Genomic DNA, 105,325 nt, shown 5'->3' with positions numbered 1-105,325 from the left:
TTTTAATTCAATATAAACATAGCTAGACCAGAGAAACACTGTTGCATTCAGATGGGAGATTTACATTAAACTATTTGCTGGCACACATAGGCAAATCTGTATTCACTGGGCACATTGTGTATATATATTAATCTACATTTCGTAGTATGACAGATTTACAGTTGAAGAATTAATGAGATGCAAGCAAATATGCATGCAGATAAAATCATATGCAGCAAGACCTAAGAAAGTGTTGGAGTTTGCAGTGCAGAATTTCATCGTTGTTGCTAATATGCACAATCTATTGCTTTTAACAACAGTAGAACTATGAGAGCTTATTCAGTTCCAGAGTGTTCCTACAGAACAGCAGCAAGATACTTCTGAGTGCAAAGGAAGTGTAATACAGAGACAACCGCAAATAGTTTTCTAACTATTTACCGTTGCCCTGAAGTGTAATGGCTAAAGGGCAGAACTGAAGATAGAAGAGATATCTGATAGAAGAATTGCCATTCTATCTCAATTTGAAAATCTGTCTAAATCAGGAGTTTGCCAATGACCAGCACCACAAGGTCCAAGAAACCTGGAATAGCTAGGACTTCTGTTCCTCATCTTAATAACAGATCAGAATTTGACTGCTTCTGATTCTTCCTAAGGTTCCACTGGCAGAAACTTGATCCAGGCTGAAACTAGTGGCAAAACTGTCACTGGTATCAGTAAGACCAGGCTTTAAGCACCAGTGTGAACCTGGTTGTTATGAATAAGAGCTAATGCAAGTGCAAAATTAGCAGACTGCCCGTTTTGGTTTTGCTGCTGCGGGCAGGCTTAGGCATATTGGGCTGCCAATCCCCATTTCACATCCCTCTCCACATTCACTCAGGACATTCACAATAGCATTAGGACTTGGCTGTGCTTTGCTAGCCTCTTCTCTCAACCTCCGGCCCCTACGCCTACACTGCGCTCACTCCCAGCTCCCTCATGAATACTCAGTGCTCTGGAACTGACCTGACCCTTCGTCTTGCCTTTGCCCAGAGCCCGCTCTGCCACCAGGCTGCCTTTAGTCTGCCCCTATGAGAATTTAAGAGCTGACTCTATCTATGGCCCGTTCCATCCAGCAAAAATATGCACACGTATTTTTTTTTTGAATACAGCCACCTGCATGCACATACAGGTAACGACTTGGCTCTCTTTGAGACCTCAATACACAGAGATTTGCTAACATATTCAAGTTCCAGTGCTGGTGCAAGTGAAGGATAGTTTTTCCTGTACGTACTTAGCCAGTAGAATCACAAAATATGTATGGAGATTTTGTTTCTGCTTAAATACCCACCTACTGCTATGTAACATACTAGTTTCTGTCTAAACACCAGCTGTCAGAGGCCCCCTTACATTTCTTTGGCTGTTTCCTAATCTTTTAAAGATAGGTAATAATACTTGTCTATTTCAGAGAGAGACAGAAAAGCTACCGTGTCATTTCTTTTTTGTAAAATACCCTGAAATATGTAAACAGCACACAAGGTAGAAATAAAATCTATTACAATTTAAAACAGTTTCTGCAGTTCAAAGTCTAAATTCTAGCTGAGTTCGGTATTCCGTTGTGTTCAAGTTTTCCTCTCCTGCCCAGCTCTACAGGCTGAAAAGTGTTGTATTTCTTTCTATAGCAACAACTACTTTTGTTTTGAATAACTTTAGGGTAACACAGGAGAAAACAGAAATGATGATGAAGCAGAAAACTAATTACCTGACGGTTTCCTTTCCAGGTTGGTTTCTTCCCCTCTCTGAAATATTTACACTGCGCCTTTCTTCTCACAAATACTGAAGGCAGTCGAGTTTTCTATACTGGTTTCTAGTCCTTGATAGTCTGTTTTCTCTGCTCATGTAAATCATGCAGAACAGAAGCTACGAAGTAGTAGCGTAGTGTTCTTAGAAAACTAAGTACTAACTTACAGAAATCCATGCCTTTGCTACCTGTTCAACTATGTGGATGTAAGGGCCATTATACATACAGAAGAATAATTTGTCAGGTGGTAAAGAGTTATGGTAATCTTCCATTTTGGATCCTGGGTTCTCCCTTAAGTCAGAAACATTTATGATACAATCCTCCACAGAAGAGATTAATAGCGAGAACAAAAAAAAAAGGGTTGCCCGTTTCGTCAAATCACTACGATTTCTCTATTGTACTCTGAGCGGAATATATTCCTGCCGAAGGACATTGCCGTGCTGAGGTGAAATGCATAGTGCTCTATAAAAAGTTTCATAGTTACCTAAGTTGACAGAAAATAGTGTTGCCGATTTCTTTTAGTCATTGTCCAACCCTCTGCCAAGCAGATCTCCAAAGCAAATGCAATATAATCACTTTGATGCACAACCAAATCTTACTGAACTGATTCCCATTAAAATGATGTCAGGCCCAAGAACATCGGGGGAAGCAAATGACTACAGACGATGCTCTTGCCAGTGTTACTGAGATGACTCTTACCTGTTCTTCACGCGTATGCCACAGGCCTTTCTTTTTCTCCCAGGTCATGAAGCTATTTAGCAAAATGAAAGAGTGACTTGTTGTGAGGAATAGGCAGAAGAATTAATCTTTGTGAAAAATAACTCCTATCCTCCTGAAGCAGCTTACCTTTCTGGATTTCTACAAAGAGATTTCAATGACAATTCTTGAAACTTCTTTCTGATGAGAAAAATGCCAAAATGGATGAGTCATGAAAGATTAAGCTACTTGAAGCAGGTCTCAGGGGAAGACAAATCTGCGGTCCTGACATACCCTGTCCCTACAGCCTGCTCCAGCAGGCGCTCTCTAGGCAAATGCACCGCTGTGCGGCCCAAGTTCACCAGCTTGTCTTGAAAGGCCAACCAGTGCAGCTTGACTTGCCCCCTAATGCCAGTGCGGCCGCTCTGCTTGTGGTACCCCTCTCCAGAGCTCCTCAGCGGGCCATGGAGGCCATCCCGGCAGCGAGCCTGCCAGGGTGGCACACACAAGATGGCGGCAGGCACAAGATGGCAGCGTGCTGAACCCTGCTCCCCCGCGCAGGCTTGCCTTTGGGAGAAGCAGCATCCCGCCTGCAGGACCACAACCACTCCCCTCAGAGCCACTGCTGCCCCATCGCAGCCAGACCCTGCAAAACAGCCCGGACGCCTTCGTCTGCAGGCAGACCGTCCTCACCAGCGCTGCAGTCGGCCACACGGCACGCAGGCACGGCAGTGCGCAGCGTCCCACACCCAGGCCACGAGGTGGCTAACCAGGTGGGAGCTGACCCTCCGGGAGGCCTAAGGACTTTTTGCCCAAGCAAGGACAGGTGCCACTCAAATGTGTGAGCTTCAGCTTCATTTGTGCTGGTGGAGGCATGTAATAGCCATTACATGGTCTTCTCAGATAATGTTGTTTTCTTCAGGTAGTCGAGGAAACTCAACTTCGACGTACCCTCCTGCCATGCTCTGACGTTGACCCACTCTCCTGTGTAACTGTGTGAGCATCAGATAACTTTCCCTGTCTGCAAAAAAAGGGAATTTCCAAAATTAAATTTCTTGATTCCACAAAATAAGGGACGAACTCAGTACCTCAGTGACAGCATCCTTGTGATCTCTGTCTTTCTGGAAAATGGGGTGAGACAAGAGGGCAGCCTGTCCTGTCCTGCCTGTCTGCTGGGCTATTTTGACAGAGAAGCCTGCAAGACTTCTCTGTCAGAGTTCAGAGCCTGGATTTTGCTTCAGTTTCTAGGTGAGTTTTTTATTTATTACAACTATGCTTGTGTAGAGGGCCTCCTCTACAAATTTCATAATTTATACATTAATTTTTATGGGTGGCAGCAGTAGCATGAGTTTACATGTGGCAGCGAGCAACAGCAATGCAGTTACTTCAGCTTGTCAGTCAGTGGACCTAAAAGGGCGTCTTTGTTTTCTTTCTGACTGCAATCATTGTAAGCCTGGAGGAATGGGAAGCGTACGGCAGCATGAACACATAACGGCAAGCAGTCAGTTATACAAATAGTTTTATAACATGTTAAGGAAAGGGAGGTGGAGGGGGAAATCTGAACTTCCGCTATAACTCAGACATCAGCTTCATTTTTTTCATGCTCTATACATATTATAATATAGCTATTCTGAAAATTCAGTAACTGGCCTCCTGCCTCATATTTATGCAGTAAATTTGTATATGAAACATGAAAATGAAGTAAGTAGATTCTCAGTATATCTGATTACTCTCCATGAGATAACACCAATGTCTTGTCGTGGCACTGACTGCATCTCTTCTGTTTTGTTTTCTTTTTCTATTTTTACACACGTATCACATCCTTTTACCATTGCAAAAATGATCTGTGAACTCTGGTGAGGGTAATTTTGTTGTGAACAGGAGAAAAGCAGACACGGCCAAAAGAAATCTCATGCTTATCATCTCCTTCACCTTCAGAGAAAAAAAAAAAAACCACAGAGATTGGAAAAATTAACAGCAGGAGAAATAAAAAAGTAAAAAAGCAGAAACCATTACTCCTGAAGAAGCAGGAATGGTAATAGGGGACTTTGGGATATTTTAGCTTTCCTCTGTCCTTCTATTTTTGTGAGAGATTTTTGCCTTAAAATCCATGCCATACTGAACTGCGATACCTACTGAAAAATCAAGAATGCCAAAAACACAACTGCAAACCATGCAAGAGTGATCAAGGAAAACGTAACTAACCAATTCTCTCAGAAAACACCAGAGCGCACTATTGCATAGTTGAGACAATCTAAAGGCAGATGAGCAACAAAATTTAGATATGAGTTTGGTCTGCTTCAGCACAAATACACTGCAAATGAGGATTTCCTTGGTTTTGGATACTTTAAGACAAACAGGCACGATTTTCAGTGCTGCTGAACACCTGAATACCTTGCTGATTTTCACCAGTATCAAAATCAGTCTAAATAAAAATAGGTACCAAAAGATGGGAGACATTGAACATGAAGTTATCCAAGAAAATACATGCAATTTAACAACAGGTTCTTCCATGAGAAACACGCTCAAGCAAATTCTTTCTCTTATTCTATTTAGGATAGTTAGAGTGGCTGATCCATAAGGATTCTTTGCATTTTGAGGATACACGGCAGCTAATAGAGGCATTTGCCATTCAATAGCCAGAACGTTTAAGCTTTCCTCTCTATTCCTATTATAAATCAGAATCATTCAAGTCAGAAGGGACCTTGAGAGGTCTGCAGTCCAACCTCCTGCTCAGAGTAGGGTCACAGTAAATTCAGACCAGCTTGCTCAAATTTTGTCCAGCTGGGTCTTGAAAGGCTTCATAGATAGAGATTCCAGAGCTCCTCTGGGCAACCTGGTCCAACACTTAATTATCCTCACAAAGAACGTTTTTGCCTCATATCAAGTCAGAACCTCACCTGTATCGATATAGGATCATCACCTTATTCTCCTGTCATGCAGGTCAGTGAAGAGCACAGCTCCATCTTCTCAATAACCTCCTCATAGGTATTGGGGGGCTGCTATTAGGTCCCTTTCAAAACCATTTATTCTCTAGGCCTAACAAGCCCTGTTCCTCAGCTTCTCCTCACAGGGGAAGAGCCCCTGACCATTCTGATGGCTCTCCACTAGACTCACTCCAGTTTATCACTGTGTTCTGTAAATTTCAACTGTGTGTTAAATACATCTCCTTTTACATACAGGTTCTCCAAACGCATCTGGTTTTGCTCTTGTTAGGGGCTTACCTTGTTAAAGTAGCAAGTAGTCATGCTGCTTATGTGGGAAGTTAAACACGGGGGTCTTGAGACAGGTGGACTGCCTGAAATCACACTGAATTAGCAACAGAAGAGTTAGGCCTGGACGTCAAGGGTCTTCCTAGCTTCACAGACCAAGATAAACATCTTAGTGTGCTGTTCCTCTGTCAAGAAAATAAGAGAAATTGCATCTCCACTTGAGTGGACTTCCTTGGATGTTATATGGGGATTAACAGGTTAACCTAAAACAAACAACAGGTTTCATTCATTCATAGGGTACTTCAAAACCACACTAAACTCACCGCAAACACTTCTCAATTCATCCTTTCGTGAACAAATAGCACTTTCATACCAAAATGGTAGCTGAAGTATCATGACTGTACATTGCAAGTACTAAGCACAATTAAATGGTAACGCACAGCGCTGTTAAGAGTAAGGTAGGGTATTTCAGTTAACAATTTTTAAATCCTTTGAAAACAAGACCGTTATCAGTAACTGACTTGCTGAGGCTGCATACAGTTGCCTAATCCAGCAAAACCCAAGCTATGTAGCACCTTGGTACCAAAATGTCTCCAACTTTTTGTAAAACTTATTTCTTAATTATGTATTTGGGGTCCTGGAAAATTTACAGAAAGCACTTCATGAAATGGGGGCCTTAGATACAAGAATATTTGATCTGGAGTTCCCATTTTACCTCTGAAGCTTTAGGCAGTCACTCTGCACAATGTAACACCAAGCATGCAATCCTATCCAGCAACAGCTCTGCTCTACTGAAATGGGATATGAATTCCAAGGGCGACCATGTGCTAGCACGTATGTATGACATAGTCTTCCACTAAGCAGAATCAATGCTGGCTCTATATTTTAGACTGGGCCATCAAGAGGCCTATACAATGCACAGTTTTGCTTTGCCGCCTTCTGCATCCAGTTGTGTATAGAGGGGGACATTTTCCCTTCAGTGAACTTATGAAACCTCACTATCAGTATGGTGCGGTGACTTTTGATTTTCACAGAGATTTAGACATGACAGACATTCTGTCTCATCTTTAAAGTCATTATTGTGGTAGTGGACGCTATTGCAAACTGTATGGTCCAAAGAAAGGATTTTGCATCATACAAAAGAGGAGGAGTTTAAAAATACTTTTTAAAAAAACATCAGAAATCCCCCAATCTCCTCTTAGTATTTTCAAATAGTTCCCAAATATTACTAGGACACATTAAAACTGCTTGAAAATCAAACAATTATATTCATTTCTATAACAGAAATCAGTGAATAGATGTACTACTTTCTTTTTTCCCCTCACACTACAAGAGCCTACGAAGGGTAATTCAAACTACAAATGAAGATTAACCACGTTATATTTATGGTCGACAAAAAATAGACTTTTTCAAGCTTGCGTTTTACCAAAATTCAAATTAAATTTCTGCCTTATATATACAACTCCCTACGCTGTTTTTTTGGTGCATCTCACTTTCGTTACTTGCTATTCCTTTCCATTTAATATTTCAAAAGATTTAGAGACAATTATTTCAAGTTTTGGTACAAGGCACAAAGTTTAGTGATAGGACAGTCAATATCTAGACTTACAGGTTATGAAGTGAGAATTACAAAGCCCCGAGTAAAGTCAGGTAAGTGTTTAAGTACAATTACATATTGCAGAAACTGTTTAGCAGCAAATGCAGAGTACTATTGGATTTTGTGGCACCAAGTTTTTCCAGTTATACCCCTGCTAAAAACAGCTCACTTGAGAGCAAAAAGGATCGCTGATTAAAAAAAAATTAATCAAATTATCATTTACAACACAAAAACGTGCTGTAAATGCTAACAATAGGCTTTTAGGGCTTGTTTTATGTTTTGATGAGATTTGTGCAGGTGATGTGTAATTTCCTAAATGCATAGACATGAGTTATCTTTCAGAATTCACTGAACCCAAACAAGAGGTTTAATACCATTATCACTAATAATATTGAACACTAGAAGTGTTCATCTGTTGTACATCTGTTACCTGCTATGTTTATAAATGTTTCTGTGGTAATTTTTATTTTCCATTCAATTTCTTTTGCTGTAACTTACCATTGTAGTATAAATGTAATGATAATATTGAAAAATATTAATCATAACATGTTAACTTCAGAAAAGTAATGACTCAGATCTGCAACTTCTCTTATGTATACTATCAATAATCTCTTAACAGACAGGTATCAAAAATTCACACAATTAGCACCTTTTACGTAAAATTTTAGAAAAGCACACTGAGCATGTTTTCAAAATTCTTATTTTTATTGTTTGCAGTAACTGTAGCATCATTTACAGCTTGTATCTCTAACAAATCAAAGCAAATCTGCACACAGAACAACTTATTCAAGAACAGCACTTTTAAAGTTAAAGTGGAATCTTGGTTATATAAATCCAGTTACATTGTGTGTAATATACTTAGGAACAATTAGTTTATCATAATACTTTCAGTACAGTCATTCCAGTTTCATGCATCTTTCAGGGCTGTTAAAAAGTTTCATTTTAGGGGTGCAAAGGGAAAACAGCTACAAGATTTATAGAGATGACTGATTCATTTTGAAACCAAAATTCATTAGTCTGAAGTATTAAACTACAGCAGGGATCTTTCTTCAGCTTTAAACATTTTGTTCTGCAAAACAAAAGAAGAAGAAATTAGTCACTTTGCTGTATTAAGCACAGTTCGGATCATCAGCAGTCTACACACTTTAACTAACTTGCTGGCTCATGTTACATATATTCCCATTTCTGCTGAAAGTTTGTCAAGTTTTAACAGTCAGCTCCTGGATTCTCTCTGAAGTGAAAGGTAAGCAGATAAAAATCCCATTACTTCTGTGAGGGCTTTGTCTTTTTAAATCCTGGCTGAAAAACTGAGACTTACCCACAGAGTCTGCACGTGATCACCTATCCCTTCTAGAAAACAAACACAGAAACTAAGACTTTCAAACAGTTTGCTTTTATTCATTTTTGCAAGCTTTTTATGAACTAATTTTAAAATTAAAACAGACAATTATTAACTAGCAGTTTTGATGAACAAGCTTTATTCTCTCAAATTCTGAATGTAGTTCTCTCTAAACTGCACTGTTTTATGGGTCTGAGGCACTTTTTATTTATTCCGTTTCATTGGTTTAAATCAAAAAATCAGCACAAGGGGGAAGGAATGGCAGGAGGAGGAAAATAAACCCAATTCAAGCAGTTAGAACTGATACACCACGGGATTAAGAAATACATACTAAACAGGAAACGCACAAGCAATCTTCAGAATGGCACTACTCATTATCAGCAGAAATGACAAGCACTACATCCCAGTACATACTAAAGGCCTCATATGAGGACATCAGGGACTCTGGGACTACTAAACATCAGCAGGAATTTAGGCTGGTCAGACCTGCAGAGGCCACAGTTCTGGCTTTGCAGTTCTGGCTCCTTTTTTGAGGAGTTAGTGAGACTAGAACCTCCCTTGTCAATACCCTTGAGAGATCCCCAAGCTCAAAATAACAAAACAGCATTGCTCTTATAGGATTACTCTTATATTCTGCTGTGCTTCAAGAGGGAGTTTTACCTGAAGGAAATCCTTAACCTCTAAAAATGCCAATAACGTAGGAGCAGAAACCATGCAGTGATTCCCAGCAATGCTCTCGTGCCAGTTTCATTGCTTCAGTTTCATTTGCAGACCCTTTACCATGTTGCATTGGTTTTATAAGAGGTAGTATTGGAGGTTTCCCTGTCTTCTTTACAGAGCTTCTACCTGCTCCCTTCGTAGAAGTTGAAGTTTTCTGGACTGATTTGTCCTGATTTGCTAGATCTTCCGGCTCCATGCCAGCAGCTATTTGCTTCATAACAGCCTCTGTGGGAGCCTTTTGGCACATGGTGGCCTTCAACACCTGAGTAGATTCACAAGCATGTGGGAGCTTTCTAAGTTCCACGGCAATCTGGTTCCAGTAAATCTTTGGATTCTTTCTGAAAGGACGACAGACTGATGGCTTGCCAGTGAATTCACACCAGTAAGACTTGCCTTGGTTTTTGCATTCAATTCTAAGTTTCATCTCCTCATCCCCGCTCACGCTCATTGTGCAGACATCTTTGGCTTTAGTCCGAAAATTGATTTCTTCACCGTTGCTTCTTTTCTTTGGTTTCAGCTTCTGTCCTAATCCTCCCATGCCACAGATCACTACTAGGAAAAGAAGAGTAACGCTCTTCATGGTGAGAGGGGCTGAGATCCTTGAGCGATCCGAAAAAGTGAAAGTAGCAGCTTGCTGTTCACAATTTAAAGGCTTGCTGTACAAAGAAGCCTCTTTCCAGCTAAAGGTGGGATGTGTATATATGTATTTTTTAATAATAAATCACCCTTCAGTATGCATGTGCCCATAATTTATAGCCCAAGGGAGTGTCAAATAACCTGTGAACTCCCAAGAAGGTAACAAGACAAATCTTGTAAATGCACTTAAATACAGCACGATAGTTGCATAACTAAGAAGCACATTCCTATCCAGGATGAACATGTCGTATTTGATTTTTAACAGGTATTTTCCATTCTCCAGCTCCTTTATAGCTATCTTCATGCCATAACTTGTCAGCCCATATCGAAGTAAACAAAATAAGAGTGCCAAAACAACTTATGCAGCTGTGTCTACATCTATGAATACATCCTATTAATAAAAACTGATTTATGAAACTGGTTTTCTGTGGATTTGCGCAGTAAGGATGTGACATTAGTACTTCATTTTGTCAGCATTTGACATACAGCATGGACACATGGAATACCCTGACAGAATCAACTGCACAGTCTTTGATCCATGCAAGATTTTTAGACTTGCAATGTTTAAACAAGATAAGAATTAAAGCTTTATCAGCATAAAATATTATGGGCCTACACATAAACCAGATATCTAAAAATTTTGTAATCATTGCCACTCCAAGGGTTATTTTCAGCCAACAGTGCAAGGCATAAGAACCAGTTTATGATGGGTCTTGGCTCAGTAATGGGGAATAGACCCCAGAAAGCATGATCTAGCCGTTAAGATGTGCTTTATCACCTTCTGTCCTTAGCTTTTTTATATTTTCCTGTTCACAATAAATGAGCTGTAAAAATACCATAAATCAATGGCAAGAGAACAGAAATATTTTAGTGTGGAATTCTGTAGTAACTAAAAAGAGCTAAGAAGAATCATAACTCCCTTGGCATTCAGGAGGTCATGAGACGAAATCCCTGCTGTCTTGTTGTATGTGACAAAACTGCTCTGGCTAATGAGACTCCATTAGGCACGTCTTTCGCAAAGATATCTACACTACACCCAGCCTGACTTGAACAGCTTGTGAAGGAGCATTATATTATTTTGGTGCACTTGAATAACTATGGGATGCTAGAAAGCCTGGGCTTAAAAACTGCCATATGTACAGGAATAGAATAACATATTGTATATTTAGCTGCTCAACAGGTATCACTAAACAAAATTTAAAGACAAAAAAAATCACTTAATACAGACTTACAGTGAAGCAAATCAAAAAAATAAAATCTGAAAAAATGCTCAGCTAATACTTGACAATAGACATTGTCCTTAGCTGCTCTGGGGTCTCAGCCATTCTCAACAGCCTGATACTAGTCTTTTCCCTCTTTGCCCCTCTCTGTTCAAAGACTTCAAAACTCTTAAAAAATACTTTACACTAGTTTCAGATCTCTGTGAAACATCCTATTTTTTTTTAGCTGCTGAAGACATGGTATTCATGAAAACAAACCAGACTACAAGGATAAAGACGAAGACAAAGGCTTGGACTCAAGAGCTCTGGCATATGTATTATGTATTGCAGTTAATATGTTGCTGACAGCCGTTTGTCCCACTTCCATCTGACATTTGTTTCCTTACAAAAGTCTGCCTGTGCTTCAGAGGAAACAGTTCGTGGTCTGGTATATTACTGAAAAACAATTGTTCTTTTATAAACCTAAGCTAAGATGTCAGCAGTGAACTGTGGGAGCTAAGAATGGCAAATTCTTAACTCTGCTGTCTGTGCCATACAGACAACAGTAGAGGCTAGCATTAACACCTTTAACACTTGTAGGATATATGGATATCCTCCGCATCTCAGAAGCTGGGATTCAGCATCTCTGCATAAATAACATTCTTCATGGCAGTTTGAAGCTCACTCACACAGAGCCAATGTTCCCACTGCTCCATTTCTTAGTCTCTCACCTTGCTTAAGTTAAAATTTTTCTGATAAAGTCAATATTCTGACATTTCACAGAAACTTTCATAAGGACAAAAAGCTTGTGATTTTCATAGGATCTTAACTCACTGCAGCACCTCCCTCTGAAAGAGACCTTTATATAAACAATTGAGACTCAAACACCAGTTAGTTAACCAAGTTCTTTTTATTTAAATGAACTGGGAACATTTTCTCAAATTAAAAATAGAAACTTTTAAATATCTACAGTTCTGAACATTATATATACACATACGCTACATACTGTCAGTTAGAAATGTTTCCACTATGACCTAAAAATTAAAAAATAAGGTTATTCCAGATTAAAAACTGGTACCACTTTTCAGCATTTCTTTAAAATCATTTCAGTGATTTTCAGGATTATCCCTACTTTAAGCCAATAAACCTTGCTGGAATCAAAGTTAAGAATACTGGCACATGAAAAAACAGTTTTAGCTCAATATACCCAATAATTTCATCTTCTGTAATGTCTTACACTAGTAATAGAGACATTTGTGGCTGTTTTGATTAATTCTGCTGTTAACGTAATTCAGCAACACAACTGTATGCCTAAATTCAAGGAAGTAACTGAAACAGTAGGAATGTAAATCCAGCTGCAACATGTTTGAATTTCAATATCAGAAGTCACATTTTAAAATTACTTAGCAAAAATAGAATCAATGGCTGCTGAAAGAGTCACAATTTAACAATGATATCTATTAAAGGACATTATAGAAACAGGTGTGAAGGAGGAAAAGAGAAGAAACAATGTAAAGCATTCTAAAAATCACCAACATTATGACATCTCTCATGCTCTTTTTGAGTACTACTGAAATCTAGAAAGCTTGGCTTTTTTGCCATATTATGCATCACACGCGCTCCCAACCCTCCCACCCAAACACAGTTTCAAACTTCTCCAAACAGTCCCTTATTGTCTATAGTCTATACCGCAAAAAACCACTAAATATTAAATAATTCAAAAAGAGGGAAAAAACAAAACTGTAACTGAAATTCAGAGACAAAGAGACACCGTGGATCCCATTACATTTAAAATTTGGTCAAAAGTGGTCATTCAAGAGCACCAAACAGCAACACTGATCATGCTGGTAAATTCATTTGTGAAGTATATTATACAATATTAAAATCTTAACTAAACATTTATAAGTTTTAAGAAAAATGTATATACAAAAGTCTCTGTATATAAAATGCATTTTTTATGTAAACATGTATATACTGTATTTAACACAACCCAGCAATTTAAGAACTTAACCAATTGTCAGGGAATAGCTAAGCAAAGTCTGTCAACCTAATGAAATTATATGCTGTGATGTAAGATAAAAAGCCCAGTGTAAAAAAGTAAAAAAAAAAAAAAAAAAGAAAAGAAAAAAAAAAAGAAAAAGAAAAAATTAATTCAAGCCTTGAACAGTGGTATTTGAGAGGCAGTGCCCTGGTCACAAAGTATTCTGTACAGTAGTTTATGGCATAACACTCAATAGTATATTTGTGATTTACAGTATGGGTTACATAAAACGAGTGGCTCAGTATTTGGAAGATGAATGCAAACACCAATACACTTGGAAGACGAATCTTGAGCCTCATTTCTCTAACCTGGAAATAATCACAAAAACAATTCAGAAAAATTTGATGAAAAAAATCACAATGTAATTTAATCAGAATGCAAGTATAGATTTAATATGAACATCACTATAGGTGAACATTTATTTATTTATCCTGCAACATTCATGCTACTGGAAGTATAGCAGCTTTATTAAACATAGCAAAGTAGTAATAGATTTGGAATCAATTTTAAAAGCTCATTGCTTACCCCTTACTGTGTCCAGTATCTGCTACCACTGTTCCACAGAGCTACACAAGAAAAACAAAGCCCCAAAATGTAATTTTCTTTAGTCCACAAATGGAACAAAAATACTGTGTATAACTGTAACAGGAGCAGGCTCATTTGGCACAAACTGTTCTCAAAATTTTACCCATATAATAAAGAATCTTTCAAAGAAGAGAGAATAGATTCACGGTTTTTGCCAGAAACCTTTCCTGTTTTCTTTGGTATTAGGATAGAAACAAATGCTTGGATTACCAGTTCAACCCCACCGACCTCCACTGAGCCCTTTAATCCAGCCTCCAATTTTGCTCACACAAAAGTGCGAGTGTATTTGATGTTATTTAGATTTCTCCTGTTTATATTTGTATAAATATCTCATACTAGTATTTTATATACATCTCTCATAGATTTCATTTATATATCTCATAAAGAGAGAGATTTATATCACTCTTTCCAGCAAAATAATTAGGTAGATTTCCAAGGATAAATAACATAGAGGCTTCTTTACACCTGCAGAAGTACAGGTTTATAGAGGCCTGTTTAAAGTCCTCAGGTCTCACAAAATGCGTAATGGGAACTGTTACCTACGTCACCTAAAGCATCTAAAATAATTTGTAAGAACGGAGAAAAAGCAGAGGTAGCATAAAAGCAAAGAGTTTGCTGAATTAAAAATGAAAAATAAGACTCTATGAGTATGGGAATCCCAGACTGAGAAACTCAAAGCATTTATCTAATATAATCAGCAAATTTTCAAATAGTTTGAAGGAATACTTTCTTCTCATATGTTAACAGAGACTAAATTCTTACATTATTCTTACAGCTATATTAAAATCTAGGAAAAGGAAGTGAGAAGTGAACTAGTGGGCTTTTAACAGATTTTTTTTAATGTTAAAAATTTTTAGCTTATTCAGGAACACTATATTAAACTATTCATCAACCGCTAAAATGTCACAAAACGCATGCAGTAGGGCTCAAAAATATTAACACTGGTATTAAAGATTTAAAGATCAGAAAGTGACTTCTAAGGCCTGAGCAATTACAAGTTTCCCTTTACATAAAATAACCAAAGCCCTTAAAACTGAGTTCTTAGATCTGCCAGTGGAGATTAGTCTTTAATCAAACACCTTGTAGGTTAATTCAGGGAGTCCCGATATGGACCACATCACAATAAGGAACATAAATATCACTAAAAATAGTTATATGTAAATACCTCTTCCAGAAATAAACATGGAATCAACATTTGGTCACTAGAACAATTATTGTAAAATACATTGCTAATTAATTGTAATAATAATAATATACAACTGATGCAGCCATAAAATCTGGCAAGACTTCAAAACTTCGAGCTTTTTTTTTGGTATTCATTTGCTACTGAAAGAGCAATGACATCTTATTTGTCTGCTAAAACTCAACCTCTATTTTCAGTTATACAAAGTCAAAGTGAGCTACAGATTTTAATCATGACTTAGATCCTTCCCTAAGAAACCCAGATATCTCGTAAACCTAGAAAATAAAGTTGTGGAACATCCTATGTTATACCTATGGAAACTGAAGATGCAAAAGAAGTCTGACAATCAGCTAAGGTTTTACAGCAGGAAAGTAGTACAGAGAGAAAAACAGTTCAGAACTCTCTCTCTCTCTCTCTCAGATATAATTTGACTTTTTCATTCTGTGATGTTACATTGGTTTTACACATGCAGAAAGATTATTTTCTCTGTTCATGTTTTCGGCATACCCTGCATAGTCTGCCTTTTGCAAAGCAAAACCTCTTCTCACCATCTAAAAAGTTACAATACATAGCACAGATGTTCTGGTGATAGAGCAAATAAGCAATTAAATGCTGCGCTTATTTGTGGGGTCTCTACAGCTCCTGATTAGAATTTTAAAAGATCAGAAGAAAAAGCTGGTTTTATAAAATTCAGTTTGTGTGTTCTATACAATGCACAAGAAGAAAATATACGAATAAATTGGAGTTAAGTTGCACCTGTTTCTGTCCTAGATACTATATAAAAAGTACATTCATTTTGTAACTAGTTTTACAGACCTTTGTTTAATCATAAAAACAAAAGAACTCAGGAGTGGGAATGCATCCCACTCAATCACTTTCAATTGCTATCATATTTTAATAAATACACCCATTTCAGGTGACCCATTGTGCCAGAGAAATATGTAATTATCTGGATTTTAATTTCAAATTTTGGCAATTTCTTTGTTAAGTTCGAGAAATTTATTGCAATATCTGCTGTTATATTTTAAAAATATAAATCACACAGCATTTGCTATAGTGAATAACCATGCAAAAAACAGAATTATGTGATTCATTCTGAAACATGCAGAAAATCGGATAAGTGTTTAATATAGTATATTAAGCAAGGACACAGGAAGGCATGCAATTTCAGACTTGGTTTACCTTGTAATAACAGGATTGTGTATACCATATAAGTGTTCTTTATGATAACCATTATTACCATTTTCCATACTGTAATAAAATAAATATATGAAGAAAGACTATGTTAACTATAAGATGCACTATGTACAGCATGGTTACTAAGACATATACATGGATGGTGGTGCTATGTCTAAAGGCAAGTTGTGTCTGTACAATAGAAGGTAACTTTTCCTTTGTAACATTCAGGAGTTATGTTATAATCTTACTTTTTTATATTTTTATACCTTATATGCTCAAAAATTTAAATAATTATTAAGGTATTCTTGTTGAGTTGTACTGTAATATAAAGTCTGGTGGGGAGAAAAAAGTTACTTCTTTTGAAGTAACGAATTACATTAAAAATATAAACCTTCCCATCTTAATAAGATAATTTTAACAGATACCAGCAAAAATGTCTTACTTCTTCATGAGTATAGTTTCAACACTAAAAAAAAAAAAAATACAAGAAAGGAGAAGTAATTAACTTGATACTAGTAAGTTAGTATTTATTTTAGCTGTGTATGCCTGCTTCTGCTCTACTGACTTGTGAATATGCAATGAAAAATGAGTAGTGTGAAATGTGAGAAATTCAGTGCACAGGCTAACTGAACAATGAGCAAAATAAAGTGTAGAAAAGAAAGTAGTAAAAACAAAACCAAGGGAAAATACGTAAGAACAGTTATCATAAAGTAAAATGCCAAGTCCCTGAGACAGAGGAACTGCAATTGAAAATGGAAAGACTGGTTAGGAATAACCAAGATAGTAAGGAAGCAAATAACTAATTCAAGGAGATTACAAAGCATGCATAATTCATTTTAATAAGTAATTTAGCAAAGATAATCACTTGCACATTGGAATATATTTACATAGGGGCTGTACACTAAGGTCTGAAGACCTTATTCTGAAATAAATTTCTCCAAGACAGAGCTGGCAACACCTGTACAGAGTCATGGCAAGACATGTTAACCAAAACCCCCCTGCATGAAGCAGTGGGCAGGCACCAGCCCAAACCCGCATTACTTCACAAGACCATGCAGTTCTAATCTGATAGCACGGACTAAAGGGTTATATTACCTTCATGTGCTGACGCTAGTAAAAAATATTTCACTCCGCTTGCCGTTTAGCTTATGCTTACTTCAGAGTATATACTTACTCATCATAGACATCCTCTGTATCCATTCTACGATAGTATTTTGAGAGCTTTACAGCAAAAATTATGGCAGGAATTAAAAACATTGAAGAGCCTCCTAAACCAAACCAAAAGGTATTCTGAAACAAAACAAAATCCAGAAAAAAAAAATCAAACAAAATTTATCAAAAAGTTCTGTATCCTTTCTTGACGTTCTAAGCATTGTTTACTGTAAGAACACAGTAGAAATGAGAGGCAATGTGTGTTGGATTATCTCAATCTCCTCATACTAGTACATAACAGCGCATGTTAAGCATTCTTCACAGTCAATATAAATTAGACTAAGAACACTACCATCCTGCAAATATAACCAAAGAGAAGTTTGTCCAGCAAAGATGCTCAAATCCACAGAGAGTGAAATTACTGAGAGTGAAATATATTATTATATATTTCATTATTACGAAATTATTTCAACTCAGTCAGCCTTGGAATAGAACATAATTTTGTCTCAGGATTAATTGACTGGCTATATATTTTTTGTTTCTTAGTATTTTAAAGTAGTTGTCTTATTTGTGGTTCTTGTTAAAATGTGAGTTTCCAGCACTTTATGGAGGTAGTTTTTAACTTGCTAGCTGCAGCCCAAATTTGTGTGAATAATTTCATTATTGCTCAGATGAGATGAGTTATCACCAGATGTTAAAACGATGATTTTTCAGTTTTGATTTGTACTGGCTGGAGGCAGTTTTGACTTATATATGGCTCAGCTAGGTTCTAACATCATGAAAACTGTGGTCCATCTGTTATAATCTTGGTTGGTGGCTGCTCAGAGAGCAAGAACAGAAGCTCTGTAACTTAAAAGATGGTCAATGGGTACAAAATGGTTCTGGCAGGCTGGAAGATTTCATGGCTGAGCATTATCAAGATTAGAGTGCTTTGACTTTGGTTACACACAGTTCCTGTTTGTTAGTAGTGATTATTGCCTGGTTAAAATTGACATAAAGCTGAATAATAGCTGGGAGACACTTTAAAAGGTTTTTAGGTATATGGTTGCTTATTTTTTAAACACATGCTGTCCATTTCAAAGATCTTCTGGGAGATGAAAAAGCCAGAAGCAGCCTATAAGGATAATACAAGTCATACTGGAAGTCTCCATACAGGAATGGATCAAGATTCATCTGCTACCACTCAAGTGGTAAACAGTTCATGTTCCTCACATGTTTTCTAGATTCCAGGAAAGATAATCAGAGAAAGTTTTTCTTCAGTATCTCTATCTCACTTCTTTTTTCCACCCTTAAGTTAGGGACGGTTTAAGTTGAAACCTCAGATCTTGATCTTAACGCTATTCAATTTAGAGAGGGGTTCGGAATCAAACAATCATAGTGAAACCTATCCTTTCCGGTTTTTGATCAAAAACCGGTAGTATGGTATTTATTTTGAATTCAGCTTGGAAGAAATTTATTAAGAACAGTTAACTTTACAGGACTCTTGCTATAAGGAGCCTAAGTTCAATAGGAACACAGAACAATTCCAGCACTGGTCTGGCTTTAGAGTTGATCCAGCTCAGAACATTTTTTCTTTGAATAACTGTGTATGGGATCCTTTCTTATCATACTTCAGAATAGCTTAGCGAGAATTATACACAGATTGATGTTCAAAGAATTTCCCACATGATTTCCCCCCTCAGTTTTGAGTGAGAGAAGATATTTCCTTACCACAGAATCAGTTACATAGCTGCATAAAAAAATATCTACTGCTGTATCTATCACATTGGCAATAGGCTTGCATGCTGCTACCTCCATGGCAATCTGAAAGACAGATTAAAAAGATTACAGTTTGAAGTATCGAACAAAGTAAAAGGAGAATCTCAGTAATTGCTTACACCTACAGATACTATTTACCAAACGGTTATCTTTCACCCTCTCCAAATTCAAAGTCAGCTCCAGTGAGATATGCTATCAACTGAACATATATTGTATACCCTTAAAATTTAGCTCACTTTCTCAAGGTCAGCAATCAAAGACAGAAAAATAAAACAAGATGCTAACAACAACTTGAACTACCTGGGTCAGGCTCAGTACAATATTAGTGCAAGTGGTAGATTTCAGGCTAGCCCTGGAAAAATGATTCTATGCTAAATTTGCATAGTATTCCAACCAGTGCAACTCAATCACTTCTATTCTACTTCAAATGTGATAAAACTATTTATAGGAGATGAGTTTTTCCCTGCATACTGAGTACAAATGTCTTACAAATTGAACTCATAAAACATAGTTTCAAAGTAACTTTTTTTTTTTTAAATTAGCGCCTTCACGTTTTTTTTAAAAGCAGCTTCACTCAATGGAGTAAATACACCTTACCGACTCCGTGACCCACTCAACGTATTGCTCGAAGTAGCCAATTACAGTATCCATGAACTTCTTTGTTTCCTAAAAACAGACAAAAAAATAAGTGAACCTCTACCTCCACGATACCATTTATTAATGCAGCTAAACTAAACGAGGCTTACCTGGACAATAACTTGAGAAGCATTGTTATTTATGAGAAGCTGGGCAGCATTAACAGCACTAACGACATTTTTCACTTTAACCTGGAAAGGAAGAAAAGGCATTTAATATAAATATATCCCTTCTAAGCTGTTAAAATGGCTCCGCAACCATTGTTTCAACCCATTCTCTAGATCAACCAGTATCACTGTCCTGACAGAAATCTGAAAAAACACGTGATTCCAGATACAGTAAGAGCAATCTTCTGGCACCTAAGAACTGACGTTCAGCTGACAAAAACCTGTCACAGAGTAAGGTACTAGTGGTTATCAATAGTAACTTTTCCTGGATCCTATACAATGCATTTATATACTAGACCAGCTTTCTTTTCTGTTCTCTTTTCTTTTCCTAAGAGCATAGATAATTGTCTCCTGCGACAGCCAACCTTCAGGTCCCACAACAGCGGACAAACCCACAAAATAGCTAAACTTAAGATTTTATTTAATCAGAGAATTCAAAGCATACTCTGCTCCATGTACATACACCTACATACATGATACTGAGGAAGGAGAAATCACTGGGCCACATACTTTTATGACTCTTGATTATCAGCTAGACTACACTGCTTATCAATATCCAAAAGGATTAAGAAATTGAGATACTTTTTCAGTATCAATAATAGGAAACAGAACACAATCCCAAAGAGCACACACAAAGGATAACACATATACAGCCTTAAACTGTAGAGACTTTTCTTAAATATACTTACGGGTCAAACACCATCATTTTCTTATCAATACCTTATTTCAAGGCCTCCTACCCCTTCACCTAGGTTCAAAATATAAACTTCAAAAGGGTAGCTGGCCTGCTGTTGAGCATGGGTGAAAAACTTAAGAACTGAGGCAGAAACGGCCCATCAAGCTGTTGTAACTACAACTCTAACTGCTAGTATGGCTGGATTCTTGCTACAGGAGCCACGGCAGGCTCGTGGCAACCAGAAACTGCTGCCAGAGAAGTAACCCCCTGTTGCTGATTCTCTAAAGATTGGCAGAGTATGGAAGCCACTGTGGTACAAACACTAGCTGCTATTTAGAGGGGAAACAAATGGACTGCCCTAGGGAAGCCTCTCTGTACAGATCCAGCTTCGCACAACTTGGCTGATACTGCAGGAGCAGAAAGGAAACGAGTACCACGCTAAAGAAAGAGGCGCCCACAGGAGCCGGACACTGGACAAGAGTTAGTTACGCATGTGAATCACAAAGCTCTCTGTTGGGGTTCTTGGGGTTTTCTTGCATAAGTTAAGCATTCTCTCACTCTAGAAAAAAATGATGCATTTGTAGTAACATGAATAATACAGTATATAGAACTCTACTGAAGCCTGCTCTGTCACCTGATAAATTTACAATTCATATTTCAAAAAAAATCCCAAATATTTTTTTTTGTGTGCGTCTTCCTCTATATCACTAACTATCCTGGATAAACAGTAAAAATAACAAATTATGCATGGAGAACTCTACACAGTGCAAGGCAAGGTAGAGAAAGCTGTGCAGAACAAAACAGAACTCTAAATCCCTGTTACTACCTCAATGCGTTACAGTCTCTAACAATACAGCAGCTAGAAAAAGTTGTATTGCAAATATATGCCATGCACATGTGGCAGATAGATTTAACACACACAAAAACGTTCCTGCTATCAGAAAGAGAAGCTTACCATAAGTTCAGATGATGTCCTCTTCAGTAATCTAATGCTCTGATTTAAAGTGCTCTATTAGAAAGACGGGGCGGGAAAGAAGAAAGAAAAAGACTTAAATCTTCACTACAGGTAAAAGCTCACTTGCTTTAACTCTGCGTGCATGCTTAGAAACCAAAATCATTTATAGAAAATCAGATACAACTTATCAAATATAGAGTGACAACAGTTGTGTTAACTTAAAACTAAGATTTACTGATTTTATCCATTGATTTAGTATTTCCCATACAGCACTGATAGTTATAAATTGTGTACAGAGAAAACTCCAAATTAACTAAAATTAGTAGCAATAAATTGAGTAAAATGTATTTGGTGAAAAAAGAGAGAACAGTTAAAGTTAGAGCTGAGTGTTCAGAATACATCAGAATTATATTTTGTGCAATTTCAGGAAGGAAGAAGCACTTACCCTAGCTTTAACATATTTCTTGACAGTCAGTTTTGTAAAAGGAAGGAGAGATGAGAATAATTAGGAGTTAATTAGGAAAGAACAGCATAGAATAAACAGAGCGGAACAGAAGACCTAATGCTTTTCTACAAAAGGTACTTGACAGGGGCAGAAATATAGCGCAATTTTGAAAATGTGACATTGCTAAATTAGAACTCAATTTGAGGTATATGGAAAACCTCCTGAAAGAGGTTAAGTACACAACATTCTTAAAAATTTCAGAGGAACACTCACTGCTTTCCAAAAGACTTGCTTGTTCGTCAATTATCAGAACTATCTTACTAAGATAAATTGAAAATCTTCACATTACGTAGTGGAAAAAACAATACCTGGCGTGTATGAGAGAGATCACAGCCTGACATCATACAAATTAGTGCTATGCAAAACCAGAGGAATCACTTTCACATCTTTCATAGCATCAATAAAAAGATTTTTCTTTGGCTGTAAATACTATTGTCAGGAGTTTCCAACTCCAATACTGTTAGGCAATTGCTTACTCCACAATATAAAATGTGAAAGCGATGGCTACTTTTATTACTGAAGAAAAATGAAAAAGAAAAAGAAAAATGTGTGATATAGGGTTAGAAATTTCGAAAGTTCGCCCCTGCTTTCTCTTTCATTTCTTTATAATTGCAAGTGTAAGTAGAAAAAATGGGGAAGAAAAAAAGGTCATGATTCTAGAGAGCATTACGAAGTACAATAAAACAATTGATTAAATATATATTTAACCAGATGACTCTTCAGTGCCATAATGCAAGTGCAACCTGTGCTTAGATAATGACAGTACTTTAGCTTTCTAAACTGTATTTAAGATGTTTATAGATTCATATTCCTTATTTTTTTTTGTGTATATATATATATATATATATATATATATATATATGTCTTAATAGTGCTTTAATATTTTACCATAGCTTGCTCCAGTGGAACAACTTGCTGGTTATGAATCATTCGAATGTTGTTTGCATGTCCTTTTAAGGCGTTTTCCAGTGCTCCTTTTGGCTGCAAAAAAAATAAAACTGTTTAGTATTGCTGTTCAATAGTTTCAAAGCTTTCAAACAGAGCAAAGAAAAATGAATTGCAATGAAAGTGTAAGAGAATATTTTATTCATATACTGCACTGCAACTGATGCTAACAATAGGACATGGCAAACTGAACTTCCCAGCATAAGGGGGGGGGAAATACCATAATAATTCAAGCCTCAGTAACCAAAACAGATAAATCACGCTGCTCCTCCAACTACAACATCAAAACCTATTCAATAGAACAGAATTTTCACACAGTGCACTAAAGTCATTTTCACCACAGTTACCTCCATCTTCCTCTCTAAGCTCTTGGAAAGGCTGATTTCATCACGACAATCCTGTTTGTTTGCACACCCGGCCTCCAGGTGCAATGGCGCCCCCCGATGGAGTGATCATTTTTCATTTATAGATATTGATGCTTTTGTTTCATGCGGTGTGGGCATAATTATGAGGCTATCTCTGCTTTCTGAGATGCACAGAATTTTAAATATTTTCAGTCAGTAACTTGGAAATGAGACTGAGATGGGAAAGAGACGTTTTGTCCTTTTTAGTGGCTCCTGCTTATCAGTTAGGAGACATGAGTTTGTGCTCTAATTTTTAATTCTGAATGCTTGTCTACAGGTCACTCTTGTTGCAAAATATTGTAAAATTTTATTTTATTTCCACAGATACATTTCTTTTCCATTTATTTTTGGTGGCAAATCACTTGTCTCCCTGAATACACACTGTTATCTCCAGTAGAAGTAGAACAATTTTACTCACAGAAAAAGCATTTGCTTATACCTGCTTTCTCATAGAAAATAGGATTTGTTTTGTATCAACCCATCTGTTGGTACCCCATACTGCTTTGCTAGTTAAGCATTTTGCTTGCCTTTTTTCTCCCTGAGTGACCTTTTTTGCTCATTTAGGATTACAGCCCTTGGGGAACGTAGGCACCTCTGTCAAATCACTGGCTACTAAGCAGTCACACTTCAGGCATCAGCATGGTCTTGCACTAATGCCCTTGACTTCCTTGCCCTCTGGGATCAGAGGCCCACCTGGGCCTATCTGAATCCTCACCCACACAGTGAGGCAACAGGGCAGCAGTTACTTGACCAAACAAAGAAAAGAGCACAAACTGGTCCCAGGTCAAGGCCATGCTTGGAGAAATGCTCTAGATGGAAATTAATTCCATGCAGGTGATGTCCACAACCTCTGGGTGACTTTGCAGGGCTAGCAGCTAGACTGCTACTTAACCCCTGCATTTCTGGGAAACCGTTGAAGATTAAGGAGCGTGGCCAGGTAACTCTGGGCCCATTTCTGCAGTTTTAAAGACTCAAAAACTGACGGGATCCTAGGAAGAATTAGCACAAACATAACTCCAGACTAGAGAGGAGATCTCTTTCAGGAAAGCAAGATTCAGGATGTTTAGTTTGGAGTACCATAATAGTACAAGTATTAATTTAAAAAGCTTCTTCAGATACTTTTTATTGTACTGGCAAATACAGAACAGAAAGAGCTATTGTTTCATTTTGCTGAAAACATGCTTTTTCTCAGCATGGAGTATTATAAGATTATCTCAGAAAAGACATGCTAGTCAAATACCAGAGGAAACAAAAGAAACTGCCAAGGGCCACAAATCTTGCTTCCTTACTTCTGTACATTGAAATTTACTTATTTTGCAAGGTATGTTATAACAGTCTCCGTGCACTGGAAAACAGTGTCAAAACCTTTTCCTATTTTAAGACAAATTCATCTTTAAAGGTGCCCATTTCTGCAATAGTCTTCTAGGTTATCCCTTCAGCTCTTCCCAACTTTGCCCATTCCTGTGACAGCAGTCTGCCAGGGACTCAGTTCTGTCTTGTTATTCCCTTCCAAACGTGTTTAATGCTGTTGGTAAGGTACCGAGCAACTTCAATATGCTTTGTCTCCTGTGCAAGCTGAATCCACTTACCTAACAACACCTGGAGGAAACATCATTCCCTCCTCCATTCTCTGACCTCTTGGCTTGATGCCATTTTACTTCATTTGCTCCTCCAGCATTAAAACATGCTTTTAATTTTGCACAGAGTCCCAGAAAGTGCAAACTATACACTCAAAGTCAATTAACTCCAGAAGCTCTTTTTGTTTATTGTTTAAATGATTGTACTTGTATACTTTAAGAGTTACCGCTAATAATAAAGTATGAGTCTAAAACACGCATGGAAACTAGTATACATTTTAAAACAATCTAACTTTTGCAACGCACTGTGTTGTGTTATGAGATGTTTCACGGAGCAGAAGCACAAGGAAGAACTGAATGCATACACTGTGACAGGGAACGCACTGAATACTGTATTTTTCTTGGCCCTTTATATGAAGAAATGACTTAGCTTGATCTAGTCTCACTTAGAATGCTTCCTTTAGATTCCATTACAAATAATAAATGAAAAACCAACATATCAGCACAATGTATCTTCTTTTAGGGAGCTATGTAAAATGTACCTTTAAAGAGAAATCTCTCGTAATTTTATGTAAGATACAGCATGTTTGAAAAAGCTCAACTTTTAACATAGAAAATAATCCCAAAACAGCAATAAAAACTCTCCATCTGTGCAACCTTCAAAATGTCAGAGGGGAGGAAAAAAAAAAAAAAAAGGAAAGGAAAATGGAAGAGAAGTATGACCGAAGCTATTGGTATCTGTTCATGTTAGCATACAACCTACATCAGTAAACAGACAACGTGCTACTTGTTCAGGGTGCTTTAAGAGGATGCTAACTACAATACAAAAAAACCCCATGACCAGCCCACCCTGGACGCATGAGTGCACCTCTGGCAAGAAAAGCTGCAACAGGTGTCATCAGCTTATGCAAACAGCAAGACTAACCACCAGGGAACTCTGCTGGTGTATTTCTCTCCTTCAGGGGATGGAAAATGGATAGTTCCCACAGAGCATGGTCTCTTTCTGCTGTGCGCACCCCTTTGTGATCCGAGTGATGGTCCTGCGTGGGCAGCAGAACTCCCACTCCTGCACTGCAATGCAGGAATCTGTCTCAGACCAGAGTAAGGAAATCTAGCGTCCAAGCTACAACTTTCAGTTTTGAAAAATAAATAGGACATGACCTTGCCATACCTACAAAGATATCAACTGAATATTCAGTATCTGCTAACACAACTGTGTCATTCAGCAGATTCATTTGCTGGCACGCTGCAGCTATACCCTCTGACCATTGTCCATGTGTCTGCACTCAGCAAGCCCTTCAGAACAGGATCTCTTTTGTGTACTGCTCCTTCCAGGACCGAGTGGCAGGCCTCACGAGAGCCTTTAAGAGCTGCCACAGTAAAAAGATTTATTGCCGAGTGTAAAATCTTCTGCTCACTAACTGAGAGAAAAATTAATTCAAACCCTTTTTTCCATCATGATCTAGTCAATTTTTCGTCCAAATAGGACCCTACAAGGTAGGCAGTATCACAAGAAATAATGGAGTCAGCAGGCAAACTGATTTCTTAATCAGGGGAACATAATAACTTACACTTCAGAAGTAGAAATTATACCACTGTCGCAAGCAAAATAAAGAGCTAGCAATATTTAAAATACAGTTCATACACATCGTTGTTCTTGAAAGTTTTTCCTTATATGACAGTGCACCGTGTACACAAGTGTCTGAAATGGAAGAACTTTCCCGTAGGAACTCTAAATACTTGGCTATGTACTCTCATGAAATGCTGATTAAGCAAAGCAATACTTTTAACGTATACAAACCACTGAAATCTTTCAAGAATTCTGGAAATGGGAACAAAGGTGATTATTAAACAACTACTGACAGTACTGCATTATGTATTATTTTATTCGTCAGTTAAACTTACCAGCTGGTCTGCTCTTGCTTCTAAGTCATTAGCAAATGATAAGAGATCAACCTTGGTAACACTTTTATTGATCTAAAGCAAGATGTGAATAGCACAAAAAGAAAAGAGTATGTTACTACTGCATTTAGCGACAACTGTTACATTTAATCACATTACTTACTTTATCCACCCTTTATTTCTTCAAGTGTTTACTGACCTTACTTTCTGAAGTGCTTTTGTTCGTTTTGTGATTCTTCAAAACGAACCCCCCACACAAAAATCACATTTTTCTCTATTTTGCCTATTGTTCAAGAAAAATTTGATATTATGCTTTCTTCCAGTTGTGCCTCCAGATTACTACAGTCTCACCTCTGTCAAATACGCTGAAAAGTTTATCCCATCTATTCCCGAAGAGCTGAAATTCAGAAGATTCTCCTTCCCAATTTCATCCAACAGAATGATTTTGCTCAGGTTTATCTGAATATGTTCAATTTTAAGGGCTACATCTTCTGTATACTGAGAGGAAGAAAAACATACAAGAGCAGTTTGCATCCAGTGCATAGTCCTTGACATCCCTACCCTCACACAAAAGCACGTGACTTTTGCTGACTCATAATCACTTAAACATATGAAGAAGTGCACAACAAACTTGACTGTCTTTTACAGCAGGACGATTTGATTAACTTGGTCAGAATCCTGGTAAAGTTTTTCCCCTTCCTGCAGCATCCACACAGTGCAACCATGCAGTGATCTCACCTACCTATGCATCTTTCATACCCATGGATTACTTGCCCTCCATTACCTGTTTAAGCAGGCTTCTCTCTGGAAGGACCTACATCTATTCAGCGGTGATAGAGAGCTAAAATAGAATTCTCTTTGCCCTCCAGGGAAGGCTGTTCTTAAAAATGGTAAATTTCACTACTGGCCTTAAGTACAAAATTCAGTATCTCAGCCAGGACAGACATTGTCTACCATACCAGCTAACGTGATCGCCACAGGACCAGAAGAAAACTCTCTCAATTTCTTTAGAGGTGACTTAAGACTTGCTGATTGTGGGCTGAAGTTTTCCTGCACTGCAGCCAAGTCTGAAACATTAACTGTTCTGCATAGGAGGCAAGGCAACAGACAAGAAATTCTGAAGCCTGACTTCCTTTTCAGCCTCTACCATTGGTCTGTTGCAGAAGCTCAAAGTAATTTTCCTTTTTGGTGAATCTTCCTTGTCCATTTTAATTGCGTATTATTTGGGACAGGGGCTGTGTCTATTAAATGCAAGTACAATGCCTGGAACATCGTGCAGGGGTTGCTATCACACAGATCTGTATTACAGATAACCAAAAAATTATTACAGTCACACAGCCAATTCTAAAAACCTTAGCTGAACGGATTTTATTTCATTTCCCCCCCAAAAAAATCAGAAGCGTTTTTAGAAGCACAGCATATCATATCCTGGACCAACATAAGCTTGTTAGGGATCAGAACTGAACACACAAAGGAAGGCATTTATATAAAGAGCAGGACTCACTATTAACAGTGTTAACACAGTCAGCAGCCTTTGGAAGAAAACTTCATTCATCTATGCAAGTTTAAAAACTAAAAAAAAAAAAAAATTCTTTCAACATCCACAATCAAAAACATAAGTAATCCTTCCAAAGGCCGCTCTGTGATCCACTGAGATTGATAAAGTATGTCTTATTTGTAGAACAGAATCCTTTATTTCAAATTAGCTTGGACAGTTCTCACCTCCTACCAGGATGTAGTGTACATAAAAAAAAAATTCCATAAAACACAGACATGCTATACAGTTTTCAAGAGCAGCAAACAGCTCTCCAGCCTTCAAAAATAACCATTAATACTTTCTTTACTTACCATACTAATATTTAGAAACTCATTGACATTGAACAGGTTTTCCAGGTGAAGGGAAGTATAAATTCCTTTGTTTTCCTTGCAATCACTGTTTAAAAAAAAAAAAAAAAAAAGCGCTATGCTTTTTGAAGCTCAGTCTGTAAGAAAGCAAATATTTAACAGCTTCTGACAGTCTCAAAGACAAAAAGCAGTTTTTCAAAGAGCTCAGCTGGTTCTGTTATACAATAATATGCTAAGACAACCTCTAACAACTCACATATCTTGAGAGAGAATCACTTTTGCTGCTAATTCACTAGAAAACCAAAATGTTGCGTTCTGCAACACATGAGATTTCTGGATGTACTGGAATTTTGAAATATGGAAGGTATCACAAAAACAAGGTGTACAAATTGAATTAAATCTTAACAATTAAATCTTAACAATTACTTTTACCTGTAAACTTTTTCAAAAGTCAAGTTAATATTTGGATTTTTAAACAGAATGCCAGAAAGGTAGTTTTTCCAGTGCTGATTTAGTAAGTAGGGAGTATCCAAAACCTAGAACACAAAATTCAGTGATGTTACCCTAATTCTGCATTTTCAACTCATTAATTTATTCATATGCAATCTTTTGACACATATCCACATCTAAGCTCATCACTTACTGATGGAATACAAGCAAACATGGAATTCAACCTCTCTGGTGCAGAAAGTGAACATTAAAGCTACATGTCACCAAGAAATGCTGAACTGCAGAAAAATTTATCTCCAAAAGACGACAGGCATGCAGTATTTACACTGCAAAGCAAATTAAACCAAGAAAGGATGACTGTCTCTATTCATTGCCTAAGTGGAAAGTAAGATGAGATCCAAACTCACTTGAGCTGCTTCAAAAAAAACAGTAAGCCATACATAACTGACAAAGACCTTCAGAACTCATAGGGATTTTATTCATTGATTAATAGCTTAAATATGAATAATTTCACCTTGAATAAAGTTTTATCTTCAAATGGCTCACAGACCAGTTTTTCTACATTTCCACCTGTGACAAAAGTGAGCACCACTACAATCATCAGCAGCCAGGAGAAAAGGAAACTGAATCCAGCACCGCTGAAAAAGAAACAAGTCAGATAAGTTTTCAAGAACAAAGTATACTTCAGGTAATAATGAAGCCAACAGTTAGTAGCTATAGCAATTACAGAGATATAAAATCTGTTTGATGGTTAAAATACAACCATTTTCTCCGCAACGTTCTTGCACTGTGAAATACCCTGTCTGTTTCAGTCACGTGAAGTGTTCAGCTACGGTACTGCTACAATGGGGAAACTCACATTTGCAGTTGGCATATAGCCTTCTTTAAGAGTTAAATCTAAGAGCCACAAAAACATACAATTTTCTTTTTTTAATCCAAGTCTCTAGATTTGTGTTCTCAAAAGAGTTTTAAGCAGATTTCAGATAGAATCTTCTCTTGTACCCAAAAGAAATGACCTTAAACCATTACTGAGAACTCCAAAGACCATTCCCAAACCACTTAAAAGTGCTCTGAGGAAGTCATACACTTCTACTCTTCTCATATGGTGATTTTTAATTTTTTTGAATATATTTGAGTGCTCTCTCCAAAAAGACCCACAAATTCCCTTTATATTTTCAACTGACACAGTTCCCAATTTTTGCAGTTTCCAAATGAGCTTACATAGTTATCCCCCTTGCTACAACACTCCCCTAACAACAGATTAAGATGTTTCATCTTCAAGTATGATTGTCAATAAAGGAGCAATCCAAAGTCCATGAGTGCCTCAGTGGATGTAAATTAAGTTAATATTTATTTTTATTTAATTTTTTCAGCATATACAGGTAGGTAACAAAACAAATCCTCTTCATATATATGTCCTTCAAAAATCAATGAAAAAAAATTTCTATAGGTACCTGTACAGGTTTCATTTTTCATAAATAAGAGAAACTTACGCCATGAGAAAGTTTCCTCCAGTGTTGGAAATGCAGCCTCTGGTTGTTGGAGAAGCATGTTTATCGTAACCACAGGTACCACATAGCAATCCAAGGTAGTAAAAGATCAGAATTAGGACCACCATGCAGCACAGAATGAGACAACCCAGCCATCTAAGGAATAAAGCCAAAGTGCTTGGTTATTAGCATGTAAAGAACACACTAGAGACCTGCAGAACAAGTCAGGCAGCAGCACATTCCCAACTGGCCATTTCTGACTCAAGTTTATAACCAATGTTAGCAGTTAAAAAACGCTTTTCCTACACTAGCATACATTTTGGACCAGAAAACAATCGCTGTTGCAGCAGTGACAGCTACTGCTGACAGGCTGGGAAACAAACACTGCAGGAACAGCGTGTCCCAAAAGCCAAGATACAGTTACTGCAGACGGACTTTGTTTGCTTCACTTCAAGTTTTTGCTGCTTTAACAACGATTCAGAAGGGGCAGATTCCAAAGCAGTAACTTTTGCAAGAAGCAGCTGAGTTTACGAGTGTGGAACTGCTCTTGCTGTAACATTTACTACTTTACTCTGACCTGTACACAGTATTTTAGGCCTGAAATTGTAAACAACGGCATTTAAGGCTGTTAAAACCTAGGATATGAATGTCCGTGCTAGAACATTCTCAATGTATTAGGCAGTTAATGGAACTTGATCAGGAGGAAAATTTTCAGTAGAAATTGAACTTTCATTCTTATTAATAACACCACATAAAAGTTCAATCTGTCCACGTATTTGGAACGTATCCATTTACTCAAACAGCCTCCCTCTATCTCTTTCTGACCTTTCACCCTCTCCCAATTCTCTCTCCCCTTGCATTTTCCTTGTTTTGTTCTCCCTTCTCCCAGCTTATCGTTTTACCTTCCCTTTTCTCCTCCCTGCACTTTTGTACTGAGTGAGCAGGAAGGAGGAAACAGATGAAGGAATATTAGAGTGAATAAGCACAGCCAACAAGGGGAAAGAAAAACATTAATACTGACAGGTGCATAGTAAAAGAGCACTTATTAAGAACTACAAACGATGCATCTGTAATAAAGAAAGGGATGGGGGGAACATCATTTGAACAGTTACAGGTTTCTGGGTTTCAGTAGTAGAGTACTCGGTTAGAGTTCAGAATAACGTCTTTTTAAATGACATGGAGATAGATTTAAGTAGTGGAGAAGTGTAATCGGATATCAACAAAGGCATATTGTAGCAGAAAGTAGTAGTATATTTTATTTCATTAAAGCAATCTGAGCTCAATACAAAAACTGTCTGGCAGGTAAGAAACGGGCTAAAGGGAAGGTTATAAGCACAGAGGTCCTTAAAAGCTCAGTCTTTTGCTCGCTCTTATTTAACATTGCATTAAAGCCACTAGCACATTTAGTTTATAGAAGTAAAACTGTTTTTGACAAAGATGGAAACAGTTATCAATATAGAGGACAAGGACAACTGAAATATCAAAGCACAGGAAGAATTTGATGAGCTTGAGGACTGAAATAACACAAACTGAGCAAAATTAAATTGTCTGAAATGAAAAGTTTTATGTTTCAAGATATGAGATTAGTCAATTACAGGAGTCACATGAGTCTCAAATAGGATGATTTTTCTGAAGGTGCAAGAGACCCACGCATGCCCAAGGACCAGCACAACACCAGCAGGAACAAGCACCGGCACACAAAGCTTAACAAGGTGTAAAGCAGAATCCCTGCTGCTTATTCTCTGCAGCAGAAAGGCCTGCAATAAAAATGGATTGGCTTCAAGGGCCCCCTCCACTCCTATGCTCTTGCAGTACCTTATCTGCAACTCAAAACAAACAAGTCCCAAATGAATGGGGAAATAACCCCAGCATTGTGAAACAATCCGTTTCTCTGTGCATTGCATCTTTGACATCTGCCTACTCCTCTCCTTCCTGAAAAGACCTGAAAGCCTACAGGGCAGCTACCACCCCTCAGCCTGTACAGGAACAGCATGCAGCTTGTCTAGCTGCAGTTTTGACCGGGGCGTCGACCAAAATGCCGGTAAACCATTGCCTTATAGTATCTTTGTTTCACTACCATACATCATTAATAGTTTCATTGCCTTTACAAAACACTGGATTATTTATTACAAAGTATTAACAATCGGCAGCGCTTCCCTCCTGCCCTATTTTCTAAATAATATGTACATACCTGTAGAAATCATACTGCTCCACTACTGGAAAATAATCTTGAACATATGCTTCACTCTGCGTAAGATATACTGTCAAATCAGCTAGAATCTTCTGAACAGGGAGCGTTTTTGTGAAGCTACTGATATTTGCACCAATGGATTCCAACACATTTTTAATATCTAAAACAGCAAACATGAAATCACAATGTTACAGATTCATAGAAGAAATATGCTCCATGTATGCATTATAAAATGCTATTAAGCTATTCTGCAAATGTAACAAGGCAAGCCATGAAGACAAGCGTGAGGAAGAGACTAGCAAGCAACAGAAACATTTAGCTTCCAAAGTAACACGATGGCATTTTAAGACACACACACTTTATTTTTAGCATTCAGTTTAATGATGAAAGATGCAGATGTCAAGCCAGAGTTTTCTTTCCTTTCGTCATAATGAATGTGTCACTTTTTATCTAGCCAGCTTAAATCTTGCTTTTCATGCAATAGAGCAAATGGTAATACTGAGCAAGACAATGAGCCACTAGTTTTATGAAGCAGTTCAGAATCTATTTAAACTCCACCACTCAGGAACACAACACTGTGAAAGAAATTAGACTGCCTATACCAAGAATCTATATTAGTTATTTTCAGTCTTATTAGAAAGGATTATTTAAATGAATTGCTTCCAATTAGTAAGCAGCACTCTTGAGATAATAATCAATTAAGCAGATTTCCTCTTTCTCAAATTACAAACAAACCTGCTACCCTATACATACAATTCCTACTTAGATACACAAAGACATGTTGTATTCGCTTATTATATCTGTACTTATAAAATGTAGTTTCTGTTTATTCTTCCCCTTTGAAAATACCTGAAACAGCAGTAAGTATGACTACAGGTTACTATTTGAGGCACCTTCCTCTTCCTCAACAACAGTTAGAAGGATTTTTGTTTATTTTGGTGTTTACTCTTCCAGAGAAGCTCAGCTAGGTATGAAAACATTCATCTTTTAAAGGTTTACAAAATAAACATGAAATTGCTCTAATAGAATTTAATTCAATTTGTAACTCATACTCAATTTTTATAAAAATGAAAAAGCAGAGACCTAACAAACAAATACATTCTGATGGCCTCTCTGTGTTTATGCATTGGGAATGAATAAATCTGCACTAGAATTCCTAATGAAAAGCACATCATCACAGTTTTAAAAAACTCATTTTAGGCAAGTTCACACAGTATACTACGCTCGTATAAATACTGTGTTTCACTTTGCCAAAAACAACCCCCCAAACTTACAAGGAACAGCTGTTTATATAGGCAGAACAGGTCCACAATGCAAGAACAAAAATTAGAACAGATTAGTATACATACATTATGCTATATTTCAGTCAATGTAAACTGTCCAGGTATTGCCAAAGAAAAGCAATTTAATACCCAAGCAACAAAATAATTAAGATAAAAATATAAATAATCCTTAAGAGAAGTCTTTTTCCTCCCCTCCCTCATCAACCACATTTTAATGGGATCAACAGACAGGGTCAGCTTTTTAATGTTACGTTCCTAAAAAGGTCACAGACAAATCCATCAAGCATAATTAGCCTTTCAGCCACATAAAGGTAAAGCATCAATGTGCAATTGGGAACCCTAACATTTCTCATTACTCGGCTTATTTCTTACTACAAAAGCCCTCCATAAAATACCGTATAGTCTACTTTTAGATATTTTGGGTTTTCATCAAAATATACTTGTTTGTAAGTTTATTTATGGCACCAAGTCTTAAAAACTTGTAAAGTTTACATTTCTTTTTTAAGGATCTTTAGCATAGAAAATGCTTTATCAATAAAGGAAAACAAAAATATCTGTAAGACTGATATAAACACATAAATAGTTAACAATCAAAATGGAAAAGTAGTTTCAGCCTCACCTGATAAAATGTTCCTAGTCTGATTCACCACTAAGTCTGGAGTATCATTAAATGCTGCATAACCCTAAGAATAAAAAGGTTGAAAACGGTGAAATAAAAAAGGAAAAAGTTTGAACAAGTAAGTTTTTCATTGCCAAGTTACTTGCATTTTTTTTCCTTTTATACAAGGTCAGGAAGTATATACATGGTAACAAATGCAGTATTAATTTTTTTTTTTTTTATTTCACATTAAAAAAAGATCAAAGCAAACAGAAATTTGAGTGTATTTCAGATTTGGTTTGCTCTCCAGAATATTCCTTGAAAAATATAGAAACTTAAATACACATGCATCAGTCACCATCAGCTCAGACTTTACAGTACTTTTGCCTGACACATCTAACTTGGACAAAACTGACAACGCACATTTGAACACGTAGTAAATGAAGGGAGTTATTGAATACAAATAGAACAACATGCAAGCACAAAACGCATGCTAAAAACAGCAAAATTCAACCTCTAAAGGTATGTTTCCTTCAGGGAGAAGGGAGGGAGACTGGTTCAGAAAGGTGGGGACCAAGCTCAGCAACTCATCAGGACAGAGAGGAGGAGACAGTGCAGTGGACACTTGAAATCATCTTTCCTGTAAGCTTGATCACTTCAAAAGCAGGCGGGGGTCTGCACTCACTACACAAAGCCTTTGGTTCCAGAAGGTGCCTTTCTATTCCTAGCAATCATTTCAAAATGCTGTTTTTTTAATTGCTCAAACTAAGCCATTTGTTTCCAGGTGAAAGTCATGGCATTCTGTAGATAGTCTTGCAAAAATATTAAATCATTTCATTACTTCTTTTGCACCAGATTTAATATCAAATATGCACTTGGAGAATTTGAAGAACATATTTCAAGATAGCTGGAATATAATACAACTAATTAGGAGAGCATCAATTTTTTTCTCTAATTTAAACTGAAAATACAGAGCATGCTAGCAGATCCATGTTTCTGTCTCTGATTTTTAAAGATACTTCTTTCAAGGAGGCAATTAGCAGAACATTTTTAATATGTGGTATCCTGGGGATGTAAACGACTGCGTTCATATTTTTAGATATTAAATCTTGGCCAAACAATGGAACAATAAAGAGAGATATCCACTATGAGGCACCATGTGGTATAGGCACAGGAGACTCCTATAGCTTTCTCAAGACAGTAGGAAAGTTAGTAATATGTAAGTATCTCAGTTTATTAATTAACACTTTACAAGCCTGTCAAGAAACATACCTTTTGAACCAGACTAGAAAGGTCTACTTTAAGGACCTCATTGACCTTGGCAAGCTGTGAGCTCACCCCCGGCAACTAGGAAACAAAAAGCATTCTTCAGTCAGATCAAAGTAGTAGCCTTGCTACTTTCCTAAATATTTCAGATATGGGGGAGAGGGTAAAGACAAACTAGAAAGAGCATTTTTAACAGGATCTTTCTAGCACTCTCCTGAAACCTTTGTTGTACAAAAGCAAAACGTAACCTCAGCGTTTTTGGGAGGGTAGATTATTTCACTGCCTGGAGCAGCACTTTAATGTAATTGCTTGACACACGTTTTATTCTCTTACACATTAAAAATGAAAACAGTGACTGCAATTGCCCAGAAACACAGAATGAGGGAAGAGCACTTTATCTCACAAGCAACTGAGCCATTAAATTGTGCAGATACTACTGGGCTTATCCAAGGCAATCGCAATGTAAGAGTCTGAAAAATATTCTCTTACCCCAGTAAAATTGGCATTGATGTTCAGTTGACTTAATGAATTCCTGATGATATTGCAAGTTGAAGCAGCCTGAACTGCAGAGCATGCAGAATCATTGAGGGTGTTGCTCAGGTGCATTTTAACATCTGTCAAGTTCGCATGAAGCCTCTCGGTGCCTTCCTGCAAAACCTCTACAGAGACGCTCACGTTTTCCAGTGCCTCCTTCGTTTCTCTGATTGCTGCAAGGAGGTGAAGTTTTTAAAAAAAATTTTACTAAGAAACCAGTCTACAGATACAGATATGGAGCGAGAGTGCACGTGCACGTGTGCAAATGCTGAGCCTCTTAAAGATACCAACTTAAATATGCCCCCCTCCCAGAAAAAAATACTCCAGCACAGAAGATGTTACATTTATTGCACATATAAAGACGTATGTCTTCTTATCAACAAATGAATGAAGCCATTTTTATGGAGATTCCACCCGATTCCCAAATTGTTTTTGTACTCTTTCCCTACTTCTCCTGAGTCAGTGCTTTCAATAGAGAACTTTAAGTGTACCTAGTGATTAGAAAGTATAAAGAAAATCCACATCCACAAAACAGTATTTTCAAAAGTTCCATGATAATGCAAGTCACAAATTATACAACTGCAACATGAAAGTAAAGAGATGTTATACTGGCCAAGCATTAGCACGTGTTCAATACTGTCTGCCTTTAGATTTCATTCCAATCACACAAAACAACCTAACATGGACAGGTGATTAGTAGACAAAAAACCACACAGATACAACTAAAAATCCACAAGTGTACAAAAATAAAGCACACTTCACACAACACAAGGTTTTGTCACATCTTTTACCTTTGATAGCCCTTTCCACTTTGACTTCAAGACAAATAGAGAAATAAAGCAAAAAGGAGAATGATGACAAGTGAATGAGAAAGAATTTTAGTGATGTACGAATAGTTTCATGTTCATGGGCAAAAAAGATTAAAAATAATAAAGCAACTCAAGTTCACAGATGCCTTTCATTTTCTCTGTAACCTGTACCTAACTCCTTAACAAAAAAAAAAAAAAAAAAAAAAAGAACCCCAACAACTTCAATAGAATAAAAGAATAACAGAATCTTTTCTTTAAAGGCAGACATAGAACTAAAACAAGTAATGCTAAGCTCAAAGATATAGTCAAGAAATGCTAGCCACTGGCACTCTCATGATAGGCTACGCAGCAATAGGGCCAGTCTATGTTCAGTGCCCGACCTGAATGAAGAGCAGTTATACTATTCAGACAGTCTACGAAAACTGAGCATCTCCATCAGTCTCTACAAACACCAAAATTTGTCTGATAGATAAAATATTAAAAAATATGAAATCATCAAAAAAGCTAATCCATCTTCTTCCAAGTAATTATAAAGCTGTAGGTCTAACTTCATGTTTCATGGACTAATTGTCACATTTCTGCTAGCTCACTGTTTGTACAAATTCAGTAAACTATTGATAGTTAAAGAAGAGATAAGGATAAGAAGATTACTTTGAAAAGATCCATGGACAGATCTTATCAGTGTTTAAGAGCAATTTTCCTAGGTTCCCTTATATTCAACGGAAAGAGAAAACCACCTGGCATTCAGATTTCACCTCTCTTCAATGACTACTGAAACTAGATACTAACACTGGCACTTAAATCTTGTCTTATTTTTAAGATGTATTTATGAGTCTCAAATAGCTCACATCCTGTTTAAAAGAAACATTAGAGCATATAGAAAAATGGTAAGTTGTATTACGGCACTGCATAAAGCCATTCTGTGCTGTGCTCTAGGAAGGCGATGTCTGTCTTACCACGGCAACAGAACCTTAACTAATGCAAAAATATACACAGCTTTACCTCCTGCCATTGTCAGAGCTGCATCGAGTGCAGGACGTACTTCTTTCCCCAGCTGTTCTTGAACTCTGCTACCAAGCAAAGGTCCCACATCTGCAGTATGAAGAGATGAAAAAACATTACATACCAGTTCAATCTAAAATATCTCTCAGCATAGGTGCCATCAGACTCTTACTTAACAAAATATACGTAAATTTCTGTAAGGCCTGAGAGTCCATACTTAGTGACAGAAGAGGATCTGGAAACGCAATTCTGCTTTAGCTAGCTAGACTTACAAGAGAAAGCAGTAAACCAAAACATGGTGTAGAGCATTCACTAGTATTTGACCACATAGGTAAGGACACATAACATTCCAAAAGACTCCAAAATATGTATTTCATTAATCTGGAAACAGATTTTTTTTCCACAGTCTTAAAAAGGTGCAACATCTGGACAGGAATTTTGTGGCATACACTCTTTTGTTACAAGCTATGTTTTGGTAGTGCAAGAGTAAAAAAGGAAACGGATTCTCTTCCTTCCTTCCTTCCATTCCCGATCTCTCCAGCAACGACAAGGTCACTCACAACCCAGACCTGCCAACGATCCCTGCTGAAATCCCTTAAGCGTGCTTAGCACATGTTTGCCAGACCTTACCTCGTCATGCGATGCATTCAGCACTGACGCTCACAGCACTGGCTTCAAACCCAGGAAGCTTACCCATGGCTATCCTCACTAAGCCCTCCTGTCTCACAGCCCACAAATAGAAATGAATCTGAGTTCAGCAAAAATGAGAAGAGGTGTGCATGAAAGACAGATAAACGCAGGGAAGGGTTTAGTGAAGCACCTTCACGTAAACGCTATCCTTTAGGTAGTCCCTGGGCCCACTCCATTTTCAGATTAAAGCAAACAGTTAATGTAGAGGTTTGAGGGGTTTTTTTTGTGTTTTTGTTTTTTGCTTTTGAGGAGATGAGAGTAGCAGCATGTTAACAGAAGCAGCCACTACTGTCAACACTGTCATTTCAACTTGGGATGAAAATTTTTATTGAGCAGAAAAGACTTTCAGCCTTTCCTCAGGGCGGGCAGACAGAAGTCATCAACACTTCTCTAGAGGTTTACTCTACTGCTGATCCCCTTAGAATGAAATCCTTTGTCTCTAGGTGTCACAAACTTTTTAATTCTAGTCTTTCAATACTATACAAGATAATAAAATCTATCTTTATTTATTGATGGGTACTCTTATATCATAGATCCAGCTATGTCCCCGTTAACTAACCAATACATTAAATTGCTACTGAAAATGAATAAATATTTAATTTGAATGTTCATGTTTTAGTAGCTGGGAAGCTACAAACTAGTGCTTGAAGTGCAGATGTCAATTCAATTTTTTCAGACTTAAACCTGACACTCAGCTTTTGGGATCAGAGTGTTCTTGTCTAGAATTAATTAGGAAGATTTGATACTGCTACTTCGGCAACCATGCTTTATGTGCTTTAGGAGTCTCACATAGATGAGACACTCTGATCCCAGGGTAATGCCAAGCTGGTTACATAGAAAATCAGTTTTAATTTGTTTTTTAAACATACACTGAAGCACAGACTCTAGGAATCATAGGTCAATCAATCCATGATAAGCGCCCTGCTGCCACAGTTGCATAGTTTTCTTCCAGCAGCAACACTGCTTAAAATTAGTTTTGATATTTCTACATTTCACTTCAGTCTGCAATGCAGACCTGTACACAAGTTAATATGTTCATTAACACATGCTAACAATGCATCTTAAATTCTAATCTCTACTGTATATGGTTTGCCTTTTTTATTATTATCTGTTTTAAAAAGTGAAGCATAAGTTCTGAAAAAAATTCAGTGATTTGTTTGTATGTTTATTGAGAGGCTTAAAAGGGTGATGCTTTGTACCGTAACTGTGCTGAAGAGTAAAGTGCAGCAAAGTGCAGCAGTTGCTTTTCAAGTTCTGTTATCTCATGCTCTTCAGTTGCTCATTCTGAAATGCCTAATACCTTAAGCAGCTTCAGAAAGATGATAAACTTATATCTCAACTTCTAGCCAAGTAGAGGATAAAGGTTTAACAATAACAAAAACAAATACAGGGGAGTTACCAGTCATTGCAACAGTGGTAACAGCTAGCGACTTTCTTCCTTGACATTTGTCTTCACAGTTAAAAACTGAAAAATAATATTCTAAAAAAGCATTACGTACTATTGGTTACTGATCTATAAAAAGGAAAATAAAATAAGCCTGACTTATACTTCAGAAAATAATATGCATTACACCAATCCTGACGCATTTTATGTGAAGGAAATCTTAGGTTTTAATTGCATTTACCACTGAGAACAGCAATTCTTCTTGAAAAACATATTCTCATAAACCTTATTCTCATAACTAAAATTATTGCATTATGAGCTATTTGCATCATCTTATTACAGGCTTTAAACATACATCACCAACCGCCTTTAAATCAAAGTACTTACTATTTAGGTCGGAGAGTGCTTTATCCTTGGTTGTATTGTACTGGCTCACCAAGTAGTCAATTTGCTGAAAAAAGATAATTTAAGAAAAGCTATTTACAATAATTGGAAAAAAATTAATGCTTTTAATAATGAGACAGAAATCACCATGCTTAGAAACAATTCAAATATTTGTGCAACCCCCTCCCTCCCCCCCCCCCCAAACCCTGGAATTCTACTGTTTTCAGCTAACAAAATATTTTAAATCTTTGCTCAGCACAACTGCACATACGTAGAGCTGCTTAACTGGGAAATCTACTTCATTGGAGTATCTCTGGGAAAAGACTAAACTCAAAACTGTTAAGTAGCAGGGACTGTGGCTTTATGAAGACTTCAAGTCAGTCAGTCGCAACTGACTGTCTTCGTCTGTCTTCATCTTTGCTGTTTGATTTTCTAGGTGCAATAGTTCCCCTCTCACTGAGGCACATGCAACAAATTGATGGATTGGTAATTTTGATTCAATTCACCTATTAGGTTAGCCTGCCTTGCGGGCAGCCTCTCAAAGGCTCAACTGCAGAAGGGAGCTGGCTGTTCTGTCCTCATGCAAATGGTTTTCTTTATCCCCAAATGCATTTGACCCAATCACAACCTGGGCTCTACCAGGAAACAGTAATAATAGAAAACATCAAAAAGCCATCCTAAGTGGAAATCTTGCTATACCGTATTTGAAAAGACATTAAGTAGCCGACATGGATTTCTGCATGTTTAAAATAATTTACTATGATCCTAACCCCAATTGAGTTAAAGGAACGTAGAAGTTAATACAGTTGACAAATGAGGCTCCAGTTCCAATAAGTGACTCAAACGTGCACCAAAATTTATTTGGCTTGCATTTACAAGACTTCAGTGGAGTTTAAAAAAAAAAAAAAAAAGACTGCAGAGCAGCAGATGTCATTAAATGACAGTACTGGGCAGACTCTCTTTTTTACAAAGGAGAAAAAAAAAGAGCCTTCCTTACCAAGAAAATTGTAGCTTTTTATTGTTTTTCTAGGCTAACCTGGGAACTAATTTTACAGGGTTACAAGTGTTGCTTTGTCTCCAGCAACGGACAAAATGCGATTCAGTATAACTCATAGTGTTATCTCTCAGTACTTGCACAGTCTGCAAAGCTTCTATGAGAAGAACTCTAAACATGTGACTTTTTTCAAATCCTCTTACATGTTATAAACCTCATCCTGATGAGACAAGGACAGTTAAGACACCAGTTAAGATTTCAGAGTTTTATAGCCAGTGAATTGGGTTCTGCAGCTTTTGCAAGAAACTGAAGTCTTTCACTTATCCTCAAGAAACTGTTACATTCGCGTGCTTATACATGATAGAAATGTACCTTCTCTATCAAAATGATTTATAAGATGTATCTGATGATTCTGCAATTAAATGATGTCTAGTCTGAGAAAGAAAAAATAATAATCCTGCATAGAAACTAAAAACCTACTACATAATTGAGAATGAATATTCAAGTCCTAATACTACTCTTAGATTCAATAATTCAGTGTTTGTTAATGTTTTAACAGAGAAAAAGCTTGATACTAGTTAAGATAGTTACTTTTACAGAAAAGATTTTCTGCTTCAACATTTCCTATCATAAGCACTCAGCAGGCTGCCAAGAGGGATCTAGCGGTGTCTGACACAACTGGTTTACATCTTTCAGTGCCAACTTCCCTTCTGCGCCCCGAGTCAGCTACAGACTCGCGGAAGGCACTCTAGATTTCAAGACAAAGATTTATGACACGACCGCTTCCTGCTGCACACCTGCATCACCAAACTGCCACAATGCCATGCCCACAGGAATAACGGTACATGGAACAGCTCCAGACAGGGAAAGATTGAATGACAAGCCCCAGATGCCTCCTGCTCTCATACAGTTCTGTCAGCAAGAGAGCAGCCCACAGCTTCTGGAAGCCCAGAGCTGCTGCGACGGGGGCGCTGCCACCGCCGCGGATCTCTCACAACCATGTGAGTCCGTTTCAAGTTTATCAGTCACATGGAAGAAAACTAGACAGATAACGCACTAACAAATTAATTAAAGCTAACAGAATAGGATGGGCTTTTTTTTCCCCTGGGTCTATAAACAGTTAAAATTCATATAGGGGAGAGTGGGCAAGTCTTTCGTAGTAACATTTTTGTTAATGCAAAAAAAAATATGCAGAGGAGTCCTCCTGCAACTTTAAGGAAAGTCCGAAACTAGAACGCATAAAATCTTTCCTGTTCAGTACGGCCCAAAATATTTAAAGAAAAACCTTAGAGTCAAAAATATTTCTGGAAAAAGTTATTGTAGCTCAATTCCAGAAACACACACAAATAAGTCCGAAAGACAAAGAAATAAGAGAGTGCAAACAGAAATCCAAGTCTCCATGTATGCTGATTCATCGGAATAACTCAAACATTTTTTAATACGTGAAAAATTCTTACCTTGTATTTTTTACTCTAATTCATGAGATTGACAACAAAACAATTAAAAAAAAAAGCTGCAGGTATGGTTAATATCAAATAGAAGCAATTATTTTCTGCAATATTTCTTACTTCACAGACACGCATACAAAACACACCCCCCCACACACACCATAAAGAAAAAAAATTCTTTACCGCTGGAGTGTCGTTAAGGAAAATTTTCAGATCTTTAAAATTACTGTTAACCAGTTTCTTTGCCCCTCGGATTTGGCTTGTTAAGTGCTGGTTGGCAGCATATGCACAAAGCACTCCAACACTACAAAAAATACAGATAATGGATATCACATTATCACTGCAAGTGCTCATTCTGACATTTTAAAATAGAAAAAAAAAATACAGAAAGTCAAAATTCTCAAAATAAAAGCCTACATGAATTTACACTTTTTCTTTTTTACTACAAGTTCTTATATTCACCTCTAGGTGGAGTAGAGGAACTATCCATAAGGGGCAATCTTGTACTACAAATAAATTGAAAATTGATGTTTCACCTCAAGTCCTCAGAAGTTATTAACATAAGGCTACTAGATTTGCATTTAGGCTGTCAGAAAACACACCTGTATAGTCTAGATGAATGGTATAAATGACTTTAAAATGTCAGCCTCTTTCACAGGTATCATTAACCTTGATATATCTACAAGCAAATGCTCATTAAATAACTATGAAAAGCAATGATTTACGTTTGAAAACATCAGCAACATTTACTGATAACGGCCTCATTCATTTACATACATCTTTTAAAAGCACATGAATAGTCCCTACTGACTCCAAAAACATATAAACATTTGCTGATAGTAAAGCAAAAGGTGGAAAGCAAGACAAACTACCAAGCAGCACCGCTGGTAATTATTTTCTGTTTGATCATTGCCACTGCACAAGTCTAATCATAACATGGTAGATTTGCACAAACATTAAGTAAAAAGGTAATTAGAAGCCCCACGAGAAGCTTTCAAAAGCTCTCCGCCTACATGATACTTCTTTGTTCAGTTTAGGGGGGGAAAAAACAGACTTACAGTAAATAGAAGGACGAATTTTTGTCTTTAAACGTATCTCACATTCACAACTGCTAAGCATCCAGTTAGATACAAATTTCCACAGTTAACAGGCACCAGAGGATCGACACAGTAACTTCAGGTAGGAGTGCAGCGGTAATGACCTCAAAGGAGGCTGAATGCAAACCCGCTTCACGGGTTAAACCCTAACTTTATTCAGATATCGACCAGCAGCCGGTTGAGCTGCACGCACCACAAGCAGGATACACCTGCAACAGGGAAACATCGCCCGGAGGCTGCAGTTTGCTGCGTTACAGGCAGTTTCTGGATGGCACGTTTGTTCAGTCTCTTAGTTTGTACTACCGTAAAACAGCACAAAACTAGGCATAAGAAAGGCAGTATCCTGAAAAGACCATTATGGCCATCCGAACGTCAGGACAAGGGAATCAATCACTAACACAAATGGTGCCGTACTCTTCTCAAATTGATAAACTTTGTCAGTTGAGGGTAAAGACGACCTCAGCACTACTATTTTTAAATAGCCAAGCGCTTAGAGAAAACCCATACTAGGCTCCCTGCTTGGCAAAATACATACAGTTAAGTGTAATTCTTGCTCCAAGAATGCATGCTTACAGGAAGCCATCATATAGTCACACAAATGAGAAACGAGATGGTGGAGAGCAGATGGGTAACTAGAATAGTTTGACAGGCATAGCTTAGCAAAAGAGGAGCAACACCCTGATGAGGCTCATCACCTCTTACCAATGGCCGAAAAATTAATCTTGTTTTTATTTTGACAGTTTTTCCCAGTGTTACCTTCCCCAACCAAGGTAAAGGCTTGTCCTCCTAGTAAGATCAGTCTAAAGTACAAAAATCTTTGCTGCTCTGACAAACGCTCTCAGGAGGAGAGGTCTGATTTCGCAGCGTGATACAGGAAGCGATGATGACACTAGATGCTACTAGACTACACGTCCACTAGAACTGCTTCACTAACATTCTTCTCAAGCTCCAAAAGAAGAACTCGGAACAGGATGACAAAGTTTGACATCAAGGGATTGTTTCTCAATCAAAAATGTCGCATCTTTTCTTTAAAACAGGCTATCACCTACATTCACTATTGAAAGTCACTATTGAAAGAAAGGACACCAGCATCCACCTTTCTCGTTATTTACTTAACAAACAAACAACATTTAACATAAGTAAGCTATTGGCCTTTTGGACACATGCAATATATTATTTCTTTTCAGACTATAGCGATGGTAATTGTTTCGAAAATATTTTTCTACCAAGATAATCAATCAGGTTTTTTTTTTTTTTTAAACAGTGGAAAAAAAAGCTCAAGAAAAGCAAACATCCGTATATCGCTCTGGGGCTTGTGTTTATAACATCTTTGTTCTTTGGACAGTCAGTGTTTTTATATCTTTTCAATGTTATGCTGACAGACAGAAAGGTCAATTTCAATCCAACAAAACAGTACTTTAAGATTTGAGCATGATCATTTTTCCCTTCAGTCCGCTAAATGGAAGGAGTGGGAGGAAACAAGATCAGGAGATGCTTTAAACAGACAGTGCACTCGAAACAAGTGCGCCTACATTCTGCATGTAACTAAACAAATGCACAACATCAGAGAGGAAAATCCTATTCATCACATAACTGAACCTTGAGTCAATGCTCAATAAAGAGCTACAAGGAGAAAGGACTAAAGCAGGACAAAAAGGACATGCTTCCCTGCAACAGATTAGAGAAACAGTCTCTCCAGGAGTCAAATATTCCATTTTCAAATTCCTGTGATATTTCACCATCTGATGCAAATTTCGGTAAAACATCTGGGGGGAGGGGACACAGGGAGGGAACCCAGCCTTTTTGTTTCACTGCGCTTGCAGAAATTTCTAATCACAGTATATAAATATTGAACAGATTTACATACTGAGGAAATGCTACTCTCTTCACTACTGGAAAAATGAATTTAAAAACAAATAATAGGTCACAGTTCTCTGTACAAACCTTTCCATCAACTCCTTTAACTGATGTTGATTCCCAGATTCTCAACGACACCCAAGAGACCTTCTATGATGCCTGAATGAGGTACTTTCAAGACAGCAAATATAACTTATTTTCCTTCTGACATAGCTTTCCCTAGCTAATAGGCACTTCATACATAGTAACATCCATAACTTCAAAAAAGAACTTGCAACACAAGCTCACTTAGAAGGACAGAAAACTATGTGCTTTTCTACTTAAAGACACTTTGTGTGAACAGTATTAAATTTGGTATTGCAATGCATAGTTTCTTAAAATCAAATGCCCCCTCCCCTGCTCTTATCATGCAGAAGAATTAATAAAATTACTTTTCCTCCCCAGAGAAAATACGCATTTGCCTAAGCTTGCAGATGACTAGGAAATAAAATGAAATAGAAGATCTCTGTCCCTCACCTATCAGTAAATCTTTGAAGAAAAAGGTATAATCATTTTAATAAAAAAATTTAGCTATAGGTTGATGTGATATGGGCCCAACTACGAGCCCATATACTATACGTTCTATACGTAGAACGTATTTGCATCCTGTGCTCTTTAGCAATAGAATCCTACTTTGTAGGAAAACAATATTCCTATACCAGAATTGTTAATTACAAGAAACGCTACATGTATTTCTGACTCAGTCTACCAAAAGAAACACTTTAAAACACAAATACATCTACTGGAAAAATACACGCTTAGAGCCTATTTACTTTGAGATAAACAACCATGTACATAATCACAAGGCTGTTGACCTGTTTCCTTACATCGTTCCTTGAGAAAAGCATACTTCGCAATTATCCTGTTCCTTCAGGAAGGAGATCTAGGGAGAACTATTTTTTCCTAAGATGTCATCTTTATACATCCTTTACACATCTTTCTAATCAACTTAATATTACAAATTTATCCTAATAACCAGAGCATTCTATCAGTGGAAAAGTGAGAAGAAATAATGTTCTACTAAAATCTACATTAACAGTATATATACGTCAGCGTGAACCTGCATGCTGAAACACTGAAAAGTAGGCCATCCCTCTGTAACTGCAGCCTTCAAGACACATTGGTACAATCTAGCGCAAGCTCCGTGTCTTTCCTCTAGTAGTACTCTTTTACCAAACGGAGAAACAGTTACAAGACAATCTCAGGCTGTCTTCGTGTTTTTTTTTTTTTTTTTTTTTTTTTTTTTTGCTAACTAGACTGTCCTTTTACATTTCAGAGTACTAGTGAGCAAGCTGCCATGGGTTTAAATAGATCCAGGCATGGCACTGGGAGACGACCTTGGAAGGGCAGCAGAGTTCTGCTGCGTACTTGATGTGACCCGAGAACCAGGCATGCCTCCCTCAGGCTGGGGTCGGTAATACTAGTGGTGTAAGGTCCTATCTTGCCTTGCACAGCACTTGCAGCATTAGCTACTTAGTAAGGAAGTCATATAAGATTATCTCCACCTGTGGGAAGCTGCAGAAGAGCTCAGGCTAACCCCTCCCTTACAGTAAAAGGTCTGATACTTCCTCTAGATGTCTTGCACAAAAGAAAAAAGCACCAATTCAAGAGGAAATTCCCCTAGTCCTTCCCAGGCATGTTATAGGGAAAGGATCACGGATCTCCCAGTTACGATGTGGAGAGATGCACCTGCCAATTGTGGCTATGCCCAAGACCACATGAATACCTGACAGCATATGCCCGAGTTAAAGGGTCCAACAAGGAGAAGGATGTCTTAATCTACCTTCTACCGACAGATGACATTAATCATCTATTATAACCAGAACGTACTGTCTGAAACACGATGCAGAGATACCTGGCAAGATCTGTGAACTACCGTCAGCTGCAGCATGCTGACAAGTACATAACTTGCTCTCTGCGAGGCACTACTATATTTGGAAGAACTTTTGTCTTCTCATCATGCCAGGGATATATCTACTACCAGCTATACCATTCTGCTTTCTAGACTTCAGAATACTTAAGTGACATGTTTGTTAGTGATGAAGAACATAGATCCTATACTTGATATTAGCATGGTCTATATTCAAGCATAAGGAAGGCCTCAATTTGTCACAGCAGGAAGTAGTCAAAAAACAGAAAGTCTGGTTACAGTGAAGTGACAAAGCGAGTCTCACTTGACTGAACATTCATACATTACAGATCAAAAGACAACGTTTTGTTAGAGAATAATCAGAAAATAACAAAAGTTGGCAGGTGAAGAACCAAAGAAGTTGACAGAAAATAGAAAAAAAGTTAAAAAGAAACAAACAATGAATTTTGAAAGCACCAATGGGAGAACAAAACAAAACCCAACAGCAGGAGCACTGCCTTGAGCCATCATAGATGAGTGAAACTAAGGGTGTGAAGAATGAATCACCTGTTATACAGCCAGGACAGAATATGGTGTGCACTTAATAGCAGTAGTGCAAAAACATCTCCAAATTCAAATATTTTACAGTGAGTGCATACATTGTTTAAACAACTTGATTGGTGTCCAAAAGAAAACCCCTTATTTTGAACATACAAGAAAATCTGAAGGACAAACAAACACACAAGGAGGTCACACAGAATTGCTTTTCTCACCACCACTGCACTATCAAGAACAAAACAGTACCTTGTACTCGAAATGCTCCATGGAGTGGTAATTGAACACAGAACCGTATCTTCTGTTCATGAGTTTAACATACCAGTCTGTAATTGCCATTTCGATATCGGCAAAAGCCTCATTTGCTGAATTCCAGCTTAATAATGTTTCATATTTCACATCTAAAAGCCTCTCAAGTGAGCATATAACGATGAGTGGACATCAACAGTAGCAGCATTTTTATAATGCAGTCATATTTTCCTTAATAAGCATATATATTAGTATAATAAAATCATTTCTGCACCTGCAGGCTAATACAGTAAGTGAAACATTGTCATATAACACTGCAAAATTAGTGCTATTCCAAGCTTAGAATTGTTCTCTTTATTACACTTGCCTTATTATTAAAGAAGCAACAAAAAGAAATGTTGCAAAACAGCTCCTCTGACAGTCAGCATTTTTCTTCTGTCTTTGATGCATTTCCCCACCACAGTTGTCACAGCAACGACACATACAGAAGCAAAGTCCCACAAGAGGCAGTAACAAAATAAATAGCAGTCCCAAGGCTGCGCAGACTATAAAACCGATTTCATAGTAGATGGCCTGTAATTCAGACAAAAATAGTGGTAATAGTAGATATCATACAGTAACTGCGATCAATATAGAGGAAATAATTAAAAAAAAAAATCAAACTAAAGACGAAAGCATCTACTAAGTTACTGAGGTTATGGACTTGGTGTTTTTTTCAATAATCAACAATTTTTCTAACAAAGAGATACATAACACTGTAGACAGTGATAGCTAACAATTATTCAACTAGAATATCAGACAGGTAAACTACAGGAATGAATCCTAAGAGAGAAATATGTTCAGAAGAAATGAATGCAAACTGAGGCAACTGAAACGGATTAAAAAGGAACACATCTGATTTCCTGGGCCACAAACCTACTGCTTCGCTCATTTGTTTCCAGAAAGCCTCCACAAACGTCAGCAAGCCTGTCTAGATCAGTACTTCACTTGGGGGGGGGGGGGGGGGGGGGAGGGCCTCTTTTTTATTCAGTTATTGATAGAAAGATTATTATGAACAGCAAAGGGAAGTCCTTCACTGGAACATGGATTGCGCTGGCAAGGACTGAAAAAGACAGGAGGGGATTTTAGGCTGTCTCAGGTGAAAACATTTGTTCTGCTGCTAAATAACAAAACAGCAGCAACTACAAGATGGTTGTCAAAAGCGGGAAAGAACAAAGCGGACCCACGCAACGCGATACCTTCACCGGCTTTTACGCTGGGAGCAGCGCGGGAGCCTCGGGCCGAGCGGCAGGTCCGGCCAGCCCCGGCACGGCGCCGGCACGCGGGGCAGCGTGACGGGAGCTGGGCGCTTTGCACGCCGTTTCCCTACGCTGCAGAACAAGGCGACGCGTCCAGAACGGGCCCCGGCAGGCGGCTCCGCACAGAGCCGCGCGGCACGCTGCGGGGATGCCCCCGCGGCCTGCCTTCCCTAGCAAACCTCTCTTCTTTCTGCCCCAATTTTGGGGGAACTAATTACCACACTACTGTTCTGCGTTCTGCTTTACAAACCTGCCAGCACAAGGGCAACCTGGCAGCAGCCAGACGAGAGGAAGAGCTGCACATCATCCTATGAAAGGAGTCACAGTTCCTCCCAAGCGCGGGAGCATGCTCCAGTCCCAGTTTTCCTGACGCCCTTCCTCAGGATCCCTAATTACCAACTGATCCAAATACAGCAACCATCACCACTAGCAGAGTTGCAAATTTCTGACCTAATTACCAATTCTAGGGTGAAACCTAGTTTTATTCTTATTATTAACCGCTGGTTAATAACTGTTTTCCCTTCTGAAGGCTATGAATTAGATGCTCTGGAAGAAGAACTTGGCCAGATTTTGCAGCAGAATTACATAGTAACCCACAGAAACATACTTATTTTCTTTTCGAGTTAACAGTCCCTCAGAAATTTTTTGACAGCATAGATTTTAAAATAGATGAAAAAATGTTATTAAAAATAACATTAAAAACAGTTATGGACGTTTCAATAGGAGCAGTGCATATAGATGTTAGTTTTTTTTCAAAGCTATACATCTACCAGATACACCGTAAGACATTACCTGAAGAGTCAGGACAACATTTTCTGGCTGTGGAAGTCAAAACAGATGGAGAACGTGTATAATGCACAGGCAGCATGCACAAAAACAAATCATGTGAGTAATGAATAATTAACCATAACCAAAACAATTAAAAATACAGAAATAAATAATAACAATAAATAAAAAGCTAAAGTAAAATAATGCATAGAAGCACTGCTAAATAAGGAAAATTATTCACAGTAAAATATATAGCAGAGAATTTCTGGTTTGCTTGAAAGGAATCTAGGATTTGTCCAATATAAATATTTTCACCTTAAAGCAACAACAGACCAATTATTTCTGCACTGAAAATCTGTTTCTTGTAATTCCCAGCACATCTCACAGAAGAGATGGCCAGAGATTGCATTACTTTGCGGTTTAACAATTTCTTCATGAATTCCACCTGTCATAACTGTTCCATTACACTCCTGACTTTTTCTTTTTAATTCTAATTTTATTTTGGCGTAAGAAAGAAGAGCAGCTCTAACAGCAGTTTTGGAACACAGTAGGTTTTTCTGAACAGATTACATACAAAATTCGCCTATACTTTTAAGGAATTATGTAGTGGTTTACTTTAAATTATTCAAAAGTAAAAAAGAAAAGGCATTCAAGGAAGACATAAGAAGTCTATTTAGCAGGTTCCTAACTGATTTCTCATCTGTATTTTCAGGAAAAAAAATGAGAGCACGGTTTTCAATGACAGGGATTTCGGAAGAAACTCATTTCCCTTTGTTTTCACCATGAAAAGAGAATTTATTGCATTTTTCCCATTCATATCTCTATGACAAGTTCACACCTCACAACAATTTCCTTTTTCTTCTAAGTGGAAGAGAAAAGGGAAGCAGACTAGTGAAAAGACCACGAGAACCCTCAACCCAAACTCTGACGTGTCAGCGTGTGAGAATCAAAAGTTTTACCAAGTTTTAGGAATTACTTTTCTCGAGTGTCACATATATCTTTATGAAACGTCTACTGTACGATATGCTTAAGACATTCAAAATCATAGCTGGCATCATATTTTTATAGGAGGAAAACCAACGTTTATCCTCACTTCACAATATGGTACCAAGTACGATTCTGAATGTTTTAAGCGAGCGCATGTCCCAGCAGCACTCACCGTGGCAGCAGCAGTGAGCTGGCTGCCTCGGAGGACACACAGCAGCTGCTCTCAGCTGCTAGCTCGTCCTCGCAGATTTCTAGCCCTGACAGAGGCTGCTGGAACAGCTACAGTGCAGTCCAGTTGGGAGCACGGAAACGGGAGAGGCCTCCTGGCTCACTTGCACAATTCTACAAATAGGTAAAATGATAAGGAGAAATGACAGCATAAATTTAACAGAATAAATACCAAGCACACTTAAATTTCTTGTTCTTGCTATTGAAGGGCTGTTCCTAGCAATCAGTGAACTAGTGAGTCTGTTCCTCTATTTACACATGCCCTGTTTCTGCCCTTTTGTTTCTATACTAAGACCATCTTTTGCCCAAAGAGTTGGCCTTTCTTCCTGGTGTTTCCTCTCCACACATATAACGTAACATATCCAGTTACTTACCAGCAGCCTTCAGTGACATTCATATTCCCCTGTCCCTCTCGGAAATTTCTCAATTGATACATTTGCCACCATACTTACCTCTACTATCCTACTGATCTCCTTAAGGCTACCTCTCACTGATGCTTTGGTCTTCTGACACTATTTGTCCTAATTTATTTTCTTATTACAAATTTGTTTTAAAGTTTCGGATTGTATTCATGTCAGAATTCAGACCTGAAAACGGTCTACTATTTTTCTTCTTAAGTACAGCTAATATTGTATTTGCCACCCTACAGTCATACAATAATTTAACAAGTGCTTTTACTACACAGGATTATAACTTTAACTGGTCTCAAAGTTCCCATGACTTTTGTACTAGTTACTACAATATTACACTCACATTCATGGATAGGGCGTATAGTCTAATAGTTTTACAAAAGACTCCATGAACTCTGCTCACCCTTCGTCCCACCGGAGGTGGGCAGACACAATCTGTGATGCATCGCTACCACAAAGCCCCTCTAAACACACACATGTGATCAGAAAGAGTCTTGACACAGCATGAGGACAAAGCCCACACACTCAGATGTCATGAAGAGGATATCAAACTACTGAAGTGATAGGCTGGTTATCAGAAGAACACGGTAGCCCAAGGCCTTCCACCTTCAAATCCCAAGATTATTCAGGTCATCTTGATTCAAGGCAAAAGCTTAGTGACTGTATACTGAGTTCCATAATAGTCTACATGACATGTACAGCACATCACAGGGACTGCAAGCAAACAGCTCATACCAAGTAACTTGTCCATTGTTTGGTCCCACTTAAGGTTCCTACTAGGAATTTGTAGGAACCGGTTGGACCTCAACCGGTGACACTGACTGAAAGATGGGGTATGGTCCCTGAGATGCCCTAAAATTAGATCCATGACAGATTCTACTTTCTCCTGCTACCAGATATCCTGAGAATTTCAGCTGTTACAGGATAATCACAAACCTAAAGAGAGAACGGAAAATATACTTGATATGAATCTGCACATTACATAAACTAAAATATACTTAAGAGTAGGCTATGGAAACTCAGTTTTACAAAAGCATCAGAACCAGCATATGAATTCAGCTTTTTGCGGGCAGTAGCTGAAACCCACATGAGAACTGAGCAATAATGTTTCTCTCTTTTTAAGTAATTTTAGATAAAAACAATATTTTTCAACACAAAGAGCCTTCAATCCTTGTGCAATAGACAGTACAATCATATTACATCTGGAATTTATAATGGAGCTCTAACTACGCAGAGTTTCTTTAGACTGACTTATGTTATGAAAGGCCCTTTGTTATTTTTCTTGAAAGGTTTTGGTCCCAAGTTTAACATGAAACCATCAAACTTGATATTCACAAATTTCATTCTTGCATCTAGTTGGCTGAGGTTTAAAATATGATTTCCCACTTCAGGTAAAACAAACAAACAAACAAAAAAAACCCCTGAATTTCAAAGTCATTGCTTCTGTTATTTTATGTAGAGATACATAGACAATTTACCTTTTGATAATCGCTCTGTGTATTCCCAAACTTCTGCTGTGCTAGTTTTCTGATGAGATCTGAAAATAAGAATATTCCAAAGTTTTAAACAACATAAATTAGGAAACCTGGGGAGAGAGGTTGGTGTCAATTCTACCGTAAGTAGGCAAGACAAAATTAAGAACAGACACCAACAGGATAGGCAAGCACATCAGCGTTTCCATAAGCTTGTTAAGTACCAATATTTTCAAAACAATTGCACGTTTTATGAGAAAACTGGAAGATAACCAGGTTATCAATAAATCAATTCCCATTGAAATGCAGTAAAGGTTTTTCTGAGGTCACCCTCAGTATCTTAAGCATTATTACTGAAAAGCTAATCATGAGCTTATCAAATCATCTGGACACAGCTCTGGGTAGCAATTTTGCTTCATTGTGTTTATGACAGGTACACATATATGACATTATATGCACAATGTGCAAGACTAGTATATTAACAATGACTTCTTGACTGGATGGTACAAGGAAGAAGGCCTTTACCTTTCCGACATCATCCTCATTTCTCTTATCCAGCAAACTTATGCTCTCTCTGGGACCAACAGATCTTGTATGACAGTATGGAACACAGCCAAAACAAATGAGGAAGCCTAAGACATGCCAAGTTACTGAGACTGCAGCTCCATCTAACACGCTCGTTTCCTACATCATTCACAATATAGGTATAATACAGCCACCAGCAAAAAATAAATTAGGGGCTTAACACAAAAAGTATCACTTAACATCACAAATATCATTTCACCACACTAGTTTCTTCCAGTAAATCCCAGCAGCTGCAAAGAAGGGATCCCACTTTGGGGACACTACCAGCCTGCCCTTAACACTTAGGGCAATGCTGGCAACTTGTGGCCCCTGGGCATTTCCATGACACCCAGCACCTGAAGAGGGGCCCCTCCAGCTCGGCAAACCCTCTGCTACAGAGGGAGCATCAGCATCTCTGAGACTGCTCCATCCTAGGCTGTGCACAAGAAGCAACATTTGGGCCCAAATCTGACCCTTTTGCCTCCTCATGGGGAAAAGGAGTGGATTAGGTGGGAGCACTGTGAACTTCTTTAGGGAAGAGCACTTTCCCCCCCGGCCCGTCCATGTTTGTACAGAGCCGGACTCGGTGCCGCACCACTAGACTCCCGCAGGGCATTAGACTTTTTTGAGAAAATCTGAAGTTACCCATTCTGTGGATCAAAAAAGGACCTACAGATTCAAAAATGGTTATTTACCACCTAAAAAAAAAATCTAAACCCTCTAACAATTTTTTGAGGCACTCAGGAAATACGTTCAGTGAGTTCATAGGGGATATGATCTCACTCTTCTCCTTTAGTTCTACACAAGTTTCACAAAAATAATTCCCTAAGCAAATAGCTTCTCTGGTCTTCTCCTCCATCCCCTACCCCAAAGGAATATTTACTTGACTGATCTGTAATTTGAAGAGAGCCTGGTTGTGAGAGATCCTCACAGAAAATTGTTTCAATGGAAGTAAAACATGCAAAGAATCATAGCCACCAGGACTGCAAATTAAAAAAGAAAAATAATCTGTTAACAGGTTACAGGGATAAAATAGCCATTCTGTAAGAACAGAAGAGTTACAGTCCTTGCAAATATTTTGAAGCACTGCTATTAAGCATCTTGAAAATCAAGAGATCACTGAAAGAAAGGGCACACACACTTGATCCACAGCTGTAGTTCTCAGGTGTCACACACTGGACCAACCAGGTCCTCCTTCGCATCGAGCGCAGAGGGAGTCCATGGCGTCTCATAACGTGTGCATTTCTCAGGCGGGTTCAGCAGCAAAGTAGCATGTAATCAAATGAGGTAATATTGCACAAGCTCAAAAAAAATAATTTCTACCAACTATGTTAGACAACTTCTTCAGCAGAAACTAAATTTCTTTCCTATTTTTGTTTAAATCTATATACCTCCCAAATGAGTAAGTTCAAGAAACATTTGGTGCACAGGATATTTAGGTAATGAACTCTCTCTACAGCTAGATGCTTTCTAACAACAGTAAAAGGGCTAAAAAAAACCCCTCCATGTTTACATATTCATCCAATCATTTAGCACTGTATGATAACTCTTTTGCAGTGTCTTATTAGAGATAGATTTCTACAAATTCAAATCAAAACATGATGGGAAGGAAAAAAAGGAAACAGCTTCTGCGATCCTCAGCTGCATAACCTGGCACACACCTGCTGTGCGAGGGTGGCCAAACACTGGCACCAGTTGCCCAGAGAAGCTGAGGAAAAGGCCTAAGCAACGTCTCTTAACTTCCAAATTGGATCTAACTTTGAAGCTGCCCTTGCTTTGAGAAGGATTTGGACCACATGACCTCCAGAGGTCTCTCTGAATCTAAATTATTCTAAATTTAGTCTATAACCATGCTTACTTTTTATTTAAAAATACATTAATTAATAGGGAAGTGAAAGTATTGCCAGGAGGCATGTAAGAAAGCTAATTTTTGTTATTGACAAAAGCATCAATACATTTTCTGTTGTCATGAATCAGCACAAATACATTTTAAAAAACCATGAGGCTTTCCTAATGAATAAAGATTCACAGTTTTTACCAGCTCTGTTAACTGTCTGTCTCCTGTCATACAATAAAATGAAAATAAAATGCAAACACATTTTATAACATATACATAAATATATACTATATAACTTCATTTAAAAAATATACATTTATATCTATATTATAATATATAGTATTTTATGCATATTATGTTTTATATAAAATGCATATATTTATGTATATATACCTAAATGGACATCTGTATGCATGTGTATATCTGTAAAACTACTCAGTCACAGAATCATTGAGGTTGTGAGGGACCTCTGGAGATCATCTAGTCAGAGGAGGGTCACCCACAGTAAGTTGGTCAGGGCTAGGTCCAGTCAGGTTTTGAATATCTCCAAGGAGAGCAACCAAAAAAAAAAAATTGTCTTAAATTCCTCTGCACGTTCCTGATTCACTAAATCACTTTATTTCTATACTTTCCATTATTTAGAGCCTGTCAGTCAAAAAATGACAGAATTGATCTGAATACGCTATGACAAACTGATGCAAAAAAAGACCGTTTTCTACATTTTTTTAATTTCAAAGGCTTTAAAGCCTGTTCAGCAGAAACTAAAGCACCTTTAGGTTTATACTAATCAAGAAAACCTGAAAATATATACAAAATATTCCCCCTTGGTTTGTATAAATTAGATACTAAATACTGCGAGAAATACAGGTTTCCTGTAATACATAGCACTATGACCACTATTACCTAGCCCATTTTTCCTCAGTTTTCATAATGTGTGTTTTCCGTGCCAAATAAAGATTTACTACTTATATTATGTTGTAAGGATTTTCAGAAATACTCTGAAGCGTCAGAATTTTCTTCCCCCTCACCAGGCAGCACAAACAATGAGCAGTCAAGTCTACTTGACTTGAGCAGTCATTCTTTGCAATGAAGTTACTATTTCAATAGTCCTCAGTATCAACCACATTAGAGAAATTCCCAGTTATTTCAAATGACATGTGGAAGTCAGATATACTCCCATAAAAATTATATTTGCTAAAATTTAACTGAAGCTCATCTTCAGTTACCTACCCACACATTTGTGGGCACAAACACACCTCAGTGGTTTTGCTGCATTAAGCATCTCCCACCTACGGTTTATACACATCCATAGTAATCATGTTTCCTACAGCAGTGCATTAGGGTTACGTGGGGGAACATCTTGTGCCAAGTACCATGTAAACACAAGCATCATGTTCTCACATCCAGCCGCTCTGCTCACTGCAGGACAGTGAGGAGACACCTTAGCTAGCATTTAATTCACTCCTCTCCTTGGGATCTTGCTTTGCTTTTATAGACCTCCTTTCTTCCTTAGCTAGGACAGCTCCAGTGTAAGTTTTTATTTAAACTTGAACTAAGGTAACTCACCACGACTGGCAGAATACCTTACACCTGATGCAACACCTTGAGTCCGATTTCCCTTTCAAATACAAAAAGGCTAGGCAGGTATAGACAAAGAGTGGTGTCCTCTATTTCCAAATTAACCGGATTACTTCTCCAACCCATGATTGACCAGCTGCACACGCTGTTTCAGAGGACACGTAATCCAAGGCTTTAGTGCAGAGCACATTTTATCACTAGGGTTAAAGAGATTTACCTTGTGAGGCTCGTTTACAAGGCTAATTACACTACTGCTTTACTCTGTCTCCTTCCTGCTCTCATCACACATGCAAAATGCCATCTGCCCTAGTAAATCTAACTAGCCAGATGAACTGTTAATTTACCAATGCAATTTGTGGTGAAATATTAAGCACTTCCCTGAGGAGCTCCCGTTAAGAAAACATAATCACCAACTGCTGGATAGCCGGAGTTTTGTGCAAATACACTCCATATTGTACTACTCTGACAAGAAACCGAGGTTACCACTAGGCTTCCTTTCTAGAACTACGCTACAGAAAGTGATAGTAAAAATAACAGAGATTTAAAAATAAGCTGTCTGGCTATTAAGTATCAACATAAATTAGTTACAAAATCTTCTGCCAAGAAAGCTTTTCAAATCTAAGTGACAGGAAAACAGTTGGAATAAAACCTTTGGGAATGCTATGCTTGATCTTCACTCAAACAATTCCACTGCGCCAGTTCAGTCATAGTGTGACTCCGCTATTATTCAAATTATGCCTGAAATTAATTTATCCTTTTATGCATAATGCAACATATTATGCTTTTATTACGAAAAAGCCTTCAAGCAAACCAGTAACTACAGCACTGAAGCATTCAACTCATGCTGAACAGAGATTCTTGTAATAGCAGTGGAGAATTATATAGATAATATGCATGATAAGTTAAAAATCATTTGAATGCCATCTCATTCTAACTCACATCATAGTATTTCAATCCATTCTCCTTCACCTATTATAGACAGAGTCAACAGATTGTGCACACACTTAACAGTTCAGTGTTTCTCTGAATACAGGTCACTTTGACCATATTTAGTTTCCTGAATAAATAGCAATATTGGAAACTACCTGTTAGTCTGAAATTAATGAGATAAAATGGCTTCAAGCTTTTTTCCTCTCTAATTATGACTTAGATGTTTAAACAGCTCTTCCAAGTCCCATAAAAGCACACACCAGAAAAGCTGTATGGCATGTATTTCAGATTCCTTATAGACACCAAAATTTTGTTGTCTATCTTAGAGCAAGGTTTACTGAAGTTCAATATAATGACATTTTAAAATGCTTCATTTGACTTCAGCATGGCTTTGGTTGCTTCCCCCAAACTTAGAAAGCCTCTTGCCATTAACTTTAATCTACAGTCAGATTTAAGTCCGATTGAAAAGTGGTAGGCAGGTACCTACCAAAGAGCTACCTACCTCCAGTAGGCAACCCAGGCTCCTGCCTTTTACTGCCACATAATTACTTAATGCTTCTGCTCACTCATACTGTCCCTAATCCTGCAGCTATCATTCAGCTCCAGTCCTGCTGCTGAGCTAGGTGGGAGCTCAGTCACGTTGACGGCAGAAGAATCCAACATGTGCACAGCGCGGAGAGCTCAGCGCAGGTCCTGCTGCATTGCTCACCCCATGAGGAGGATCCTTGCCTCCTTCCTGAGAGCAAGGAGGAAACTCAGTCTGTAGGCCAGATGGGAAGCCTTAGAGCTGAGGAGTTCTTCCCACTTAGCACACGACAGGAGACCACTTCCGTCTACAGATGAAGAGTCTAGTCCATGCACTCCCTTGTACAGTCTAGATCATTCCTCTCCACCTCCAAATTCAAGCTGTTTAAGAGCACTGTTAACGGGCAGAACAGTTCACGCCCCTCTACCAGATCTTTCTCAGGCAGACTAGGGCCATAACCCTGACCTCAAACTAGGAGGAAAAACTTGCCTTCTTGGACGGACAGCTTGCCAAAATGTTGAGGGAAGACGTTTTCTTCCTATATAATTCTCAGGGGTTTTTCCCCAAGTTACCCAAAAGATCAGATCGCTTCAATTTCCATCCTTCGCCTCTCTCTGGAGAGCGGTCTGGCCATCTTCCCTCTGAGCACAACTCCTGAGCTGTGTCTCCACTCCAAAGCTCACACAAGACCATCTTCTTATACTACAGAGATGGCAAAAGAAAATTCTCTGTTCAACTGTGTGCCTATTCACCTGCATTAAAGAAATACACTTGAACTCCATATATAAAACAAAATCTTAAACCATCAGCCATTCCTTTGGATAAGAAAAAAAAAAGGAGCCTGGCAGTTGTTCCTCCCTGCTGACATGCAAAATGGTACCCCAGAACCTGTTATGCTACAAAGACTAGAACTTGCTTGAATGGAGGTCAAATGTGACAAACGCATACTGCATTGCTGAAGTATTTTCACTTTTCATCTGCTATGGCAAATGCCCTTTCACTCTCTTCTGCCTTTAGTATGCTATCTCCTCTCACCAACACAACCATCTCTTCCATTCTTACTGACTCTTTCTCCAGTTATACAGCAATTAAAAGCAAGAGAAATATTCTACATTCCCATCTTATCCTAGAATACTCCAGCTCTGCCTTCAGCTCCAGCAACACACAAAACGAGAAAAGAGGTAAGTGCATCCAAGGTAAGTGCATTTAAGGTCACAGCAGACTTGAAACATGCACTGCTTTTATTCACAGTTGAAAGGATGAGCTATGAAGCCTGCCTAGAAATGAGCTTCAGGTTATAGTGGGTACAGAGAGGGGTAATGTGAGAGAGAGATAGAACTGCACTATGTAACGGGACAAGGAGACGATCAGCTGTGAGCATGATAGGAAACTGCAGGAGCCGTCTAAACAGGGTGCACTTTAATCAGAGAGTAGGGAGCTAAGTGCAGAGCAGTTAATGGGAGATGTGAAATCACGGGGCAGCAACTGCTGCCAAGTGAGCAGGCTGCAGTAGCAGGGACATGAAATTAACCCTCCTGATAGAAAATATCATCAATCCAATGAAGAAGTTATACAGTAGTGGATCAGATAATAGTGATGATCAATTAACTTTTCACACATACAAAAAGCTCCCTAATTTTCCAAATACGTAGCTGAAAGAATGGAAAGTCTTATAAATTTAGCTTCTTCAAGGTTGTTTTTAAGTCAGGAAGACCAAATATGTACTGTAAGCCTTCTACAGAAAATCTTCACACACTGCAGCCGCCCAAGACTAGCCTTATTCCTTTAGTGCAGTAGTCAAACACTTTCTACTTAGGCACTTTCTGCCTTCCATCAGCATGCAGACAAAACATGAAAGAGCTGGACCAGTAAAAAGAAAAAGAAATAGTCACAAAGTTGATTGTTACGGGACACCTAGAATGAAAGATTTCTCCCTTGAAAATAAACTTTGCAGGAACTTTCTGGTTGTTCTTTGCTACAAAGAAGGTTCTGTTCTTGCTGAAGTATCGGAAAAAGAACAAAAAGAGAGATGCCCTTAGAAAAAAATCTCTGCTTAGGAGTCTGCAATAAATTTGCATATATCATGCAAACACAAAGTCAAGTAGAAAGCTTTGAAGAAGTACTGCACACCAAAACGGCATTCTGTCATTTTCCTGAAGACACTAAAACTTCTGCAATGCATTGTTTATGCTAGGGCAGCTATTTTTTGCTATTCGTTTTGTTTGTAGTAGCTACCTAAAGTTCTCTCTAGGCCACCATCTGGTAAGGTTTTACAAGAGATTAAGGGTAAAGATTTAACTTGGTGGACTGTATACGCTTGTCTGGTTCAGCACATTGTACAGACTGAGCAACTTCTTGATAGTGGGCTGCCTAGACAGACTGGACTTACAACTTTGATCAAAGTAATACATATTTAGGCTGTAGGAAAAACAGCATTTTTCCTTACAGGTCAAATTTCTTGCTCCTGATTTGTCTTCCCAGAAGCTCCCTGTAAACGGAGAAAAGCACAGAAAATTCATATTCCGTAACCTGAGCCTATGGAAATATGAACGCAGATCATTGGGATTGACACACGGGAGCCCTGCTGGTATTGGCTTTTAATTACTTCTGCAGCCGGCTTTCTGGCAACCTAACTGTGATTTCACAGAACGCCAGCTCTGTGTTCTTCCATTTTCGCAAGGGTGAGAATTTTCCACCTATGTTCAATAACTGTGGCATGCATATTGGTTCAAAGTATTACAGAGATCACTGCTGCATTCAAATCAAAGCACTTTTATTTGCAATAGGAGATGCACTCTTTCCTCTAAGCAGGCAGCAGGGACAAAGTTATCTTCCCTACATAAAATCTGACCAAAGTGTGCATTTTCAACCAATGAGCGAATATTACTTTTCGATATACATTGTGTAGCAAGGTACCTGACAAAGGTGGTGAAAAGTTTTCCCTGACAAGAACTTCAAGAAATCAGCTTTCCTCAGAGTTTATTTGTGAAAGAATTTTGAGAGAAAAAAACCCTCAAAACTCAACTAGAAAAACAAAAATCCTAGGATGCTTTGTGCAAACAACTTAATATGGAATTACTCTTCCTTCTCATACCTCAGACCAACATTTAAATAAATCATAGCTAAGTTGAAAAGGTGATTTGCCATTCGGAAAACAGTGAAAAGAACGGGAGTCCACCTAAGTACAAACGTGATCCTCTGACCCCCAAGAGCTGTAAAAATCAATGCCGGCAGCAGATAGTATTTGAATCAGAACAGAATCTCGGTACATCAACACTTTTTATTCACGTACCACACTAGGGAAATGCAGCAGCATCACCAAAAAAGTATGAAGACTGAAATTATGTGCTGTACAGATCTGACAAGATAAGGGAGGTTGCGGTTTGGGATTTTTTTTTTTTCCAGGCTCTCCCCTGAGCTGTAAGCGCTGCAGGCAGAGCACAGTGACGAAATTCAGACTACAGGGCCTCTCCTTTCACACTTTAACGTGAATAAGAAGTGTGGTTGCAAAGCAGCCTGTTTCCAGTTCTTCTCAACTCTACCTTGGCGGGTACAGAGAAAATCCAAGCAGAGGTGACATTAAAAGATTAGAGAAAAGGCAAGGTTGCCGATCTGAAGAAAGTTAATTATGCTTCAGTTTTGGATTTGTTCTGTACAGGTGCACCCAGGCACTTTTGAGCTGAGTTAAGCATCCAAAGCAATACATTTCATTAGTAAACTTCACAACTGTAATGACTGCTTAAAGCTCACAAAAATAAAATAATTTGGTGTATTTTCAGAGAATAGAAAGATTCTGACTAAGACACAATACAGGTCATAATTGCAGGACTGTTATTAGATGAGAAGGCAGGTATCTGCAAACTGCAAAAAAAAAAAAGAAAAAAAGCCCACTAACAAAGCAGTTTATATTTTCTAGGTAAACTTTCTCTAAGATGCATATACTGATAAATCCACCAGATTAAACTACAATAGCCAATATGTGACACAGTTAATTCCCCTTCTAATATGAAAATAACTTGGTTGTGGATAAGGAAGAAGACATACTCAGATCAATATGGGAAGATTTGACTAAAATCACTAAAAGAAAACAATTACTAAAATATTAAATATTCATACATCTGTTTTCCTGAAATAACTTTTGAATAGTGCATATTCACTTTGAAAAAGGCATAACTTGTTCAGATCTGAAGGTTACACAAAGCAGCTTAAAAAAAAAGCAGTATATGAAAGAGAAACAAGTTGAGAACCTAAAAAAGAAAACAAGAGGAAAGGAGGAATTTTATTATTCTAATAATTTTAAATCTAATAAAGTATATTCACTATGAGAACTGCAAAAACAAGATTTGTGGCAAAGACTTTATCAGATTCTTCTTACTTTGGCTGGCATCATTCAAGGAACAAATCCATCACTGAATAACAACAAGGAGCTTGTTGCTTTTTAAATGACAACCTAAATGATTTGTCAGGGAAAAAACACAAAAAAATAGCCTAGAAGGCTAGGCTAATCCTGTTAATTATGGAGATGAAGGCCTCTGTAACAGAGAAAAGAGAAAGTCAAATGATCCCTGCTTTTCCAATGGCAGACAATACAATATCTCATATAATTCATTTGAAATGCTGTGTAACAGGCACATAACAGACAAAATTATAAAGGAATTGAGAGGTCCCTTAGAGACTTTTGAAAATGTTACCCCTGCAAGTGCAATGACATTCCCCCTCTATCCACGTCAGTTCCATGAAATGCAAGTTACTAAAAAGAGAAGGAAATTCAACACTATGTGGCTAAATAAGACTGTAACAATTAAACAGAGGGGTCTGTAACAATTAAACAGAGGGGTCTGTAACAATTAAACAGAGGGGTAGGAGGGATATCAAAGTGGTTATCACTGTCAACCCAGGAAAAACAGGGAGCTTCAGCTGAACAGTCTGAAGACCCACAAGATGTCTGCAACAGGAGATAACTTTCAAGAGACTCGCACACGAAATACACTATCAGAGAATCCAACGGATACGAAAACTACTCCAGCCCATTTCTAGCCATATGAGATGCTGCAGGCACGCTCTGAAGTCCTCAACAAGCTTTCATACCTTCAGTGCTTCAGATTTGCAGAGTACAGTTTTGTTAACAGAGAAAAGAACACCAAGAACTACGTTCTCCACTCAGCGTGCTCTCAGACTGATGGTGCACTGGTATCTGCAAGGCAAAACTTGGGCTTTGTCCAAGTTGATACCCAAGCTATTTATCTCCTTGCCACGAGATACTATGTAGGACAGCCAAACTTTTACAGAAAAAATACGTACAGAAACCATTACATGCTTAATTTGGTATTTTACTGCAATTGCTAGTACATGGGTACCCCACTACAACCAACATAACTAATGTTAGTTCCCCCCCCCCACAAAACATGTGACACATTTAATAGTAATAATTATCCAAATAAATGCATTTTTAGGTTATGGTAGCTTTGCTTTTTTCTTTTAAAATTATTTTATATTAGGACAAACACTCTCAGTGCAGATTCTTTACCTAGAAAGGTATGGAAGTCTTGTCACAATCAAGTCCTGTATCTCCCCCTTCCTTGTAGTCTGAGCTTCTGGATCTAGCTGCACTCAGAACTTGCAGCCCCCCTCCGCTCCGGGGAACAAAATACTGCCCGTCACCTCTTTCATTATGGATTGTGTCTCCCACTAACACCTAAAGACAAACAAAACAAGGCCAGGACATGATTTCAAGCACTGGCCTGTGACTGCCATACTGCAACTTTTAGCAGGTTTCCCGAGACAGCTAGTACTCTTCCAGAGGATGCCCAACCTATTTGCCAGGAAACATCCCCAGAAGACAGAGAGGACATAGGTGTCTTACTTGGAAGGGGTTGAAGGCAGTTCAGGTTTGGGAAATATGAGCTGGATCTCAGTACCAGAGAATTACCACCTGTGGTAATACCAGTTCTGAGCAACCTCTCCGCAGAAAGTAACCCCACTCGCTCAAACAGTTTGAGGTTCATTTGCATTAATTCCTCTCTTCTGTCTTAATACTGCTGAAGTTGTACAGCTAGACTGTCATTTTTCAAATGGTGCCAAGGCCTTTTTTTCTTCTAGGCACAACTGACAGGTAGTATTAAAAGAAATCTGGGGAAAGCTCTGAGGATACTGTAGAGAGAAGATCCCAGATGTATGTACAGTGCAAGATTTTCAGATGATCCAGCTATGCTACACTCATTTTTTCTTAAAAAAGCATATTTTTGACATAAATATCTGTCTCAGAACCAGATTCCTTGTTTACATAACCCAAGAGAAGTGGGCAGGAAGACATGAGAGTAGCGTTAATGTCTACAACTGTATTTTTCTATTGTGGCCTTTTAGTAGATAGTTATGTATAACCCTCCCATCCCCATCCACAAAAAATCCTTTTGACAAGCCATCTCTTAGATCAGTCTACAGTTGGGAATAGTTGGAAAGGAAGGAATTATGCTTCTGATGCATAAGAAAGTACAAAAAAGCAGAGCTCAAATCTGCTTCAGAAACGTCTTCAGAAGCATTCCCTGTTTACGTACGTCCATCATCAGGCAGAGCATCTCTCAACTTCCCAGCACGAAACGACCAGTGATTTTTTAAACATTATTTCCTTAAGCGTATACGAATAGGCAGAGAAAGGAAAATACCAGTTTATCTCATCTCCTCCTGCTGCTCAGTCTTCCACAGTATTTCCAGCCTTAGACACAGGTGTTTCTTTCACTGCATACACTGTATTACCAAATAAAGGAGCACTACAAGTCCCCCACTTATCCCTGTTCTACCCAAATGACACCACAGCTACGAGGCTATGCACAACCTCTATCATCATTGAAACTTGCATTTTTGATATACATGCTTCAGCTACTACTCCAGATTAACGTCACAGCTCTAGCCACAATGTTGAAGAAACAGTGAAGGGTAAAGGCACGGACTCTACAGCATACCAAAACTGCCATTTCATAAAACAGCTTGGTCAACCTAACAGCTAACTTGCTATAAGGTAGGTCTTGCTCTTCCTTCTTTCCTTCCAGGTCCTGCATCAGCAAATGCATCTATGTTTCTGACCCAGCTCCAGGAGGTAAACTTTAAGAAAAATAACCATGTGCACAGAGCGTAGCTGTCAAACACTAGCTCCAGAAGCAGCGTATCACATCAGTGCACTTCCATGCCAAACTAATACTGAGACTTAGCACAACTGGAAAAGGATATCATAATTAAGTCTGTAACAAAGTGCCATTACTGCTTTGGCAACCTGAGCAGTATCTTACACTGCCGAAGTGCAAAGTTTGCACATAGCAGCTCAAATCAGAGCCCAAGCACAGTTCATTTGCTGCTCACTGGTGCAAATATGAGCAACATTTCTGGAAGAGCCTCAAGTCTAAGAGCAAAAGGGGACTTCTAGACCTGTACAGCTGAATTTAGCTCCAATGCTGCAACCTCCAGACGCAAGCGCATCTCACACAGGTATCACTGAAATCACAGGTATACAAATGAAGCAAGGAAATTAGTGCTGAAAGCCACACTTGATCTACTATTAGGTTGAAACTACAAAAAAAAAAAAAAAGAAGTAAGAAAACCCCACACCATTTACTTTACTGAACATATGGAACCTATTCTGTACAGATATCAATCAGAACACTACAAATCTTATTTTAAATTTGCACAGATGCTTTTTTGGTAGGGGAGCTGTGCAACATTTGTTACTAACAAGAAGCAAAACCGAATTAGAAATGGACAACCAAAACCTAAAGAGTAGCCAAAAATAAAGTTAACTTTATACAAAAAAATTAAAATTCTGATGTATTGAGTTTTTAACTGAGTGGATGATAAAGTGTCTTGATAATTAGCTTTAGAACCTCACATCTAAACACAGCTAATGTATAAAAAGTCCACGTAGGTTTGGAGCTCAAACCTACCTCCAGCAAGAGGGTTTTGCATATGCTTTCCTCTTTCCACGTAAAATTATGTGGTAATAATGGAAATAAAACATTGTAATTATTAAAAGATTAGTTAACTGCTCAATACACTCATGTAAGATTAATGTCACAGACAGGGAACACATGGTTAAATTGCTAAATTCATACAATTTGCAGCTGCTTTGAAAAACAGGCCATGGTATCTTCTCCAATATTCCAGGTGAGATAAAAAGAAGAACAAAGGGGTCAGAGACAGGGCTTACATTTAAAAAAAAAAAAAAAAAATACAGTCAAGCTCGGATCATCAGTCTTATGCTCAAACTGTTCAACAAACGAGACTCAGCAAACGCGAAAGAATTCAAAAGCCTAGCCCAGGTCTAAAAAACAGCTTGTTCTTCTTCCAACAAACAAACAATACACTTAACTCTTTACACTGTGTTTTGCCCAGGAAGGGCCTGCGTTCAGCAACTTATTTTTAGGTTAAAATTTTACTCCTACTTCAGCAGGAGCAGGGTGTTCTCAACACTGTGCTTCCAGAACAGACGCAGGAAGCTGGAATAAAGTAATCTTGTAATTTAAAACAAGCAACAAGACCGTCCTGCAACACATCCAAGTACAGCACAGCAATAAACATGCCTGTAAACTGCTGCCTGATTTCATCTAAAAAAAAAAAAAAAGAAAAGAAAAAAAAAAAAAAAGAGGATGGAGTTTTATTCTTAGCTTGCTTCCTTTGTGGACACTTTGCACTTCAGTTACAGGACGCAAGCTGCGAAGCCGAAGAGCTGCTGCGCGCGTCCCGCTGGCAGCTGGGATCTCAGATTAACACTCTGGCTGCAACTCGCGACTCGTTTCCATGGCAACGAAGACAAAGCCCGGCTAGGGCAGGCAGGGTGCCCAGAGCATCGCGCTGCCCATGCCCTGCCTAAAGTAAGTTCACACCTGCAGGTCCCTAATGCAACAGGAGGCAGACAGCACGCCACAGCCACGCACTGCCTTTGCTTCCTTAATGCTTCAGTTTACAACAACTTCTCAAGAGGACAAGAGAAAAACTGGTGGACACCCTCTTAGCTAAGCGGTACAAAGAACCTGGAACGCCCGACAGCATTAAAATTTTAGGCAGCCAATAAAAATATTTAAATAACTTTTCAGACTTGCCAGCATGCAAATACTTTTAAAATAGCTTTTCCCAAAGACTCTGATGTACTTACTACACTAGTACTGATGTACTTGCCTTACCATAAGGTACAGAGCTCATACTAGCTTTCTTCCTTACTTAGGCTCACTTAGCACTGAAGGAGTACAACATAGATACCGTCAACACACTCAGCTTCATCTGACCTCTGCTGCAAACACAAAAATGAGTTGTAAATGCAGGAATGTCTACATGTAATTTGACAATCCTATCTCTTCCCCCCACCCCAAGCCAAGAGCACTAACCACAGACTGGAAAACCAAACATCAAATACTTATTACTATTAGGAGGGGGGAAAAAAAAAAATAAGGCTACTAAGATCAAAGTAGAAATGACTGATGCCGAGACCTGCACATGAACCACATATCTCCTCTACATTATGCTTATATACATATACACTGGGGCACCAACCTGGAGCTAACTCTTCTGAAGCACTAGACTAACTGGAATGACAGACTTTTGAGGTAGAAATATGGACAGGGCTTGCTTAAAGATCCACGCACATTTGTGATTATCTCTGTTTTCATCACTGGATCAGAATCAACTCTATTTCTGTTAGCAGTTTAAAAAATATTTCAAGTATGTAACTACACCATTAATACACTGAATGTGAAAATAGAACAGCATATGGCAAAAGAGATTATAGGGATTAAGCAATTAAATCGCATGACTCAAACCTACATGATCCTTCAAATCTGTATTTTGCAGCGAGGTATATCGAGGCATGAGAAAAGGACTTCACCTAATGCAAACACTGGAAGCCAAACTTCTAAAAATAACTGATTTGTAAAGATTCTGCTGGGAAGGAACGTGAGATGTTCAAAACTTACAAGTTCAGGACACCTGATTTACTTCTGCATCTCTCCTTTTCCTTCTGTGCTGGATTTTTACAAACACCTACTACCTGTTGCAGAACTTAGTACAAGCACTCCCAGAGGACTGCAATCTGGCTAGTAAACTCTATACCCAATTATTATTTACTGGCTTAGGCCACCTAATATTACATTTTACATACAAGTTTATAGACTAAATTCCTGTTAATGTAAGAACACATGAGACATCTCACTGAATTCAAGTCTTCCCAAAGAGAATAAAATATCCAAGGGGCACTTTAGCAGGAGGAAGGCCTGTTTCTCAGACTGGGATGCAGAGGACAAACCTGAACACCTCAGTTCTCACAGAGGGGCAAACGGTTCACCTGCACATTTCAGGGAAGGAAAGAGGCTGCAAAAGCAGAGGTATCTGGAAACAAGCTCCTCCAAAAGGTGAGGATCCTGCTAAGCTTCATGCAACTGCCCTGAGATGGATCCTGCAGGAAGCAGGTCAGATTTATGCTCTCCAGGTTAGCACCTGGGACTCTGGGCATTTGTCTAAATATTATTTTAATTCATTTAAGTTCATTTGACTTCATTCTTTGAAAGCTATTGAAAAAAACGTCAAAGATAAAAGCAGATATAGCTTACAGGTATCATACAAATATGTGACTAGAGACATTTAAAATCTGCGTAAGAAATAGCTCTTAAATTATTAACATTATTATTAAATTATCAATTATAACAGAAAAAGGTGGTACAAAAACAATATAATCTTCTTCTACACAGTTATCGTTAAAACACCAAAATGAATCAGTAACACAAACTCATTCTTAGATTTAATTAAAACTTCACTTCAGCAAAATTTTAAATGCTAATATTATACAAATATATTTGCATTTTCTTTTAATGGCTAAATGAAACTAAAAGCATATTGAATAGTTGAATCAATTCAACAACCAAATCCACAAACACACATGCTTCCTCTAAAGCTCCTTTCTATGAAAGCAACCTCAAAATGCATATACGCTTCTTTTCCAAGATCTTAACTTCTCTTTCAGAACACGAGACAACTTAGTAGAAAAGGAACGGAAAGTTATCCTAACAAAACAAATGCAGTCTCAAGTCTTAACCTTCAGCTCACAAAGGAACAAGAAGTAACGCACAGCTGTAAAATATAACTGCCCTTATATATGACTTTACTGTATATGCATGGATGTGGAAACAAATCAAATTTATTTTAAGTTGCTAGGTTTCCATGACCCTTCCTAGCCTCACTCTCATAATAACGTAAAAACCTGAAGGCTTATCACAATACACAACATGCAGGCTGGAGAGCTATCTACTTTGGATTTAACATTAAATGCAGAGCAGTTTATGCTTTACTCTTACTTCATGCTTCTGAGCATACATTAAAAAAAATTCAGTCAAAAAAAAAAAAAAGCCTTAAATGCATCAATGACAGCTTTTGAAATATATAAGAGAAGTCATGTCAAACTTCAACCATTACCTCCTCCCCCACAAGGATTCAAAGAAATTGTTATCTCATGTGGAACTCCACACATTCCCAGGCTACACCGCATGCTACTAACAAAGCCCTCTGTATCATTTACTTCTAAATCGTGGTCTTGTTATCAACACCGGGATGAACACTTTGGCAGTAAGTCCTTATAAAAAAAAGGAAAACCTAAAGTTTATCTACCTACCTTGAGGAAAAGAATTGGGTTGCACTAAATAAAGGAAAGCATGGACTATTTTAAATAAAATTCCTATTGGTCCAGGTTCATGGTATGCACCCGTATCATAAGTCCTGGCAGGTACAAATCCAAAATCCAAAGTCCCAGGAGGCGGTTTGTATATAGGCTGAACCTCTGAAATAGTACTTCCACAAAACAGCAGCAGCAGCAAACAGAGTTCCACAGCCATAGCTAGCAGCATTCATAAAATCTGAGGTAGAGATGTTTGTTCCACCAAGTCTAGAAATCTTCAATACATTCACTTGAGGGTTAACTCTCTAGCCAAGAAAACATTGGTGTCTTCAGACCTCTTATTCTTAAACGTGTTCTTGCTTCAGAGTGGTACAGAAGCCTCTTACAGAAACCACTAAACACACCGTCTCTGGCAAAAAAAAAAAAAGAAAAAAGAAAAAAGAAAAAAGAAACAGCTCGTTAACAGGTGTGTGCGTGCAAATAGGGAAGGGTGAGGGACCCGCGCTCTTCTGCGGAAACCGAACACAGCGGTACTTGTAAAGGCAAGCTAGATGGGACAGAAAAGAAAAAAAGATTCAAGTTTGTGAATACAAGGGTCTGTTATATACACTGTACTTGAAACAGGGAAAAACAATTATGCACAATTCCAGGTCAGTGAGTTTTTAAAAACGACTGAAGGACAGCACTGGGCCAGCTACCACGGAAACAAACAAAGCAACAACATTTGAATTGTAGTTCTAGCAGAGTAAGGTGTCACGTCACAACAGTTACACAATGCATTTAATTAACAGTTCACTTAAAACACAACGCATCTAAACAGCCACCTGATGCTATTGTAGCCGATGGCAATTATTACAAATCACATCCTGAAGCTTCTTTAATGTTTAATCTAAAGGTATTTATAATACAACATGCCAGTTTGCAGAACTACCCTTTTCCTTCCCCTGCATGAGTCAGCAGAGGTGAGACAGGGGCCACAAGGGTCCCCAGCTAAGGCCACAGGTTCCACCTCCAGGAAGAATTTAAGCTTCCCTTCATTTTGCCATGACAGCAAAAGTTGGCTGCAGAAAGTATTGTTTCCATAATTCCTACTGTTGATAATAGCAATGTCCTTCTGGTACCCAAAACACTGAAGAGACGACAACTAATATACACAGAGATGTAAAAAGAACATATTTCTAGTAAAAAATGAAATACAGACTAGAGCATTGAACATTTTTTCCAGACAAAAGACAACCTGAGAAAAAAATATCCCCATATATTTTCTGTTACATAGCCTCTTTTTAAGATGGAATATAAAAGAGCAGAAACTAGCCCTCTCTTTCACTAAAAGAAAGCCAAGCTACTTAATGGGACTTGATTTTTCTAGATTCACTCACCTGCTCTGCCAACTACTCCTAATCTCCTAGGCATCCTCAAAGACTGGGCAAAAAAAATTTGTTCACCACTGAAAAGTAAAAGATCCTCCCTGACAGGTGAGGATGGGTCCCACTAATTATTTTCTATTAACTCAGAGCATTGCAAGGCTATCCTCAGGAGCCTGCACAGTCACTTCAGCAATTTTTATTTGCAGCCTGCTATAGCTGAGTGACATTAAGATGACTTCGAATGTGCTGCGAGTCTGCAAGACTCAAGCAGTTTTACCTACTGTCACTTAAAAAATGCAAGCAAAAGAAATCCCCAAGTTTCAGGCAAAACATCTGACCACATCTTCACCTACCTGGGGCTTGGTAAAAACCCTTCAGTTCTGCCTAGGCCCCAAACAAACAAAAGACAACAGAGAGGCCTCTGCCCCTTTTTGGCTTTGAAAGTTACACACACTCGATGAACGTGCCAGCTATTACTGCAGGACCCAGGACTTTCCTGTCCCTCCGGCTGGACTTCTAGGAAGGCTCTGTAAGAACCTACCAAATGCCACTAGCGGGGACGCTCGGGAAGTCACTGCCCAGGACAAGCCCCCCACCTCAACTGGGGAACACCCAGCACAGCAGCACAAACTGCCTTTGCTCAGGGTAGTTCTGCCTCTGTCACTGTTACCTAGTAAAAATACGTTTTTAATCCCCACCTTGGGCTTCAGACCATCACTTGCAAGAACAATAGCAATATAATGCAAACACCTCATAGCCTCAATCAGCCCAAACCTACACCAATGCTTTGGCTTCCAAGGTGCTTCCAGGTCAAAGATTTGAAAGACAGAAGACTTCAGAGTTAGTAGTAAAGTGAGACTTCATCTTTCCCATCCTTTATAGTCTCTGGTAAATCACAGACTACTTTTTTTGAATAAGCAACAGTAATCTGAGCAGCCTTGCAACAAACCACGTCATAGGCTTATTTACTACTCCTTCCTGCATTAAAGAATAGCTCAGGATCAAGAAAACCACATGGAAGACTACAAGACCAGACCAAAGAACTAGAGACAGTTCTGTTTCCCTAAAGTCCAGTCTAGTTACAAAGAGAAACTCAAAGCTAACTTTTCCCCTCACGACTATCGAAAAAAGAGAAAAGATTCAGAGGATTATTACTACTGATTGTCAGAATTATCCAAGCCATTTTCAAAAGCGGAGTGGTCCCAACCACTTTGTAACATGATGCTCCACACAGAAACGTAAGAACTTGGAACATATTAAACCATGAATAGTTTCATAGCTGAAAGAGCATGTTTTGTGAAAGAATAATGAAAGAATTTGTAAATAATGAAAGATAAATTTCCAGATCCAACATATCATTTTTGTTCCTTTAGTGTTTTCTTGAAACTAGTCTTCTTCAGCCTATAAGTTTTTTTTTTTTTTTTTTTTTTTTTAAAAGTAGAATTCTGTCTTCTATGCACCTGGCGCTCTAGGGCTGAACGCAGCAACTGTCAGACGCTGAAAATGCTTGGCTTGCATTTTATTATCAGATCTACAGAAACTCTATAGGAAAAAATATAACAAGACCAGAACTAAGAGCAAAAGATTATTTTTATTTCCTCTTAATAAAAGAGCAGTCAAGGTTGATACAATACAGTTCAACTTGTTTTTCTTTAATAAAAATAGGAAAAAATGTGAACACTTTCTGAGTAAAGTTTAGTTTTCTGGAGATTTTTCAAGTACAGTTCCAACAATTAGGGTCTGGATCCAGCACTTCAATGAGTCAGGAAACAAAAGTTCACACATGATGACCAAGCGTTAATTCCAAAAATTAAGGAAATACAGATATTATAATGTCTGTATTACACAGAAAAATAACACAGGGAAACATTAGGCATGTTTGTGGAAGATGAAATTGGAGAGGAAGATGACCTCAATAACTGGTGTCTTTATCAAGGCAAAGCTAGAAGACGGGGAATGTTTTCTAGAGTGTGTTCTGTTATGCTAGAGAGAGGATAGAAGAAGAGAAAGTAAGTAGAGGTTTTTTTGTTGTTTTTTTTTTTTAAAAAAAACCTCTAATCCAGATTTTAGGTTAAGGACAATCTAAAGGGGATCTAATTATACAACTAGATAAGTAAAGCGCTATCAAAAGGTCAAAACGTCTTCCCAATGCAAAAAAAAAAAAAAAAAAAAATTATGCCTGGTAAAGACATGAAGTCATACATCACCCAAGACAGAAAGCTGGCAGTTTTAAGACAAAGATGCTACTGAAATTGTAAGGACCCAACCTGTACTGGAGATGCAAACAATGTTCTGCAAAGCGGAGACATATAACCATCCTTCAACTCCAGAGACACCACTGAAGTCTCCAACTCTGCACAATTCCCATTTAATCCCTTATATAGCTGCATCACAGTATATCTAATCCTATAGGGCAATTTCTTCATGCTGTATGTTCTCTATACTCAGTAAAACACAGGTACATTTTTCAAGGATTTGTTAATAATGATCAGAAACTTGCATAAATGCTATTAAATCTGTAACTCAGGGTTCCAATGAGCATCCAATAGGTATTCAAGCAACCTACCTAAAACAACTTAGATGTGAAAAGCTGCCAGCAGTAACCCTCATCTTGATATACAAGAAAAATCTTAGTTGGGACTTCATTAGTAGTTAAATATTCTAGTTAAATAGCACTAAAAGGGGGAAATCTATCCATGAAATTTGTAATTGTGAGAGCTGCAAGAATGACATACATGCTTAAAAGATACATATACTTAAAGAGAATTATATAGCATTTTATGGCAATCTTCACTGCAGCATGGAACCAGCTCATTTCCTTAGAAAGGGTGCAACATCACTGCAATCAGTGAGCTTACACAGACTGCCAGTGCGTCTCTACCCAAGTTCTAGCAATGAGTGAGTGGAAACGAACTGTGTGCACCTTTGAAATGTTTTCATTAATTATTAACATGTCTGTTTCATTACTGTGTTTTTCCATGGGAAAAATGTGTCAACTACATCATAAGATATAAAACAGTGAAATCATTTAATTTATTTTCTGTGCGGGTTGCAAGTTCATCTTTAAAATACTAAGTATCTGCTTTTTATTCTCCATGTGTCACTGTAATATTCTACCTGCGCAAGTCAGTACACATAACTCTGGGGTTTCTGGCTGCTATCTGTGGACATCATCACCACCATTTCACCTAGCATGCTCCAGTATTATCACATCCTCAATATTAAATGTTTCTCATTTCATATTATAAAAAATGCAATGTTTTCCAAAATCAGTAAAGCTCCAGCAACCCCACTGTAAGTTTATAAAAAAGAGGGAGAGAACAAATAGTCTGAGATATACAGAAGTTAAGTAACTGCTGCATGGTACATCAACTCTAAATGGCAGAACTCAGAAACAGCATGATGTCCAGCCTTTGTTTTAACAGGGCTGGCCTCCTTCTATTTAACACTGCAACCCATGCAAATATAATATTGCAATGCAGTGATGCAACTGTGATTACCCTGTAAACCAGAATTCAGTCAACCAGAGGCTAGACAGCTAAAGCTGAATGCGGGAGCCCCCTGGCAACGAACCAAGATGGAAGAAGCTGTTGTCCAGAGGAAGCACAGGTCAAGGATCTGGCTGTTTGTTACATTTTTTTAATTAGTCATTCAAAAAATGCAAGTCTAAAATCGCCTTTGAGGTCCAAGTGGCAGCAACCACCAAAAGAATTAAGTGAATTAAACTGTTACAGCCACAAAATAGGAATTACAGGCGGACTGCAATTCCTAAAAATCTGCATTGAAAGAAAAAACAAACACACACAAAAACCACCTTCCCATTCAAGAGATATAATACAGTAAAGCCAAGCTAGATGCTGGCAAGTTAAAAAAGGCACAGTTCTCTGTTACAAAATCTCTCCTAAGCCTATCAACAATTACAACCTGTTGCCATAGGGAGAGCAGGGAGCAAGTAAACCTTAGTAAACACCAGGGACTGCAGAACAGAGCTGGGCAGCCCCGACAGAGAAAGCGCGAACCCCACACCGGGCAGCCTGGGTGCGCATCCGACATGCTTGAAAAGCAGCAGCGCTCGGGTCAGAAAAGCTGGATATTCGGAAGCCAGGAAAACTGTGAGCAGCTACTTAATCATTTGTTTTAAAAAAAAAAAAAAGAAGAAGAAGCTGTTTTACAAGTCACAGCAGTTTACAAACAAAGCATACTCGTAAAAATAAATTCCAAGAAAAGGAGGGAGATATCTTGCCCGGATCAGCAGGCCTGAGTTTTAGCTGACTGCCTAATCCACTAACTGGGAGAAGGAAAGAGGAAAAGAAGAAGAAGAAAAAAGGCAAACCCTCCCCAAAACCTAGGGCAGGTTCACCCTCGTGTTTCAGGGCACTCCCTCGGGACGGCACTTCCCCGCACCCCACGGGACACCTCACGCCCCCGGAGCCCTCCCGCCGGCAGCAGCGCGGCCGCCCGGCCACGGCCCCGCCGCCAGAGGTGCTCCGGCCACAGCTCGCCCTCGAGGGAGGTAAAAAAAGGGTTTAGTCTCCCGGGGTTTGCGGGCGCGCTCTGGCCAGGTGCGGGCGGAGCGGCGCCGCAGCGGGGCTCAGCCCCGCGCCTGCCAGCGGAAGGCGCGGCGGGGACGCGCCCCCCCCGCCCCAAACCCCCGCGGAGCCACCCCACCGTCACCCCCTCACCGTCACCCCCTACCCGGTCCCCCTCCGCCGCCGCGCACGGCCCGCGGGGCAGCAAACCCGGTCTCGCCACCGGGCTCTCCGCAGCCGGCGGAGCCGCCGCCGCCCGCCGCGCCGCAGCCCCTTCCCGCCCGGCGGGCCCTGCCCTTCCCGCCCGCCCGCCATCTCCGGCCGCCGCCCCGCGCCCCTCACCACAAACCCTCCCGGCGGCCGGCGCCTCTGCCCCCGCCTCGCGCCGCCTTTCCAGAGCCGGCGCCTCCGCTCCCCGCCTCCCCAGGTCACTCTCCCGGCCCCGCTCCAGCCCCCGCCGACCCCCTCCCTCGCCGGCCACCCCGCGACGCGGCTTTCCACAGCGGCTCCCCCGCCGCAGCTCCTGCGGGCAGAGGGACCCCCGCCCTCTCCGCCACTTTCCCGGCCGGCAGAGAAGGGCAGCGCCGCCGCCGCGGCCGGCGGGGAAGGCAAGGGGGAAGGAGGACGGGCCCCGGCCCCCGCCCCCACCTGCCGCCCTGCCGGCCCCGGCCAGGGCAGCGCGCTGCCCGGGGGCGCCCCGAAAAGCCAGCACTCACCGGCGCCGGGGGAGAGCGAGACGGAGGCGCCGGCGCTGCAGCCCGCCGGGACACGGCAGGGCACAGCCCACTCCGCCGCCGCCTCAGAGCGCCGCGGTGGTGGCGGTGCCGCCCGCGCCTGGATTGCGGGGGGCGGGCTCTGCCCCGGCCCGGGGCTGCGGGACCACCCCGGCGCGCTGGGGCCGGGGGAAGGAGAGGGGGGAGGAAGAGGAGGAGCGAGAGGGCTTTAACCCCGCAGGGGCCCGCCGGGCGGGCGAGCGGGCGGCAGCCGCCGGCGCCGGGCACGAAGCGGAGCGGAGGAGCCGGAGGCAGCGCCAGCGCCAGCCCCGCGCCCGGCGGGCAGCGCCAGCGCCACCACGGAGGCCGGGGGGCGGCGGCGGCGGCGGGGCTCGGCGACCTGTTGCTCGGCGGGCCGGGCCGGGCCCCGCGGGCCGTGGGGGCTCCCGGGGCGGGGGCGGCCCCTCGCTGCTGCCGCCTCCGCCGCGACCCGCAGCTAGCTGGGGGCGAACCCTGGGGCTCATTGTACAGCAACGTACGTTTCAAGGGCTCCTGCACTTTCCTCATCTGTTCTTTGTAATTTGTATTTGCAGCTTTCACCCTTCGGTTTGGTTCCTCCCATTGCAATATTGAAACGTAAGATACAAAAATGACTCCTGCCTCTCTTACTAAGCCCTCCGTTATTTCAGCATCACTGAAGGGAAAGCAAGAATTTACACCAGGCATCTTAAGTCATACTGGTTCCTTAGAGGTCCTTGAAATACCGGTGAAGAAGGCAGTTACCCTCCCTTTTAGATCCAGATGTTGGCAGGTAGAAAGAAATCAAAGCTAAAGCAGAAGACACTCAGGTTTTATTTTGTGTTACTAATTAACGCAAGTAATCGGTCTACTGCAAGTTAATGGCAAGTTCCCACATCACAGTTTGATGAGAAATGGCTGTAGTTTGCATAAACAAATGGACACGGACATGAAACGCGAGTTAAAGGAAAAAGATACTAGGATTCACAGAAAAATTTAAACTAAATCAAAATCAGCTCTGTTAATGGAGGCTTTTCTTCAGCGGAGTAAGCCATTGCCTATTTTTTGATGTGCATTACCCTTCTGATGAGCCTTTCCACCTTTTTACGGATGGTGCCATCAGTCTAAGAGACCTAAAGCTTTCCATTCGCATTTGAGTTTCTTTATGTTACTGGTATCCAGCTTGAGACATGGAGTTCCCCTGAGCTCTTTGGAAGTGTCTGGGTTAAGATAATTTATATTGTATTATGAATTTAAAATATGTTCTCTGAAAAGCACCTGGTTGGAATAGCTGAGCTTGTCACCATGAGATGGCTCATGGAAACGTGACCGCTTCAGCTGCCTCCCATTGTATTGCTGCCAGCCTCAAGTGTATGTCTGACCTGAAAGCGCTCTGAGCAGCTGTTGACCTTTCCTTGATGTTTCTTCTCTGCTAACTGCATGTCTCATAAAGGTGAACAACTGTAAAGTGTGAAATGCTGTACTGGTTTGCAGCCCTTTCCTTCAGTCCCTGTCTCCCCACCATCCAAACCACAACTGTATCCAGTCTTGCTTAGCTGCACGTTTACCTGCTTGGCGTTTGGCTGTGGGGGCTCTCTGAACTAGATGCTGTTTTGTGATTTACATGCACAATGTGATGCAGCCACGTTGGAAAAGTGGAACATGTAAAAATGGTAAAGAATTTTTTAACAGGCTTACAGAGAATCAAGAAAACTTGTCTTCTAGCAATTGCACGACCTCTGTGGTCATTTCCTGCCTTAGGGCAACGGAACTAAAATTAATCAAGATGCTTCTAGCTTTATTCTTTGTGGCCCAAACTTTCAAATGACCTCAGCGCTCAGAGCTACGGTCAGGTTCCCAAGACCGCTAAACCCCTAATTGCTCAAAAAAATGAGGACGTGGGCTTCCAAACCACGGCACAGTGGATGCTGAGGCCTTTGAAAACCTGCTTATAAGTGTCCAAAACAGAAGCAGCTGGGTGAGAAATGTTGGCTCTTACTTGTTGGTGCTGAGCATTTGAAAGTCTGGCTGTGTATCAATCATTTCTGTTGTCTCGGAGGAAAATCCTCAGATAACAGTAAGATACATGAGATTTAGAGCTTAACTATGACAGTTGTATCATGAAATTGATTTTTAAGTAGTCTAGGCGATTAAAGGTCTGTTAGATAAGTAGCCTTTTTCATTAGTTAGAGTTAAGCTAGGTATGGTATTGCCAGTCTAACGAGATCTAAAATCATAAATCAAACCTTCCCCCAACCCAAAAAGAAGAAAGACTGAGGTTAACAAAACCTTTGTGTCGTGTTCAGCCTTTCTCTGGCCATTCGCTGAGTACATGATCAGGGAGGGAAACATGCATGGACATGAGGGAAACCTGCAGTGCCATGCCTGCAGCAGAGTTATTGGGAAAAGTCATTTAGGGTGTCCAGCACGTGTATTTTCACACCGTCCTCTGCCTAAGGGATTTCCGCCCACGTACCACAGTCAACCCAGTTTAGCTGAGCTTTCTGTGGGCTATACCCTCCAAGTCCTTCCCTATCCTCTGCCACCATCAGCTCTGCCTAGCTCTGCCCAGCCTTACTGCAGCGCAGTGCCGTAGTCCCTTCAGTTCTGGCTCAGCCCTCTGTAGTTCTGCCAACCCTCATATCCGTTCGATGCTCCCAGGGCCCTATTGGTTACGCGCATACCCCGCTCTTCGCTTCTGCTCATCTCCCTGTCAGTGTTGTCTCTCCCCTCTCTGACATGCACGGTTCCATCCCTCCCTGTCCTTAATTCTCCCTTGGGATGCAGGGCTTAAGGGATTAAGGTCTGTGGGAGATCACAGCCCCAACTCTGAGCTGTGAACTTATCCAGGCTGGAGTCAGACTAGCCCAAGCTCTGCAGACTCTGGGAAAACAGGGAACTGGGGTGATGGGAAGCAGGGAAATGGTCAGAGGAGGAACTTGTTGCTGTATTAGACACAAGCCACAAAAATCCTGAAAGAAGGATTAGAAACACTAAAAATGGTGGGAAACATAAATGCAATCACAGTATGCTGTATGCTGCAATATACTTGGTTAATTCATTACTTTTGAAGGAAAATAAAAAAGGAGATGGGCAATCGTACTTGCGTTCATTCTCAAACTTAGTAAATAACATGACATTTCATTGTAGACCTTTGTTTCATGCCATTTTATGATATTTTGGTGAGGACTGCCTTCATCTGAACGAAAGATTTATCCTGCTTTATATCACCTAGAATGCCTTCAGAGAGCTGATGTTTTGCCAGCTACACATATCTTGCCATTACACTCTGCTGTGCCCCCTTCTCACAGCTGTGATAGATCTACATGACAACTTAGCAAGGAACTTAAAAATTATAGTCATCTCTTTTCAGCTGAGAAAACCACTACTAGTTGCTATAACAGATTTCACAACTAAACAAAGATACAGCATGACAGGAATTACATGATGCATGAACCAAAGAAGCGTGTAGCTCCTTCTATGAGCTCCCCTCACCCTGTTTTTCTATCATCTCCATGTTTTATTTCTGCTTGCAAGCTTTGACGCTTGACATTCTGATACATTAGCGTGTTAGGAATGCTTGAAATTAAAATGGGAGAGGCACATCTCTTTTGACACTGGAACAGAAGTAGCATGACTTGGTACTGATGTTGTCTAATAGAAGATAGAGGAATAATGGCCAGCTACTGTATCGGATTTTGGTTCAAGCTCCAGTACCTTATGCTACTCTGGTAAGGCCAAGTGCCTGGATAGCTGCTCTCAGGTCCTCTCTCTGTGCAAAACAGTACATAACAGTACGTAATGCGCAGTCTGATAACCACAGTACAGGACAGTTAGCAGCGAGCAGTCTGATAGCCACATACGTAAGTACGTAATGAGCAGTCTGATGGAGGATGTGGCCACATCAGCAAGGAGACTTCAGTTTGTTAGAAAGCAACTTAGGAACTTAAATAAATGTGTTCAGATTGAGTCCTGAAAACCTGCTGCACAAGGGTAGCCTCACCTTTTGGAAAAAAAAAAAGATTTTAAATAAGGATGCTACTATTTATTAAATTTGCTCACATAATTTGGTCTCTTTCCTCTCTGAAATGGGGGTCTGCCCGTGAGGTACATCCTTGCTCAACTACTAGTAATTTCTGGTTTGCAACCAGTTAATAGTTCACTATAACTGTGGCCATTTCTTGTGGTGTATCATTTATCTTGTGGTAGCACATGGAGGCTTCAGCCAGACTGGGTCACAAAGGCACAGTCACAAAGTTGAATCCTGGCTGAGTAAGTCCCCTGTGAAGGTGACGAAAGTGGCCAAAACCGGTGTGTAGTACAGCACTGGGCCTAGTCTCTGCCTCACCTTGGGCTAGTGAAGATAAATCGGTTGATTAGGAATGATAGATTCTTTATTATCTCTTGTGGCTTATTTATTTCATTTGATTTTGTTTTAATTAATGCATTTATTCACCTCAGTTGTAAGCTACCGGTTTAGTACAGGCAAGAGAGGCTGCAATATATGGTTTAAACAAGCAATTCATCTGATAGAGTATGTGTATGTCAGTAAGAACAAATCACTGCAAAAATAATGAGCCAAACCAAGTACACCCCTGAAAGCTAGTGAAGAAACAAAGTCATTGACCTCACTAGTCAGTTGTCTATCAAAAAAAGAATCAATTTTCATCTGTGTTTGTGACCCTACCCCTTTCAATATGATAAACAAAAGTCCCCCCAGCTCAGGGTAACTGTCCCATGCTTTCTATAAAATGTAATCCTTCCTTATGAGCTTAGCTGCTGCAGTGACCTTCCTTTATCTGTCTGCCCTGGAGTAAATTGTGTCTGACGTGAGTAAAGAAGATTGGAAGAAGGTTATTTTTAATATCAATACAGAATGTCTGCAGCAAAACAAAATATAAAAAAGGAAGGCATTCATTCATTATGTTTTCAGGGAGAATGACAACACCACCCACTACATTTTGCAGGAAGCACGTAAACAACACACATCACAGAATTACCCTGACAAGACCCCTTTGCTCTAGTTTCTATTATTAACTTTACAAGTAGTGCAAGTCTCCTCAAGCGAGCTATATGAGAGAGAACTATTTATCTCATACAGACTAAAACTCAGCCAACTGAATATTTATTGACAGGATAGTTAAGAGACCTGGGCTGTCTATGCTCTTTGCACATGTGTGCTGAATGTCTCACCATTAGGTTTCTTGTAACATAGAGTGGGTAGAAAACAAATTTTATTCTTACCTAGTCCAGTCCTGTGGTCTGGGTGGTGAGTTTTTTCCTCCCTTAAAAAAAAAAAAAAGGCATCTCTGTCCCCCTCCACCCCCACTCCCGTTTGAATGGTTGGGAAGGCAGCCTACTATCAACAGGTTTGGCACAAAAACACTCCTTAGGGCTGAACAGGAGAATACTGCAGCCCAGATGATAAAGCGCTCCAAGCACAAATGCCGTTTTCTCCTCTATACTATAATGTTTTCGGTTTTTTTTTAAATTGAGAAAGGTATTTTGTGAAATACATGGAGGAGATGATTGACTTTTTAAAATGTTCTCAGGTATTTACTGTTTTCTATATTCTACCTCCCTGGTGATTAAAGTATGAGAGACTAAGAAAGGAAAAAGTACTTCTACCACTGAAGCATGTAGGATGTGAAAAAGGTAAGCTGACCTTTAACTCCTGTCCTTTGCCTTTTTGCAAGTCAGACGTCAAATGATTTTCCACATTATAACTATTTCTTGGCAACATCAAGCATTTGAGAATGGGAAATACACTGAAATTGCTGGAGGTCTGTTATCTTAAAGCTGAACTGCAGCCTTAAAATCTAGCCTGAGTTAGGGGTAGCACATAGCTAAATTTGTATAGGCATCACAGCAAGAATCAGCCTCATGCTCCAAGAGCCGGAGTCTGCTTCTTGATCCTGCCCTGCTGCAGGCTAGAGCTTTCCTCTCTCTTTGCTTGAGTTCGCAGTACCACTGATGAGTACAGCGGGGGCACATCTACATTGTCATGCTGGTTTGCTCTTTGCTCAGGTTTCTAGTCTCCAGCTGCCTGTGTACTAGCTCACGTGTAGTCTGTAGACTGGAGCAATTCAAGGCATAGCAAAGCCTGGGGTGCAAGCCTGTTCATTTGAGCAGGTCCCACAGTCTGCACCTTTGCCCTGGGGATGGAGGCCCACTCTGGCACAGATAATAGAGACATTGCACACATAATCTGGGTGAAACAAAGCCCAGCTTTCATCCTGGTACTTGCTCTTCTACTTTCATAAAAAGGACTGCAGCAAGTCACGTGCTCTTTGGTCTGCACTGCATCTGGTGAAGAAATGACAGATCAAGTGTTATTTCATAAGCTCCTTGATTTGTAGTTTTTAAGTTCTGATCACCTTGTATATGATCTATATGCACAGTATACATGGGGCCATAAAGAGTCACATAGTAGTTTCAACATCAAGCTCATCAGATACAGCTTCGGATACCAGCAGACTAGAGCATTTCTTCTGGAGATAGGTAACTAGGTTTCGGATGACAATGGATCTTTGTTGGATTGTAAACTGTCTAAGTGGCTGTTTACTCTCATTATTAAAGATTAAAATGTTAACCGTCATCTGAGTTTGTCTAGTTTCTTCTTCCAATTTCTTTTCTACTTTATTGAACAGCCTCATAGTAGTGATGGACAATATACTGGCTCCAAAGGACTGTGCAAAGCAAAGAATTGTGTGTGGTACCACTCAGGTATTGGTGATACTCATCTTAAAATCTACTTTTCACTTCTTGGCCCGACTCTGTTGGGCACCAGACAACATTTATGACGTTCTTCAATCTTTTTGTTTGACGAACTAAAGCTATTATCTTAGTGTAGAATCTTGCTAGGTAGAACCTCAATGCTTTTCTCTCTTTTTTTTCAACCAAATATTAAAAAGAACCACGTTAAAGAATATGTCTTAATACCCAATAGCATTGGTATTGCCTGGCCACTTGATTAAAATAGCACCTGTCATTGAATATTGTTGACTCTCACTGCATCAAGCCCACACCGTAGAAAAACAGAGTCCATGCTTGGAAGAGGCAGTGGTACAAAGAAGAGGCAGCAGACAAAAGATGGGGAAGAGGGAGCATTATTAACAGTAAGAATGCCAGCTAGGAGGTAGCTGTATACTCTTCAGTATACAGCCTGCAGTATATACACCTGCAAATCCCACACGGCTCCTGAGGTAGAACAGGTCTTTTGACAGATCTGGAAGCCGTTGTTTATTACACTCATACTTTGTCTATAAATCTGAAGCCGACTTCTATCGTGGCAGTCTTGCTGCTCTTTAATTCCCCAAACGTTGAATTACAGACATTTGAAGAGCTGGAGGTCTAATAGACTGAGCTTAAACTGCGGACTCCCATTCCCACTCCTTTCACTAACTGGGCAATCCATTTAACTCCTTGTTGTTTTATTCTACTATCTGGAAAGACAGTGAGAGAAGGGCCTTACAGGGCAACCAAAGCCATCTACCTGCCAGACAAATTATTCTCACAAACTGGATTTGTATTGTCCAATTAAGTTGTCCAATTTAATTTCACAAGTCCAAATGATAAGATTTTTTTCACCATATTTTGGGAAGGTTCTTTCAAGGCTACCGGATCTCAGTTTCTGTTGCACCTTGCTCACCCTAGCATTTGCCTCTCTACAGCCTTAAGTATTTGCTTTTGCAGATTTGTAGTATTTACCCTCTGCTATTGTAATAAGTAAAATAAATAAATTCCCAAATTATGCTTCAGCTGTAGGGCAATCGTCCTATAAAAAGTAATCTACAATAAACTATAGTGATACTTATTAGTATATATATTCTGTGAGCTATCTGAGGACTGGTACAGTACCAGTATACAATTAGAAAGTGCACATCAGATGTTGAGCTTTCTTTAGCAGCTGTTTCATATTACCGAACGTGCACATTGCTAGCTGTTTTATAATTGGAGTTAAGCAGCTTACAGAATATCTCTATATACTGAGCAAAAAAACCCAGCTATATTACCCAGCTATATAACCCATTATAAAAAAGTGTGCATAGCACCCAAGAATTGCCAAACCAAAAGCAGAGGGATCACATGAAAAATATATCTTGTCTGTGTGAAATCTGTGGGAATCCCCAGAAAGACTAGGAAACAAAATCTGTCCTGGGATGGGAACGCAGTTTACACTGAACCCAACAAGAGGAGATACGTGTGTGTGTAGCTGTCAGCCAAACCTGAATTCTGGCGTACATCAAATGTTATTAGTTTGTACTTAGTGACCTGACACACCACATAAACTTGAAAAATCCTTCCAGTTGAATTTCTAGCACAAGTCTGTGCATATTAGAACCACTCCAGTATGTATTTTCTGCAGTCACTTGTGTTGCAGCGTTCAAAGGACAGTAGATTAAATATATTGTCTTTCAATTTCGACTGAGAAGCCCATTTTCTCTTTTAACATTGAGGCTCTTCCATGTGGGAGGAGTGAGGTGGTATTATTATACTTGGATGCTTTAAGATTTTAAGCGTCTATTTTCACACCAATTTTAAGGAGGCAGAAAATCTTCTATAGCATTTTTGCTGCCGAAGCAGAATTTGCAATACTAGCAGGGACTGCTGTTCTGCCTGTGAGCTAAGATTGCTCTGGGTGAAATGGCTCAGCTCCCTAAGGTTCTCAAAATTCTAGTTATTCCTTTGCTAGATGCACAATGGCCTCACATTTGTTCTTTCGCTAAAGAGAAATAGAAGGGAAAAGCATGTGCACAGGCAAAAGACTTCCACTGCATCTCCATCAAACCTCTGTGCGCTGAAGAGTGGGGATTATCATTTGCCACTTAACCGGGAGCTGTATGTCTCAAGGCTTGAACAAAGGACAAGGGGCCAGCTGTCATGAAGCTGAAACCTTCCTCTATGGGCCTATTTGACCCTGTCCCGAACCTCAAGAAAAACATTTCACTTGCTACAGTTCAGTTTACCGGTTTACAAAACGGGTATAATAAAACTCGCCCTTTTCACAGGCTCTTGTCAGCATGTATTTCTGAAGTGCCTCCGGAGTCCTGTTTGAAAAGCGCTGTACAGTACAGTGCAGTGTCCTGGGAAATGTGACAGATGTATGCTGTGTTTAGGAATGATTTGTCTATTAGATGAGATCATAATTGGTTAAATTGCCTTGTAATTAAGGGATTTTTGCTCTACATATTAGATAAACAGGCTTTTTATTGCATGCAGTTCTCATCACTCTAAATCAGTTCTAGGAAACCCTATAATGTCAGTCACTATTAGCGTTTGGAATAGCATTAAGAGATTTATATGAGCTCATATTAATCTGTCTAGGTTAACCTTTGTATCCAGACTGCCTCAGTTGCTGTATTTCAGATCTACAGAATGTCAGTTCTTCTCAGTGGGCAGGAAAAGGTTTAGCCCAGATTAAACAGTGCTTTGATCGGTGTATGAAGTCATTCTGAACTCATTTGTGACCAAAAATTTTCTCTGGAGCAGTTTTATTCAGTCCTGTCAACTGAGTTGCTTAACCAGTTAGAGCAAACTTTCAGCCTCTCTCTTTCACTTCTAGAAGCTGCTACAAAGAGCAGATGATTGTAATAGAGATAATAGTGTCAGGAATATTGCAATTCATTTGGGCGCTGAATCTCAGAACTTTAGAAGTCCCGCGTAGTCATAGAAACCATGTGGGAAGGGTCCTCGGTTCCAATCCCATCTGCAAGGAAAGTGTGCCTGCCGTGTCCCTGGGCACTTGTGCAACCTGCACGCCAGGACCTCCAGGGAAGGCAGATTCCATATGTCCCTTAGGCAGCCTGGTCCAATGCTTAATTATGCTCATAATTAGAAAGTTTTCCTAATACCTAACCTAAATCTTCTTTGCTGCAAATTAGGTTCAGTTCTTCTCATCCTAGCCCCAGTGGACATGGAGAATAATTTATTGTCGTTTTTATAACGTTTTTCAAAATACTGGAAGACTGTTATCATCATGTCCTTCCCTCGGTCTTCTGTTTTCTGGATCAAAACCCAGTTCTTTCAAAGTTATCCTAAGAGGCATATTTTCTAACATTTTCATTTTTCTATCATTTTCATTTCTGTATTCTAGCCTCTCTCCAATTTGCATATCTCCTTTTAAAAAGGCAGTACCCCTAGCTCTGTCACTTCCTCAGGAAACCTTCCTGAGGAAAATAAGCTAATGACTTCCCATACCATAGATATAATACTCCCATACCATAGATATAGTACTCTTTATAACATACTGCTGAATCTGCCTTTTTGGTAAGAGCATCCCGTCGTTGATTCATACAGAGTGTATAGGATTCCTGGCAAAGTCCAGAATCTTTAAGCAGTACTGCTGTCCAGACAATTATTCCATTTTTTTTTTATTTTTATTCGATTTTCCTCCTTTTTACTCCTCTTTCTTGAATTCCATAGGACTTTCGTAATTTATCAATAGTATTTTGAATTATCGTGTCTCCAAAGTGCTGCTGTGTCTCTCAGCTTGGTATCAGATGGGTATTTTATCCACAAACCCTGCAGTGCCTCACCTGTGTCATTAAGGATGGTATGGCATAGAGCTGGGTCCAAAAACACGGCACTTGAAATGCCTTCAAAGGTTATCACCGAGCCATTGATATCAAACTGCCATGTTGAGCACAATTAAAAGGTCAACATGCCAACCAGTTTGCTTGAGTGCATGTGGAGCAGGGATAAGCATGTGGTCGTAGCCCAAAAGTAAGGGTCGGAGAGTTTGATTTCTTTTTTGATTTGGCACAGACTTTTAATACATATGATGGAAAGTTATTCTAACTTCTCATCTATTTCCTCGTCTGTGAAAGGGAGATGAAGATGCTATTGAAGTGTATGGCTCCTCAGGGGGAAGATGCTATTGAAGTGCAAAATATTGTGTATCTGGTCTTATCATCACTCACACTGGTTTGAACAGGGAATTCAGAAAGTAACACTGCTGAATTCGGTGGAGTCACCATGGGATTTGTACCTCTGAGATCAGACTCTAGAGCTGCAGTGTGCTGGCTGCTGTTTTGTCAGGACCCTTCGTTTTGATTTCTTTTTCCAGCTTGCTGCGGCAGGGAACGTGTTTTGTGTTTGTATGGCACCAGCACTATGTGAGACACAGCTGGAAACAAATTCTAATTACAGTGCTCTGTGTGTACCTGGCACAATCTGTTGCACCATTAAAATGTACCATAGTCACGAGTGGAAATGGGATGTGGGATCAGTCTTTGTTAATGGTTGTTGTTATGTTTTTGTAGGTCCGATTAAAACAGTTGACTTTTTCTTTTTTCCTTTTGAACTTCATTGCCATGATGCACAACATTTTTTTAAAGCGTGTTTGTAGTAGAAGGGCATAATAGTACAACAGCTTCAAGGTACAGCAAGATTTAGAACCACAGAAGTAATCAAAACATGTTCCAAAAAACAAAAAGTACTGAAACGTCTGCTCAGTACTGTGAACAGAACTTGGTAACGGTCTGAAACGGCTGCACCAAGGGCCAGCCCTGCAGCCGGACGGAAGGGAAACAGGCTGCTATTCCAGGGGTTTGCATTTTGGCCCTGTCTGGGTGCCAGGCTCTGCTCTAGCTTTCTCAGCTGGCAGGACCTGAGACTACCCACAGTGATTCACCCACTCTACTTGGGACTCGTCGACCCAAAGCCACCTCTCCTGCGCAGCCTGGCAGACGCTGCCCAGCTTCTCCCAGCTCCGTTCCACCAAGGTGACCGCATTGTTGAGCCTTTGAGGAGAAAAGAAGAAACATAGATTATCCTGAAGGGATGGAAGGGATGGTAAAAAATGTTGATGTTTAAGGCTGGCTGCCTGCTTGCTATTTAAACATGCCAGGCGACATCTGATAAATATTTTAAGTTGCACCAATTTATTTAGTGCTGTACATGTTTAACAAGCTGAATACTAAAAAGGCTAAATAGATTAAGCCTCTGGGTAGCGAGGATCATTCCACCAGTGTAACTATATATTAATACACTAATAAACCTTGTGCTGTGAACCCCTATTGAACATATCCTGCACTGAGGTGGCTGCACTGAAGGAAGCACTATTTTACACCACTGTAATGCATCCATGGCGTATCTGCAGTGACAAAATATTTTCAGGTCAGCCTAGAGTGGGGTTCTGTGTCTTTGCTCTGACCATCACCTGGAACATCTTCATTCTCACCTTGAAAGGCTTTGCTTTTGCCTGAACACTGCTTGATACTGCTCTTGCACACATGCACGCTAGTCCCACCAAATTCGCAAGGAGGTACGTGTGTATGTACGTGAAGCATTTGACCACTGTGTATTCTGTATCAGTCGCATGTGGTAGGAAGTAAGTTTGATTGCAGAAGATTAGCCTGAAGTACTTTATATGACAAATAAAGCCTTGCTGATTCTCACTTGATTAGTTCTTCTGTCCTGACCCCAATACAGAGGTAAAAATATTTAATGGCCTGTACTAAATTAAGTAACATCAGCCTGTGACTCAGGTATGCATGACTAAATCTATTTTAGTGATTCTTATGCTTAAAGTGTGTCACCAAGCTACCCCCAAAAGAGATCGGTAAATACAGCATGAGATCAGTTTGCAAGGAAACAATCACTCTTGAATACTTGTTTATATTAGTCACAAGGCATATAACGATTATGTAAGAGCCCTGTGGCAGCGTTGAGCTTTTGTTTCATATGGTGGAATTCACATTAGATATGAATTACAGCTTCAGTATCACTGAGAGCTTTTTCCTTTTGTCCTATTTTCATTGAGAGAAGGCCTGTTTTCAGTACAACATTGTGCAGCTGTAATTGTCACATTAGGACAGAAGACTGCAAATATCAGCTTAGCCACTGTTTTATGCTTTTAGCTACTCCCCCGCAGCACGGGCAAAACACGGCTGAGATGAAGCCATCGTCGTTACAAATGCGGGTGCATACCCTGCACAGAGATTTGACTTCGTGCAGGCCAGGATGGGACAAAGCCGTGCAAGGCTGCACTGGCTAGACAAAACTGAACTTGTGTTTCTTAGCCATGAATATTTCTCAGATACAGTTAGTTAGACCTGGTGATGCAGACTCCCGCTTCCTTTGAAGAACAGGAGCAGAGGCTGCTGTTGCTGGGAGAAACTCTCTCCTGCGCTCCCTCAACAAGAGTAGCTCCTACCCCACACAACTAAAACCCTCAATAACAGCAGCAGTTCCAGTTCTTGTAGGCAAAGGCTGCCTCTTGTAGGTTTTTTTTTCTGTCCCTGTCAGGTTTCTGCCTTCAGCAGCTGCCTATTTTGCATTAAGCCACTAAAGGGGTGGGGAGGGAGTTTCTACACAGTCTGGTGAATCATTTTTTGAGCAGAACTGGAGCTGTAAAAACCTTAAAAACCCTTTAGAATTTCTGCTATCATGTAGGAGACATATAGCCTATCCACCCATACCTAACAAGGTTTCATATGAAATGTATTTATCCTCATTCTGTCACCAACACAAATTCATTTTCACCATTAAAGTTATGTCTGACAACTTGTTTATCCATTCTAAGTGCACTGGACAAGAGCTAGGTATACATATCCAGAGCAAAACGTACGTCACCTCCAAACACGAGTAACGCATCCATTTGAGATGCTTCTTGGAAGATTTAATTCCCTTATCAATTCAGTTGGACAGCTTTTCAGAGAGGGACAGAGCTTCATATTCTGTTCTGTGGAAAGACCTTCCATAGGTCTTATTAACATGCCATAAGAGAAAGTCTGTTAGAGTTCTTTCAACAAGAAAGATTTAGGGGTAGAGATGGGTACTGCATGCTCTTTGCCAGCAAGGCAACAAAAAACTTAGCAGAGGCTACCAAAGTCATACTGCCATTTTGTGGACAGCTTTGGGAATGACCAGTGGTTTGGGAGAGCCCTTGACAGGATGGCAGGAGTCATGCTATCTTGGAAGCTGGAGACAGAAGTAAGACCAGAACATTGTTGTTCACCCAAAGAAAACTCAAGATTTTCAGCTAAGTCCCCCAGTCTAATCTGAGGAGATCAAGGGCAGAGCAGAGAAGGTTTTCTAATCCTCTGTTATTGGAATAGCATGCAAAGTAGTTATTTTCTCTGGTTTTTACAAGACTTGCTTACTTTCACTTATCAAAATGTTGGGGATGAGGAGGTCTGAAGAAAGACTCCCGAATGTGTCTGTCTACTTTACACAACTCTTGTACACTCCTGTATGGCATGAATCTTCCATGCTGCTGGTGGGCAGGGTTAGCTGAGGTTTCCTCCACTCGCAAGACCACTGGATTTACCAGAGTGGAAGGATGTTAAACAGGATATTGACATAGGGAAAAACTAGTTGCCTATTACCTTCCTCAATTTACAGTCATTTTGCCCCTCAAAATAGTACTGTGTTCTATCGCAAATAGCCATTTAGGAATATGGAAGCAGAGGAAGAGATGAAGGTAAGTTTGTGGTGCTTTTGAGTGAAGATTTCAGTAGCGTACAAATACTGGCAGTCCTTGTTGTCTTGCTGTGAACATCTTTCTTTCCTAGTACTGGGGTGAATTGCAATATGAGATATAGCCTTTAGAAAAACATTAATTAGTACTTCCAGTCTACAGGGTCTTGCTCGAACCAGCTGTTCTTTCAGATTCATGTACAGCACATGTCTGTCTCTCTGAGATTTTATAAACAAATTAGACTGTGTATGCACTTGTTTTCATTAGTACACAAAGAGGGCACACACTTTATGTGAATTTACCCTTTGGCAGCTGAAGTTCAGTATTTAAACAAGTCATGCATCAGAAGCCCCCACCCATGTAGTCACAAAAAAAAGGAAAAAAAAACCCCACACAATGAGTAAGGACAGAAGGGGAGAAAGAGTCATCAAAATAAAATTCCCAAATTGTCAGTCTGCCTTTTAAATGGCTACTAGGAGATGTATATATTCTTATGGCTTAGAGACATATTTTGAGCATTGTTGTCAGGCTGTCTCTGGTGTATTCTCCTCTGTTTTAGAAGCAATGGGTCAGAGTTACTAAATGTATGTGCCTTATTTACACATCAGTTCTGTGCAATTTCCATCATCTGCCTACAGAAAATACCCAAATTCAAGAGCACGCTTCCCTGTTCATTATGGGCAACTTCCCAAGTCTCATATACACACTTCAGACCATGCTTTCCTGCATAACATTCTCTTTTTCCATGCACTAATTTGTTTTTCCTTTGCCCTGCAAATATATATAATTCACTTTGAATATTTTAGCCAAAACACAATACTAATGGGATTTGAGTCTTGCTGATAAGGATTCAGGTTCCACAACTGATATTCACACAAAACTTAGTCTCCATGTTTCAAAATAGATGCAATTCACAGTGCAGTGCACCTTAAAGGTGCAGAAATAAGAAAGTTTAAAAGGAAGAAGGAAAAAAAAAAGGAAGAAACGTCATCCATGCAATTCTCCAGGAATTCTTCCAGCGAAGGGAGAATTTCTTTTTTCCCAAGAAGACGTCCACGCTGAAAACTCTCCCATTACCTATTTGCAAGAGTGAAGAAAGGAACTGTGGTCCATCCTCAAGTTGCCTGCTGGATCGTGCTGCAACAGAGAGAGTCTTGTCTTCAGTACACATGGTGTTCACGGTTCAGTCTTTGGCCAGTGTAAACAGGGAAGACGTGCATCCTCCCTCTTGTATTTTGGAGCAACATTCACCTTGAAGCCGTAAGAATAGAGAAGTTTTCATTCCTTGTTGCAGAGAAATAGAGATATTTTTAGTGGACTGGGAATATTCTCTCAGTATTTCCTGAGTATACACAGATACATTTTGCCACGAGGAAAAAAAAAGGTGGCGGGGGGCGGGGAAGAGATTTAAACAATTTTGTCTCTTTCTGTCTACCCGCACCTTGGCTAACTAGACAAAACGGAGTTTCATCTGCTCACATATGATACTGCCATTCAATATGATGTCTACATCATACAGTACACTCGTCACCCCTTTATTCTCTATAAACGGTGGCTAATGCCTTCCTCATGCTATTTACTGTTCAGGGAGACCTCCTGCTTACTGGCTCCTTTCTGGAGACAGCCATAGCCTTGTGGCATAACCCGGCCTCTTGTCCTCCTTCTGCCAGAAATGATTGGCACAAAGCATCAGGCCCACAGGAACTACTACTAACTTTTCCACATCTCTGACTTGATAACAACAACAGTCATGGCAAGTCTTTGCCTTGGAAAAAGATACCTCGTCACTGCCAGCAACGAGTCTTCTCTCTCTGACACACTACAGCTCCAACTAATAAATTATCAGGTACTCTTGGCATAGAGGCAGCACAGATTTGGCCTACTTTACAGCTCTGCCCATTAAGTCCACAAAGGACTTCTTGGTGTCTCTTAGGAGAGCTAGAACTAGAACTTTCTTTCAGACTACGTGCCATATACTCTCTCTTCCCAGGTTGGTTATTATTCATATATCTCCTTGCTAGTGAGTATCAGCTTGCCAAAGGAGAGGCAATCCTCAGATATCTTTTTCCCCCATGGCTTGTACCTATTTAGTTCAAAAATGGCTGCAGTTTTACATACTTTTCATACTTTACATACTTTTCTGGACTGCAGAGCCAGGTTTTGTTCTCTTAGACACCTCACAACCACTCTCTTGTTCTTCTGTCTCCGTTCCCTTCAGAAAAGCAAGCTAGAACATAGGTGGTCTGGTATTTCCCTAGGCTCAGTCAGAGTCCACCGGCATGTGATGATATGAGATGCAATATATCCACATGCTGCTGTGGGTTTACCTTCGTGGTTTTCCCTTCTGCCTTTCTGATGCTGTCTCAAGAGCTGACCCAGTTGCTCTCACCTTCTAAGGATGCAGCTCCGGGCGTCCAAAGTGCTGGTGAGCTCACCCTTTGAGCTTCAACATTGCCTCCGTTTCACCTTACTTCTAAGGCACCATTTACTTGTTGCGAGTTCTTCACCAGTGGAGTGGCAGAGATTCAAACCTTCTTAGCTTAGCACTTCCAAGCACTGTGTTCTGTACTGTGGCCTTTTTTGACGGGTGAGGAATCCATGCAGATCCATCATAAATCCCTTTAGCTAAGAGGTGGAAAGATCTGTTCTGTTTTTGCCAAGCTTCTATTCCTAGGGCAAACACTGTCCTTCACGCTCTCAAAATCAAGGGAACCTTTTCTTTTTACACAATTGTGTTTTAGACAACAGTTTTTTATACTACAGGAACCAGACCTTCCAAGCCATGCTAATAGCCCTCCATGCTAACCAAACCAAACCAAAAATAATGGCATCTCTAATGGCATCAAAGCCAGTTGAATGTAGCACTGTCAACACTGCTATTAGACTGCCACACTAGGTTACTCTTTATTAACCAGCGATTGGCTTAAAGAAGGGATGTCTGACATCCAAAAATCATCAGCCTAGGGCTCCATCTGTACCTTTTTCAAGCATTGCATCTAAGGCACCCAGATCCTGGGCAGTCCTTAGAAGAACAGGACTACAGTCCCATCTACCTGAAGAAATCTAAGACTCTCATTCGGACAATTGTGGCTGTGTGGAGTTATGCTGAAATCACTTGGAGGGGAACCATTGTTTGAAAAGAGAGAAGTTAGCTGGTAGATGATTATACTTCCCAGATACACAGAATCACAATTTTTGGGGACAGAATATGTACTAAAGTCATAGCATTTGGGAATTAACTGGGCTTCTTGTCAAAATAAGATGCAAAAAATTTACTTTGTTTTCTGGATCATTTGGCTTTTTTTTTTTTAATTAATACAAACCTCAGAAAAAATAAAGATCTGCTAGCAACAACTCTCAGAGACTCAAAAGAATTTCTGGTCACAATAACGTTAATATTTTTGAGTTAGACATCAGACAACAACTGGATGAAGCAGCACATTAGCCCAGAAAATTTGTCCCTGGAGTCCCTCACAGATAGTCGGATCCCAGCTCAGTCTCTCAAGTCTTGTAAATCTGTGGGGATTACATGAACTACCTCTTGCTTGTATGTGTGAACGTCTCCCCTGATCACAAGAGCTATTGGCAATATTGTAGGGTTTGGAAGACAAGCACAGATACAGAAGGACGGGTTCCAAGCAGTCTCCCCTGGCAGACCTCCAGCAGCTTCATTCAGATACTGCAACAGCTTGTGCTGCACTAACTGGTTCTCCCTGCAGAGTTCACGTTTCCAGCATATGGTGGCCATAAAAGGACACAAACAGCTCGCACTAATTGTATGAGGAAGAAATAAGCAATAAAAAAATCAGCAGATCAAAATGCAAGAGATTATTTGCATCAACATCAGGTGTTCTGGAAAAAGTGACTGGAAATGAGAAATTCTTGACGGTCTTATTCATGCACTAATTCACACCTGCGTTTGTCTCTTCGCTGTTGTCAGTGAGACAGGGTTTTCTTTCGAAATGCAGCTGCTCTTTGCTATGCTCAGGCACCCCTCACTTTTCGCTGATGATTAGTGCTGTCTACCATGGTTGGCGTTCACATAAACATACAGTGGGAACCACTGAGTTGAATGAGACACTGTTAGGTTAAATGAGATTATTCAGGTGTTAGTCAGAAGAGCCTTGTAACAGGAAACTGAAATGGAAGGCCGGATGTTAAAAGGACGATTGCAGTTTAGGAAGAAAAGGGTGTGCTGAAAACCCATGCGAAAAGCCCTACAGCAAGCCTTGGAAGTCTAATTCAAATTCTTTCCTTTCCATCAGGTACCAGAATTTACCCTGTTTGAATAATACCCAATGATAAAAGGGGATTGCAATAGTAAAAGTAGTGTGCTGGAGAAACGGTATCTATTTGAAGAGAAAACCGCCCAGAAATCTTAATACAGGCAAGCTCAAGCCAGAAAGCTCACTTACATAGGTGTGCATATGAGCATGAGAGAAGGAAACATCTCTCAGAGAAAGTCGGTGGGGAATGCCATTGGCACAGCTGCAAAAGCATATGTAGCAGGTCCCTAAAAGAAAGCCCCCAAAGATGGCACTTTGAGTCAAGGTGCCAACGGCAAGGCTTGTTGGAAGGGAGACTTTGTCCTGCTGCATGGTCTTTCCTAGGCTCAGCTGAGCAACACTTCAGGGTCTTTAGCAACAAGCAGGATCATATTAAAGATGCATCCAACTTCACTTTCCTCCTGTTAAACATTTTTAAATACCTTTTTAAGATTTTTCTCTAACTGCCTTGGCTCAGACTGATAACAATCCAAAACCTTCATAATCTGAAACCGCAGATGTCAAATAACTTACCTATGAAATTTGCACAGTGACCCTTCCTGCGCAAATTCTCTAGGGCCTGTCATTGCATTACCACAAACTCGGCAATGTGAAGATGAATATTACTGCACTTTCAGACTCTTGAAACAGCATCTCCTAGTAGCTAGGAGTTAATAGAATATTTAGCGCATTTGTTTTGAAGACTAGTGCAGAAACAGCATTTGTTCCGAGCATCATTACTAAACCTTTGATCAGTTCTATATATAACTATACAATAGTGTTATGTTTGGCTTTTGAAATAGAAGTGTTTTCTTTGTATTTGTTGGTTTTTCTTGAAAAAAAATTTGAACTACAGCTTACTCAAAGTTCGTTGAAGAGAACTAGCCTATTTACTCCAGCCTAAAACTGAGTTATATAGTTCTGATTTATTTTACTAAACAAATGAAAACTAATTCAGCATAAAAGACATATTTCTCTGTTGTTTTATTTTCATGCTTCCAGTCAACCTCTGCAGGTGAGTAGTGCCAGAAGCAAATGGACTTCACTCATCCTTCTAGTTTCCAGATCATCAGATATTATCCTCAACTGTTCTAGGCAACGATGGTCCGTTCTGATACATATTTATTAGCTCCCCTGAACTGTGAACAATGTGCCCTGAACTGTACCACAATGGTCAGCCTAAAGTCAGTACAGCTATAGTCATCAAATAACAAATGCCACTGCTCGTGAGGAAACGCATTCAGAGCACATCCTCAACACACATGGCCAATGCTGAATTTCATTACATTTTTAAGAATCACTTCTAGACTAGGACCGGACAAGAGACACATGAATTGAGGTATTTTGGAGGACGTTGCTGTAATGGAACGAAGATAGAGAAAGGCTAGTTTTGCGGTATTTTCCAGTAAAGTCAATGACATTTCTGCAAGATTAACTGGGGAGCTCCAGTAAAGTACTGCTGCCGCAATCAGAGCTTCGTTGGCAGATAGGATTAATGCATAGCTACTTTAGCTCACCAAAGCGGTACAGCCTTTTTTATACTGTCATACTGAATTTGGTCCAGTGGTACATAAGATCTGGAGCAGACTTGCCTTCTCACCTCTAATTTGAGGAGGTTGGAGGACGCTGTAGAAATCATGAGGTCAGGAAAGAGTAAGCCATGAATTCTTTAATAAAAAAGGTTTAGATTTAAGACTTCCTGGCACATACATTAAAGACGGAAAGAGACTATTGTAATACAAATATAAAGCAGAATAAGATATGAGCACTGTTTAGAAGTCCTAAACCAAAGAATTTCCTGAAAGAATAGGATTAAAAAACAAAAAAACTTGTCATCTCAAGGAAACAGCAAAAGTTACTATATAGAAATCCTCAGTATCAACAAAGCTTAGATACGTAGGGACACAGAAATGAAGAACAGCAACGTAAAAGCCATTTAAAAATGTGCACTGCATTAATAGTGCAGTGGTCTATAAAGAACAGTGTATTGCTACAAACTCAACAACTTGTGATAATGTTGCAATCAAAATAAGTTGTTCTCCAAGCCAAATATCAGAGACAGAAAAGCTACCTTTATTTAAAAGGGCTTATTTAAATTGCCACCTTGAAATGCAGTTCCATGCACAGTTGAGGCAACACTCACTAGCCTGCTCTTGACAGATGTGGGGATTAGGAGCTGTTCAGATCTTACTATGATTGCTTTTAATGAGACAGTATAATTACATGGAAATGGTACACGTAACTTCATATGTGGGTTCTCTGCAATAGAGGAGGATTTCACCCCAGGAGAAAACATTTTGTTAAGGTGACAAATCTTACTTTTCCACTGCAGCCCTGTCAGTCTCATAATACTTGTAGTTGTTCTGTTTCCTAAGGCTTGAACTCGGGGTCTTCTAACTGTATAGCAATCTGCAATTTATGTATTTATTTTAAGAATAAGACTCAAGCTCTTGGGGTTTCAGAGAAAAGTCTCAATCTCTCCCTCTCCACCCACTAAAAAAGAAAAAGAAACCCAACACCCTGAAGGTGCAAAAAAGCACAATGGGATCCAGAATTTTTTGTTTCTGAACTCTCACACCATACCCCAACCGAGGGGTTTCGAAAAGGGGTAAAACCTGCTCACAGACTCTGGATGCTGGAGGTGGACTATTCTAGCAATAATACTGAAGCCTGGGTGTTAAATACCCTCCCATGTTCCCCTGATTAACACGATAGCCCACAAAGAATTCAAATTTTGATTGCAACACAGTTAAAGTAAAACAAACTTTTTCCTTGCACCAGCCCCCCAAAATAGGGAGTTGCTGTGCCATAGGAAGGCCCAGCTCCATAGGTCTTTCTGGCCTTGTTCCCTACTATGAGGCAAACCAAGAGTGATTTAGGGTCAGTGAGTTAAATTCTCTGTACTCTGTTTCATGAGTTTCTCACACGGAAATAGTCTTTTATGCTCCACTGTGGGATAAAGCGGTGCTGTGAAGCTTAATTGAGATTTTTTTTTTTTTGAGATTATTGGCTGAAATGTGAAAGCATGGTATTATATTTGCACAGGGATTTATTGCACATTTCAAAAAGCAGAAAGGATTGTGGCTTAAGTGAAAGCTATTATAGATTTTGGAGTATACATTTTAATATGTATATCACTTTCAAGCAGACACAAGCTTTTAAGTACTGCCAGTTATTTGCTAGGGGAATTGCCTAGGGGGAACTATAGTATGTTTCCTAATTCATTACTTCAGAATAAAGGTATTTTTACATTTTACTGCATTGAAGGGCAAACTATATCTGTGCTTTCAACTTACAACCTAGGAATTACTAATTGAATTTGTTTTAATTAGGAAGAGTCAGCTAGAATTGAGGAGTTGTCCTACATCATTTTACAGATTCTTGTAAACTGCAGTGCCCTGGAAATTGCTATGATTTGTCTTAAAAATAAGAGTATTTTTAAAAGTGTTTGTCTTTGTGTTTTCCTTTGGACGTTATTGACAAGAATGGGATCTTTACCCCAAATTAGCACTATATAACCACATTAATTACACAGGAAACCTGTCAGGGTGAAGTACGTTTCTATGATTTTTTTGTGGTTTACTAGTATTCCTCTGATGGTAGAGGCTCAGAGACTTAACTTATTGCCTGAAGTATTTATTTCAATTTTCATCCAAAAATATAACATCCAGATCTTTGACACCTCACTGGAAGTGCAAATGTAAAGATTATTGAAGCGTGAAGCAAATCAAGTTTGCACTTCTCATCTCGCCTTCACAGCTCTACCATCTAGGATTTCATGTCAAGATAGTGACATTGTAAGTGGAGCTGCTATTGAATCCTGTTTGCCTGCTCCAGGTCTCAGAAAGAATGAATTCTGGCTGAGTTATCTATAATCAAGGCCACAAGGCCATTAAGTGATATTTATGGCTGTTATAACCTTAATAAAGAAAACTGATAATCTCCACGGAATATGCAAAGACCAGTTTTCTAAAAATATTCGTGTGCTCAATGAATATTATTTAGCATCTAAATGCATTTAAGTTTAGCCCCAACTCTGCAGTGGGGCATGCCCCTAAATGGGAATCACCCAAAGTTTATACTGGCAGGGATAACTTAAAGAAAGATTTGCTCTGTCACCTATGAAGTTGCATTACTAGGAAAGGGAAATTCTCCTTCAGCAAAGCCTCGAGAGGAGCTCTGCGTCCACTTTGCGAGAGGTGGCACTTCAAAGACGCAGACAAATTGCAGACTAGAGAGAACATTAAGCTTTCTTAGTCTAGAAAAAAGATGACCAAGAAGAGCTGCAATAACAGTGTTCTACTAGAAACATTGTTATAAAGAAAATGATGCACTGTTCTCCTTATCTGCTAGGGTGAGGAAAAAGGAAACAAACACATTGCAAGCTTCCTTTAGTTCTACTCTTAACAGGTAGCCATCAGATTAAAGATAATGTAAATTGCTCGTCCATTACCCTGCCAGCATGTGAGGATTCAGTCCTAGTTTCAGAAAAGGACGTGTCACTCACTGAAAACTGAGTTTCACAGTCACCATTCCTATCGCTTCTCCTGTGGCAATTTGGTGACAGAAAGGTGCCCATCCAGGACGTGTCATCTCCACCAGCATCTGAATCTGAAAGCTACTGGACAGGAACAAAAACTCAGCTAAAACTCATTAGCTGAGTGACCCCAAGTGTTCAGCTAACATGCTTTGAGGAAAGGCTTGAAGCAGAAAGCAAGCGGTGATGAAGTTGCTCTAGAAGATCCTAATCCTTCCACTTAAGGATCAGGTGGAGCCAAATGCATCCTGGAGACAAGCATGCAAATGGTGTATCCAAGATGGCTTCGTTGTTCTCAACTGCAGGGCAACGTTGCGTGAGCTATAGGGAAAGGCTGGAACAGTCTTCATGAGGAAAGCCTCTTGGCCTGCCAGCTTTTCAAGAAGGGACGGCTTCAAATAAGACTTGAGGGGGAAAGAGTAACAGAAAGCCTATTAGTAAGCAGTAATAGCTTGATCTAGACTAAAGTCTGAAGACCAGGAGAAATAACTTCCTTTTGTAAATCTGAAGGAAAAATAGGAAGAAGATGAGGTGAAATTCCCCAAATGAACATTGTAGATGCTTGTGTGCTGTGCCAGGAAACAAACACAAGACTTGAAAGACGTACTACATATACCAATTAAATGCTGTTCTGGTTAAAAGAGAATCGATGAGGTGTGAGTGCTATCAGTAAAAAGGAATATAGACTGCTCATGAAGAAATGAAAGGGGAAGAAGGAAGATAATCTCTTATATACTGGAGCAATCACTATTTCTAAGGCCCAATCTGCAGAAGAAAATGGACATGGTTGGGAAATCTTTGCAATGATTGAAAGGAACATAGGAGTTAGTGGTGGGGGAGGTGTGCCAAGTCCCACAGGCTCACAAAAATAAGGTGACTGGGGTTTTTCTTGAGCAACTAGTAGAGTGATCCAGACATCATCTGGTAGCAGTAGCAAAGTTTAGGTATTTGATAAGGAAGACAAGGATATGTAGTTTTTCCAGAGCTGACCATAAGCAACTCGGAGGGACCATCTGAGAGTATAAGTGGGCAACCTGCGTGAGGGCCCATATCAAATGATAGCATTCAATGTTTTGGATATGAGGGAGGTATAACAGCAAAGTAAAAGCAGTGGATTGAAGGAAGGCAAGCAAATCAGTGATCTGAATGGTGTAGTAGTGCACTGTTAAATTCGAGGCAAGTTATGCCAGTGCCAGAGAAAGATAAGAAAGGCCTGTGAATACACTAGAGGACAGGAGTTCAAAACAAACTTAATAGACCACAGAAACAGTAAAAAAAAAAATTAAACTGAAGCAGTTCAAATACAAAAGTTTACATTTTGACAGCACTAAACTACAGCACAAGCCCAGGCTTGGAAACAACTAAGTAGACCCATTGAAAGTACATAGATGTTGCAGTGCGTTCAAACTCATGTGAGTCAAAAGCAACTTGCTGTTTTAAAGTCCCATACCAGGATACGTTAACTCATAAAAGATCACTAAGCTCGCTCAGCTCAGCAAGAAGGCCTTGGCAGGAGTTTTGTGCCCAGTTTCCACCTCAGGAAGAACATGGACTGGTAGTCCACATACAGAGAAAAGAAACTCATTTGGGTTGCTTAGAAAAGGAGTCTAAAGGGAAACATGAAACAGCCTCAGGTGCCAAGGATGTAAAGAGAGAAAGAAAGGAAAAAAGAAATTTATTCTCCATGCCCAGGGCAGACAAAAAGTGGGGGGCTTACACTTCAGTAGGGAAGATCTAAATCAGACTGTAGGAAGCTTTCTACAGGTAATAAATAGCATTTACAGTATACACACTTACTGTTCAAGGAGATCATGGAATCTCCTTTTAAGATTTAGAAAGATGTTCAGCAAATATTTCTCAGGAACTACATGAATTCGACTCTGCACCTGAGCTAGAACAAGTAGTTCTGTACAGCTTTTGATACTGTGAAACAGGCTTGATTTAAAAAAAAAAAAAAAAAAAAAAGGGGGCTCTGAAGAAAAACAAGCAAGTATAATGGTAAAGTACTGGAACAAAACCTGCAGAAACAAGCTGAACAGCTTTGAAGGGACAAGCCTTGGCCCTTTGATAGAGCCCCTTTCCACTGCTCTGCTGGCAGGGGGTCCAGCCACCAGTGCTAGGCTACATAATGAACACAAACACAAAAGAGCAAGTAGGAAAAGACAGAATAAAAACAAAAAAGTTCCAAATTATGGCACGGTAACTGCTGTAGTCTAGTGTGCTACACAATCTGCTGAGATTCTTTAAAAGCATGGCCAATATATTAGCTGGCTAAGAAGCTTAAAAAGCCCCAGTAGTGGAAGTGCTAGAGCTTGCCATACACGTAGAGTAACTTAAAAATATCCTCCTTTGAACTCCAGAGGAGCTGCTCAGAGCTCATACTTCTGTATCCCTGTGCACCGCAGTGTGCCAGGCTGCTACATTTGTGCACACACACATGCACAAATCCACCCCACAAGTGGCAAGCGGGACAGAGACTTAGATGTTTTCTTCCTCTGCCTGTCAAGTCACATCATCATCATCACAGCACCTGCTCTCTTCCCCCACCCCAGGCTCTCAGCATTGAGATGCAAAGAGAACTTCCTCTAAAATGATCCTCTGGATGTAATTGTACCATTTATTTATTACAACATGAGATCAAGCAGATAGATAGAAAACTTTTGTACTGTGATACAAGGGTGCATTATTTGTAGTTGCAAATGGCACTTTGACAAAGGTCTCCATTTTCTGTTCTGTTCTCTATATGCAAACTACATCTAGGAAAGCCTGTCACAATTTACTTGGCTATAGTCTTATCTTGGCACCCACTGGGGAGAGAAATCCATAGGTGGCCAATTTTTTCTGAGCAGCATAAGGGGAAACATCTGCTTTTAGAAAGTGCCCAAACTTAAGTCCCCCCCCCCCTACCCTCAGCTCAGCAAGTCAAGGATTATACCAGCTCATGAACAAGAGGGTTTATGATGGCTTCTCACACAGTATCAGAGAAGACGCTGCTCCAAGGAGCACTTTCCCCAAGTTCTGAGCACGTATCTTAGACGCAGCTATATGCTTTGAAGAGGTGGTGTCCAGCCCGACAAACAAGTAACTAAAGTTACAGCCAAATTTTGTTCAGGCACCGTTTGGTTGGTTTTAATGGGCTGACAGTCAACTTAATCTCTCTCAAATAGACAAGTGACCAAATACATGGCCTATGAATGTGGAATCACAATGAAAATGTCATCCCCACATGTACAAATGCATCTCTGGAAATGTGCATCCAAATGTTATGTTATTCCTCCTGTTCATGTGTAAAGCTCTGCATTTATAGAGGCAATTTTCAAAAAAAACCTTCTTTTTTTTCTCCAAATGGTCAAAGCTGGCTTCAAACTGTTTGTCTTTCATATACATATAAAAATGTTCTTTGTTGATTATTAACAACCATATAAATGATACAGACTTTAGAAGTCTGTCTGCTTAGCACTATCCCAAGGTGGGTGGAAGGCACCTATATCACTTACCTACGATTTTATTTATGAAAAACATAACTCTGAACAGTTTCTCTTCATGATAGTAGGAAAGACTTTCAAATGCTCTACAATATACAAAACAAAATTAACAGGTTTCAGGTGGCTTTCAGACTACAGCTTCACGTTAATTAGGGAGTTCTAGTTTATAGTCTTTGAAGAATTATATTTTGAAGGTTCCCAGGTGTCCTCATATTATCCAGGAGCGAAATCGTAACGCTGATAATTGAAAACCTATTTAACTAATTCACCACAGGCTACTGAAACCTACTTGGGATTCTATGGCAAACCCAAAGACAGCAGTTGTGTTTGGCAGAGGAAAAGGCAATTAATATAAAAATAAGAAAACTAACAATTTTCTTTATAGACCAAAGTCCTTCCCTCTCCAGTTTTATTCCAAGGATAATATTTTCCACTCCAGAGAAGAACCATTACCACACAGCTCAAGCAGAATTAGCTCTCCCTCTCCAGTATCCCAGGCAATTCAAAGAACTAAAAACAACTCAGAAGATATTTTTTGATCAGCCTAATAAGTGGGTTCTTTGCTATCATATCAGGGACATTGCCTGAAGTCAGCAGCTGATATCACATCTGAGTGCAAGATTCATTCTCGTTACACAGCTATGTCTTGCAGGAATCTAAAGGGTACAGAGCCTTAACTGAACCAAAACCAAGGTCCCATAGCTTAGAGGTTAGACATATATGCACACATGAAACTTCAAGAATTGTTTCCAATAGAAACAAGCTTAGAACAGCTCCTGCTGCCTTAGTTACAGAAAAAAACTTGGCTGATGACTACATTGCTATGCTGCCTTTAACAAGATTATTAAGTTCAAATCTGACCTGCAAGCAAGTTCTGGACTGACAGTCCCATCACCAGGATTTTAGTTGC

General features: G+C 39.5%; 2 protein-coding genes across 11 annotated transcripts; both read right to left on the bottom strand.

Annotated features, from left to right (window-relative positions):
• Nucleotides 1-8,248: 8,248 nt before the first annotated feature.
• FGFBP2 (fibroblast growth factor binding protein 2) lies at nucleotides 8,249-10,014 on the bottom strand. The gene is made up of 2 exons (XM_009673282.2): nucleotides 9,261-10,014; nucleotides 8,249-8,330 (listed from the first exon to the last, which is right to left on the bottom strand). Exon 1 carries the CDS (start codon nucleotides 9,898-9,900, stop codon nucleotides 9,274-9,276), a length of 627 nt encoding a protein of 208 aa, XP_009671577.1. The 5' UTR covers nucleotides 9,901-10,014; the 3' UTR covers nucleotides 8,249-8,330; nucleotides 9,261-9,273.
• Nucleotides 10,015-12,046: 2,032 nt separating this feature from the next.
• On the bottom strand, nucleotides 12,047-77,866 carry PROM1 (prominin 1). Of its 10 annotated transcripts, none has more exons than XM_068943327.1 (27): nucleotides 77,689-77,813; nucleotides 71,074-71,485; nucleotides 54,004-54,062; nucleotides 49,202-49,407; nucleotides 43,372-43,492; nucleotides 40,750-40,813; nucleotides 38,289-38,378; nucleotides 36,433-36,650; nucleotides 35,950-36,024; nucleotides 34,699-34,762; nucleotides 32,797-32,956; nucleotides 30,609-30,761; nucleotides 29,630-29,753; nucleotides 29,098-29,201; nucleotides 28,669-28,753; nucleotides 27,172-27,318; nucleotides 26,824-26,895; nucleotides 22,881-22,973; nucleotides 21,933-21,950; nucleotides 21,488-21,541; nucleotides 19,800-19,880; nucleotides 19,651-19,719; nucleotides 19,006-19,098; nucleotides 17,318-17,433; nucleotides 16,147-16,215; nucleotides 13,722-13,762; nucleotides 12,047-13,504 (listed from the first exon to the last, which is right to left on the bottom strand). In XM_068943327.1, exons 2-26 carry the CDS (start codon nucleotides 71,303-71,305, stop codon nucleotides 13,744-13,746), a joined length of 2,586 nt encoding a protein of 861 aa, XP_068799428.1. In that variant the 5' UTR covers nucleotides 71,306-71,485; nucleotides 77,689-77,813; the 3' UTR covers nucleotides 12,047-13,504; nucleotides 13,722-13,743. The 10 variants fall into 10 exon arrangements, with proteins under 10 accessions (XP_068799428.1, XP_068799429.1, XP_009671579.2 ...); XM_068943328.1 differs by lacking the exon at nucleotides 21,933-21,950 and adding an exon at nucleotides 50,925-50,951 and having other exon boundaries at nucleotides 77,689-77,808; XM_009673284.2 differs by lacking the exon at nucleotides 77,689-77,813 and adding an exon at nucleotides 50,925-50,951 and having other exon boundaries at nucleotides 71,074-71,444.
• Nucleotides 77,867-105,325: the final 27,459 nt, after the last annotated feature.

Source organism: Struthio camelus, chromosome 4 (assembly GCF_040807025.1).
Source record: "Struthio camelus isolate bStrCam1 chromosome 4, bStrCam1.hap1, whole genome shotgun sequence".
In the NCBI taxonomy this organism is placed as follows: Eukaryota; Metazoa; Chordata; class Aves; order Struthioniformes; family Struthionidae; genus Struthio; species Struthio camelus.
This window is presented reverse-complemented; position numbering and strand designations above follow the sequence as displayed.

What these genes read in the sequence shown, in the direction of transcription:
- FGFBP2 (XM_009673282.2), bottom strand. Translation starts at nt 9,900, where the DNA reads ATGAAGAGCGTTACTCTTCTTTTCCTAGTAGTGATCTGTGGCATGGGA.
- PROM1 (XM_009673284.2), bottom strand. Translation starts at nt 71,305, where the DNA reads ATGCTGCTAGCTATGGCTGTGGAACTCTGTTTGCTGCTGCTGCTGTTT. An exon ending in GTTGCTTCTTTAATAATAAG is followed by an intron (nt 43,493 to 49,201) that starts GCAAGTGTAATA and finishes TATTTTTTGTAG; the next exon opens with TGTTGGAGTGCTTTGTGCAT. An exon ending in AAGCAAGAGCAGACCAGCTG is followed by an intron (nt 22,974 to 26,823) that starts GTAAGTTTAACT and finishes TTTTTTTTGCAG; the next exon opens with CCAAAAGGAGCACTGGAAAA.